Source organism: Stenella coeruleoalba (assembly GCF_951394435.1).
Source record: "Stenella coeruleoalba genome assembly, chromosome: 19".
NCBI classification, from domain to species: domain Eukaryota; kingdom Metazoa; phylum Chordata; class Mammalia; order Artiodactyla; family Delphinidae; genus Stenella; species Stenella coeruleoalba.
Window position 1 is genome coordinate 44,127,648 of NC_137165.1, and position 142,595 is coordinate 44,270,242.

Here is a 142,595-nt window from a genome sequence, read left to right on the forward strand (position 1 = left end):
CAAAGTGATTCAGTTACACACACACATACACACACACACACACACACACACACACACACACATATATATATATATACTATGAAAGGCTTTTTATCATAGTATTTGTATGTGACTAATCTTCCTTACTAGAGTAAAAGCTCTTCAAAAGCATTCATTCAATCATTCACTTTATTTATTGAGCACCTACTATATGCAAGTCACAGTTCTAAGCTTTGGGGATAAAGTATCAAACCAGACTTGGTCCTCATGGAACTTCCAGTCTGGCAAGGAAGATGAAGATTAAATACCAATTACCCAAAATGATTAGTAACCATTGCGACAAGCCCTGAGGAGTCCTAGCTGCAGGGACTGTCTGTGATGGGGGCCTGGACTGGTCAGGGATGGGTGCCCAAGCCTCACACTTTTCCATCATTCTCTCAGTGTCCTGCCTGGTGGGTGGCTGGGTGGTGGTGCTAATGGAGAAGGGCTTAGCGAGGATGCTCTCGATCCCTGGGGAAGGAGGGTTGATGTATCCATCCGTGCTCCTGCAGGGGACCCATGGATGGACACACCCTAAACCATCCACGCTCTCTCCCCATCCTCCCTGTGAATGGAGCAGGTTGGGAGGTGGCAGGTTTAGCTGAGGACCCAGTCTGAGATCCAAGTGGATCTGGGCTGAATCCAGGTCCTTATCTTTAGGCACGTCTCCTTCCTGTGTGTTTTTCCAGTCATCAGGCTCTGGCTGGGGGCTAAGAGAACAGGTTTGGGGTGAATAAGGTCTGTGGAGGCTGGAGAATCAGCTTGTGATGTTACCAGAGGAGAGCGTCTTAAAGATCAACTGACCTGACATTTGATGGATAAGGAAACTGAGCACTCTAGAGGGAAGTGACTTCTGAAGGTCACGCAGATGTCTCCTGGTGGAGCTGCCACCAAAACCCAGGCTGACTCCCAGCCAGGCCAGAACCCACCCCCTGGCCCCACCCCCACCCTCCACTGCGGTGCTGGAGGAAAAGGGCCCTGTGAGTTTACTGCCCTGCCTCCACCCGGGAATCCCCGCGGGGGTCACCTGGGTACTGTGGCCCCCCTTCTCCCACATCCCCCAGGCAAGTTTCGGTACGTTTCAGGTCCCAGACCTTTGCCTGCTGCTCCAAGCAGGGGAGCCACTGAAAACCAGCCTCACACAACAGATGAGAAAGTTGACCTTGAAAAAGTTTCACTTCCTAAATTTCATGGTGGTGACTACAATCTGGGCAGCGGGATCTGACATCCCTATGGCTCCCTCACCAGCTCCTTAAAAAAACCCTGAGGAGTTTGGCCCGCGACCGTTCCAGGCTCACTGAGTGCAGGAAGGCCCTCTCCCTTTTCTCCCCGGTGCTAGGTACTGATTCAGGCCCCCTGCCCTGGAGAAGGGGCTCCCCGAGCCCCTGGAACCATCCAACCAGCCCAGCAGTCCCTGAGCCTCTGGGCTGGGATGTCCGCGGGTAGACAGGACAGAGCTCTCACCTTCTTAGCATCACTCCTCTCTGTCTCCTCTCCAAGCCCACATCTACTGCCTTCGTGAAGCCCCTTCTCTTTCCTTCTTGGCAGCCTGGAGTCATGTGAGGTCCTATGGCCTGATGCGTAGACACTGCCATCAGACATCCCAAATTCACCTTCTGGCGCCGCTACTCCTAGCGGTACGTGGCAGTTCTAAACCACGCCCACAAATTCTTTGGCCATCAAGAGGGGGGTCTATGTCTCCTCCCCTTGGAGGAGAGGCAAACTTATAGAGTATGGCAACAATAGGGTATGGCAGAAGTGATGTGATGTGACTTCCAAGGCTAGGTCTTAAGGACAATCCAGCTTCCTTCAAGTTCTCCAGGGATACTCACCTTTGGAGACCTGAGCTGCCGTGTAAACAGTGCGAGGCTGCCACGTTGTGAAGAAGCCCGGACCGTGTATAGGTGTCTGGCCAACAGTCACAGCCAAGGTCTGTGCTGACCAGTATCAACTGCAGACAGTGAGGGGAGCTGTATTTAGAGAGAGAAGAATGAGCCAGAGGTGTCTGCCAGGGATGCTGGGAGCTTCTCAATCAGGACCCACTAAGAGGTGGAACCTTGACTGGCCCCAAATCTGGGCTTACAGCTCGGAAACTCAATGTCAAGGGTCTCCAGAGATGAATGGGCTCAAGGGGAGAGAAGCCCCCCGCCCCGGACTCATAATTAGAGATACTAGCTTTGGGTGCTATTCCCAGCTCTTAAGCTAGCACCCTGCTCCCTATGGGCTCCAGTCCAGGAGGAGCACGCTCATGAGCGGCATGTTGGAAGGGACCGTTGGTCTGGGCTGTTAAACCACACCAGCTCTCAAATCTCTGTTTCCTTTATTTCTTTGTTTCTTACTTAGCTCTCTCTCTATGAAAGCAGGGGCTACAGGAGTTTATCTGTGTTGTAATCTGCAGCATCTCCGGCGCTTACAGCAGTGCCTGGTATATAGGAGGTGCTCAATAAACATTCACTGAATAAGTAAATGAATGGATGCATGGATGGTGTGTCTGTCACTGTGAGGCCAGACCAGCTGCAGACTAGGTCCTGCTCCCTCCTCTGTGCAATGGGCGCCATGACGGGACTTACCCATCGGGGGTGTTTGTGGGTGACTGGAGAGGATGGACGAGTGCTCATGCCTGACAGATCACTAACCCTCAAGGGGCAATTGCTGGGACTGTTACCATTATCAGTTGTCACCAGGACATTGGTTGGGTTCCCTCTGACCAGAAAGGCACATTCAGGTTTCCCGACGCCCCTTGGCCCAGGCTCCATGAAGACTCGCAACCTGTGAGCATACTACTGCTTCTGACACTCCAAGCAGCTGAGGCACCTTCTTGGGGCTCCCAGAGCCCCATGTGTACCCAGATCCTAGTTGTGGCACACTGATCACTTGTTGGTCCTCCGTACACCGTAAGGATTACTGCTCTGTGACAGCCAAGATGGTGGCTCACAGGGCCAATTTCTTCTCATTTCCCTCCCAGAGCAGGAGCTCCATGTGGACCTGTCAAGACAAAGGCGGTGGTAGTGTCAAAGGGGTCCCCCTACACACACGGATAAGGTAGCCATGGCCTCTGAGAGGCAGCTTCTTTCTCCACAGCAAACACAGCAGGGACACCAGGGGACCTGGAGGCTAATCTGGCACCCCAGGTTCCCCACCAAAGCCCCTCATGGTTGAAGAGCAGTTTCTGTGCCTCTCTGGTGCCCACGGAGATTATCTGCAAAGGAGCAGTGGTGAGGAGATGGGGCCTGTCCTCCCTGTGTCCCTCAGCTACTTTCCCCTGGGTCTGCCCAGCCTCGGGGCCCCAGGCCAGGAGGGAACCCCTCTCCCCAGAGTGAGGGAAGGAGGAAGGGGTCTGGGAAAGACCAGTACTGCTGGCCTGGAAAGACCAGTGGTAGAAGCCACAGTTCTGGCAGTTTTGGGGGTTCAAGGCAGTTCTGCAAAAGAATGGATAGTTAACCTGGTCTACAAGCTAGTTAACTTCTCGCCCTCTTTGGGACCTTCCTTCTTCCACAGCGCCCTCTGCCGCCACGACCCATGGCCTCCGCCCTCTCCGTCCCCACCCGGCCTGCCCGGCTGGCCTGTTTGTTCTTCTACTCCAGCTAGTTGGGAAGTCCACCCAGGGTGACCTCAGCCTGGCCCATCTCCGCATCCGGGCCTCTCTCTCAACCCCTTTACAGCCCTTCCTGGGGGCCTCGGGGTTCTCAGGGTGTCCCCCCAACCTCCTGGTCAGGGTGGAGACTTCCCAGCAGCCCTTGCAAAAGGAGGCATCTCAGGGCCAGGAAGTGTGTGTAGGGGTGTGTCCTCCTCTTTCCCTATAGTTTCCAGACCATTCCTCCTTCAACCCCCGGCCCCTCTGAACACACACCAACCGCAGCTGTACCAGCCTCTGCCAGCGCTGGCGTCCACCACCTCCCAGCCACCCCCAACACTCTGGGGGCCCCGATGCCTGTCACCCAGCCTGGCCTGGTTCCCAGTGACTCCCACATCCACGCAGATGGTCCTCAGCATCCTGACCTCCTGGCCTCCAGCCGTTGCTCTCCGCTCTGCCAGCTGCCCACTGCCAGGGTCACCCCTTGACCTCGTCCTCATTGCTGCCAGTGCGGTGCCCAGGTCTCCACCCTGACCACCCCTCTCATCCTCCCAGCTCACTTTCTCTTGGGTGGGCACTGTCTAAAACCCCCAACCAGGGACTCTCTCACTTTCTCACTGGCCGTCACCCCTGCCCTTTCCCTTCTGTCTCTACCACCTTGGAGCCCATGGTCTACCATCTTGATTATCCTCACGCAACGACCCCAACTCCCGTTCCCTCCTCCCTTCATCATCCAAGTCTGCTGGAGCCTCCCTGTGGCTGAAGCCTGCTCTCCACTTTCTCCCCAGAGAGGCAGGAAGCTGCTGAGCCAGTCCCACAGCCAGGCTGTCTGGGTGCAGCCCCTCAGATGGGCACTGGCCTGGCCTGGAGACGGTTCTATTTTCCTGGTGTGAACACGGACCGAACTGAACCTGTGTGGAGGGTGAAAGGAAGAAAGGATGTGCAGGAAGGACTTGGAAATTTCTGGCTGGAGCAGTAGGGTACGCCGTGGGGCCGCTTTTCTGAGATGGGACAGATGGGGAGAAGCAGGTTTGGAAGAGAAACCAAGGCTTCCTGCAGTGGGTTCTGCCTGTTTTACCCCACACACAGACCGTCCATCGTTGCTGATCTCCCACCTCTGCTGCCTCCAGCTTAGCCCCGTGGTCTTGTTCAAGCCTCACTCAGGATACAGCGCTCACTTCCTTAACACCTTTCCATGGATTCACATCTCACTGCAGAATTAATCCAACGTCTACAAATCTTTTCTAATCTGGCTGCTGGCTTCCGCCTCTGTCTCATCACTTCCACTCTCCACTTCACCCTCATCGAATATTCCAGTTTTCCAGCTACGCAGAGTGCCTTCCTTCTGCGCCTCCAATGCCCCCGGCACTGTCCCACCTCAGCACCTTTGCACTTGCTGTGCACTCGGCCTGCCCTGCTCTTTCCACGGCTGCTAACTTCTCAGATGTCACCTTCTCTGAGAGCCTTCCGCGCACGCACCCAGCGCAGCCCCGCCAGTCACTCCTGGTCACGTCACCCTGTTTGCCGTGTCTTTCTCAGAACTTAGCATCACCTAGCATTACCCTGCTGGTTTGTGTACAAATTTACTCTCCGCCACACACGGATGAGGGGTCTTGCTCGACTTACATTCTTGGCAACTGGCACATACTAAGCTGGCAATATATATTTGCGGAGTGTATGAATGGATGGATAGATGGAGGGGTCCCTCTCTCCAGCGTTGCTGTGAGGATGCGCTGTGATCCTGGCTGATCCTGGCTGATCCTGTGAGGATGCGCTGTGATCCTGGCTGGGCCAGGATCACTCTGGAAACTGCCTAATGCTGCACATGGTGGGTGTTCTGCTCCTGCACCACACCTGGCACGAAGTAGGTGCTCAGTAAGTGCTGATGAATGAACTCATGCAACACGAGGCAGGATTTAGGGTGTAGAGGAAGTGCAGATGCAGTGCCCGGGGCAGAGGGAACTCATCAGAGAAAGCAAGCGGGGGGAGGCAGGGGCTCTGTCTGGCCCTCTCCGCCCTGTCTGTCTCTCCGGCCTCATCCCTCGCCAGTCTCCGCCCCTTCCCACCCCAGCTGCATCTCATTCCCCTCACATGTCCTGCCCTTTCCCACCTCCAGCCCTTTGTTCACAAAGTGCCCCCCTCCTAGAAAGCCTGCAGAAAGGTCAGCTTTCACTCATCCCGCACATCTTAGCTCAGCTCTTGCCCGATTCCTTCACCGATACTCCTGGAACACCTGCTCTATGCCTGTCCCTGTCCCGGACTTTCAGGCATTGGAAAAACAGCTGAGGACAAGGTGTGAGGTCCCTGCCCTCGTGGAGCTTACATTCTAGTGGAACAGAAAGCAAACTGATCAGCAACCAACACATCAACCTCCTCCGGGAAGCCTTCCCCTTCCCCAGCCGCCCCTGCCCAAATCTGATGCCTCTTCTCTGGTCCCCTGTACCCCTCCCCCACTGCACTCACCGCCCTCTTCCGTGAATTTCTGTCTGTATCTGTCTACACTTAGGAGATAGGATAGCTGGGATTCCTGTCTTTTCCATTTCTTATTCCCACGGATCTGGTACTTGGTGATAACGGTACCTTTGAGTTGAATTTCAGACGCTGAAAAGGTGAGGCACGTTGTTCTGGGCTGAGGGGCCGGCAGGGTACAGTGTAAGTGGCTGCATGTTTGGGGAGAGCATGGGGTGCAGGAGGTGGGGTGAAGGCGGCATGACCGTTGTCACCAGATCTTGGAGGGCTGCTCAGGTTTCAAATGGGGGTCTTGCCGAGGGAATGTGTCCCGATTTACTAAACCGCCAAGGGAGCCATGGACTCGATCACGTGTGACGTCACATCGGAATGAGTTGCCCCATTCAGTTACTCTCCTCCCGTCCTGCACAGCGACCTGTAAAAGCTGAAAACTAGGTGTCATTGTCTCAATCAGCAAGTTCCTGGCTTAGGGACCCTGTTAGGCTACCAAGAGGTTAAGTAGAAGTTGGAGTCACTCTCGTGGGTGACCTATCCATATAAGGTGGTAAAGGGAACTGGGATGACTTGGGGACATCCTAACCTTTGAGGCTGACGTCATGGTGATAACCACTCGCCCACAACGCATCGTGTGGTACCCGTTCTCCACAGAGATGGATGAGGTCCCTAACACGGGGCTGAGTGTCTGATGCTCTTACAGGCACGCAAAGGGAACCAGCCCCCGCCCCACCCCACCAGGAAACTGCAGAGAAGTTAGAATCGTTTGAAGTTACAATCATTCTTTCGTTCGGCAAATATGTATCGAGGGTCTCCTCCTATAAGAAGGTGCCAACCACTAAAGGAATAAAAAACCACGTATAGGTACACCTTGGAGATATTACAGATTCAGTTCCACACCACCACAGTAAAGCAAATGTCTTGATAAAAGGGGTCACACAAAGTTTTTGGTTTCCCGGTTCATATAAATTTATGTTTATCCTGTACTGTAGCCTACTAAGTGTGCAATAGCGTTATGTCTAAAAAAATACTTTATTGAGCTTCCCTGGTGGTGCAGTGGTTAAGAATCCGCCTGCCAATGCAAGGGACATGGTTGCGAGCCCTGATCTGGGAAGATCCCACATGCCACAGAGCAGCTAAGCCCGTGCACCACAACTACTGAGCCTGCGCTCTAGAGCCCGCAAGCCACAACTACTGAGCCCACACGCCACAACTACTGAGCCCACGTGCCACAACTATTGAAGCCCGTGTGCCTAGAGCCTGTGCTCTGCAACAAGAGAAGCCCCCGCTCACTGCAACTAAAGAAAGCCTGTGTGCAGCAACGAAGACCCAACGCAGCCAAAAAGAAAATAAGTAAAATAAATAAATAAATAAAAAACACTTTATTGTTAAAAAATGCTAACCATCATCTGAGCCTTCAGAGTCCTAATCTATTTGCAATAGTAACATTAAAGATCACCATAAAAATATAATAATGATGAAAAAGTTTGAAATATTGTGAGAATTACCAAAATGTGACACAGACATGAAGTGAGCAAATTTGTTGGAAAAATGGTGCCTGTAGGCTTGCTTCACACAGGGTTGCCACAAAGCTTCAATTAAAAAAAAAAAAAAGCAATGTGTGTGAAGTGCAGTAAAACGATGTATGCCTGGATATTGTATGTGTTCATGGGTGGGATGGCGCAGAGAGGGCGGATCTAGCCTCTTGTGGGGCCTGGCATCAGGTAGGAAGGTAGGTGCTTGAACTGGGCATTGAAGGATGGGCCAGTGTGATCACCAGATAGAAGGGCGTTCCAGGGGAACAGCATGCACAGACACTTGAGGGTGCAAAAAGGTGTGATACAGCAGGGCTTGGGCAGGGACAGTCAGGCAGTGGGTGTGGCTCCATTTATCAAGGCCATCCTATGTGCCCAGCACTGGACCACGTTGTTCCTCTGATCAAGCCCATCACCCTCTAAGGTGATTTATAGATGAAGACGCTGATGCCCAGAGAGGCTAGGTAACTTGTCTGAAGTCCCACAGCCAGTGGCAGAGCTCAGGTTCCAACTCAGGTTTGTCAGGTTCCCAAATCTGTGCTCCTAACCACCACGCTGAACTGCCCCATGACATGATGCAGGACCAGAGGAGCCAGGTATGACCATTCGGACTTGAGTCCTGAGAACTCCCCGCACGTCGGCCATTTGCACTCCATCTTCAAGAGACCTGTCGTGTCCTCAGACGTTCATTGTCTGAATGCTTGTCTTTATTTTTTAAAATTTTTCTTTATTTTTAAATTTCTTAATTGATTTACAATGTTGTGTTAGTTTCAGATGTACAGCAAAGTGATTCAGTTATATATAAATTTTTTTTTCAGATTCTTTTCCCTTACAGGTTATTACAAAATATTCAATATAGTTCCCTGTGCTATAGGTAGGTCCTTGCTGGTTACCTGTTTTATATATAGCAGTGTGTGTATGTTAATCCCAACCTCCTCATTTATCCTTCCCTAAATGCTTGTCTTTAAATGTTTCACTTTTTGAAAACTTAAATTTAAGTAATTTCTTCTTGACATACAACACATATGAAGAAGTACACAAATCAATTAACTTTCACTCACGTTAAAAAAAAGCGCAGTGGTTGAGAGTCCGCCTGCCGATGCAGTGGACATAGGTTCGTGCCCCGGTCCGGGAGGATCCCACATGCCGTGGAGCGGCTGAGCCCGTGAGCCATGGCCGCTGAGCCTGCGCGTCCGGAGCCTGTGCTCCACAATGGGAGGGGCCACAAGAGTGAGAGGCCCGCGTACCGCAAAAAAAAAAAGCAATTTTTCACTCAGGTCAATAACAGAATATTATGAGCCCTCAGCAGCCTGTCTTGTGCCACCTGCCAGACATAGCCCCACAGGTAGCCACTCCCTGAGTTGTAACAGCATAGATTAGTTTTGTTTGCTTTTGAACTTCATATAAATGGAACCATTCATATAAAGGCTGTTCTTTTAATGTGTCTGGCTCAACACTTGTGTAGTTTAATTTATTCATTCTCACTTTTATACAATATTTCATTATGTGTATATACCAGAATGTTATTTCTCCATTCTATTGACATGTAGCTTGTTTTCAGTTTCTGGCTGTTATGAGTAAAGCTGCTATGAACATTCTTGTGCACGACTCTTGGTGAACACATGTGCTCATATCTGTTGGGATCATACCCAGAAGTTGAATTCCTGGGTCAGAGGGTAGTATGGAAATGCCCAACATGAGTGGATATGGCCAATTTCCCAAAGTAGTTGTCATAAATTACATCCTCACTACCAGTGAGTCAGAGTTCCAATTACTCCACAGTCCTGCCAACATGTGATACTGAAAATCTTTTTCTTTTTAGTCCTGGTGCATGTACAGGGATATCAAACTGTGATTTTAATTCATACTTCTCTGATGACTAATGCAGTTGAGCACTTCTCATCTGTTCATTGGTCACTTATATATGGCCTTTTTTTTTGAAGTGTTTAAGTCTTTTGCTCATTTTTCTATTTGATTTTTAATTTCTATTCCTTTTTTCTTATTGATAAGTAAGAGTTCTTTATATATACTGGATGTTAGTCCTTTGATAGATATATGATTTACAATCTTTTCCCAAGTAAATTTATTTTATGGGCCATTACTACTATAACTAAAAACCCAATATCACGTGTCATAGATAGTAGGCAAAATACATAAAATAAAAATAAGACAATGTTATTACATTCTAGCTAAATATCTCATGGCTGGCAGAATGGATAGAATCCTGTTAAGAGATTAGCAAGTGAAAAGGAGGTGTTAAAGACATTTGTGGAGACTTTCTCCTTGATGTCTTCAGGAGGTTGGAAAAAATTAGAAAAGATATAATTTTCTCATTTTGCAGCTCCATGTTAATTATTACCCCAGTGTACCCTTTGTCCTTGAGCCTCCTATAATTATGCCACCCACTGTGTGAAGTCTGCACAATAGTTAGGAGATGGTGCATGCGAGGAGGGTTTTCTTTTGTTTTTTTTTTTTTGCGGTACGCGGGCCTCTCACTGTTGTGGCCTCTCCCGTTGCGGAGCACAGGCTTCGGACGCGCAGGCTCAGCGGCCGTGGCTCACGGGCCTAGCCGCTCCGCGGCATGTAGGACCCTCCCGGACCGGGGCACGAACCCGCGTCCCCTGCATCGGCAGGCGGAATCTCAACCACTGCGCCACCAGGGAAGCCCAGCGAGGAGGGTTTTAACGAAGGAGGTTAAACTAAGGGGTTGACATAATAAAACTGATGTTTTAGAAAATCGTTCAGATAACAATGTGAATAAAAAAACAAAAATAGAGGTGAGGAACCTAAGTTAGGAGAAGTTGAAGAAGTCCAGGTGGTAAGTGTCAAGGGTCTAAACCAGGGGTGAGCCAGGGGCTGGGGGTGAGTGTGGGGACTGGAAAGACAAGAGGTAGAATCTGGGCAACGTAGTGGCTGATTGACGGGTTAAGAGAGAAAAAGAAGATGTCTGGGGGACATCTGTGGGATTTGTGGGATTTCTGTGGGATTTCTAAGTCGGACTGGGAGGAGGGGGATAGCAAAGACTGGAGAAGCCAATCATGGGAGGGAGGAGGTGGTGAAATCTATCTGGAATGCGTTGAATTTGAACTGTTTGCAGGACCTCACAGGGAGAGTCTCCGTTTTTTTATTCATTTCACAAATATTCACTGAACGCGTATGGGTGCCAGGGGTACAGCAGTGGATCAGACAGATAAGATTTCTGCTCTGATGGAGTTTAACATTCATGGGAAAGATGGACGGTGGGAAAGACAGATAAGGACCAGCAAAGTATGCACGTGGCTCAGGGCTCTGGGCCATGGGGTGGATTGGGGGGCCTGTGGGAGTCAATGGAGCCATTAAAGCTGTCGGCGTGAGTGAGCTTGCCTAGGGAGAGGGACAGAGTGAACTGTGCGGGGGGGAGGGTGGAATGCCAGCGTTTAGAGGCAGCAGGGGAAGGAACACCCTCAAAGTAAACCACGGAGGAGTCATCAGAGGAGGAGGAGGGTAGAAGTGGGTCACAGGAAGAGGGTTTCAAAGATCTTTCAACTGATGCATTCATTCATTTATTCAATCAAACTTTACTTGGTGTCTTCTGAGTACCAGGCTCTGGGGAATCAGAGATGAATGTGAAGTCTCTGGGGGAGGAAGTTGTGTGAACTACAAATGATTAGGCAAGGCTGCACGAGAAATAGTCTATTATGGAAGCACAGTTGATGTATGTCGTGGGAGCTCAGAGGATGGGAACTCCCGCTTTTTGAACCTAGTATGCGCTAGGCTTCCTGGAGGGGTGGGCATGGAGCTAGAGAATGGGGGCAAGGGCCTTGACAGAGAAGGACCAGCCTGAGCAAGGGCGAGGAGGTGGAAAGCTGCTTGGTGAGTTGTGGCAGCCAGGATCCACAAGCACAGGAGGGGTGGAGCAAAGCCAGAGGACCAGAAACCCGGGACAGGCTTAAGCTCATGCCGAGACAGTGGGCTGAATTCAGAAGGCGATGGGGCCAGTGCAGATTTCGAGGAGAATGCCTGCCACCAAGCCCGCGGGAGCCAGAGCCCCTGACAACGCCCCTTCTCTTCCCAGCCCCCAGCCGTTAGGAGGCGCCCTCACGCTGCACAGCCAGTGTCCACTCTGCGCACTCCACGCAGCCCGGAGCGCCCTGGACAAGCCCCGGGAGAAGGGGTAGGCATGTGCTGGAAGACATCTTTCAGAGAGGTATGTGAGAGCCGGGTAGAGTATGGGCGCTCCAGGGTCTTGGGAGCGTTCTCGGAAGAGTGGACGGAGAACTGAGGGCATCTGTCAGAGATGGAGAAGGGTGGATGGGGCAGGAAGTGCCAAGGTCCAGCCCGGTGGCCTGAGCTCCGAGCCACCTCCTGATGGGGAGCCCTGGGCTGACGAAGGGCCAGAGCTCTCTCCCTCCGCACCTTCTCCTAGTCCAGGCCTCACCTTGCCTCCTCCCCCACTACGGGTCATCAGCCTCATCTCCCAGCCTTGGAACTCAGGGCTGCACTGAAACTTTGGGGCTGAGGGCTGGAGGGGGTCAAGACTCTAGGTTCTCTTGGCACACGCCCACAGCGGCCCACAGCGCTAGCAAATCCTCCCTGGTGTTCGGGGTTGGGAATCGCCCTTTGGGCAAAAGACCTCTGGCGCCCCCTACTGCCAGCTCAGCTTCAACGACCCCATCCCTCCTCTCTGCTGCCGACCCTGACCCACGTGGCCGGAACACACCGAGGGCCAGTTTCAGTGGCAGGAAGTGATGAGGAGCCCCGTCAGGACACAGGTCTGGCTTGTGATGTTTACCTGGACTCCAGCAGCTTCCTAATTGGTCTCCCTCCCTCCCTCCTCCACCCACAGCTGGGAGAATCTCTTTAAAACATATCTGTGGAATACTACTCCGTGATAACAAGTAATGAACTATCCGTACTTGCAGTGACTTAAATGGCTCTTAAGCACATTATGCTGAGTGCAAAAAGCCAACCTCAAAAGGTTACATACTTTATGATTCCATTATGTAACATTCTTGAAATGACACAATGATAGAGATGGAGAACTGACAAGATTGCCAGGCCTTAAGGAAAGGGAGGGAGGGTGTGGCTATAAAAGGGCAGCAGAAGGGATTTCTTTTAAGGTGATGGAACAGTTCTGTATCTTGATTGTGGTGGTGGTTATATGAATCTATACATGTAATAAAATGTCATAGAATTAAACACAAAGACATACCAAAAAATAAGTGCATGCCCAAAATGGTGAAATCGAGTGAGGTCTGTAGTCTAGTTGTGTCTAATGTCAATCACTTTTCTGGTTTTCGTAACACTACAGTTATGTAAGTTGTCACCACTCGGGGAAGCTAGGTGATGGGTACACGGGACCTCTTGGTACTATTCATGTGACTTCCTGTGAGTCAATAATTCTTTCAAAATAAAAAGCTTACGAAAAGAAAAAAAAAGCATACCTGGCCATATCACCTAGCTTTTGCTTTTGTTTTTTTAAATACATTTATTTATTTATTTATTTTTGTGTTGGGTCTTTGTTGCTGTGCGCGGGCTTTCTCAAGTTGTGGTGAACAGAGGCTACTCTTCGTTGTGGTGCACAGGCTTCTCATTGCGGTGGCTTCTCTCGTTGCGGAGCATGGGCTCTAGGCACGCGGACTTCAGTAGTTGTGGTGCATGGGGCTTAGTTGCTCCGCGGCATGTGGGATCTTCCCGGACCAGGGCTCGAACCAGTGTCCCCTGCATTGGCAGGTGGATTCTTAACCACTGCGCGCCACCAGGGAAGCCTCCGCCTACCTGTTTATCTTATGGCACCTGGTGGGCCACAGAGGATGAAGTTCATGGAAGGAAAAGTGCCCACTCCTTTAGTATACCAAGCCCTCCTCTGAGGCTGGCAACAGAAAAAGAATATTCCCTCTTGGAGGGCACAGGGGACTGGACCTCACAGCCCCGATTCTACCTGGGGGGACTCGCTTGTTAATCCCAGTGCATCCCCTCCTGTACTGGCCTGAGGGGGCGCTCTTCCACCTCTGATGCTCTGGTCGCCAAGTGGACAAAGTACCCTTCCCTTAACACTGCTGGGCCTCAGTTTTGTTTGTTTGTTTTATTGTATTTCTCTTTTTTAAAATTTTTTTAACAATCATGTAAAGTTTTAAATCAGGAAATAAACTTTTTTAGCTTAAAAAAATTTTAAGACACACCAAGCTTCCTATCTGGATATAGTCATGTATGAAAATCGTATCTTAGCACTTTTCTGTATCACTTTTAAAAACGAGATCATTTCAATGGCTGTGATCCTCTATATGAGTTAGAAGGCTAATTAAGCATTGAAAGGCAAGTTTTTCACCAGCTAAATATTTAGTCTTATTTCAGTAAGACGTTTCATTTAGACATAAAATTTCACAAAACTACAGCTTGGGAGTGGTATAGCTATCTATTGACAGAGGCTACTTACATGTGTAACACAATAATAAACCTTTATGAAAATGTTTCTGCAGGTGTGCTGGTGTCCTCCTGGGTATCACAAATACATCTGTGGGGATCAGTCTCAGAAAAAAGGCTGCTCTGGAGCTCCGGGAAACAAAAGCTGAAATAAATTATGTTTTCAGACAATGCAAAGTAAGCTTTTAAGCTTCCACGATGTTGGGTGAGGCATTATAATGAGCTGGTTGGTCCCCATTTTTTAAAGTGCAGCGAAGGATAACCAGAATGAATTTTCAAGATGTCTTATTCACTTTCCCCTTAAAATGAAACTGGTGAATGGTAGTCAGTGCTTGGCTACTGTTAACTTTACCCCCCAAAATGTTGATGAATAAATGAATAAATAATTTTTACTCTAAAAAAAAAAAAAGAAGAAAAGAAGAGGGAGAGATGAGCTCCCTCTCTCCCGCTGTGCCGTGTGAGGTCACAGCAAGAAGGCAGCCATCTGCAAGCCAGGATGAGAGCCCTCACCACAACCCCACTCTGCTGCCACACTGATCTCAGACTTCCAGTTTCCAGAACTGTGAGAAATAATTTCTGTTGTTGAAGCTACCGTCTGTGTTATTTTGTTACAGAAGCCCATGCTGACTAAGACAGTATTTCCCATAAAAACTCGCACCTGAATGTTCACAACAGCATTATTCATAACAGCCCCAAAGTGGAAACAATCCAAACATCCATCAGTTAGTGAATGGATAAAAAAATGTGGCATATCCATACAATGGAATGCTATTTGGCCGTAAGAGTGAGTGACGTACCTCCATGGACTACATGGATGAACCTGGAAGACATGTAGCCCTTAGCCTAGCGGGGAAGTGAAGGCTATGAAGGCACAATTCCGTTACAGCCAGGCAAGTGTGATGAGGGAGAGAGGCACGTATGAGAGATCTGAGGAGGGGTGTGGGGGCAGGTGTGAGCTGAGGCTGAGAGGAGAAGGAGGAATTAGCCAGGAGAAAGGGAGGAAGACAGGGGACTGTGAGCTCAAAGGCATGCAGGCAAGGAACATTCCGGAGTGTGCTGGGAGCTACAGGCATGGGCACAGCTGCTGTGCAGAGAGGTGGGAGGCATGGTTGGGGAGGGCCTCAGAGGCCACACACCAGAGTGCCATGGTCAGATGGCTGCTAAGTGGGCGATGGAACTGGAAGTGGAGGAGTCCATCCAGATGAGAGGCTGAGCAGGGGTGGGAGAGGCAGATCCCGGAAATCTTTAGCGGGTAGAAGACAGGGACTTGGAAGCTGACTGGATACGGAAGGGAAGACGCCCTGGGTGCATGGATGTGCTGTGCCCTGAAATAGTGGGAGGGGCTGGCTTCAGTTTTGTTTTAGGCAGTGCGGTGCCTGGCAGCCACCCGTGCAGGTGGACATTTGCACTTGGAACTCGGAAGTGAGCGGTTCAGGCTGGTGACAGAGATCTGAGTGATGCACGTGCAGGCTTGATGACAGTCCCCAGAGTGGAACGGGTGAGCGCCATCAGGGAGGCGGAGAGGAGAGAGCAGTGGGCCGGGGCATCACCATTTACAGGCTGGGCAAAGACCCATGTTGCTGTGAGCAAAGGACAGCTTGTCTAGGAGGATGACAGGCAGTTCACGAGTCCACTCACATGAAGGCTGGGCGCGTCCACAGGACTTAGCAAACAGGTGGACACCGGAAGCCTCTTCTAGGGCAGTGTCAGGGCAGATGCCTGGCTGTCGGAGGACATGGGGTATCTGCTGGGAGGGGGACAGAGGCTGCCCCCTGGGGCAGCCCTTATCAACTGTGTCACTTATTTTTGTCCATCCCCCAACCAGATGGTACTTCAAGAGGGCAGACACTCTTTCTATATATACGAGTATACATATACTCTTTCTATGTATCTTTGTGTCTCCAGACAAAATCCAATTCACCCCAAACGTGTTCACTGTGCACCTGCAGTGCTCGCCATGCACTGTGCTCGCCATGCACTGTGCTCACCGTGCACTGTGCTCGCCATGCACTGTGCTCGCAGCTGAGGGTTATGGCTGAGCTCAGCCTTCTGGTGGGGCTCATGTAGGTGCTCAGGCCGTGGGCATGAAGCTCTGGGCAGGCTCTGCCGCCAACCTGCCGTGCGACCTCAGGTGAGTTACAGCTCGTCTCTCCAGGAGTTTACTCTCTGGCAGTAGCTGATTTCTGAAGCTCCTCCTGGGAATAGTATGTGATGATTCTGGGACTTCCGTGCCTGCAGCTGCCCACGTTACTTGCTGCCCACCAAGCTCTTGGCAGGGTCAAAAGCTTGGGGTGGGGTGGGGAGCTGACACTTCCCAAGACCTTCCTGCCCAAGGATCCTCCTGCCACAGGTCCCCATTCATCGTGGTCCACAAGGCCCTGTGCATTCTGCCCCGTCAGCCTCTCCAGCATCACCTCCCCCCCAGGCCTGCTGGCTTTGTGGGCTCCAGTCACGATGGTCTTCGCTCAGATTTTGTTCTCCCCACAAGACTTCTTGCCTCAGAGCCTTTGCACATGCTGTTCCCTCTGACTAGACACCTTTCCCTTAATTCCTCACCTTGTTGACTCCTCCTCATTCTTTAGTGCTTGGCTCAAATGTGGCTTCAGCAGAGACATCTTGGCCCCCTGGGGGACAGTCACACCCCAGTGACACACCTTCAGAGCACCCTGTGCTTTTCTCAGCTCCTGTACCAACATGGTTAACCAAGTAGTTGGGTGTTTAATATCCGTCCAGTTCCGCCCTTAGACCTGTGAGAGGGGTCTCTGCCCTGCCATGGGTCCCACTTTAGCTCTGGACCTTCTCTGTCTGTGCTTCTCCCCCCAGGATGAGGAATCTTTGGCGCCCCCTTGGAGCCCAGGCCCATCCCTTTAGACCATGCTCCTGACACGTGGGACCCCAGGCCCATTCCCTCAGTGGGTGGACCATGTGGGGTGACCAAGGGGCAGCAGATTGCACTGCTGTGTCCACCTCCCCTTGGGCCAGGATGCTCTGAGGGTGGGAAGATATGGTGTGCGTGGCTGAGAGCAGAGCCAGCTCTTCTCATGCCAGCCATCTGGGCATGGAATTCGGAAGAGTCAAAGAAGTTTATGTTAGAACCTGGCCTTTGGGGATTCCCTGGCGGTCCAGTGGTTAGGACTCCTTGCTTTCACTGCCTAGGGCGCAGGTTTGATTCCTGGTTGGGGCACTAAGCTCCCACGAGCCACATGGCAAGGCAAAACGAAAAAACAAAAAAAAACCCTGGCCCCCCAGGTCATCATGAAAGATATTTGTCAAAGTAGGAGAATAGAACACATTTTATTGAACACTTGTCAGCTTGATTTATAGCTTTACGATATGCTGACGTATGGTATGAGGCCTCCACTTCTACTCTTGCCCCAGCCCCTCTGGCATTAGGGGTGGGCTTCGGTCAGCCCTGCCCGCCGAACCATACGCTCCACCAGGGAGGCCGTGTGCGGTACCCCGGCCCCAGAGCACAGTGCCTGGCACAGAAGAGCAGATAATAAATATCGGCTGTGAGAAACAAGTGAGATGATATGGTGCAAATGTCAATAAATATTAGCTATTATTGTTTGAACACATGAACGGGCCGGTGGGCCAGGGTGCTGAGACCCATGTACTGAGGTCGTTTGTGTACAAGAAGGGAAGGGGGGCTGATGACCGCAGCGTCCACGCTTCCTTTTCTGAGGATGTGCCCTCCTTCCCCCTACCCATCGGGTCTCCCTCCCAGCTCTTCATGGCAAGGTGGGCACCAGGGAGGCCTACCTGACAGGGTAGGAGCTCCTGCCAGTGCTACTTCCCCTCCCCGCAGAGAAGAACAGCTGCGGCAGATTCCCTCTTTGCCTCAGGGACCTCCCCAGGCCCCGACAGAACCCACTCAGCTTCGTTTCCCTGCTTTACCAGAAGGCCATGCTGGGGTTGAGGGGTAGCTGAAAGGACTGATTTCACCCTCACAGGAGGCTGTGCTCTGGTGTGAGAGGAGTCCGATCACACCCCAGACCCTGAACCAGGCACGTTGCCTTTGTACGCCTCAGTCTCGTCATCTGCAAGACGGCATTACTAGTAGAAATGGTGCAAGTCAAGTGGCAGGTGCAGGGCACACATTTAGTGACCAGGAAGAACCCCTGCACAGAGCACAAGTGGATCAGGGAGGGCAGAGGCCCAGAACCCCAACAGGAAAGTCAATGAAGAGGGTCTACAGCCAGCCAGTGATTGGGCCTGGCAGGAGCTTCAGCCCAGAGGCCCGGGGAAAGGTAGCTTCAGCTGCCCGCCGGAGGCCCGGCTCAGTCCTGTTTCCGCAGCAGGGAGGTTGTCGATTGCTGCTTCATGATGGGCACAGTGCCACGCACGGGCCGGGGACCCACAGGGCCTCCCTGAAGGCCTCCACCAGGTGCAGGCCTGACGAAGCCAGGAAGCCCTTCGGCCAAATTCCTCCTCGCGACAGCGGCCGTCCCAGAAAACTCTCCCCCCACCCCTCGTTCTCGCACACGCACAGTAGGTGGCGCTGTGATAAAGAATAGAGCCCAATTAACCCCCAAACAGGCCAAATCAGAGGAAAAAAAAAAAAAAAATCACATTTTGCGAACTGCCCACCAGGAGTCACCATACCCTCAGAACCGAGAGGTGCAGAACTCGCACGGGCCTGCGGACTGGCGGGAGGCGGAGGGTCTCAGAGATAGAGTCCAGACGCGTGGCTTCCAGCCGCCCCGCTTCTATGCAGGACCACTGTCGCCGCCCCCACTCCCAGGTCCGCAGCGCCATCAGCGGGGGTAGGGGTGCGGGCCCGCGGTCAGTGCGGCGGGAAGACGTCTGCGCACTGCTGCAGGATGAGCTCCACCACCTGGTTCTGGAACACCATGGTCATGGGCATGCTGGTTTCCTCTGTCTCGGGCCGCAGCAGCGTGGGCCCGAACACTATGGCCACGCTCTGCACGGACATGCGGTTCTGTTCTCCGTGCTCGATCACCCTGCGGTGGGGGTGGGGTGGAATCAGGGCCCAGAGCTGGGGGGAGGCGTGCGGGGGAGGGTCCTATCAGGCCCGCCTCCCCATTCCCCTGCGGCTCCCCGGCTCACCTGCACAGGTGCTGGAAGAGCAGCCGCATTGTGTCGTGGTTGGGGGCGGGCAGCGAGCGCACCAGGCTCTGAATACAGCGGCTGCGCTGGGCCTGGTCCTGCAGCTCTGGGCAGGGGAAGGGTCAGAGGCAGAGAGAAGAGAGGGAGGGAAACAGAGGGGGCTGACTTCCAGTATTTTGCGGGGGCGGTCCCAGCCAGACGGTTGCCTGAGGCAGCCCAGCCCCACCCCTACCCCATCCGCCCCACCTCCCTCAGGCGCTCACTGATGGCTGCGATGAACTGGGGGAAGTGCGAGAAGGGGAAGAGGGGCTCGGGCAGCTCTCGAAAGAAGAGCTTCAGGGCGCCGGTGATTACGTGGACGTCCTCCCAGCGTCCGTCGTCCAGGTCCAGACGTTCATCTGCGGAAAGGGGGGAAGGGAGGAAGAGGAGGTCAGCATCCCTTTGCACCCTCGGGCCTGGGGCAGGGACAGGGGACGGGCCTCACCGTGGTCCACCTTATAGCGCAGCTTCTGGATGGTGGCCAGGTTTCCACTGATGCGGTATAGACCGTCGATGTCCAGCCCTGTAGCGGAGGGAGGCGCTGACCGCGGGTTCGGTGGGATGGCGCTAAAGCCCTTGCTATGATTCCTGCTCAGGAACTCCCGTTTTTTCCCCCTCGACCCTGTGCTCCCCGGGGGTTCCGTCTGGGGTCCTGGAAGGAGGCCTTCAGGCTCCCGGAATGCCAGGTCCAGCCGGCCGGCGCACGTACGTACCCCGGGCCTCGACGGCGCGGATGCACTGCTGCACGAAGCGCGGCACCTGGCTCTTCTCGCGCTCACACAGCACGGCCAGCGCGCAGCCGAACACCTGGTCTGGGGGAAAGGCTCGTCAGCGTCGCCTCGCCCCTGCGCCACCGGCGCCCAGCTCTCCGGGTCCCTCCTGTACCTCTGATGTAGCCCTTCTCCCGCAGCGACTGCAGCGTGGGCCGCTTCAGCAGGAACTTGCGGAGCTTGTTCCGGACCTTGCTCAGGTCGCTCTCCAGACCTCCGTGCCCCGGGGTGGGCACGGCTGCCCAACGGGAATGGGAATGCCAGGGCTGGGTCAGTCAGTGGTGCCGGGGTTGGCCCGGCAGCCCTAGCCCGGTCGTCACCACCCCACCCAAAGGATGCCCACCACCCCCTCCACCAGCCTCACCCCCAAGCACACCTGCACCAGGCCGTGCCTCATCGTCCCGCCAGCTTCCTAGGCGCTCACTCGACCCAAAGTCCACGGTGCTGCTCTCACTTTCCTCCTCGGGGGGTAGGTCTGCGGACTAGAATCACACAGCCTCAGAGAGGCAGAGCCTTGGGCCAGCTGCATGTCCTTCTGGGATGGGGTGAGGGACCCGAAGTGCCCTCCCAGCAGGCCTGGACTGGAGACCCCCAGGCAGGGAGTTTGCTGTTTCCTTATCCAGGCCAACCCCCTTCGCCTCCACCAGAGAACCCCAAACGCTCCCCTCCCTTGACTGCATGGAGCCCTCCAGGTGTTGGAGACAGTCATCCTGTCCTCCCCCACCTTTTCTTATCCTGACTACCCCTACCGACCTCCCAGTTCCTGGTCCACTTTCCCCATAATTTTCCTTAGCTCCTCTGTACACACTCCAGTAGGTCAGTGTTCCTCAGTACGAGGCTCCCAGTTCGAGCTGGCAGTTTGAGCTGGGGCCGGAGCGCTGCCAACAACCTCACCGGCATCACCTCCCTGGATCTGGATCCCTACCTCTATTAATACAGCCAGGCAGGGCATCCAGTGTTGCCTGGTCCCTTAATAGGGACTTAAGGATCAAAAAGCCTCAGGTCGTTTCCAGGTGAAGAGCTGTCAGAGCGGGCCTACCCCATCTCTACGTATGCAATTGATATATTGAACTTCCAAAACAATGCTAGACTCATCAATTCAATCCTTTTAAGTTCTGTCTTCTGGTTTCAGCCTGTCTTTCCAGCCTCAGGCTGTTTAGCAGAGTATTTACTTTTCTCTTGCCTCAGTGTGGAATGGGACACTCCTCTAGGATATGCCCACCTGGAGAGTCCTCCTGTGTGGCCAACCCCAGAGGCTGGATTCACTTCCTTAAGAAAGGCTAATTTCTTCAGCAGCCCATCTGCATCTGCAGAGAGGGCTACTTACCCACCGGTGCCATGGAGCTCCCAGTGCCCGAGTGGAGGGCCCCACCCACAGTGGGCACAGCTGCCCTGCATAATGGCTGCCCATCCCCTCCCCACCAGCCTTGGCGGCCCCCAGCTCTGCCTACCAGCTCCTGGATGCCCTGGGCGATGGCCTTGTGCCAGGTGCTGATGATGGCTTCCGAGTCATGCTGGATCAGGTACTCTGAGCCATCTCGGCTCCGCAGCTGGTGGGACACAAATCACTCAGTCATCTCTGGTTCGCTGGGTCTGTCCCAGGGGGGATACAGAGGTAGAGGTGACCTGCTCCTGTCCCCAGGAACTCAGAGCCTAACAGAGCAAGGGCCTCACCCCAAGCCAAGGTATTTCACCTCATTAAAGCGGTAGGTAACAGCACCTCCGTGTTACAGATGGGCAAACTGAGGCACAGTGAGTGTAAGCAACTTCCTCGTGGACACACAGCAAGGATCTGAGTGCAGAAGATCTGCACATCTGTCAACGGTCTGGTGTGCTTTTCCCTGCCCCATCCTGTCTCTCCATGAGCCACAGAACACGGCAGGCCTACCCAGAGCACAGGCCAGCAAAAAAGTCAATGAAAGAAACTCCCGGTGGGAGAGCCCAAAGCCACTCTTTTATACTATTGAGGAGCAAGCAGATATTAACAGCCTGGGCTATTTTTCAGCTGACTGCTGTTTCCCTAACAAAGTCTACAAAGAACAAGGTGAGGCAACTTGGATGGATCTCTCCTCAACCTCTGGCTCTGAGACCCAAACATTCAAGGTCGATGGGAATGGTTGGTGGCCACAGCTTTGGGTCACACGAGAGTCAGAGTCAGCAAAAACTGTCTCAGACAACAGGGTACAAACTTCCAGAATCAGAGAGGGCTGTGTTTTGGCTGTCTACCTATCTAACTCAGACTTGAATGCTACTTAAAATGCTTTCCAAGACAAAACCAAACAAACCTGCAAGTTCTACCCCATCCCCCTCCCTGCAAAGACTAGAGAACCTTCAGTGGGCGCACCTCGTGTGTGCCCACAGATAGCACAACCTCGTGCTAACCTGAACTGACAGGAGCCCTGTCTGTTATCCCAGAGAATGGCCTAACAATGCCTCTGAAACAACAGCCATTACTGTTGGCAGCTGTCTCAAAACATATTCAGTTCCTATTTGAGTTTCATACAGAGGCACATCTGTCTAGTTACATTATCAATATACTGCTCAAGACATTCATTCTGTTTACTGCACAGGCAAGCCGAGCTCAAACCAGCCATTCTCAGGGGACTGTTACTGAAGTTTTCTGTGACTCTGGGGTGACTAGAAAGACCGGCCATCCTCAATGATATAGAATTTGGGGCGGTCTCTTGAGAAACATCCAAAGTCACCTACAGGTCACCCCTGAGTGGAGGAAGGATGGCTGCCAGCCAGTGGGAAGCAGGGGCCTCCAGGATTTCCATTCAAGACTGTCAGCCTTCCCGTCGCCTGGAGGAGCTCTCAAAAGCACCATCTGCCTTCCAGTCCTTGCCAGAAAAGACAACTCAGAAGCGTCTCCTCTGAAGCTTTCATCCAAAGCCCGGTCAGAGAGGTGACATTCAGAGAGCCCTGTTTGAAGGATGTCCCTCCAGATCAGGAAGGAGCATACCTAGCAAATATGATGTCCCTCCTCAATCTGACGTCCACGGCAGACATTGCTAGTCGGTTACAGCGCTAAGCCTGGGGAAGGCTCCAGACCTACTGATCAGAGCGGCTCATGAGACAAAACAGGTTTCCAGCTCTGCTCTGTGGATACTCTGGTTCTAGAACTGAATGAAGCTGGGTGAATCATCACTAAACGACACACTCAAGCTCCTTGCAGAATTGCTTTTTCTGAGCTGAGATGGAGGGTCATGCGTTTGGGGCTTTCATCAGATGTTAGCTGAAGCAGCCCAAGCGTCCCTTTACTAAACTAGAACGGAGCTGCACACTAGAAACTGATTTCCCTCAAAATCCAGGAAGGTTTCCCCCCGCCCCAATAATAAGAGCCGTGTAACTGATTGCCGTTCTCTTTTCACTCTGGCAACCAGGAAGCCTGGAGGTGATTTTTTTCAGCAACGACAACTTTAGCACCTGTACATCATTCCAATCCCTCTCCGCGCTGCCCTCTTCCTCTAACTTGTTTCGTGCGTCCTGGCTTTCAGTGGCTTTTTCCAGCTCACCATATGCCTTGTTACTGTGAGCTGCCTCAAAACATTCGGGGACTGAGGTGAGGGTAAGAGTAGTTTAAAAACAAGACAACACATGGACAGTGAAGGGAAACACAACAGTGAAGATGGTGAAGACAACACATGGACAGTGGCCTGGGGGGGTCTTGCCTGGGCCCCACCTGGCCTCTCTCTTCCTGCTGCAGAGCCTGAGAAACGTGTCCACTACCCTGGTTTATTCACTGCCAGTTGGAAGCTGGGCTCTGACCAGCTAGAGCAGGTGTCCCAGCCTACCAGAGTAAGTAGCTGGGGACCCAGAGCCTCCTGTCTGTCTCAGGCCAAAGCAGCTAGGATGAGGACTGCGCTTCTAGGCGTGACAGTTTCATTCCCCAAGGACCCCTTGCTTAGGACCAAGGACTCCAGTGAACTCCACTCCTGGAGAGGGAGCTGCAGAATCTGTGATGCCGGAAACACTGTGGATGGATCCCCAAGGTGGAGGCAGTTTTGGTTTTGAGCCCCGAGAATTCCAGTCCTAACTCCCCAGGTCCACCTGCTTGGGGCTTGCTTAGTGAGGGTCCCAAGCCATCAGTAAGCCCCTTCTCCTTCTCCCCCACCCCACCACTCACCTCCAGCACATTCTTCTTGCTGGATTTGTCTTTGGGGGCCCAGGCGAGAGAGGCCCCCTTCAGCTCCACCGTGTACTCGGGGGTGGAGAGCTTGGAAGGCTGCCTCTGCGGGAGAGGGAAGAAGGGTTGGAGAGAGCATGGTTACAGCGCACCCTCAGCTCAGCTTGGGCCCGTCACAGCGTCCTGGCTCCAATATACCAGGCTCCCTTGGCTTCAGGGACAAAATGGGGTCACAGCTCTGGGGGCAGGGGGCCCAAGGGTTCCTGGACCCCAGAGATCCTGGTACTTCTTAACCATGGAGCCTGCAGGCTGGCTGGTTGTTTGCTACCTGCCCACCTAGGAGAGGAAAGGAGAAAGGAGTGCAGCCCCATCTCTGCGAGCGGGTGTGTCCAGTCCCCAGTCTCCCTGCCCACCAGGCTGGAGCTGTCCATCCTCAAGGACTGGTCCCCAGGCCCAAGGTGGCTGGAAGTGCTTGTCCTGGGGTGATCTGCTCTCATCACCCCCTGCCAAGGCCCAGCTCCCTTGACACTCATATTCCACGGTCTCAGACCTAGCCTTTGGCAAGGCTGATGAGATGAAGACCCACAGGAGTCAGGAGCAGACGGGGTGGTCCCTGCTGGGCGCCTGGGCCTTACCAGGCCACCTGCAGTCGAGGTCTTCGAGTCCTTGAAGAATGTCAGGATGCCGCCCTCCAGCACTGTCCACGAGGCACTCCAGTTCTTCTTCCTAGGCGGGGCGGTGGTGGCAGGGCTTGGGTTCAGTCCTGGTCTGAGGCCCCCCTCCCACCCCCAGGAGCAGGGCGCAGAGTTTAAGAACACAGCTTGGGGCACCCAACCGTAAGGGGTGGACTCCCAGCGCTAACACCTGGTAGCCAAGGGACCTGGGGCAAGTCACTTCCTCAGTGCCTCAGGGTCCTCCCAGGACCTCATAAAGTCGCTCTGAGGGTTAACAAGAGCCTGGCATACGGGAAGTGCTCAGTGAACGGCATCGTTAAGGCCCACCGTGGAGTCTGGGGGCAGACGGGTTCTCACCGGAGCCGCTTTCCTTTGTCCACCGTCTTGGTTCGATGGAGCACGCCTGCCTTGTCCAGGGTCTTGATCTTAGAGAAAGAAGGGGAAGGAGGAGGCAGTTAAGGGGGGAGCCACGGGGGTGGGGCGGGGGGCGAGAGGCTTGCCTCCCTCTCAGCCAGCCACTCCCCACAGGCTGGGCCTGAGTCTCCCCTGAACCCTCTTTGCCGGCACCTGGCCGCTGCTTGGTGGGGTGCCTGCTCCCACAGCAGGAGCAGCAGCAGGAGAGACTTCCTTCCAGCTCCGAGCCTCGCCCAGCTCTGAGCCTGGGATGACCCAGAACCCAGGTTCATTCAGCCCAGGCTAGTGCTCGGGGCTATGGTGGAGACGTGCCTCCAGACCCAATCCCAGCCTCCAGAACCTCCAGAAACACCCCAGTTTTTCTGCGGGGGTCCTGCCTGGTCCTACATGCCCCCTCCCTCACCTTCTCCTCAGGTGGGCTGGCCTGGGCCGGGGTCTCACTGTCCTGGCTGGATTTGCGGATGCTTCGAGGGGCAGGGACAGGGACCTGGGGAGAAAGACACTGTCGTATATAACCGCCCCCCTCCTCTCCCCGGCACTCTCCCTTCCCCACTTGGTTACCTGGGGCAGCTCCCACTGAACGGAGGTGTCATCTGGATTGTAGAAGTAAGGCTTCCCGTGTTGGTCCTCCAACCTCATCCACTGTGGGGAGAGGGATGGTCAGGGACCTAGCTCTCCTCATGATGGGGGAGCAAAAGGTTCCCTCCAACCAGAGGCCAACATAGCCCCGAAGAGTTTACACGGGCAGGTGTGGGTGATTCGGTCTTGGGCTGACTTGGAGCCCGCGCGGGAACTTCAGTTTAGAGTGTTAAGGGGAGCGACCCCGCGGCTGTCTGGGACCATCTGCCCACTGCCCCTACCTGTTCTTGGGTGTAGTTGTTAGTGTACAGCGTCTGCCCATCCTGGCTCACGTGGCAAGACCAGCCTGGAGGTGTGACCAAGGGAGAGGCGGGGCCGGGCTCACCGAAGGAGCCCACGGGGGAATAGTCTTCCTCTGGGTAACTGGTCAGCAACTCGGGGTAGTCCGTCTCAGGGGTGGGGGGCTGCAGGGAGCAGAAGAGTCAGAGGCTCTCAGAGCCAGCAGTGACCCCAGGGGCCCGGCCCTTTCGGTCCAGGCCACGCCCCCTCACCCTAGTTCCCCCGAGCTGTGGGAGACAGAGGCGGGGTCAAAGTCTCTCAGAGATAGCCCCGCCCACCCATGACCACGACTCCTCTCTCTCTGAGGCCCTCAGAGCCAGCCCCGCCCACCCTGGCCAGGCCCCGCCCTTTCAGACGAGGCCCCGCCCCTCACCCTCTGGTCCCTGGGGCTGCCGGGGCTCAGGCCAGGCTGCATCTCCTGCTCGTCCTCCGGCTGGTCCTCGGACTCGTCCTCCCAGGCCGTCTCGCCCGTCAGCGGGTTGTAGAAGAACACCCTGCGGCTCTCCTCATCCCAGTACTGGCCCCACTCGGTCTCGAGGCTCTCGTGGCTGCCCACCGAAGCCGGAGACGTGGCCGGGCTGGCGGCGCCCTCGGCAGCCTCGAAGGGCGACTCCCAGGTGGTCACGCCCGTGTCCGGGTTGTAGTAGTAGGGGCGCCCGGTGCCCGCGTCCGTGTGCGTCTCCCACACCGAGCCGGTGCAGTGGGCTGCGGTGGCGCCAGGCGACGTGGCCCGAGGCTGCCTCTCTACGTTCGCGTACACGGGCTCTGGGAGGTCATCCACCTGCGGCGGGAGGAAGGAGACGTGACCTTCAGGGCAGCCCCGCGGTCACATCGTCCCCACTCGGGCACTCGCCACTTGGGCGACTTTCAGCAAGTCACAGCACCTCTCTGCCTCGGTTCCCCCAGCTGCAAAATGTCTGCCCTCCCCACCCCGGAAATTGTAGTGAAGAGAGAATGAGGAAATGTTCTTGAAAGTGCCTTGTAAAGTATGAAGTGCCCCAGATGCATGGGACAATTAGATTAATTATTTATCAACAGTAGTAAAATATCGATAACGAAGTTCTCCAGCTGCACACTCACAGGTGTGAATCAAAGGTTGTGCGCAGGAACAGAGAAATGGCCTGGGCCCAGTTCCTTCTTGCCTCAGGCCCCAGGACACTGGGGGGCGGGGCCCTGCTCCATTCTACAGCCCCCACAAAGAACCCCCAGCCCTCCTTCCTCCTCTGCCAAGAAAGCTCTGAACTGGAACCAGTACTGCCTCCGGTTCCAGATTTGGAGCCGTTACTTCCCCAATACAGGGTTTGCAGGCCTCAGAATCAATCGCAGACAAGAGAAAGAGAAAGAACCAGATGGGAAGGAGGAAGGAGGGCAAAGAAAAGGTGAGCCCCATGTCCCCCTCCAAAGTAAAGTGAGGTGGGCTGGAGGGTCCAGTCACACAGAATATAAGCCTGGTCATGCTTAACACCCTCACGGCTCCCTGCTGGGCAAACTCTAAGCCCTTACCAGGGCCCCAGAGGCCTTCCGTCACCTGCCTGTCTTCCCCCCTATTTCCTGCCACTCCTGGCCCTTGCCTTGAACTTCAAGCTCCAGTAGCACCGGCTTGCTGGAGGCCCCCAGCCTCTCTGCTGTGTCTGCTACAGGCCTCTGCTCCCTCACAACCTGCCCCTCCTGGCTGACTCCTATTCCTTCTTTAGGACTCAGCTCAGGTGTCAGGTTCCAGATCTCTCCCGAGATTTCTCCTGTGTGCCCACCACCCCCAGCCTAGCACCCACCAGAAAGATAACTAATGACACTATCAAACCCCAGGCAGCAGAAGAGCACGAGGAGATTAATACTGTTTTCTAAGAATGCATAATGGTACAAGGGAAAAGCAGATTTCAAAAATGTAAACTCAGTACAATTCCAATTTTGTGTTTTTAGAAACTCTCCAAAATGCTAACGGAGGTCACCTCTGGGTAGGGTAATTATAGGACTTGGATTTGGTCTTGTTTAGTATTTTTCTTTTCTGCAGCATCAAAATTTTGTGCAATAAATCTTTTTTAAAAAATCATAGAGGGACTTCCCTGGTGGTGCAGTGGTTAAGAATCCGCCTGCCAATGCCGGGGACACGGGTTCGAGCCCTGGTCCGGGAAGATCCCACATGCCGTGGAGCAACTAAGCCCATGCGCCACAACTACTGAGCCTGTGCTCTAGAGCCTGCGAGCCCCAACTACTGAGCCCACGTGACACAACTACTGAAGCCCGCGTGCTCTGGGGCCTGCATGCCGCAACTGCTGAAGCTTGTGTGCCTAGAGCCCGTGCTCCGCAGCAAGAGAAGCCACCGCAATGAGAAGCCCGCGCACCACAACGAAGAGCGGCCCCCGCTCGCCGCAGCTAGAGAAAGCCCGCGCGCAGCAACGAAGACCCAACGCAGCCAAAAATAAATAAATTAATTTTAAAAAAATCATAGAGGTTCCTCTGTTGCTGTAACACCTTCACTAAGCTATAAACCAGGGGTCCCCAATCCCCTGGCCACGGACCGGTAGTGGTCCCCAGCCTGTTAGGAACTGGGCCGCACAGCCCAAGGTGAGCGGCGGGCGAGCAAGCGAAGCTTCATCTGCTGCGCCCCACCACTCCCCATAGCTGGCATTACAGCCTGAACCATCCCCCACCTCCCCCCCCTCCTGCCCCGGTCTTCCATGAAACTGGTGCCTGGTGCCAAAAAGTTTGGGGACTGCTGCTATAAACTGCTCGAGAGGGGAAGCACCTCCCGCTCAAGGCAGCCTCTCACTGGGCCTTGGGCAGGCGCCTACAAAAACATTCACTTGGCCAGCAAAGATCTGCCTGCTCTGTGCCAGGCACTGTTCTAGGCACTGGGAATGCAGCCGTGGACAAATGGACACAAATCTGCCCTGGCGGAGCTGACACTCTAGCGCATATGTGTGTAAATGGTGGTGGGGTGAGGAGGGCACCAAGCAGGGTGATAGGGAAATGCACCGCACCTCAGTGATGACTGCTGCTAACAAGAAAACGAAAATAGAAGGGGGTGTTGCCATTTGAGACAGTGTGATGGGCCCCAGGCATGGAGGGGGCAGGAAGACCTGCGTACACCAGTCCACTCCTCTCCCTCGCTCCACAAGCTCCTGTGTGGCCGAAATGGGACCTTCCGCACCACTTCTCTCTCTGTCCACAACAGCCCTCCTGTGGCATCCTGTATTCCAACCACACTGGCCTGCTGACCCTCCCCCAAACACAAAAGGCATCTTCTTACCCCCATGCCTTTGCTCCAGATGTTCCTGTAGCCTGGAAACCCACCACCCTCCCTCCGCATTCCCTGCTGGTCCAAATCCTGCTCCTCTGCTGGTGCTCAGCCCACAAGCCTCACCTGGGGGAGGCTTTCTCCCTCGGATGAGAAGTCTAACCCGCTGGAACTCTGCTTGTCGCTCTGTTGGGGCCTGATGGCATTCTGCCTTGGTGGTCCGTTCATTGTCCACCCATCTGCCTAACTTCTCTGCCCCCAAAAGGCAAGAGTTTCTTGAGATCAAGACCCAGGATGATGTAACTGACCATAGTTGACCCCCAGGAGATGGTCCAGTGCCCTGAGCCACACAGCCGATCCATCAGAAACACTTACTGAGACCTCCCTGGTGGTCCAGTGGTTAAGACTCCGCGCTCCCAATGCAGGGGGCCCAGATTCAATCCCTGGTCAGGGAACTAGATCCCACATGCCACAACTAAGAGCCCGCGTGAAGCAACTAAGGATTCCGAATGCCGCTACTAAAAGGTCCCACGTGCCACAGCAAAGATGTCACGTGCCGCAAGTAAGACCCGGCACAGCCAAGTAAATAGATAAATATTTTTTAAAAAATGCTTTATAACAAACAAACAAACAAAAACAATTACTGCATGAGTACGCAAGTCAATTCCATGCCAAACTTCAGTAACAAACAAAAACCAAACACACCTGATATTGCAGGAGAGACTGGGGTTAGCTTTGAGCAAGAACTTCCTGAAAATGAGAGTTCAGGCACAGGAACCAGGGAAATCCTTGGGAGAACAGGATATGGGCAGCGGGTGGAGGAAAGTGGATGACCGGACACACCTCCTACCCACCCCAGCTGGACCCCAGCGGCCTTGCTCATCCCGGGGACAGGGGCTGGAAGGGTGCCAAGGAAGGAGACAGGCTCTTGGGAGTGGGGAATTCCACGTGGCCAGGCTGCTGGCCCTGGCTCTGAGTCCACGGGGAGCCCCAGGCTGGTCCGGCTGATCGGGGCCTTGTACAAGGAACACGCCCAGCCGGTATAGAGGAGATTTGGGAGGTAGAAGTTGAGGCCCCCCCACGTGACTGTCACCAGGAAGAGAAGACACAGAATTACACTGGGGAGCTCCAGACTGCAAATCAGAGGCCAAACGGGGGCAGGGCAATGCCCCTCGGAGGGAAGCACAGTCTCAGGATTGGAGCTGCCCCAGAGACACAGGCAGCTGTGGAAGGTTGTGAGGGGCCTTTGTCTGAGGTGGGCAAGCAGAGTCGAACCCCTGCTAGGGACGCTGCAGCGCTGTGGAAAGAGCTGGACTGAAGTAGCCCCGAGGCCCTTTCAGACTCTAGAACTCTCTGTAGAGCCCCCGCAGTGCTGAGATAGAGGTACTTCCCTCTCCTGGCAGAGCCTCAGACAGGTTCAGACTGGCTCCTGGAAGCCAGATGGTGAAGCCAGGCCCTCCAGGCCCTCAGGCCTTCAAGGAGGAGCTCTCCCCGGTTAGAGCAGGGCTGCCGCCCCTCCCCCAACTCCTGGAGGCCAAGACTAGATGCAGACACAGCCCGTCAACAGGGGTCTGACTAGGGCACCAGGGGCTCTTGGGCCCCAGATCCCAGTCATGTTAGAGACACAGGGGACACTGAGTGGGAAAGAGAAAGTGGTCTCCCACCTCAGTCCGGAGAACAGAGCCAAGAGGGGCCCGGCTGCCCCCGTGCCCCTCTCAAATCCAGTCCCCTCCCCTTGCTCACAGGCAGGTGACAGGCCTTGCCTCTCCCCTCCCCGCCCCCCAGCCCCGAAGCAGGTCACCACCTCTCAGCATCCCTATGCCACCCCTCTCAGACAGGCGGGGCCTCAGAGAAGGAAAGAGGAAAGAAGGGAGGAGTCCCACCTCGGTGAGGCTCCCTCAGCTCCTAGTGGGGCCAGAGGATGGAGGCCCACTGGCAGCCCCTGACCCCATAGACCCCTCTGCCATCCCCATCAGAGGCTGAGCTCTCCCCGCAATGCCAGGGTCCCCTACCTGTCCCCGCAGGCCCCGACTCTGCCTCCTGGTCAGTTTGGCAATGATGTCCACCATCCTGTGCCCCTGAGCTGCTGGGATGGAGCCCTGGGAAGGCTTTGGGGGTGGAGCTAAGGGGCACAAGCCCAGGGCTGGTACAGGGCAACAGGGAAACAAGAAGTTGTCTTGCGATGGCAGGAGGCTGAGCCTCCAGCCCATTTCCTGTCAGGGCTGCGGAAATGCTGCCTGAGAAGGAAGCCTCCTGAGACAGGGTGGGGTGGAGTCGGGTAGGGGTACCTCGGGGCAGGGGTATTTTATGTCCAGGGAAACCACTGACCACCCCGCTCAGTGCTCTGATTACCAGGGAGTTCTGAAACCCAGGCCCAGACGCAGACGCGGAGCAGGCTACACAGAGGACGGCACTGGGCCCGTGTAGGGGGGAGGGGTGGGCTGCACATATGGGGGCCGGCAGAGGGGGCAGCTGGGTGCTGGGGCCTGGGCTGGTGTAGACAGGACAACGAGTGGCCGTCAACTCCTCCAAGGCCCAGGGAGGATGTGATGGAGAAGAGGAAGCTTGTGTGTGGGGGGGGGATGTCTCAAAGAGGAAGGGGCCTGGGCAGACGTGGTATCGGAGGGAGCTGGTGTCTGGATCCCTCCAGCCACGCGGAGGACAGGCGGGATTCTGGCCACACCACCATCTACCCGCCTGACCGCCTGGGTCCGCCTCCTCCAGCCTTGGTCACCAAGACGCATGCGTGCACCCTCACCTGCGTGCCCACACACACGAGCAGGTACGCCCGGGCCCCTCCCCCGCCCTCCAAGGACCCAGAGACTAGCCCCCCACCCCACCCTACCCTAAGAGCTTTCTTCTGGCCTCTCCTCTCTTCACCTCCTCACCAGGTGGGTGCTCACAGAGGACACAGCAGGTCCTGGATGAGAAGCTGCGGCCTCTCCTCCGAGCCTTTGGGGTCCATCTTGTCTTTATTAATCCCCTCAGAGGTGCTTCCTCCTCAGCCCCAAGTGCCCACCACCCGGCAGCCCGCGGGCTCGCCCGCAGTGGCTGACCAGGACGCTCTGACCCTCACCCTCCCACCTGCATCCCAGGGCCCTCATCTCCCATTTCAGCAATCCCTCACCCCACAGCCCTGGCTCTCCTTCCTTCCCGGCCCACATCCCCCAGGCTCTCCTCCCCTGCACCCACTGTGGGCTCAGGACAGGGACACCCAAGTCGAGCCAGGCATGGTGTAGATTTGGGGTGTGGAACACCTGGGGAGACCCCATTCAGAGCAAGTCTGAGGCCTATGCCCTACTCTGCCCTCAGGGCTCTAGTATCACTTCACTACCATCCCCTGTGCCCCAACTCAGAAGCCAGCAGCCCAGGGGCAAGACTAATCCCCCAGAGAGGCCTGGAGTCCTCACTTGTCACACATATGGCGCGTCACCTTGCCCCTACCCTGAGGGCCAGGGAATACACACACACACACACACACACACACGCACACACACACACACACACACACACAGCCACCAAGAGAGAAGAAGCCAAGCCCCAGAGAAGGGAAGAAGCTCTGCAAATCCCAGAGCAGCTGAGCCACCAGGGAGGAGCTGGGGTGGGGAGGGAAGACAGGAGGACAGGCGCGGGAACCTAGGCCCTCAGCACGGCCCCACAGGAGGAATTGGGGAGCAGGGTCTCCCTGTGGCAGGGACCAGGAGTGACAGTGGGGGGATGGCTGGGACCACAGAAAAGGCAGCGCCCCGGCCACAGCTCCTCCCCTCTAAGAGGCCTGGCTCCCACGCCTGGGGTCTCCCTCTGGACTCCGGCTCCACACTTCAGGGACCGAGCAAAACCCACGCAGCTCTGGCCTGTCCTGGTCACCGAGGCTGGCTCCTCAGGCCTCCTGCCCGGGCTTCCCCTCCCCCGGGGAGAGGAGGTGTTGACCACAGCGGCTCCCCAGCAGGGTCCTCCTCTCTCACCACACCCTCGCGCCTGGAGAGGCACATGCGGGGGGAAGGGGACACAACAAGCCAGCTGCATATCGCCCATCTCTCCAAAACTCTCACAGAAGTATCGGGCCAGAAGCAGGTGCAACCAGAAAATCCTATCAGCTGTCTGGGACCAGAGGCAAAAGAAATGCCCACAGACCAGCGACTGAGCCCAGGGGCTGGCTAAGGGCGGCCGGGGCAGGGGGGACAGGAACTCCTCGCCTGCCTCTGAGCCTGCTCTGTGCCACCCGGGCTGGGGTGGAGGGGGAAATGAGTCGTGATCTTTGTCCCCAGGGCCTTAGCCGTGTACAGAACCGCCCCTGTTCTGGCGTCCGTCCTTCCTCTGAGCACACCTTCTCCAGCACAGAGTCCAGACCTCACTCCGTATCCACCCCTACCACCGTGCAGTGGGGAGTCATGCCTGGCCCCACCCCCTGAGAGGCACTTAGCGTGAGATTCCAAACACAAGGACCTGGGGTGAGGTTCTTCTCCTGGGTTTGGGGCAGAAGCTCCATTCAATTAAAGGGAAAAGAGAATGGAGCCAGAGTCCAGAGACCTGGCTTCTTGTGTAGACTCCGTCTCAGTGTCTCTCTGGGCAACCCCTGGAATCTCTGGACCTCAGTTTCTTTATCCATAGAATGGGCTGTCATTCTCTCCCCCGCTCAAAGGGTTGGCTGGTACAAAAGAGCCAAGCAGGAACCTGAGTTCCCACCCCCACATGGGGACGTGGGGAGGAAAGCAGGGTTGCACTTCTGCTTTTCTGGTTTGGGGTTTCAGTTGGGTGCCCTTGGTTCTGGACTCTGTTCCCAGCCTCTTGGTGTCCATCTCCCGCGTGCTTGGTGTCTCATCTCTGCTTCTCACTCTACTGTCCTGGGAGAGCTCAACCAGCTTTATTAGCTTAACAACTTGCAACTGTGTCTCCAGGTTGAGAAATCCAGCTGCCCCCCTGCCCCCGCCCCAGGACGGCCTTGGTACACTGAAAAGATGCACACACCGAGTTCATCTTCATTCTCCTCCCCATCTCAGCATCACCTCTGCTGCTCAAGCAGAAACCTAGAATCACCCTTGATTCCTTGTATCACCTGCCTCGGAGCCCTGGCGATCCAGCCTGCGGAAACCTTTCAGAATTACCAGTCCCCAGGTAACACCAGGGTTAGAGGAGCATGGGAACATCACCACAGGGAAGCCAACATTCAGATCTGAAACAGACATTCTACAGGACAACTGGTCTGGTATCTTTTACAAGTCCGTGTCAGGGCAGAAGGAAAGGAAGGGGGTTGTCAAGGGAGATTTAAGAGACAACCGAATGCAATGAACGCATAGGATTGGATCCTGGTTTGAACCGGCTGTGAGAGACTTGTCTCAGGATAATGGGGGAAATTTGACTATGGCTTGGATCTTAGAGGATATTAAAGCATTAATGTTAATTTTGTTAGATATAATAATGGTATCATGGTGATAGAGAAAAAGATCATTTTTGATCATTTTTAAGAGGTGCGTGCTGAAGTTTTCAAGGGTGAAATATAATGAACTCTGGCATTTGTAACTTTTATAATTTTATTCTTGGCAAAAAAGATAGAACATGGAAAACGGTAACTGTTGAATCTAGCTAATAAGTATAATTATATTCACTTCAGTATTCTTTTTTCTTTTTTGTATGTTTGAAAAATTTCGTAATAGAAAGAAAAAAAACCCTCAGACTTTTTTTTTTTCTATTCTTCATCCTCAGTGCTACTACTTCACAAGGTATTCATTATTTCTTATCTGCAAACAGACCGGCCCTTCCAGCTCTCCCCTATTCCCAATCTGTCATAGACAAAGGAATTTCTCTCCCTTTAAGATACAGTTCTGGGGCCAGGGATTCTGAAATATAGCAGCTTAAACATGCCCTGCTTCTCTTCTTCTCCCAGCTGCTACCCTCTACTGCCCAAACCAAGTGGGAGCTGGTGCAGGTGAGTGGGCAGGACCTGGCTGGCACAGGTGAGAGGTCCTGAGACAGAGGCTGGGACCCGGGAGACCCTGGTGTAGACTGCCCCTGCCATGGGACTTCACCTAGGGTGAAGGCAGGGGGAGCCTTGTCCAGACCCCTTGCCCCCAGGAGCTGATGGGGAGCCAAGCAGGTGGGCTAAACACCCTCTGTCCTTAAGGCTGGGCCTGCCAAGGAGGCAGGGAGAATTCACACTGGCAGAGACCACCGCTGCTCTAGGGACCCCCCACCAAGCTCACCCCCAGCCCTGATGAGCAAAGACTCATAATAAACTCCACTCCTCTGATGGCCCAGGGGCTGGAGAGAGGTGGAACAAACAAAGCCACCAAACTGGCCACTGCTATCAGACCCCAGTACGACTGGGATGCAGGACACGCTAAAGACACCATCACAAATCATGGCAGGAAGGAGAACTTGTCAATAAAGGGGGATGGGACAACTGGAGGACCATCTGGAAAGAAAAGGTAATTAAAGGTGAGTCGACATCTCACTCTGTCCACTCAGACATACCCCCGAAGGATCAAAGATTCAGATGTTAAAAGTGAAGCCATAGGGCTTCCCTGGCGGCGCAGTGGTTGAGAGTCCGCCTGCCGATGCAGGGGACGCGGGTTCGTGCCCGGGTTCGGGAGGATCCCACATGCCGCGGAGCGGCTGGGCCCGTGAGCCATGGCCGCTGAGCCTGCGCGTCCGGAGCCTGTGCTCCGCAACGGGAGAGGCCACAGCAGCGAGAGGCCCGCGTACCGCAAAAAAAAAAAAAAAAGTGAAGCCATAACAACAATACTCAGAGAGGAAAATATAAGCAAAATTCTCTTTTAAAAAAAAGCCTTTGTGGGATTTCCCTGGAGGTCCAGTGGTTAAGACTCCGCACTTCCAATGCAGGGGGCGCGGGTTCGATCCCTGTTGGGGAACTAAGATCCCACATGCTGCGTAGTGCAGCCAAAGGTGTGTGTGTGTGTGGGGGGGGGGAAGCCTTAGTAACAAAGACTCTAAATATAAATGCCATAAAATAAGTGAGTTATACATTTGACTACATAAATGTATTTTAAGAAAACTTGTGTGGCCAAAAATTACCATTAGCAAAGTCAAAAGACAAACTTTGACAAGGGATTACAACTCATGTAATAGACAAGGGGTGATTTTCCCTACAGAAAGACCTCCTGGAAATCAACAAAGAAAAAGACCAATAATTCAACAGATAAATGAGGAAAGGATAGGAACAGGCCATTCACAGAGAAAGAGAAGCAAACAGTCCTCAAATATGTAAAAAGATGCTCATTCTCACTGGAAAGAGAAATGCAAATTCAAGCTCCCTTAAGATAATACATTTTCCTGTCAGATTGGCAGAAACCAAAATTTTGATGACACTCAGTCGGCAAGGCCGTGGAGAAATAGTCGTGCTCATTTGCATTGGTGGGAGAGCCAATTGGTATAAGCCCCACCCACAGCAATTTGGCAACATCTAACGAATACCTACTGTTTACCCTTCAACCCAGCAACTGTACTTCTGGGATTTATCCTCGATTTACCTGTACAGCTGTAAAAGATGATTTATTATAGTGTTGTTTGTAATAGCAAAAGATAGGACACAATCCAAGTGTCCATCAACAGTGGACTGGTTAAATGAATTATGATACCTCCCTACAATGGGAAACCATGTAGCTATAAGGAAGGATACTTTCTGTGTACAATCTCCAAGATACACTGTTAAATCAAAAAGGCAAAAAATAACAAGATATAGGACCCTGTGTCCTGCATACTATCTTTGTGTAAGAGAGACAGGAAACAGTCAAATATATATTGATACCAGTTTGTGTTTGTATAAAGAAACTCTGGAAGAATAGAAAAAGAATTAATAAAAGTGGTGACTTTTGAGCCAATGGAGAACAGGGCATGGAAACAACGGTGTGAGAATTATTGCTATATACTTTTTTTTTTTTTTGCCGTACGCGGGCCTCTCACTGCTGTGGCCTCTCCCGTTGCGGAGCACAGGCTCCGGACGCGCAGGCTCAGCGGCCATGGCTCACGGGCCCAGCCGCTCCACGACACGTGGGATCCTCCCGGACCGGGGCACGAACCCGTGTCCCCTGCATCGGCAGGCGGACTCTCAACCACTGCACCACCAGGGAAGCCCTGCTATATACTTTTTAATATTGCTTTTTTTTTAACCCATGTAAGTATACTACCTGGTTTAAGAAAACAAAAACAAAAAACACCTTGAGGCTATTCGAAAGATAGAGGGCTGGAAAATATAATTACAACATGAACAAAAAATAAAAACTCTTAAGGAGATTCAAGTAAGGCACAAAAGAAGGAAAAAAAGGACTATTTTAGAACTTAAAATATATTGTTGTACTACTAATTGAAGGAGAAGAGAGTCACTCTTGAGATTCAAATGTGTGGCCTGGGAGACCAAGCAGAAAAATACCTCAAACCTCAGAGCAAAAGCACATAGAGATGGAAGTAAAGAGGGAAAAGATAAGAAACTGGTGGGATCCAGCCAGGAGCGCTAACATGCAAAGGAAAGAAAAAGTAAAAGAAACAATAATCATGTAACAAAAAGATTCCCTAAGCTGGAAAAAGACCCAAGTCTACCGACTGACAGTGCTCTGAGAGCTCCAGATGGGCTGCTGAGAAAGAGTTCTCATCACACACATCCTCTACAACACACTGGATTAGGAACCCCAGGGAAAAGCAGAAGCCACTAATGATGAGCAAAGTGCAGCAGGACAACAGATTAACAGGGAGAGAAAAAGGGAATCGAGAGCAACCTGACTGAAGGGGAAAAGAAAACCACAAGGTAAACCAATAAATGTAAACTAAACTATTAGTGGGACTTCCCTGATGGTCCAGTGGTTAAGACTCCACGCTCCCAATGCAGGGGGTCCGGGTTTGATCTCCGGTCAGGGAACTAGATCCTGCATGCCGCAACAACTAAAGACACCACGCGGCAACGAAGATCCCCGCGTGCCGCAACTAAGACCTGGCGCAGCCAAATAAATAAATAAGTAACAAAATAAAATAAACCATTAGTAATAAAATCAAGGACAGTGTATCAATTGTTAAATGAAATGTGAACAGATTGAATTATCCCATTAAGAGACAGCTTGGGTTTTAAAAAAACAGTGATATGATATGTACAAGAAATACACTTAAAAAAATGATAATGGTTGAAAATAAAAGGATACTGAGAGACCAGCAAGTGCAAAAAATAAAATAAAATGAAATAAAAAGGAAGCATGGCCATATTAATAACAGAAAGGTGGAATTTCAGGTTTAAGCACTAAGCAGGATAAAAAGGGACATGGCAGAATGATAGAAAGGCACGATTTGTGAAGATGGGACGGTCAAAACCTGTATGCTCCCAATAGCATTATAGTTAAACAGAAAAAGCAAAAACTATTAAAAGTACAAGAAGAGGGCTTCCCTGGTGGTGAAGTGGTTAGGAATCCGCCTGCCAATGCAGGGGACACGGGTTCGAGCCCTGGTCCAGGAAGATCCCACATGCCGCGGAGCAACTCAGCCCGTGCGCCACAACTACTGAGCCTGCGCTCTAGAGCCCGCGAGCCACAACTACTGAGCCCGCGAGCCTAGAGCCTGTGCTCCGCAACAAAAGAAACCACCGCAATGAGAAACCTGCGCACCGCAGCGAAGAGTAGGCCCCGCTCACCGCAACTAGAGAAAGCCCGCGCGCAGCAACGAAGACCCAACACAGCCAAAAATAAATAAGTTTTTTTTAAAAAGTACAAGAATAAATTTACAGAGAGAATTTGAGTGGGAGATTTAATAAACCTCTATCAGAATCAGAACAAAAGACAAAAAAAGAAGCGTACAAAGGAAATGTATCTGAATAATATAATCAATAAACTTGATTCGATACATATGGACCCTTACATCCCTTAAACAGAAAATATATACAGTTTTTGTAGGTCTATGGAGAACTTTGAAAACTTAAAAAGGAATACTTTCCTGGTAAAATATGAAAAGGACAAAATTAACTAGAGAACCAGTGGGAAAATTGAAAAGACTAATTACCACTGATGAGAAGAAGAAAAAAAAATCTGTCACTGCAAAAGCACCAGGTCCAGAAGGTTCTGCAGGAGGCTGAACTGTAGAAACCGTTAGGATTCACCTCTGACATCCCCTCCCTGGACAGGAGGATTGTAGATTTCCCTTTCGCCTGAGAGATACCGGGAGGGGGGCTTCTCGGACGTGCCCCCCACAGCACCGTGCAGTGACATTCGCCACAAAATACTGTGTCATTTACTTGTCAATCTCTCCCCCTGGACAGTAAGCTACCTGAGGGCAGGGACCACCTCTGATTTTTCATTGTCTCCCAGAGCCTGGTAACATCACCTGCCATTTACTGAATCAAGGAACGTGGAAGTGGAAAAGTACAGCATAATCGTCAGCACACTGGGATGCCTGTAAAACTCCCCAACATGTAAGCCTAGGAAAGCAGAATGGATGGAGAGAAACCCAAATCCTAAATCATTAGATTGAAGTTCCCCCTCCCACCCCTTTATCCAAATATTTGCAATGGGGTTAAATTATTTTTGTAGGGAAACAGGCATTTACAAGTTCAGACAAGGCGAGGAGCACTGCAGTGTATAATGAGGAGTGAAGACGGCTGGCAGGGTCTGGAGGCAGGCCTCTTCTGGGCTTCCTCTCTCCGGCCCAAGTGGGCCCAGCCTCCAGGACAGACATGAAGCCTAGACATGGAGTCCTGGCCTACTCACCTTCATGCTCACGATGGACCTGCAGGCAGGGCAAGGAGAGGATGCAGGGCGGCACCATGGAGCCCAGAGCCTGGGCTGGACAAAGGGTCCTGCAGGCTTCATCTTGCCTAGGCAGTAGCTCTGGAAATCCCCTCAACACCACAATCCTTCCTCAATTTGGAAACAGTGTCCGAATTTTAGCAAGCACCCCTTCGTGGGACCCAGCGCTGGGAGCCCCATTTCCCTCAACACCAACCAACATCAACTGTCCCCTTGCTGATCCACTTAGATCCAGCTCCAAAGCTCCCCAACACTCTGCCGTGGAACCTTGACCACGTTCTGATCATCAGCTACCTCCGGCCATGACCATGGGCTCTCCCATGCCCAGGACCTGGCACTGACTGGCCATCGGGGCTGGCATTCAGTACCAACTGCCCGACCCCTCCCACTGTTGGACCGACAGCTCCAGGAAGGGCAGAGAAAATAGATACAGAGTGAGGCCAGCTGCTGGAGCCCAGGAAGGAAGTGGGGAGGCAGGTGGGCTTGCTGCGGGGTTGTCTCAGGAGACCTGGGGGCTGAAGGGAACCGGGTGAAATGAGGCCCAGGCTGGGGGAGCGGGGGAATCACCGAGTGACAACAGTCTGCAGGGTGGGAGGTTGCTCCTTTCTGCCTTGGGGGCAGTGGGCAGGGGGGGCTCTCAGTGGGCAGGAATGTGGGGTGAGGATGGAAGGGAGCTCCCCAAGAACCTGCTCTCTCACAAACCAGGTCATAGGTTGGGCAGTGGGGCTCCCGGGCCAGCCTGGGGCTGCAGGTGAGTCATGGGGAGGGTAAGTTCAGGCCAGGTGTCAAGAAAGCAGCTGGGCCACCCCAGGGCAGCTGCCCTTGCTGGGTCGGGGTGGGCTGAGGTGTTGGAAGGAGGGCGTATGGACAAGGGGACTCATTAGGTCCTTCGCTTGGCCTCGGCTCCCCTGTTCTTACCAGCCCCCCATTTTAGAAGGCCCCCTGGCTGGTCCCAAAGGGGGATCCAGGTGGGTCAGCCCAAGGCCAGTTCCCTTATCTCCATCACAGCTGCCTGGGGCTGCCCCTGGAGTCTGTCCCAGGGAGTGCGTGCCAGGGCTGGGATCCAGAGAGGAGAGTGGGGCACCTGGCAGCAGGGGTCACCGGGTGGGTTCTAGGGTACAGGGAAAGGCCGGGAGGGGAGTCGGGGAGAGAGTGGGAAAACCGCTGTGGCGCGCCCCTCCTCCCCCCAGGGTCCCAACTCCTTGGGAGGCGAAAGGTCACTCACGGTTCCTGGCAGAGGAGGAGGGAGCAACGAGGGCCCTGGGGTTCCTTCCAGTCCAGAACCCGCTCAGGTGCGGTGCCTCCTGGGCTGTTTGCATAAGCAGCTGCAGAGGCCAGGGCTGTAACGCCTTCCTCCCTGGGGCCAATGCCCCGGCAGCAGGGGCGGGCTCCAGTCCAGGTGGCCGGCCTGGGCCTTCCCACCTCTGAGTCAGCTTGGGGCAGCGATGGTGACCACACCCTGAAATCCCAGAGTCAGGACGGCCCATCGCCCAGGGGCGACCCCGCAGCAGCCACCGGGGAGGAGTCTCAGAGGCCCCTTCCTCACCGGGCCTCCCTGGGCCCTCAGGGCGCCTCCCGGCGGGTGTGCATGGCTGGCGGGGATACAGTCCTCCAGCTCACCTCCCGCCCGCCTCAGAAGGGTGTGCTTCTGCCCCCTCCTGGGGCATCTCATTCTCAAGGGGGGCGTTTGGAATCCCTGCCTCCTCCGTGCCCCCATGCCCACGGCTGGGCACATACGGAGCACACAGAAAAGTGAACACTTGGGAATCCCCTGGCGGTCCAGGGGTTAGGACTCGGCGCTTCCACTGCCGGGGCCCAGGTTCAATCCCTGGTCAGGGAACTAAGATCCCGCGAGCCACGCGGTGCCGCCAAAAAGTACCCCAAAGTGAGCCCTTGCTTGCCTTGGGCTTGTACTGTCCTTGCTGAGCACAGTGGCCAAGCCCGAAAGCCACCTGGCTGAGACTGGGCCTGGTAAGGGTGGGGTTTGGGGTCTGGAGGCCTGCAGCTGATCTGGAAGCAGCCACCCCCTGGCCGTGTGGCCTTCGGCCAGTCACTAAAGCTCTTTGAACCTCTGTTTGCACTCGGGACAAACGTGGGGGGGTACCCATGCCTGCTCCCGGGCTGCTGGGAGGATGAGTGTTTGAGAGCCCACAGGACCGTTAGCCCCTTTGGGACAGGGACCGTCATGTCTTACCATGCTTTGTGGCCCGGTGGCCAGCACACGCTAGACGCTCACTGTGTGCTTCCCCAGCCAAGTGAGTGGTTAATGACGAGGCTATGAAATGCCCCACGTGGTACAGGCTCCTCTCCTGTGGCGGGGACAGTCCCTGCCTCTGCCAATTGTCCTGCCCTCCTCGCCACCATCTCCCCCTGTCCAATGGCCCATCAAGTGGACACTGTTCCTACCCCGCCAATGACCCCATGTCACCTCCATGCACACATCCTTGCTCCTCCTCAGAGGAAGTAGGTCCCTTCCCCTCTGCTCTGGGTCCCTCCCTCACTCCTTTCTCCTGGGATCTCATCCCTTCAACGACCTCCGCACCATCCTCAGCCTCCCCCTCTTCCTGCCCCTTCACTGAGATTTGGGGGAGTCTCCACCCTAGATCTGCACCCGCATCTGACCACACGGGTCCCCCTCCCTGCTAAGCTTCTGAGAGTTGTCTACATGCTACCTGTGTCCTCACCCTCATTTCTCTGGCCCTTTGCTCTCTGCCTTCAGCAACCCCTTGACCCCTTGACCAGCTTCTGATAAGGTGGCCGCTGACCTTCTGGTGGCCACTACCGATAAATGTTCGATGGCCTTCATCTAACTTCCCTTTTCTCTGGACACTTCCCCTCGGTTTCTGGGTCAGCACTCTCCTGCTTTTTCTCTTTGTTCCCTGACTGTTCTTTCCCCTTATGATCCTCTCTCCTCCCTCTGTCAGTCACCCAAATGCAATAGCCCCAAGGCTGTTCAGGTGCTCCATTCCCCAAGTCCACATTCTCTCCACACCCATGGCTCCTCCATCACAGGCTGAAGGTCTCCTCCTGGATGGCAGCCCCAGCTATCCGACTGCCTACTGGACCAGGCAGGGCCAAAGTGGGCACCGCGTCTTTCCTCCACCCCTTCCTCCCCAGTTATCCCAGCTGTGAACAGCACCACTGTCTGCCCCAGAGTGCAGACTGGGAGACTGGAGCTCCTCCTGATTTCCCACCACCCCCCTCCCCGACCCATCAGCCACCAGGTCCCGCCAAGTCTACCTCCCAAATCTCCCATTATCACTGCGTGCCTGGGAGACCATGAAGGTCCTCGTCATTCTCCAAGGCCCAGCCACAGGGGTTTTTCCTCAATCCCCCTCCCTTCTCTGCTGAAAGCCTTCCAACAGCTGCAGGATAAAGTCCAAATTCCTGGCGAGAGCCCATGAGCCCCGGCTCGGCAAGACACCATCCACTCCCGACCCCAAGCCCCCATTCCTGAGCCCCAGCTGTAAGGCCCCAGAGGTGCCGCATCTTCCCGCACCTCCACCTCTGCCCATGCACCCCGAGTGTAGCTCCATTACAGGTGGCCTGTGTCAGGCACTGAAGTCCCCTCCTCCCAATCTCCCATCCCAGACAGCGAACCCCTCAGAGCTGGATCTGTGCCTCAGTCACCTTTAGATCCAAAGGCCCACCTGGTGCTTGGCAGGTGTTCAGTCAATTCACATGTAGTGAATGGAGGGGAAAGGTAGGACCTGCTTCTCCTGCATCCTCCAAGGAGAAAACAGGCAGGCTCACCTTTCAGGAAACTACTTCTTTAAATGCTATCTTGAACAACTGAGAGCAGGGTGGGATTTCCTTCCCAGGAGGGAACCATCTGCCCACCCCTGGAGTTTGTCAGGGATGGGGTTTCAAGGGAAGCCCACAGCTGACACTCGAATAAAGCACAGTCACAGGGAGTGTGGTATTATACCCATTACACAGGGGAGGAAACAGGACCAGAGATGCTAAGTGACTTGTTGAGGTCACACAGTGAATTAGGGCCAGAAGTGGGACTGGGCAGAGCCTCTCTGCCAAAACCCAGGTGTCTGGGAGACACCCCAGTTCCTCCCTGTACAAGCGCTACCCCCATCATCACCTGTGTCCACATACTCCTAATACACCACTGCAGCTGCCGCAGCTAGAGAAAGAAAGGGCAGTGACCCTGGCTCCTGGGGTGATTTCTCTTCTCAGGAGGTACCAGGATGCGGGGAGTGGGGTGGGGTGGTGGTGTCTCCTCTCCCTCTTTCTCCCATCTTGGTCCTGGGCTCATGGGTGGAGCCCCTTGGGCAGACCTGCAGAGCCCCGGTTCATGGTAAGGGGGCTGGCTCTCCTCGTCCCTCTTCAACACATTCGGCAAGGCTCTGGGCCAGGCCCTATGCCAGGTGCTGGGGTTCAGAGAGAAAGGCCAGTCCCCCACCTCAAGGATCGAGGAGTGCACCTCCAAGGGCCAGACAGACATTCCCACCATCACAAGGACAGAGAATGTGGAAAGGCCCCGGAGTGTGCCGCCGAGAGCCTGCTCAGTAAACGGAGGGGCGCCAGGGAAGGGGTGCTGGCATCCAGCCATGTATTCCAGAGGAGCTTGGCTGAAGGACTCGCCCCATCCCTGCTTCGCCCTCGCAACTCTCCCAGCTCCGGGTCTGGGTCCCGATCTCCTTTCCCACCCACCGCATGCTGTTCTCCGCTCTGGCCACCAGGGGGCGGGTTGGTCCTTGCAGAAACCTTAGCAAAGGTGGCGTGCACCCGGAGGAAAAGACACCCAGTGGGACCTCAGCCGGTCTTGGCTGACCGCCTACTACGTGCCAAGCACTTCCACACTTCACCTCGTTTAAGGCTCTCAACGCCTCGAATCCTTTGGTATTGTTCTGCATGTACACAAGAGGGCATCGTGGCCAGGGGAATGAAGCGGCTTGTCAGGAGCTGGCAGGTGACCCAGCAGAGTCAAATTCGAGTCTCTGCCTCAAATCCTGAACACTGCACCATAACGAGACCGGGCGGAGGGAAGACCCAGGAACTCACAGATGGGGACGGTGCCTCTTTCTTCCCAGACTCAGTCCCTGAACGTGGCAGGCATCAATATTTATTGTAATCATACTGGGTCCAAAGAAGGAAATCAGAGACTCACAAGCTTCAGGGGTCATCCATCCCCTACCCCCTTGATCTAAACACGAACTGAGACCCTGAGAGAGGAAGTGGATTGCCCATAATTACACAGCTGTCAGATGTGGCACATGTCAGAGGGGGCCTGTGCCCTCCACGCCCCCACCTCTCCCTGAAAAGTCCGTAAACTTGAAGAAGTCCAGGCCGCCGAAGTATTCTGAGGATGTAAGAGTTTTTAAAAGGTGCTCTTATTTTAAATGATATTTAAATAAAAATTTTAAATTTCCCAAATTTACATAACCGAATTCTGAGGCAAAAAGAACATCCTCGCGATAACTGGACTTCTTTCTGAAACAAAACCATCAAAATTACAAAAAAAAAAAAAAAAAAAGGAACTAAAATGTTGGAACCAGTCAAAAAAGGAAGGAAGCAGACCCCTGACTTTCACATCCATTATCTCCTCCGACGCCCAAGCTCATGTGAGAAAGGCGAGGCAGGTAGAGCCGGCGGCGGCAGGTCCACAGTCCCCTATTTCATTCTGGATACGTTTTGGAATGGTTCGGATTTTAGAAGGATAACCGGCGCACACACCTGCCACAGGTGACATAACTCTCCCTGCAAGGCTTGGGCAGCAGCCTGTAATCGGGTTTATTTGCACTTCTGCAGCAAAACTTGAATATTCACACTAAATGGGATAAATTAAGACCGTCCACGGCCGCACATGGTTCAAGTCAAAGTTTGCCATCAGCTGAGTTACAAAAACCCTTTGGGCTCCAGGGAGCTTTGACATTTGGGAATTGCAGCTAAGAGATCGTTAGTAAGCCTGTACCCCTCTCGTTTCGTAGTTGAGTAAAGTTAGGCTCGGCGTGAGCGGTCCAAAGCCGGCGGACACTGCTGCTCCGTGGAGCCCGATGCAAGACTGAGCGGGTCTCCTAGGGCCGCCACTCGCGGCGCGCGTAACTCCCGCCCGTCTGCCCGCTCCCGGCTCCCCATGGCGTACCTGCTCCGGGTGCTGCTCCAGCGGCTGGCCGCGCACGTCCTGGATGGCCTCGTAGACGTTTTCGGAGTTGCTGCCCGCCAGAGGCCGCGGGCACAACCAAGAGCCCGCCACGCTGCAGGCCTTGAGGCTGCCCCCGCTCCCGAGGAGACCGGCAGGGGGCGCGGCGGTGCGGGCCAGGTCGTCCAAAGACTGCGCGGGCCGCACAGGTGCCATGGGCCTCGTGTACAGGCAGGCGGGCAGGCAGGGCGCCAGGCTTCGGCGCTGGCTTGCTGCGCCGCGCCGAGCTAGGCCGCACATGGAGCCCGCGCGGCCCCGGGGCTCGGCGGGCGCGCCGTCGGGACCGGCGGGCGCCGACGCTCTCACGAAGCGGTAGTCATAGGAGAGCGGTTCGGGGTCTGCGGGACCCGGAAGGCGCGCGGGCGGCTGCGGGGCGGGGGCAGGGTGGCCGAGGGCAGGCAGCTCGCGCACGTACTGCGCCGGCAGGTAGAAGGGGCGGCCGCCGGGCTCGCTGCGCACGTGCCACCAGTGCTCCGTGCTGCGGCGCAGCAGGCGGTAGCGCTCGTTGGGCTGGATGGCAACGCGGCGCCCGTCCTTGCCCGTGTACTCGAAGGGATGCTCCACCAGCACGTACACGTCCCCCTCGACGTCCGCCGCCATCGTGGCCGCGGCGTGTCCCTGTGGGCAACGAGGAGGAGGGGCGCGGAGGTCAGGGCCGCCGAGCCGGGAAGCGCACCGCACTAGGGAGACGGAAAACTTGGGTTCGAGTACCGAAGCTACAATCGTTTGTGTACGTTCAGGCCTCAGTTTTCCTATCTCTAAAACGGGGGACTTGGATAAAATAACCTCTAAGGTTCTCATTCTTACACTCAGTGATGGAATTAAGACAGCCCTTTCATTCTCTTGGTTGATAGTAAAATTCTATCCCTTGGTGGGGAGATTGTGAGTAATACTGGTTCAGCTTTACAGCCAGGGAAGCTTTGGCTCAAAGAGATGGAGGTGATTGCCCGCGATAAAGTCGACACCACGTTTGCCTAAAAGTTGACTAGGCCTCAGTTTCCGCGTCTGTGAAGTGGGAAGAATAGCTCATTCCATTACCCCCGTCCCACCCCTCCCCGACGCTTCTAGCCCTCAGGGAATCGCGTCCTTGGCACCCCACTCCCCAGGCGTGTGCGCCCAAGGCCCGCGGGAACAGGGTTGGGGCGCGGGCTCCAGGAGCGGCCCCCGCTTTGCTCTAGTCTGGGAGTGTCCCTGCCCCGCTTAGTCCAAGGGCCTTGGCGTAAGGGGCCGCAACTGCCAAGGCCGGGGGAACCGGTTCTCTCGGTTGCTCTTTCCTTCCCCGGCGGCTTTGCCGCAGACGTGAACCCGGAGTCCGGCCAGCCCAGACCGACCGGCACCGCCCCCTGCTCTCTGGCTCCCATCTCCACCTCCCGAGAGAGGCTCGGCCTTGCGGCCTGCCCCCCTGCCCTGTGATCTCTACTTTGCCCCATGAGAATGGCCCCTAGGGAATGCACTTTGGGACAGTGACTACCCGTGAGGTGTAACCAGGGACCTCCAAAGCTCTCCTGGAGTGATCACCACAACACGACCCCCTCCACGCCAGCTCAGTCTGGCCCTTGGTATGTTGGGGGAGGGAGTCAGAGCCCAGTTGTAAGCCTGCCTGTGTGGCTGGTCCCTCCAAGCCTTTACATCGACCACACCTACTGACCCACAAAGGTGACCTGGGACCAGCAGCTGGGAGCTCGGCCTCTTGCTGAGGCTGAGGGATCCAAGGCACAAGGTCTGGTCTGGTGTAGCGCTCCTTCTCCTTCTCAAGCTTTCCCCGATGGGGAAGGGGTGTAAACTGAGTCATTAAGCACACTGGGCCCTGGAGGCGGGGTCCTTGAGCTGACGGGAGCTAAGCCACCAAACCCTAGGGGGGGGACACCACTTCTCACCACCTTCCCCTGGACCCCCGCGCTCACTCACGTCGGCAGGGCTGACCTCAAGGAGCCCATGGGCTGGCTGGGCGGAGCCGGCGGATGCATGCAGGTTAGGCCCCTGCCATCTCCTTGGGCGGGGCTTCAAAGAGCTAGGCTGGAGAGACCTCGGGAAGGAGGAGCTGGCGAGGAGAGCAAAGAAGGAGAGGGCTGCCTTCAGTTCCCAAAGCGGCTGTGTCTGGGAGGGGCGAGGAGGAGCCTAAAGAAATCTGCCTGGGCCGGTGGGGACTTTGGGGGCGGGGCCCGGGGCAGGAGAAGGCCAGAGGGAGGGGCAGGGGCAGGGAGGGCTGCGACCGAAGGGGCGCTGGAGGGTCGCGAGCGGATCCAAGGGAGGGTAGGGTCCCGACCCTGCCCCGCTCCACCCCTACGCGCGACATTCGTTGTCCGCGAGCCTCTGCGTCCCGCGGGCGCGCTGCTTAGGGGCAGTTCGACCCGGGCTTGCAGTCTTGCCGGGGCGTTCCCAATCCGAGCAAGGCCATTTGCATCCTGAACTGTGCGGATTGCAGGCACTACCCGCTCCCGTCCCATCTACGTCCTCCCCAGGCTCTTTCCGAACGCAACTCGGCCGGGCCTGGCAAAACTTGGAGCGGGGTTCCCACCGCAGGGACGCTCCCCGGAACGCAGGGTCACTGGCTGGGTGGGGAGGGGACCCAACCCTCGGCTCCTTCCCCGACCCTGGGGGAGCTAAGAGAACGGAAGGGATGGGGGAGCTGGGAGGATCCCTGGAGCGCGAGGACGGACCCATCACCAGGAGGTGCACTGCGTCCACTGCCCGGGAGACAGACAAGAGCCACAGCGGCGCCAACGCCTGGGTCGAAGCTGGGGGCCTGGGCCTGCCCCGGGACGGAGGGCAGCCCTTCGCCTCCCACCTCCTCCCGGGGGAGGGGAAGATCCGTCCCGCGCGGCCCTCCTTCCGAGCCCGCGCAGCTCAGGCTCCAGCGCAGTGCGAAGGGGCTGGCTCGCGATGCTCCCGGGTGAGGACCCGCCACCTGCGGTCCCCTTCCCCGCCCCAGATCAGCACCCCCGCCCAGTCCGGCCCTACCCTGGCACCTCGGGGTGTCCGACCGCTGGCCTCGCCTCCACTTGTCCTGGCAGCCGCGCGGGGGCTCGGCGTCCGGCGCTCCCTCCTCCACCGCCCTGCTCCCACGCTGCCCTGTTTCCTGTTCAACAATATAGCGAGGGAGGCACCGGCGGAGAGCACCCGGCAGAACTTCCTCCCGGACTGGGGTTGCGGCTCCGAGAGACAATCCCCGGTGTCCTGGCTTCCTGTCCCCTCTGGGACGGGCCAGCGCCCGAGGAGCAGAGGCACCACCCCTTCCCCTGCACCTCCCGGGATCCTGGGCCACACCTGGCGGTCTCCCGGAGGTGGAGACAGCAGAACCAGGATGGTGGGATGAGAGGGGAGGAGGCCTTCTCACCAACTGCTGGCCAGATTTCCCTCCACTGCTCTACCCCACCCCGTTCCCCCACTGCCCTGCCTTGATCCTTGTGGGGGAGGAGGGCCTCCTCCAATCTGTCCGTAGGATAAGCTCAGAGCAGGCTCCTGGGGCTTGAACGCAAGATGCTCACCTTATCTCTGCATCTCAGTTTTCTTTCCTATAAACTGGGGATTATAACACCTACTTCATAGGATTGTTGTGAAGATTAAATGAGATGCACTAAGCAGATGTATTGTTATGATCACGTTCTAAGAACACACATTAGATTAGTTATTACCACTAATTTTATTATGAGGTGAGCTGTCCTCCTCTTTGGGGTTGAATTGAGGTCTCCAATCCCCACTCCCCCATCCTCCTTTAGGCAGGAGGGGGAAGGGAGACACAAGTGTTCTCAGAAACACCTTGCTAAGGACGGAGGATTGAGTCCAAAGGCAGCACACAGGTCATGTGCTCCTGGCCCTCCTCTGGGCCCGCCGCCTCTAGCCCGCGCACCAGGTCCCTCAGGTTTCCTCGGAGCCCACCACTGCCTGCCCTTGACGGAAGCTGGGGCTCGTGCAGTGGGCGGAGAGTGAGTGGTCCCTCGAAGGCCGAGAGGCATCTTCAAGGACAGGAAACTGCAGACCTGAATCTTTCAGTCCCATTTTCCTGCAACCTGATTTCCCTGGGAATTACTCTGTTTCCTTCTTCTGTCTTTACAGTGGGCAGTGGCGGGCTTCCCACTGCAGGCGCCCCCCACCCCCACCCCTGGGACTTCTTCTGGAACTTCAGAGGAAAGTTGGCAGCCAAGTAAAGGCCACATTGAGCCCTAAAACCATGAGCCCTGAATCGGGCCCTGCTCACAAACCTTTCCTTCCTGAGCCCCTTCTCTTGCCTTGGATAACCCTGTGGAAAATGGTTTCACATGTTCCAGCGTCAGGAGTCTGTGCTTTGACATTTAAGGAACAGGAAAGAAGTCATCACGGTGGGATTTCAGGCATCAGCTTCATTAGTTATAGGAGTGTATGTAAGTAAAGCTCCCCAAAGGCCCTGAAATCCTACCCCACGGTGGGGGAGGGGGGCTGACTCCGGGGAGAGGCAAGGGTCGGGGGTAGACTGAAGAATTACTTCCCCTCTTCTCCATGCCCACTCCTGGCACACAAGCCCCCTGCTTGCAAATGTTTACCAATAACCACCCTCCTCCTGCCCTCCGTTGCCTACGGTTTGACTGACAAGAGAGCAGAGGCGGCTATCAGATGGTAACTGAGGGCCTGTGGTCTCCCCCAGTCAGTGGCAGCATTAAGATTCAGAAACCAGGGACTTCCCTGGCGGTCCAGTGGTTGATACTCTGCGCTTCCACTGCAGGGGACCTGGGTTCGATCCCTGGTCTGGGGAACTAAGATCCTGCATGCCAGGTGGCACGGCCTAAATAAACAAACAAATAAATAAAATAACCGAATTACATATTAAAAAAAAAGATTCAGAAACCAGACCACAGGTTAGAAAGATCAGGTCTTTACTGCAAAATCATTCAAAAATCACACGCAGCAGTTCCTTCGGTACATTGCAAAGCACTTCTCACGGCCAGGGCCCCTCACTAGAAACAGTTTATTGCATAAAATGAAATTTTAAAAATAGTGTGGGCACGACCGAGGTTCACATCAGCTTCCCATTGGAGGTGAGGGTGTTAAAAGTCAACTCATCTGAAAGCATCAGCAGCTTTTTGGTATGGGGGAGGGTCAGCTCTAATGCTACTGATCTCGGGGAGGGCGGGGAGCGGGGCGTGCCAGGCCCCGCCAGACCAAAGTGAGCGCCTCCAGGGCCTCCTGCTGCCTCCTAGGGACCTTCTGGAATACAGGATATACTCACAGGCCCGAGGAAACAGGGCTGGGCTCAGGCGGCGCTGCCCACCCCAGGCCCACTCAGCGATCTGGACCAATTACGGCTCTGATCAGGCTGTGTCTGTGGTGGAGCATTAATGCTGGCTATGGGGGGTGGGGATGGGGGTAAGGATCCACCTTCTTTGGTGCGCTGGGCACAGGTGTGCACCATCTTCCGTGATGGGGACAGAGCAGCTGTGTGACACCCCCTTCCCCATCCGCCTGCCACCTCCTCGATTCTATTGCACAATTTATCCAGCTCCACAGGGCCGGGCAGGTGACTCAGCAGTCAGATCAGCCCAAGGGAGAGGTGGGAGTAGGTTCGTATCTTGACAGTGAAGGCGGATCTCCACCTGAGGCCCCCAATCCAAGCTGAGTGCAGATAGGATGGCCAGAAGACCCCAGGGCTGAGGATCCAGGAGAGGTGGGGGGAGGCAACAGAGAAATCATGCCCAGATTTCACCCCCCAACCCCAAGGGTCTAAATATCACTTTGAAAACAATTCCAGGCTCCACCCCAAGACCCCTTCAAAAGGCAGTCGTGCTCCAGCGAAATTTTCCAGTCTCTCGGCAGCGCCCCTCCTGGGCCAGTCCAGCAAAGCTCTGTGAACTCTCATGGCTTTGTAAACTGAGGCTGAGCATCCTTCCACGGGGGTGGCTTCTCCTGCGTGTCCCTACGCATCTCAGCAGCAGGGCTGACACTCTTCGTGGAAGGACGAGGGTTCTGAGGGTTCCACAGTGGGGACCCAGCCTACCTCTGTCCTGGTGGGAGTCAGTCAGGCGGGGATGCATTCCTGCGTCTGCAGCAGTCCCCCGCCCGTCTGGCTGCTTGTCCGTGGTAGGAGTGAGGAGGGTAGGGGGCTGAGGGATGGGCTAGATGACGACCCTTCCCTGGACCAAGGAAGGCTCAAAGTGCTGACAGTGCTGGTTCCGAGTCATTCCCCTCCTCCTGCGGGACCAAGATCCCAGGCTATTGGAGAGCCAGGGGCTCCGACACGGAGGAAGTGAAGGGCTTTTCAGGTGAGGAGGGGGCGGGGAGCAGAGAGGAAACACATGGTCCTCAGGACTGAGCCTGCCTGGCCCCCCGGGGGTTTGGCACGTTGTACAGGAGCTGTCGGCAGCGAGCGCTCGGTAAGGGGGAAGGAAAGGCGCCCGCCAGCTGGCAGGCTCTGTCCTAGGGGGCCTGTCCACCCAGCCGCCACCCGCCTACAGGCCTGGCCTGAGCGGTTCCTGCACATTTGCTCAGGGTGAGAGTGGCTGGATTTCTTGGGTGACTTGTGGAGGGTCAAGAATAAAAAAATATTTTCTGTTGAAATATGAAGGGAAAAAACCCACCTTAAAAAAACTAGGCCTTTTAATCAGGAATGTGGAATTGAAAATGCTTCCCAAGTCTTATTTCCACAGTGTGTGAACAGCCCTAATGGAGACGGTGCGTCAGTGAGGCGATCCAGGCCAATTAGTGCAAAGCCCCCTCTCCTCCCGCATCCTCGGACAGGGGCATTTGCTGGTGTCCTGGCCTCCAGACGGGTGGGGGGCAGGAGGTGTCATCAAGAGCTCCCAAGGCTCCCTCTCATAGGCTCATGCTCTGGTCACATCTGAGAGTCTTCCTGACAAGGGAGACATCTGTGACACCTTGAAAGTGTGACCCAGGCTGATGGCCAACCCAGCTGGGATGGCTGAGCCCTGGGTCCCGGGTGGGGACAGGAAATGGGGTTAGGCGAGAGTGCTCTGTTGCTGGTACTTGAGCCGGCGGGCACAGCGGGGGCAGCCCTTCTTCATCACGGCCTGACAGCTCTGGTGGAAGACGGTCTTGCATTCGCCACACCTGGGAGAGAGCAGCAAGCACTGCTGGGACCGACGGGCCTCCCGGGGCTCGAGGCTGGTCAGTGTTCCTGACGGGGGCCTGCCACCCACGGCACACGGCGCTGCCCCTCCGCTCCGGGACAAAAGGTTCTTGCCACAGTGCTTACTAAGCCCCGCAATGCACACTGATACTCTCTATTCTATTTCCCTTTTATAAATACTGCTGAGACTCACAAAACGATTTCTTGCCTATGTTTCAAACACTCTGCAGTTTAAAAAACTCAGCCCCAGGTCTGTTCAGAGGTCAAATGCGGGTCCGGGGACACCTACTGAAAATGAATGAATGCTCCCACCAGTTCCGTTTTCCACTCCCACATGGACTGGAATGGAGGTTTGGTGGATGAATTTTTCCATTTAGAGGCTTCTGATAATGAGCAATAACTGGGGACAAGAACAATTGTTACGGGGGCAGAGGCGGTGGCAGGTACCACCCACCAGGTGCCCGCTTTATGCCCGGCCTGTGCCAACACTCCAGGCCAGAAACTCATCCAGTTCCTCCTCCACCTGCTCATAGAGGACGAAACTGAGGTCCTCCCACCGCAACTCAAAGAGGCAGCAGCCACCTCTTCTCCAGAAACATGGATGGCTCGGTGGAGGCAGGGAGTCCTGTGAGGGCTTGTCTTGTCCCCCTCCCTGGGTACCGGGCCTGCCGCCCGGGGACGCCGTGGGGCCGGGTGGGAATGGGGGTGGGGCGGGGTGGCTGGCTGAGGGTCCGCATACCTGACTGTGGTGTCAAACTCAAAGGGGAAGATGATGTCATGGTGGTGGCAGATCTGGCAGATGAAGCCGCGCTGGGTGCACAGGTCGCAGTGGTAGACGTGCTGGGAGGCAAACTCGATCAGGGACTTGAGGAATCCTTCATACAGCCCGTCCGCGATCTGTGGAGGGCAAGCGTGGGCCACCAGGCCTTTTAAGCAGCTGTGCTGAGCCTGAGGCTGCCTGCAAGACGTGGTCTGCTGCTGCTCCTGCACCCTGCCTGAAGAACTCCTACCCCAAGAGGAGTTTCCTTCCACTTGGGCAAGAAAACCTCCCGGAATCAGGCCGAGCACGTGCAGCCCTTGTGCACGGAGGAATCCACTGTACCCTCCCTTGAGGAAAGGAACGTCCCAAACCCTCACCCCTCCCCCTGCCCTCCCTGCCGGGGAGGAGTCCAGACGCAGGGAAGGGGCTGAGCCCTGTGAGCCTGGGCTTTGCTGCAGTGCCTGCTGGTCCCAGGGGCGCTGGGGGCTCAGCCACTGCCCAGGAAGCGTGGATGGCGGGACGCCCGTTCCGAGCTACCAAAGAGCTGAAGACGGCTGTCTTGCCTCAGTAAACTGCAGGCACTCTCCCCGCACCCCATCATCTCCCTTTCTGATTTCTCCAGGAATAAGGTCCCTCTAGAGAGGTCTGGGGGGTGGCATTCTCACCTGCTGGAGGTCCGCGACACTGTACTTGTGAGGAGACTCCAAGAGATAATTCCTGTGGTTGAGTCTTCAAAGAAAACACAAGAGATTCCTTAGAAGGAACCCGGGCCAACCTGGGTTTGGTTTCATTCCCTCAGCGCTGCTGACCAGGCATAAACAGCTCCCGCCTGGGCGGAGCAGTCAGCCGCCTGGGCTTGGGACCTGGGCTTCCAGGTGAAAAGCTGTTGGGACCTTGGGTAAGTTACTTAACCTCTCTGAACCTTAGGTTTCCTCACCTGAGAAAGAGCGCTGTTCTGAGGATGAAATAATTTATTTAAAGCATCCGGTACAGTGCCTCGTACATAGTAAACAAGGAATAATTGTTAACCGCAGTTGATAACACTGCACTGCATAATTGAAATTTGCTAAGAGTAGAACTCAAATGTTCTCTGTCTCTGTCTCTCTCTCTCAGACACACACACACACACACACACACACACACACAAACACCATGTATATATATATAAAAATATATAAAATATGTGAGGATGATGGATATGCTAATTGACCAGATGGGAGGAATCCTTTCACAATGTAATCATATGTCAAATCATCACAACATACACTTTAAATGTCTTACAATTTTGTCAAGTATACTCAATAAAGCTGCAAAAATTTTAATTTGAAGATATAAAAAAATAAACATCTATTTAAAAACTAATAATGATGAGGACGATGAGGAAAGCGAACGCTTGGTACCGGGAACGGGACTAAGCTTTATATATATTAACTCACTTAATCTTCACAAGACTCCTGTGAGGTTGACACTATTATAACCCCCATTTTGCAAGAGGAAATGGAGGCCCAGAGAGGTTAAATAACTTGCCTGTGGTCACACAGCTAGTAAGTGGCGGAGCTGGAGTCTGAACAAACGCAGGAGTCTGGCTCCAGAACCTGCATCCTTTCCACCCAGTGAATGCCTGTAGGTGTTAACTGTTGTCATTATTGCCACTATTACACACCAGGGACAGGGCTGGGGACAGAAATGCACAGGACGTGGCCTCTGCCTTCCTGTAGTCCCTGGTCTAGTGGAGGGACAGACATTTAAGCATCTGGTTTCAGTGCTATGGGAGAGGAGCTGAGACACGTCCTGAGTGCAGCAGATCCCATTTCAGAGATGGGGGAGGGCGGGGGGTGGGGGAGGCAGAGGACGAGAGCTCAGCTGCCAACCCAGCTCTAGTTTCCACCTCACCAGTGGCACAGATCCCAAGGGTCACATCCTGAGAGATGGAGAGGAAACACCTGCAGAAATTCCCCTGGTACAAAAACTTGTCTAGCCTTGCTGTGTGTCTGTGTTGGTACTGGGGTTGGGGGGAGAATTCTCCCAGTCTGAGGAAGCGTGGGAACCTGCCCCAGGATGCTCTGGACACCTGGAGGCGGGAAGGTGCCAGGCCCTGCGGCATCTGGAGTGGGTGCTTGCCTTTGCCCACCCCGTGGCCTCAGCTGTGGTCCAGGGGGGACCCCACCCGGGGCCGAGATGGCAAGTTCCACCAGGCAGGCAGGCAGGCCAGGCTGTGCTGCGTGGGGTGAGGATGCGGCCACTCAGCTCAACGTGCTGGTCTCCCCAGTAAACTTCCAGCTTTCTGGGAACAGGACGCTGCCGTTTATCACCAGGAAAATGCAGGCGGTGCGGGGTGCACAGGCTGCTGCTGCGCCGGCAGGAAGGGTGGGGCTGATTTGGATGGAGAGTCCCCTGCCCACAGTCGTGGAAGCCCAGGGGGCCAGCCAGGCCCAGGGCCTTCCCTACGAGCCACCTATCCTGGGTCTGTCATACCCTCAAGTGAGGCCGTACAACTGTTGGGGGAGATGAGATCAGGGAGGAGACCCTTTGCCAGGGCAGCCCCCTGAGAGAAAGGGGATCCCACATCCAAAACCTGCCTGTTTCTCCTCAGCCCTTCCCGTCCTCTCACCCTTCACTCTGGCTGACTCAGTCCAGGCCTCCTCACCTCCTGGGCCAATTCCTACACCAGCACCCACGCTCCACTGCTGCTAAACTGGTCTTTCCTAAACTCCTGACTGAACGTGACCATCCCTTGCTCAAAACCCCTCAACAGCTCCCCAAGGCCAGCAGCATAAAATCCAGATGCCTTTGCTGTGGCACAGGGGACCTTCGAGGTCTGGCCCCTGACCCACCACCTGGCTGCCCTGAGTCCCCCGAAGGCCCTGGCGAGCCGTGCTCCTGTCCCGCCTCCATGCCGTGGGTTCCCTTAGCCAGGAAAGCGGGCCCTCCCTTCTGCTTTCTTCTCTGCTTCTTTTGCTGAACCCCAGTTCACTACACACGTGATGCCGTTTGTGTGGTGGCAACTCTGTTCTCCTGTGTGAGGACCAAGAGGGGTCTGGAGCATCTAACAGAACTGATGGTGGCCAGACTAGAGAAGGGGGATCCCAACTTTCTGCTTGACTCTCTTTCATACTATTTGAATACTATCTTTGTAAAGAAGAAAAAGAAAAGCACTTTTTCTTTTTAAAAGAACAAAAGAAATGAACTTCACAAACCCTCAACTGATGCCACCTCCTCCGGGAGCTCCCCTGGCCCTTCCTTCCTTCTTCATGGCACACGCCGCCCTGACCCAGGGCCATTTGTCCACCTGTCCCTGTCCCACCCCAGACACTGATCCCCTCATGTGGCCCTCACCACAACTCTGGGAAGCCACGTCAACACAGGGATCACTGGCCCATTTTACAGACAAGAAAGCTGGAGCTCAGAGAAGTGAAGCAACTTCCCTGAGTCACACAGTGGATCTGGGGCCAGGCGGAGGCTGCGCCTGGACTCTTTCCCCCGCCCCACGCTGCTTCTGAAATGGGACTTCCACAGGCCTGGCCCTGGGCACCGTGTGCAGCGCTGCCGCCCAAGGATGGGAACAGCAGGGCCACAGAGAAAGAGGCAGGACTGTCCCCAGTGCCCAGGCAGGGCAGCCCGGACAGGCCAGTAAGGCTGCTGACCAAACAATCTCAGCACGGCAGGGATGGGTGAATGAGGCCGGCACCCAGGACCCACCCTACGGGCACCTGGTCTTCTCAGTCTGCAGAGAACCCTGGACCGGGGAGGGTGACAGGGTCCCACTTGACCTGGACAGAGGGGCAGGAGGGCAGACTCTGGAGCCCTGGGTCCTGGAATCTCAGGAAGGATGGGAGTGAGTAGGGACCCAGGCACTCAGCTGATTATGGAGACAGAAAGAGCCTTCCCAGAAGCAGCCTTTCAGGTCCCTCACGGTGGCCCCCAAAGGGCTTTCTGTCCTTCTGGGCCCTGTGGAGGAGACCAGGGCTCAGCCGGCTGCTCTGGGAGCCTGGGAGGGGCCAGCCTCTGCTCTCTGCCTAGGAGAGGGGCTCCCCGCAGCAGTCTCTCCCTGCGCTGCCCCGACGGGCACCAGGACTGAGCAGGGAGCCCGTCAGACAGGCGGTCTCTGGGCCAGCGCTGTCGGGAGGGGTGGCTGCAGGGGGAAAGTGGAGGGACTTGTGAGCCGCTCCAAGACCTCAGAAACCCAGCGGCGAAGCCCAACTGGGCAGCCGGCAGCAGCTCATCGCCTGAGCTCTGCCCTCCTAGGGCCCCACAGAAGGTGTCACCCCTCAGCCCCGACTGAGCACTGAATGTCCCCTTCAGGCCCTGGGTACCAAGAAGCTTCTTGAAGGGCATCTTAAGGGTCCCACACAACCCTGTCCTCTTGCGAGGATTTGGGGACGGATGCTGCCACAGCAGCAAAGCCAAGCCGCATGGGGTGAACGGCTGGCGGCAACCAGAGGAGCCAGGGCGACACAGCCCTTCTCACCTCTCCAGCCTCCTCTCACCACATCCCTACTTCCCTCCTCACCCCCCGAAAGTTCTGCCTTCCACGCATGGGGCCTTCATTCACAGCCTGAGCACACCACTCCTTCTATCTGGAACAGTCTTTCCTGCGTCTCCTCGCTTTCCCACTCGTTGGGCAGGTCTCACCTTGGATGTCGGTTCCTCCAGGGAGCCTTCCCCACTCCGCCCTCCTCCAGTCTGGGTTAGATCCCCCGCCCCTCCAGTAGGACTTCCAGGGCGTCCGACTCCCTCCTCCAGCCCTCACTCAGCAGTAAGGTGCTGCCTTACTCACCTGCCATGCAGGACCCAGGTCCACCTTGCTCAGCACCGGGGCCCACGCCCCAAGCCCAGTGATGGACCCTGAGCACGTTCTCAGTAAATATTTGTCAAACGAATGAATGAACAAATACAAAAAGCACAAATAAAAGCCACTCCTAAATGCAAAGGGAAGGCGTTCTCCACCCAGCCCCGGCATTTCTTCCGAGAAGCTGCTTTTGCACTGACCCCGTGTGTATGTGTATTTGTGTGTGTGTGTGTGTGCGTGCGTGCGTGTGTATTTGTGTGTGTGTGTGCGTGCGTGTGTATGTGCATTTGTGTGTGTGCATGTGTGCGTGCGTGCGTGTGTGCGTATTTGTGTGCGTGTGTGTGCATTTGTGTGTGTGCATGTGTGTGCGCGCATATTTGTGTGTGTGCGCGTGTGTGTGCGTGCGTGTGCGCGTCCATGCACGCCCAGGGTGCTCACCTCTTGCTCAACTCCTTCAGGGCTCCGCTTCGGCACAGGCCCAGGTAATCCCCCAGGAGCTTCAGCTGCTCCCGGCTCCTACCGATGAGGTGCATCCGCTCCACATGCTCGTACAGAGACGCGTTCACCAGCTGCAGGTTGATGAGGGGCTGGGCCCGGATCCGCGTCAGGAACTTCAGGGCCTGCCTGCAGACCTGGGGACACCACCAGGCAGCGAGGGTGAGATAGGAGGGCCATCTGGTGAGCACCTGAGGGCCAGGCACTGTGTTACCTACTCACTCGCTCACGCCTCCCACCACCTGCCGAGGGAAGTGGTACCATCTTCATTTTACGGATGAGGAAACTGAGGTTCAGAGAGAGGAAGTGACTTGGCCAAGGTCCACAGCTCGCACAAGTCATGATGTGAACCCAGTTTATCTGACTTCCAAACCCACTCTTCCCCCTTGACACCAGCTGCTGCCCCTCCTGACGGTGCTGGGACGGAGGAGGGGCTGCTCCGGTCAACACGCCTCTCCTCCTGGGCCTCACAGATCCTTCCCACTATTTCCTGTCGTCCCTGCCCCCACCTTCCTGCCGAAAGGAAACAGGCACTACCCCGGGCCGACTCAGGAACCAGGTGACGGGTGTGAGTCAGGCTCCAACCACGGTAAGCTACGGATCAGACACAGCTTAACTAGAGGTTTCCTGAGCTCCCTCCACCCCTGCCAGCAGCACCAACCAGGGCCCCCCAAGGCTCCATGTGGATTTGAGTGATCAATCTGGGCCTCTCCCACGTGATAGGACTTTGAAGGTTCTACCCTCAGCCCTGACCCTGATGCCAAAGCCAACTACTGAGCACCTACTATCTGCCAGACGCTGGGCTAAGGACCTCGACCACATCCTCACAACAACCCAGAAGGGAAGGTGTCATCATCCCCGTTTTACACATGAGGAAACTGAGACTCAGAGAAGCTAGAGTGGCTTACCCAAGCCACCGGAAGAAAGCAGAGCCCGCGTCTAAACCGAGGTGTTGTCTCTGCATACTTGGCTGCCTCACGTGCTGAAGAGGAGCCCCTCTCCCCTGCAGTCTCCTCCTTGCCGTGATAAGGATGGAGGAGCTGAGATGTTCTCCACCGTCAACCACCCTGCAGTGCTCAGGAGTCGGGCTTTGGCTCCTGGTTCGCCCCTTCCCAGCTGTATGACCTTATGAAACTTACCTAACCTCTCTGTGACTCAGTTTCCTCACCTGTAAAATGGGGAAAATAAAAGCACCTAGCTCATGGGATAATTTTGAGCTTAGATGAAAAGAAAATCCATGTAAGCGTATCCTCTGTAAAGGGGAGCTGCCATCAGACTCTGTGAGTGCCTGTGGGTCCCGGTGTCTGTCCCCTGGCTCAGGGGGACGTAACAGGGCCCTCAGGAGACGTTAGGCTGGGGGCTGCTCCACCAGCTTCACCAGCATCTCTCGCCTCCCGCAGCAGCTGACAACTCCATCTTTTCCCATTTCCCAGAGCCCTGAGGAACCAGCCCCCAGCCAATAGGCAGCCCACTGGCAAAAGCCTGGTGAGTCCGTGACTCGGGTCAAACTGCTGCTCCCCAGCCCTTCCCACGACTCAGCCCCAGGCTTCTGGCGAGGCTCAGATGAAATACCACGCAGGAATGTGCGCTGAAAACTGCCAAGTTCTGCCGACAGGCATGGGCTTCGAGCTCCCCAGGGACTGTCCCTCCCCGGTGGGTGTGGAGGAGACAGACAAAGAGAGAAGCCCCAGGCCTGGGCTGACATCCTGCCAAGTAGTGCCAGCCGGACCTTGCACAAGTGGGTCAGCCAGAGTGGTAACAGTGGACAAAGGGCCCTTAACCCACCGATCAGCCACTTTCTAGTGTGAATTTTCATGTCCTTCCCAGGCCCGGGATCTTTGAGAGAGCTGGATACTTCCTGACCTCAGGCATGCCAAGGGAAGTGTTAGAATTCTCCAGTTGGAAAAAGGAAGTGGTACCAAAATTACAGCAGTGAAAAGAAGGTGGCTCAACAGAGGCACCTGGGTGTTGTAAGCAGGGAGGGTGTTTTATGGGCAGAGGGTTCTTCGCATCTGCGGTGATCTTGAGGCTTAGTTTTCTCCATGTAGTTAGTTAAATACTTAACATTGAGGGCAGGGGTGGGGATGAGGTAACCAATAAAAAAGCCAAAGTGAAGCTAATGTCTTTGGAAGGTTCTCACCCCCAGCGGGGTGGGGGTCAGGGTGGTACGGGCTCTGAGAACCATGTTCCCTGGACTCTGATGGGGACATGGGAAGACACCTCCACATAATGAGACAGCACGGCCGGCAGGCCTGGGTCTTGAGAGAAGCACCCAACCTCTTCCCGGTGTTTCTGTGTCTTGTCTTAGCAGAAATCTGTGCCTTTGGAAGAAAGCCAAGTTTGTGCCCCTTGAGGCAGACCCTCAAGCAAATTAGGGGCAGAAGGTGAGGCCTCAGGGCACTAATGTAAGGCACCAGCTAAGTGACTGGTGGGTACTGTCTCTTTTGGTCCTCACACAGCCTGGGGACAGATGCTGTTATTAATCCCCCTTTACAGACGAGGGAAGTGAAGTTAAATAGTCTGCTCATGGTAACACAGCTACGTAAGTGGGTAAGCTCAGCTGAAGAGGAAAATCTGAAAGATCAGAGAATACATCTTATGCGGAAGCATTTGGTGAACATAAAAAAGTACCCAAGATGTAATACTAACTAAACAAAGCACGTTATAAAGCAGTATGAGTCCAGCATGATCCCAAACTTTACAAAAAGTAGATGCAGGAGCTTGTAATCTTGGGGGTGGGGAAGAAAGGCTAAACAACCGAATAAAGATGATTTTGAACGGTGAAAAAAAAAAGTAGATGTAAACGTAAAAAACAAAAATGCATGGAAAAATGCTCCCAGGGAAAGTGCAGCCAGCTGGCTAGCCCACCCATCCATCCACCCACCCACCCACCCACCCATCCACCCATCCATCCATCCATCCATCCACCCACCCACCCACCCACCCATCCACCCACCCACCCATCCATACACCCACCCACCCACCCATCCATCCACCCACTCATCCTTCCATCCACTCATCCACATCTACCCACCGATCTACCCATCCATCCATGCACGCATCTACCCACCTAACCCATCCACCCAACCATCTATATCTAATTTATCCTATCTGTCATTTCCATCTATGTATCTAGTTGTTGGTGCTTTAAACAGTTTTATCTGTAACCATGGGGAGCTGCAGCAAACCATCCTCAGATTCCCACCTGAGGACCAAGGTAGGCACTGACAGAGCTGTGTCCAGGGGCTGGAGACCAGCACCCAGTTACTTTCTTGGTCAACTCCCCCACATCATGGGGCCTGAACTAGTGACCCGGGCTTCCCTAGAGCCAAACTCCCCCAAACATACGAACAGCAGCCACAGAGAGGAGCGACCCCCGCTCTGTCGCTCGGCAGCCCCGCGCGGCCGCGGCAGGCTGGGCTGCAGACTCACCGGGCGCTTGGTGAGGTCCCAGTTGTGGATGATCCTGGCCGGGATCACTGAGGCATCGTCTTGATGGCAGATGTCACAGTAGTAGAGGCCAGAGAAGGCACAGAGCTTGGGCCGTACAAATGAGAAGCCGATCTGCCGGGAGCAGCCTGGGGAGAAGAACAGGGAGAGGGTGAGCAGCGGTGGGGACGGAGTCAGCTCCTGAGTGACCCGGAAGCGGCCAAGGCAGAAAGGGCCCGCTATCTAAGGAAAGTATCCATAGAAAGATTAAAAAGGAGAGTACGAAGATGAAAACCACCACCGCTCCTATACCCACCAGTCAGAACCAAATTAATCTTTACGACAAAACACTGTTAAGGATTATCAGCGGCATTTCACAGCTGAAGAAGCTGATGCACAGAGGTCAGGAAACCTGCCCAGTCACACAACGATGGAGTGGCACAGCGGGAGTCAGATTTGGGTGGGGCTGGTGTAGAGCCCTCATTCTCTTATTCCCAGCTGCCTCTCTTCACTGCTTGCACAACAGTGCCAGCCTCCTCTAGGTCCACTCCTCCATGGCGGCCCAGAAATGGAAGCCACGGAGTCAGGGTCTCGCCAAGCAGGGCGGGAGCTGGGGACATGGGGCTGGCCACAGGGAGTGGGTGGGGAAGCCAGCCAGAGGCAGGGCTGTCTGGACATGGCCTGGGGCCAGCTGGAAGCCACAGCTGCCTGATACCTCGGGACAGTGGTTCAGGGCCAGCTTCAGTCCCTCTGCTGGAGGACCCTCCACAGGGGGGCGGGGGAAGGTGGGGGGACCAGGAGTGGGGTGTACCCAGGGCACAACAAAGGCCTGGCTCGAATCCTGACACAGGCCCTGCCTCCTACAGGGCCAGGGAAAGAGTCCCTTCCACCTCCCGGGGACTAGAAGGACTGGTTCTTCTGCATGCTAGCTGTCTCATCCTGACCGAAGTTTTGCAAGGTTCCAATTCCCTACTACTTGCTCTTCTGTGGGGTTATTACAAAGTTTAAATGGAGTTTTGAAAGCGCCCTGTAAACTATGAAATACAAGCCAGATGTCAGAGGTTGACGTCTGCCCGGCCACCGAGCTGCGCTCGCAGGCAGAGAGGAGGCCCGAGCTCCCCAGTTTCAGTTTGGCCGGCAGGCTGGCGGGCGGCAGGCGTGGGGAGAGCCACCCACCAGCACCCACGTCCCCAGCGAGGGAGCCCTCCTCCCAGCCCCGGAGGCCTGGCCTCCTCCCTGAGACTGGCGCCCACGTGCTGAAGGGCAAAGTGTGAGTGCTAGGGTCTGGCTGGTGGGGGGCGAGGGGTGAGCAGCAGCTTGAAGATATTTTCTGCGGGAAGCTCTGCTCTGCTTAGCTACTCCATCCTCCAGGGGCACCAGCTGCAGACCACTCCTTTCTAGATGCCTGAAGCAGGCTTTTGCCTCCCGTCCCACAGGCTCCTCACACTTCACCCGGAGGGCCCAGGGTGATGGATGTGGGTGTCTGGGTTGGGGAGAAGAGCTAGAAATGGAACGTGAGCAGCAGAAGATCACGAAGCCTTGAAAGCAAGGGAGAAAGCAAGGGAGCGGAGAGGCCCTGTGAGGGCCTGGAAAAGAGCACAGGTTCTGGGACCATCAGGTCCTCTGCGGGCTCCACCATCACTCGCTGTGTGAGCGTGGGACAGGTACTTACCAGCCCTGTGACCCAGTTTCCTCAGTTACAAATAGAGACAAACCCCCACAGGGTTGTTGTGAGGATTAAACAAGGTTATCCAAATAAAGCCTCTGGCCCAGGGCCCAGCACAGGATTTGACGATGCTAATGACAGAGCAGACGTACTGACGTAGAAGAATACGCATAATATACTCCTAAGCAGAAAAAAGCCAAGTTGCAGAACAATAGTTATAGCTGCGCCGTCTAAAACGGTGGCCACGAGCCACAGGGGCCCATTTACGTTTAAATATATTTACATTAAAGCAAATTGAAAATTCAGTTCCTTCCACACTAGGAAGCCACATTTTAAGTACTCAGTAGGCACATGTGGCTTGTAGCAACCGTACTGGACAGCACAGATCTAGAACATTTTCATCATCACAGAAAGTTCTGTTGGACAGCTCTGAGTAATACGAGCCCATCTTTGTAATTTAAAAAAAAAAACTGTGTCCACTTGCAAAAGCATGCAAAAATGTTTTGGAAGGGTACCACGCCCCTGCTCCAAAAGAATACAATGTGATCATGGAACGGCCTCATTTGCTACAACTTCCCCGGGGCAGGATGGGGGCACTCGTGGGGAGCAGGAAGGGGTGCAGAGCCTAGAGTGGGAACCCCACCGCGGGCAGAGCGAGGCTAGCAGGCTGGGGGCAGCAGGACAGCGAGTCGGCACCTGCACAGAAGCAGCCCTGGGAGTCGAGGCCTTTCTCCGTGGGGATGGCCACCAGGTACTGCAGCAGGAAGCCGTTCTCCCGCGTGGCGAACTTCAGCACCTCCTGACAGTTTTCATCCAGACTCCCACCGAGTGTCACCGCCTCCTCAGCTGTCTCCAGGTAGGACGCCAGGACCTTGCGCACCAGGTCCCTCCACAGGGCGGCCTCCTCAGCGTTCCCGGCCTGCAGCTTCAGGACGGCCTTGGCCGTGATGATTTTGAAGAAGGATGGGCCCCCAAGGCTCGTGTCCGGCAGGATATCTCGGATGGTCTCGACTCCATGGCTGTCACTTAACATCTTCTCGTTGTTTCTCACGCGGAAGCACTTCAGAGACTCCAAGGACAGGGAGAAGATACAGGGCATCCAGGTCCGGTCTGTGTACAGGTACAGAAGGGATTCCTTAATAGCGTCTGGCTCGGGAACCTGGGAAGAAGACCAGTCAAACTGCGGGCCCTGGGGGGTTTCAGCCTCCGAGAGCAGGTCCGAGTGGGAGGGGCGGCCACCCTGGGGGGCCTCTGGAGGGTCCTCGGGCTGGTCTGGGTACTGGATGGTCACCCACTCCTCCTCCTGCTGGGGCCGCCGGCACTTCTGCAGCGCCTCGCGCACACGGTCCAGCCAGTCCTCGGCTTCATCGCGGCATGAGGAGCGCAGGGTCAGCTTCTTGCCCGAGAAGACCAGCTCGAAGCGGCCGTCGCTGTGGGCCGGGCCCACGGACTCACAGCGCAGCAGAGAGCAGTTCTCCACGCAGGTGCGCTCCTCGCCGCTCAGGTAGAGGCGCAACTCCAGCGGGGAGAGCTCGCAGAAGAGTTCCTTCCAGATGCCCATGGCCCCCCGCCGCTCCACCGTGCCCAGCTTCAGAAGCCCCCGGAATGGGTTAGACAGCCCTGGAGGCAGAAAGAGGTGCTTTAGACGACGGGCCTGACCCTTCACCACCCAGGAGAACGTCCGGGGCCTGAGTCCTGTCCTGCGTGCAGACGACGTGACCACCAGGAGAACACAGGCCCACCATGGGCCGGATGGGAACACTTTTTGAGAGCCTCCATTGCATCCTCACCCCAGCTGTTGGCCTTGTTCTTGAATTTCACCGAGAGAATAAAAGCGCTCAATCACCTCCACATGCCCCCCACTACCCCTCTCCCTTCCAGCATCTGCACCCACACTCTGACTGCCCCCGTCGCCAGGGATGAGCTGACTACGCTTATGTCTGAGGCCAACCCTCCCATTTGTGCATCTGTGCAGGGGGTCCCACCGCCCCCCACATACTCAAGGACAAGGACGTCCCTCCAGCAATCCTCCCTCCCTCTCCTGCGCTGCTGTTTCCTCCCTTCTCTACTGGATCATTCCCACCAGCCCACAAACACGCTGTTATTTCTCCCAGCTTTAAAAATAACCTCTTGACTCCACTCGCATCTCTAATTACCACCCTGTGTCTCTGTCCCCTTTTCAGAAACCTCCCTGGGGAGGTGTGGGAACTGTCTCTAGTCCCCCTGCTCCCATTCCTGCTTGAAGCTGCTCCAGGCAGCCTTCTGTCCCCTCATTCCACAGAACCTGCCCTTGGGAAGGCTACCAGGCCCTCCTTGTCGCCAAGTCCAAAGGCCAATCCTTGGTCCCCATCTGGCCTAGCCCATCAGCATCACTGGACACAGCTGAGCCCCCCTTCCCTTGGCTCTTCTCAGCCGTCACTGTCCCCCCTCCTGTGTCCCAGGCTCCCCCTCCTCTTGTTGGCCTCTCAATGCTGGAGGCCCCGGGCTCAGCCCTGGATTCTCTTCTCTACTGACACCAGCTTCCTAGCTGATCTCCCCTGGTCTTGGGGTTTTATGTCAACCACTCCCCAGTTTTTATCTCCAGCCTGGACCTTGCCCTTGAACTTTAGATTCTGATCTTCAACTGCTCTGTGTATGTCTAATAGGCTTCTCAAAGTTGACATGTCCAAAAATGAATTCCTGATTCTCCCACTCCAAACCCGCTTCTCTCCTGAAGTTCCTCATCTCATAAAATGACTAACTTCATCCTTCCAGCTACTTGGGCTAAAAACCTTGGAGTTATCCTTGATTTTCCTTCTTTCACACTCCACATCTAATCCATCAGCCCATCCTCTTGGCATATCCAGAATCTTCCTCCACACCGCCTGCACCACTACCTCAGGGCTTCAATCTGCCATCATCCCTGGCCTGTTATGGCCATGGCCTCCTAACTGGTCTATGTCCCCTTGTAGCCCTTCAACAAATGAGCCAGTATGACTCCCCCTTTCAAGAGACAAGTCAGATCACGTCTCTCCGCCCCAAACCCTGCAAAGCTGCTGTCTCCCTCAGAGCAAAAGCCGACGTCCTTTCTGTGGCCCACGAGACCCTCCATCACTCTGACCTCATCTCTAACCACCCCCCTCCCCATCTCCTCTATTCCAGCTACTCTGGTCTCCGCTCTTTTCCTGGACACGCCAAGTACGTTCCCATCGCAGGGCCTTTGCACATGTTCTCCCCGCTCGAAACACAAAGATCGTCTCGTGCTTTCCTCCTTCCCTCCCCGATTTACTATTCCCCACAGATTATTATTACCTGCCCACACTGTACGTTTACTTGTTTATTTGCTTATTTCCTGCCTCTCACACTAGAGTATAAGTCTCGTGAAGATAAGGACTTTGCTTTGTTTCCTGCTGTGTCCCCAGCACCTAGAACAGTGCCTGGCACATCACAGATGCTCAGTAAGTATCTGCTGAGTGAGTGCGTGTCTATGTACCACACACAGCCCAATGCTCCCTGCTCCCTGGGGGTCAACCATCCCCTGAACCAGGGGGTCCAAAGGACACACACGTCTCTCTCCCAGCCTGGACTAGCCTTAGAGATTTCAAACCATTGTGTAGGGTCTTCCCACCCTTCAGGGTACCTGATGATGCAGGCATAAAACACACCTTCTCTGGTACGGTTGCAACCATCACATGCGCTGGAAGAAAAACCTAAAAGGAGGCAGCATGGAGACCAGGGCTCTGCCCAAACTCCCCGAGCCAGGGCCCCAGGAACCTGGCCAGAATTCTCTGCTGGGTCATTGCAAACAGAAAATGAGGGGAGAAAGAAACTGACTCTAGAGCACATGTGTTTGTTTGTTTCTGAGGGTTACAGAAAAATTAGGTTATGGTTATTTAATGCTTTCTGGAATTTCACAGGGTGTGGAGATCAAGGTGGCCTCACTGTAAACTGCACATAGAGGACACTGAACAAACAGCAGATCTAATAAACCCCATCAGAGCTGTTAAATAAACTAAGAGAAAGGCCTTGGGAAGGAGCAGTTGAAACACCTGGGCCTTTAAGAGGCGGGGGTTTGCTCTGGGCTACAGACAGAATCACGATGTCTATATACTCATAAGATTATCTTATGTATCTTATGTATAATCATAAGATTTATAGGAGAGTTTCAGGGAAGATATTTTCCATTTCAATATATGAAACAGTATTTGTGTACTCTGTAGGCAGTCTTGAGCATTACTTTATTAACATTTTATGAGAGGGACTTCCTTGGTGGTCCAGTGGGTAAGACTCTGCACTCCCAATACAGGGGGCCCAGGTTTGATCCCTGGTCGGGGAACTAGATCCTGCACACATGCCGCAACTAAGAGTCTGTGTGCCACAACTAAGTGTCCCCATGCTGCAACTAAGAGTCCACGTGCCGCAACTAAGACCTGGCCCAGCATGCACGCATGCACGCATGCACGCATGCATGAATGAATAAATAAATAAATAGGGCTTCCCTGGTGGTGCAGTCGTTAAGAATCTGCCTGCTAATGCAGGGGACACGGGTTCGAGCCCTGGTCCAAGAAGATCTCACATGCTGCGGAGCAACTAAGCCCGTGTGCCACAACTACTGAGCCTGCGTTCTAGAGCCTGCCAGCCACAACTACTGAAGCCCATGTGCCTAGAGCCCATGCTCCGCAACAAGAGAAGCCACCACAATGAGAAGCCCGCACGCAGCAACGAAGAACCAGTGCAGCCATAAATGAATGAATGAATGAATGAATGAATAAATAAATAAAAGATTTTATGAGAAAATATAGTACTCTTCCTGAAATGCTTTTCTGAATTACTCAGCAAGGGTGCTCCTTATTACATTTTGGGACGAGGTTTTTCTTGGGAGAAGACACTGCCCAGTTGGTAACGGAAAAGGGGACTTTTGAACTGCTTTCTGAAAGGCACTGCCCGCGCGCAGTGCAGCGCCCGGAAGCCTGCAGAGTCGCTTACCCATCTGCCTGCGGTGCACCACCCTGAAGTTCTTATGCTCCGGCATCGGGGCGGCCTTGCTTCTCCTGCTTCCTAGGGAAGGCACACAAGCTTTGTCTAAGGTCTCCATGGAACAGCTTCTTCTTGGTCCTTGCGTGAGGAGACCAGGCCTCGGCTCTGGAGTCCCTCTGGGAGAAGCCACGGAAGCATGGGAAGGACTCTCTGCGGGCTGTTCCCGGGGAGGCCGGTAGAAGTCATCTTCTGAGATCCAGCTCGTGCTTTTCTATTGGGAAAGAAGTAAAGACAGGTTGTTTTTAAAAACATCTTTATTGAGACATGATTCACATACCATAAACTCAATGCATCGAAAGCATGTAATCCAGTTTCCGTGTCTTCACGGAGTTGTGCAACCATCACTACAATCTGAGTGTAGAACATTTTCACTGCTTCATAAGGAAACCTCGTCCTCATCAGCAGTCACTCCCTGTTTCCGCTCAACCCCCCCAGTTCTCGGCAACCAATAACCTACTTTCTGTTTCCAGAGGTTTGGCCATTTTGGACATGCATAAACGAAATTTTATAACATGCGGTCTTTTGAAACTGGCTTCTTTTCCTTAGCGTAATGTTTTCAGGGTTGATCTATGGTGTGGCATGTATCAGTACTTCATTCCTTTTTATTACCAAATAGTATTCCAACATATGGATGTACCACATTTTGCATATCCACTCATCAGCTGACGGACGTTTGGGTTGTTTCCACTTTTTGGCAATTATGAATAATGCTGCAGGGAACCTTGACATACAAGTTTTTCTGTGGACACTCGTCTTCTGTTCCCTTGGTACATACCTAGGAGTGGAACTGATGGGTCATATGATAACTATGTTGAACTTCTGAAGAATTTCCAAACTGTTTTCCTAAGTGGCTGCACCATTTTACATTCCCACCAGCAACATATGAGGGTTCCAATTTCTCCACCACCTCTCCATCATTTGTTATTATCTGTATTTTTGATTATAGCCATCCCATATGGCTGTAATAAGAAATGCAATCTTATGGTTTTGATTTGCATTCTCTAACATCTAATGACACTGAGCATCTTTCCATGTGCTTATTGGTCATTTGTATATTTTCTTTGGAGAAAAGTCTATTCAAATCCTTTACCCATTTTTAAATTGGTTTACTTGTCCTTTTGTTCTTGTGTTATGGGTTGAACTGTGCTCCACCCCCAAAAAAAGATATGTTGAAATCCTAACCCTCAGTACCTCAGAATGTGACGTTAGGTGACAGAATGTGAAAACAGGGTTGCTGCAAATGCAGTTAGTTAAGATGAGGTCATACTGGGGTAGGGTGGGCCCTTCATCCAGCGTGACTGATGTCCTCATAAGAGGAGAAAAGACACACAGAGAGAGAACACCACGCGAAGACAGAGACACAGAGGGAGGCCACCATGGGATGACGGAGGGAGGGCCTGGAGTGATGCGTCTACAAGCCAGAGAATGCCCAAGATTGCTGGAGACACGACACGTTAAGAGAAAGGCGTGGAACAGATTGTGCTTCAGAATCTCCAGAAGGAACCAATCCTGCCTCCATTTGGATTTGGACTTCTAGCCTTCAGAATATCAGATACAGTAGTTCCCCTTTATCTGTGGTCTCACTTTCTGCGGTTTCAGTTACCCACAGTCAACTGTGGTCCAAAAATATTACGTGGAAAATTCCAGAAATAAACAATTCGCAAGTGTCACACTGCGTGCATTCCGGGTAGTGTGATGAAGTCTTGCACCGTCCTTCTCCATCCCGCCTGGGCCGTGAATCATCCCTTTGTCCAGTGTATCTCACCCATTTGTCACTTACTTAGTAGCCCTCTTGGTTATCAGATCTCCTGTCATGGTATCACAGTGCTTGTGTTCACGGAACCCTTATTTTACTTAATAATGACCCCAAAGCACGAGACTAGTGATGCTGGCAATTCGGATCTGCCAGACAAGCCGTAAAGTGCTTTCTTTAAGTGAAAAGGTGAAAGTTCTCAACTTAATAAGGAAAGAAAGAAATTATATTCTGAGGTTGCTAAGATCTACGGTAAGAATGAATCTTCTGTGAGACTGTGAAGAAGGAAAAGGAAATTTGTGCCAGCTTTGCTGTTGCACCGCAAACTGCAAAAGTTATGGCCACAGCATGTGATAAGTGCTTAAAGGCATTAAATTTGTTCAGTAAGATATTTTTTTGGGGGGGGGCAGGCCACATTCACGTAACTTTTATTACAGTATACTGTTATACTTGTTCTATTTTATTATTTGTTATTGTTGTTAATCTTTTACTGTGCTAATTTATAAATTAAACTTTATCATTGGTATGTATGTATAGGAAAAAATACACTATACATAGGGCTAGGTACTATCCATGGTTTCAGGCGTTTACTGGGGGTCTTGGAACGTATCCACTCAGATAAAGGGGAACTACTGTAATACATTTCTGTAGTCTCAAGCCATCCATTTTATGGTCTTTTGTTATAGAAGCCCTAGGAAACAAACACAAGTTACAATGTTTTTTTTTATATTCTGGACACTAGGCCCTTGTCAGATACATGATTTGCAAATAACTTCTCCAATTCTGTGAGCTGTCTTTTTACTTTCTTGATGTTGTCCTTTAAGGCACAAAATTTTTAAATTTTGATGAAGTCCAATTTATCTATTTTTCCCTTTGTCTCTGTGCTTTTGGTATCGCACTTAAGAAGCCATTGCCTAAGCCAAGGTTACAAAGACTTACTCCTATGTTTTCTGCAAAGAGGTTTACAGCTTTAGCTCTTACATTTAGGTCTACAATCAATTTTGAGTTAATTGGTTTTTAAAAAGAATTAATGAATTTTTGGCTGCGTTGGGTCTTCATTGCTGTGCACGGGCGTTCTCTAGTTGCAGCGAGCGGGGGCTACTCTTTGTTGTGGTGCGTGGGCTTCTCTTGCTGCAGAGCACAGGCTCTAGGCGCGTGGGCTTCAGTAGTTGTGGCACGCAGGCTCAGCAGTTGTGGCTCGCGGGCTCTAGAGCGCAGGCTCAGTAGTTGTGGCGCACAGGCTTAGTTGCTCCGCGGCATGTGGAATCTTCCTGGACCAGGGCTCAAATCCATGTCCCCCGCATTGGCAGGCGGATTCTTAACCATTGCGCCACCAGGGAAGTCCTGAGTTAATTTTTGTGTAGGGCATGAGGAAGGGATCCACCTTTATTCTTTTGCATGTGGATATCCAGTTGTCCCAGCACCATTTGTTGAAGGGATGTAGGGTTTTTCAGCACTGCTTGTAGGGTTTGAGATGAGGGAGGCGTGGGTGAGCAGGACCCAGAGACCTCACTAGCTCCCTCTGCCTCTGCTCCCCACTTCTGAACAGGCCCCTGCGGCTCCAGGCAGCCAGGCCCTAGCCCTTCCCTTCTGTTGCTGTCTCTCCGAGTCTGAAGTTGCTCACTGGCTGAGGAAAGTGGGTGGCTCTGGGGTCAGGAGGCTTGTAGGAATGGACTCTGCCTCCTTTTCTTCACTATTTCAAGTGCTCCCTGCCTTTCCGTGCCTAAGTGTGGAAGAGCAGAGGTGAGGAAGCTGGCTGGGCGCCTAAGTGGCTGTCTACACAGAGGAAATGAGTCACCTGAGGGGTGGGACAGCCCAGCTGTTTTGTTAAGTGCCACCGACCTCATCCTGATGTTGCTATTTCCACCCCCTAAATTAAGACTGCCCTCCCTGCTCCCGCAGACAGGGAATGGGGGAGCAGGGCTTGGAGCTACCCAGAATGCCCGGAAGGATTGGTTTGGACAGTTTAATCCATTAAGATGCTGCCAAATTTTCTGAGTCAGGAGCTTGGAGGTGGGCGGGGGGCGGGGGGGCGCTCACAGAGCTGGGCCTCCAGAGCTTCCTCCCCAAACCCTCAGATTGGCAGGTGCTTCCTTCTGCCAGTGACAGGACAACGTGTCAATCAGGGTGACTGCTAGGGACTATTTACAGCTCTGAACAAAGCCTGTCTAAGTCATCATGACCCAGGGGAACTCCCCAGGGAAAATGGGCTGGAGGAGCAATCACATGGCTGTCCAGGCCACCTCCTGGAGCCTGGCACACACACCTGGGAAACCCTGCAACGCTGCAGCCCCGGATAATGGCCCTAATGGGAGAGACCACTCGCCCTTGAGGCTCAGCTCAGGGGTCATCCATCGCCTTCTCCTGGAAGCTGTCCTTACTCACTCACCCCCAGCTGGGTTTGGGACCCCTTCTGGGCTCCCATGGCATTCTGTGTTCACCCCCATCCTAGCACCTACAAAGCTGTTTGGAATGGTCATCCTTCTTTGTGCCGGGCACAGAGCTATAAAAGATGAGGGGATACACCTTGACTATCCAACTATCTTTAACATAAAGTAACACGGATGGGGTGAGGAAGCAAGGCAGGAGACAGATGTGGATTTTGAGATGGTGTAGGCTCACTGGTGAGGGCCTCTCTCTCCTTGGAGATGTTCACACCTGGTCCAGTGGCCCCAGGCCGGCCACCAGGAAGTGATACTCTAGGGAAAACCTTTTGTTCTCTTAAGCAATAGAGAAAAACAGCAGGAATACTGGGTCCTTGGAGCTTCTGCACATGGGCCTGGACTGAGCTCTGCGGCTGTGCCCCCCTCCAGGACCCCCAGTTATTACACGGAGCGGGGGAGAGGGCAGCACACCACTGTTTCCCCTCCCCCACTAAACCTTCCTGCCTCCTGCTCATTCAGGGCCCCATATCTGGCCCGTTCGCTGCCCCTTTAACAGTGGGGGGAAATCACCAATGACCAAGGATCTAAGCCAGAGCAGCACCTGCCACCAGGACCCAAGACAGAAGAATGCCCCTTGGAGTTACTGCAGGGACCAGGACACTGTGTACAACAGCTAAGTCCCAGAGAGGGGACTGGCAGAGGAGTGGGCCGTCAGGTCTCTGGACCACTTTCAAAAAATCCCTTTTGTTCAGTCTGTCCTCATTATGTCAGGCCAAGGGACTGCCTGTTCCCCCTCCTGGGGGAGGGGACCACATGCCAGAGGCCAGTGGTCCATGAGGGCAGTGATTAGGGCCAAGTCTTAGAATTCAGACTGTCCTCTGGGAGTTAAACTGAGAAACCAACTCACGCCCTTCCGGATGCCACAGAGTCACCCTAGTTTCCCCACTCCTGTCCTTCCCAGCACTTATCACCAGTGTAATTATGATGCAGATAGTTATTTGTCTAACATAGTGTCTGTCCCCAAGAAGCGGAGCCTTTGTCCTGTTCCATCGCTGTACCAAGTGTAGTGCTTGGCCCATAGCTGGGGCTTTTAATTAAATTCATTAAAAACAAATTTTTAAAGAAAGACTGAATGGCTCTCGGGATTATAAAACTTGATAGTGACTCCCTCCCCCCCATAAAGTATCAGATAAATAGCAGTGACTAAATGACAGAAGCATAGAAAGATGAGAATCGCAGGGACAGCACAGTGACTATCTCCTGAGAAGGGAATGGACGGACCCACAGCTCCCCTCTAGAGACAGACTCTGGGAGGGGCGAGCATCCGAGGTTCTCACGCTGAACTCGGCACCCGGTGCTTCGATTCCACGGTCCCCAAGCAACCCTGCAGCAACCAGACTCCCCTGATGCTGGCCAGGAGGCGGAGGGTGACCTGGTCAGACCAACCTGCCCGCCCCAGGCACCTGGTGGAGCACTTCTCAGTGTAAACTTACAAGCTGGCATCTCGGGAGTCTCTGAACAATTTGAGAACTATTCACTGATACCTATGCTTTCCCAGGTACAGTGCTCAGAACTGACAATGTAGAAGTGGACGTGGGACTTCCCTGGTGGCGCAGTGGTTAAGACTCCACGCTCCCAATGTAGGGGCCCCGGGTTCGACCCCTGGTCGGGGAACTAGATCCCACATGCATGCCGCAACTAAGAGTTTGCATGCCACAACTAAGGATCTGGCAAGCCACAACTAAGGAGCCTGCCGGCCGCAGCTAAGACCCGGTACAACCAAATAAGTAAATAAAATAAATATTAAAAAAAAAAACAAGTGAACAGACGTGGTCTTTCGTATCATGGAGCTAATATCCTGGACAGAAATACAGGAAATAAACACGTAGACAATGAAAGCGATAACAGAATCTAACCTAGTGATGAGTGTCATAAAATGAAGCAGGTAAATGGGAAAGACAGTCATCGGGGATGGTGCTTTTGAAACAGGGTGGTCAGGGAAGGCTGAAACGACAGTGAGGAAAAGCAGTGAGTTGGGAAAGGGTCCAGGCAGAGGGAACAGCAAATGTAGAAGCTGGGGCTGGAAGGAGCGGGCTCTGGAAGCAGGTGCACGGAGGCAGTGCGGGGGTGGAGGCGGTGGGGACCGTCAAAGCTTGGTGAGCAGAGGGGGAGCTTTGCTGACGAGGTAAGCTGTTCTGTCCATCAGCTCTAGGACCCTGGCAAGATAGGATGTCGGAGCCAGCAAAGCAGAAGCCAGACCCTCGACAGGAGTGAACTCACCACAGTCAAGGCCACGCTGGGGAGCCCTGTTGCGGCCCACAGCCACTGTCCACAAGGGACATCCCTTTCCTCTAGCTCGAGTGGGGGCTTCAGAGCCTTTCTCTTCAACCTTCGGTGTGTGCTGCTGGTTTTATAGTCACAACCTTCAGGGTCTTGCGACATTCTGGGCCTAAAGCCACCTTCAAGACAGCAAAAACTGGGGAACTCCCTGGTGGTCCAGTGGTTAGGACTTGGCGCTTTCACTACGGTGGCCCGGGTTCAATCCCTGGTTGGGGAACTAAGATTCCCCAAGCTGCAAGGCCCGGCCCCCTCTCAAAAAAGAGAGCAAAAACTGAGAGTCTGACCCACACTTACACAGTTCCATGATTTACACAGTCATACTCGATAAATGGCACTAAGTCAATCAGATATCCATTTGGAAAACACCTACCTCACACCATATACAAAAACTAATCCCAGATGAACCATAAACCTAATTGTAAAAGGTAAAATATGAAAGCTTCTAGAAGAAAATACAGGGATTTCCACAGCCTTCATAGCCTTGGGGTAGACACAGATTTGAAAAATAGACACAAAACACATTGATCCAAAACAAAAAGACTGATAAATTGAAGTTCATTAAAATTAAGAACTTCTGGGACTTCCCTGGTGGTCCAGTGGGTAAGACTTTGAGCTCCCAATGCAGGGGGCCTGGGTTTGATCCCTGGTTGGGGAACTAGATCCTGCATGCATGCCACAACTAAAAAGTCCACATGCTGCAACTAAAAACCCCACATGCCACAATGAAGACCCCGCGTGCCGCAATTAAGACCCGGCACAGCCAAAGTAAATAAATAAATAAATAAATTTTAAAAATTAAGAACTTCTGTTCAACAAAAGATATCATTAAGAGATTTAAAAGGCCAGCCATAGACTGTAAGAAGATATTTGCTATAAACATATATTTTTCTCCAGTAAAAGACACATCCACAGTATATAAAGAGCCCCTACAAATCAATAAGGAAAACACATACAACTCAATTGAAGAATGAGACAATTGTAGTGAGGTGGATGGACCTAGAGTCTGTCATACAGAGTGAAGTAAGTCAGAAAGAGAAAAACAAATACCATATGCTAACACGTATATATGGAATCTTAAAAAAAAAGTGGTTCTGAAGAATCTAGGGGCAGGACAGGAACAAAGATGCAGACGTAGAGAATGGACTTGAGGACACGGGGAGGGGGAAGGGTAAGCTGGGACGAAGTGAGAGAGTGTCATGGACTTATAAATACTACCAAATGTAAAATAGATAGCTAGTGGGAAGCAGCCGCATAGCACAGGGAGATCAGCTCGGGGCTTTGTGACTACCTAGAGGGGTGGGATAGGGAGGGTGGGAGGGAGATGCAAGAGGGAGGAGATATGGGGATATATGTATATATATAGCTGATTCACTTTGTTATAAAGCAGAAACTAACACACCACTGTAAAAGCAATTATACTCCAATAAAGATGTTAAAAAAAAAAAAAGAATGAGACAATGACTTTAAAGGATGCTTCCACAAAGCAAATGAAAAGGTATCAATATCATTAGTCATCAGCGAAATGCAAATTAAAACCACGGTGAGATACCACTACACACCTACTAGAGTGGCCAAAATGTAGAAGATTGATAATACCATTGACTATGATAAATAGCAATGAAAATGCTCATATATTGCTACTGTGAGTATAAGTTAGCACAAGCACTTTAGAAAACCGTTTGGCAGTATCTATTAGAGCTGAACATATGCCTACCCAGTGACCTAGCAATTCCACTCTTAGATGTACACCCAGAAATGAGTACACAGGTTCACCGAAAGGCAAGTACAAGAATGCTCACAGCTGCTTTCTTCATAATAGCCCAAACCTGAAAACAACCCAAATGTCTGTTAATGGGAGAATGGATAACGATGTTGATATACTCTTACAGTGGAAGACTACAGAATGATGGAAAAGAGCAAACTAGAGCTTCAGGCTACAGGTACAGATGAATCTCACAGACATAGTGTTCAGTGAAACAAGTAGAAGAGTACATACTGTATGATTCCATCTATAGGAAGTTCAACGACAGGACAAACTTTATGGACTAGAAGTGAGAATGGTAGTTTCCTCTGGAGCAGGGCAGTGAGTGGCAGAAGGCATGAGGGAACCTTCTGGTGGCTGGAAATGTTCTGACTCTTGATCTGGATGGTGGTTACAGAGTGTGTATGATATATAATTATTCACTGAGGTGTACACTGAGGCTCTGGGTACTTTAAATACACCATTCCTCAAAAAATTTTTAAAGGGGAAAAGTAGGACAATTCAGTGGGGAAATAATAGTCTTTTCAACAAATGGTGCTCATACAGCTGTATAACCACATGCAAAAAAATGAAGTTAGAGCATAGACTTAAATGTAAGAGATGAAACTGTAGAATTTTTAGAACACATGGGAGTAAATCTTCACGACCTTGGATTAGGAAATGAGTACTTAGGTATGACACCAAAAGCACAAGTGACGAAAGAAAAGACAGACAACAGCAAAATTTAAAACTTTTATGCTTCTAATGATATAATCAAGAAAGTGAAAAGACAACCCACAGAATGGGAGAAAAATCTGCAAATCATTTATCTAATAAGGGTCTAGTGTCCAGAATATATAAAGAACTATAACTCAATTTATTAAATAACCCAATTTAAGAATGGGCAGGGACTTCCCTGGTGGCGCAGTGGATAAGACTCCACGCTCCCAGTGCAGGGGGCCCGGGTTTGATCCCTGGTGGGGGAACTAGATCCCACATGCACGCCGCAGCTAAGAGTTCGCATGCCACAACTAAGACCCAGCGCAACCAAATAAATAAATATATATAAAAAAAAAGTCTGTGACAACTGTAATCTGTTAAAAAAAAAAAAGAATGGGCAGATGTTTTGAATGGACATTTCTCCAAAGAAAACACACAAGTGGCAATAAGCATTTAGATGAAAAGATGCTCAGTATCATTAGTCATCAGGGAAATGCAAATCAAAACCATAATGAGATACCACTTGTCACCCACTAGGATGGCTATAATAAAAGCAAAACCAAGAAAAACAGACAGTAAGAACTGCTGGTGAGGATGCAGAGGAACGCACTGCTGGTTGAAATATAAAACAAGGCAGCTGCTCTTGGCAGTTCCTCAAAAGGTTATATATAGCTACCATATGAGCCCAAAATTCTACTTCAAGGTATGCATTCAAAAAGGTTAAAAACATATGTCCAAGCAAAAAATTATACATGAATGTTCACAGTAGCATTATTCATAATAGCCAAAAGGTAGGAAAAACGCCAATGTTCATGAACTTATTAATGGATAAATAAAATGTGATACATCATCTAATGAAATCTACAATGGGATACTGCTCAGCAATGAGAAGGAATGAAGCACTGATACAGGCCACAACATGGATGAAACATTTTGCTAACTGAAAGAAGACAATCACAAGTGTCACATATTACATGATTCCATTTATGTAAAATGTCCAGAACAGGCAAATCTATAGACAAAGGAGATGAGTGGTTACCAGGGGTTGAGCGGGGTGAGGTAGGAGGGGAAAGGGACAGGAGTGATTGCTAATGGGTAGGGGCGTTTCTTTTATGGGAGATGAAAATGTTTTAAAATTAGACTGTGGTGATGGTTGTACAAATCTGTGAATATACTAAGACAAATTGAATTACACACTTTAATTAGGTGAAGTGTATGGCATGTGAATTATATCCCAATAAAGCTGTTAAAAAAAGAGAGTGGACATGCCTCTTCTATAGTCTATTTCATGGCGCTGGCCCATCCTGAGTTATAGGATCTGAAAGCTACAGGCCAAAGGAGAGATGTGTGTGGATGGAACTGAAAGAGCAAGGTTATATCCCCAACACAAGCCCCAGACAGCGGCTAGGATGAGCTCTGGGTTTTATGTGTCTGTGACGATGTGCACTCCAATTCCTACTTCTGCTTTTCATGACCCAAGAACAAATGTGAAATGGCACAAGAGCTTGGGTTCACAGCTTGACTACTACTTCCCGGGGTCCACAGTTCCAGCCTCTACCCTCGGGGCTCTCTCCAGGACAGTCCCAGAGCTGGCTTCCTCGCGTCATCAACACACTGGATTGGCTTATTCTAGAACAGCGCTGTCCCACAGAAATACAACGCAAGCCACATGGGTCACCTTAAACGTTCTAGTGGCCACATTTTTAAAAGTTTAAAAAAACAGGTGAAATTAATTTTAATAATATATTTTATTTAAAATACATATTTTAAATGTTTTCATTTTAACATGATCAATAATCAAATTATGAATGACACATTTTACATTCTTTTTTTTCCTACTAAGTCCTCAGAATCCAGTGTGTATCTTACTCAGCTTATCTCAGTTCGGACGAGCCACGTTTTAAGTGCTCCAGAGCCACACGTGGCTAGTGGCTGCCCAAGTGGACAGTGCAGCCCGAAACCTGCTTCGTGTTGCAAAATGAGTATTTTCAAAGCCTGGTGCTTCACGAAAATGTTAATTTAATAATAACAAGTACTGAGGAGGAAACCAAAGCTCAGTGAGGTGAAGGGCCTCGCCTAAGGCCTAAGGGCATAACCCCTGAGTGGCAGGGGTTAAGAGAAGAGAGTCTGCAGTTGGGTGAGAATTCCCTGCTCCACAGGGTCCATGCGCAGATGACAGGAGACACCCATGGGAAGAGATGGGCGCACAGCCCGGCTCACATCCACCACTCACACCCCAAGGAACATGAGTTCCATCACCACAATGCTATTAATACCAAACCATGCAGGGCGAGAGGCTCAGGGGGAAAAGGCAGAGACCACTCGGGGTCACTAGCTGGAGAAACCCCGCACCGCCTCTGAGACATTCACCAGCGCCCCCCCCCAAAACCCAGCTTGTACCACTCACCGGACTGGTGGGCGAGGGAACCACAAGGCTCAGTCGAGGCCCCTCCTCCTCCGGAGGCTTCCGCTGGCCACTTCCTCGGCCGACTGCTCTGGTCGCCTCCCTCACAGGACTAGGAGGCTGCTGGCCTGAAGTGCTCCCCCAAGGGACAGCTTGGGCACTGCCCGGCTGTGGCCAGCCCAGGGCGCCAGGTGCCTGGGAAAGCGGCTCCTGCTTGCGGTCCCCCTCTCGAGTCCCAGGGGATGCTTGGGCGGGGCGGGGCTCTGCAGGTACCTCAAGGCGCAGGGGTGTGCTGGTGTCCAGGCCGCGGAGGGCGAGCAAGGCCTGCAGCGTGGGAACCTCCGCTTCGTGGCTCAGTCTGTCGGTTGGCACAGAGTTCACCTGGGCTTTGCTGAATTCCGACAACACCCTGGAAGTTTTTAAACAAAGAAACCTGTGTGAATGCCCAAGGCTAAGTGGAAAACTGCTGTTTTGTGATTGAACAAAAAACAAAACAAAACAACCCCCAACCCCTTAATCATCGCTGCGCTCCCAGCTCACACACACAGACACTCCCACCAAAGTTGCTCCCCGGCTGGGACTTGGGCAGGTTGGGTAGGCAGGTGAGTTGTGCGGCCCAGGATCTCAGCTGACAGAGCCCACAAAGCAGAGGACAGGACTAGGGGCGAATGGGAACTGACCGCCTTTCAGCCTCTGAACAGGCTAACGGTGGGCCTGAAGAGCCGGCTCAGCCAGACAGCTGTGTGGCCGGTCCCTGCCCCAAGGCGACCTCAGCAGTGCCTCGGTGAACAGCATGTCTCAGAGCTGGGCTCCAAGACTCCGCTCCCTGGGACACGGGCTTGGGCGAAGTGAGGACCTGCTTTGCTCCTGGAACAGTACCTGGGCAGCAGGGTCGGGGTGAGGGGCTGGGTGTGGATCCACAGAAGCCTCAAATCCCCAGACGCTGCTGCTGGAGCACAGTGCATACAAGCTGTGCAGTGCGTGTGCCCGTGTACACGGGGATGTGTTCCTGATGGGACTGGCACGTTCTGCCCCTCAGTGGTGTGTCTGGGGCCGGGGGAGCCAATGTCACTGCCTTTGTGTACACACACACACACACACACACACACACACACAGTTCTGGGACCTCTGGAACGTGCACTGGCTAGTGGCTGCTTCTCCCTCCCTCTCCTGAGAATCCAAGTTCTGTTTCTGAAGTAAACCTACTTGCTGTCTCCACCTCTGCTTATGAATCCAGTGAGGACATCATGGGCAAATACAGGTTCTGGTGGCAAGAAAGCTGTCTGGAGCCCAAGAGATCTCACCATCGCACGTATCTGCCCTAATGGCTTAGACTGGGTGCAGAAGACACATCAAACTCCCCTTAATGCGGTTACGGAAAAGAGGATTTTAGAACTCAAGTTTTCATCTGATTGTCTTCTAGGTGAGCTCTGCTCGTATTTACACCATCATAACCCCAAACAACATAGACATTTTGGACAAGAAGAGGTGACCAACCCATGCATTTCTGGGCAACTGATTTTCAACAGAGGCACTGAGACATTTCAGTGGGGAAAGAATAGTCTTTCAACAAATGGTGCTGGGCTAAGTGAATAGTTCCATGCAAAAGAATAAAGTTGGACTCATCTCACAGCATATAAAAAAATTAACCCCAAATGGATCAAAGACCTAAAGGTAAGAGCTAAAACTATAAAACTCTTAGAAGGAAAGAGGTGTAAAGCTTCATATCTTTGGATCAGGCAATGGTTTCTTAGATATGACATCTAATGCATAAGTGACTAATAAAAAATATAATAAAAATATTTGCATACAAAATGTGCAAATATTATTATATATCTGATAAGAGTCTAGTACCCAGAATATACAGAGCTCTTACAACCCAACAATAAATAACCCAATTTAAAAACAGGCAAAGGACGGGACTTGCCTGCTGGTCCAGTGGTTAAGAATCCGCCTTAAAATGCAGGGGACGCGGGTTTGATCCCTGGTCAGGGAACTAAGATCCCACATGGCACAGGGCAACTAAGCCCACGTGCTGCAAGTAGAGAGAAACCCGTGGGCCGCAACAAAGAGCCCATGTGCCACAACTAAGACCTGATGCAGCCAAAAATAAATAAATAGTACAGATGAACTGGTTTGCAGGGCAGAAATAGAGACACAGATGTAGAGAACAAACATATGGACACCAAGGGGGGAAAGTGGTGGTGGTGGTGGTGGTGTGGTGGTGGGGTGGTGGGATGATTTGGGAGATTGGGATTGACATGTATACACTGATATGTATAAAATGGATAACTAATAAGAACCTGATGTATAAAAAAATAAATAAAATTCAAACAAAAATAATATTTTTAAAAAGAAAAAAAGCACAATGCTTTCAAAAAATAAATAAATTAAAAATAGGCAAAGGAAAAAAAAATAGGCAAAGGATTTGAATAGACATTACTCCAAAGAAGATATATAAATGGCCAATGAAGACATGAAAAAGTGCTCAGAATCATTAGACAATAGTGAAATACAAATCAAAACCACAACGAGATACTACTGTACGCCCAACAGGATGGCTATAATAAAAGAGACAGAGAGGGCTTCCCTGGTGGCGCACTGGTTGAGAGTCCGCCTGCTGATGCAAGGGACACGGGTTCGTGCCCCGGTCCGGGAAGATCCCACATGCCGCGGAGCAGCTGGGCCTGTGAGCCATGGCTGCTGAGTGTACGCGTCCGGAGCCTGTGCTCCGCAACGGGAGAGGCCACAACAGTGAGAGGCCCGCGTGGAGAAATTGGAACACATGTATACTATCAGTGGAAATGTGAAATGGTGCAGCCCCTGTGGAAAACATTTGGTAGCTGCTCAGAAAGTTAAATAAAGAGTTATCATGGGACTCAGTAATTCTACTCTTAGGTACTTACCCAAAAGAATTCAAAACATATGTCCACACAAAATACTTGTAAATGAATGCTCACAGCAACATTATTCATAATAGCCAAAAAGTGGGGAAAAAATGTCCATTAATTGATGAATAAATAAATTGTAATATATCCATACAATGGAATATTATTTGCCCATGATATGTGCTATATAACGTGGTTGAACCTTGAAAACATGGTACTAAGTGAAAGAAGGCAGTCACAGAAGGCCACATATTGTATGACTCGATTGATATTAAATGTCCAGAAAAGGTAAATTCATAGCTAATGGGTAAGGGACTTCCTTACGGGTAATGAAAATGCTCTTGAGGTAGACAGCAGTAGATGTTGAATTCACAACCTTGTGAATATACTGAAAACCACTGAACAGTACCCTTTACAATGGTGAACGTTGTGATATGTGAATCATATCTTGATAAACAAACAGATGACCTCTCAGAGAAAGCTGTAAATGTGTTTGTGGAATAGTTACAGAGGGGACGCAGGTGGGGACTCGCTCTTGCTCTAAAAGCCACACTCCAAAAACAGACCCACAAAAAATCCAAGAGTGCAATTTGCAGTGAGGAGGCAATGATGAGCTCTGGAAAGAAAGGGGTAGTTTCCACAGGCAGAGGAGGAGGGGCATTTGCTAACCACTTATATGTGTCCAAACCACGAGGCCCCCTTCTGAAATGAACTAGGGTGTCAGACTTTTTACAAGGTCCTCTGTGAGGTCCCGGCTCCTCATGGGCTCCCAGGAGGTGGTGTGGTGAGTGATTAAAAGCAGGGGCTCCCGAGTCCACCTGGCCTTGCTTAACACACGGCTGTGGGCCCCACAATGTGAACATTATGTTCATGGACTTAATTCCCTTACCTGGAAAATGGATGTGGTATCAGCATCCATCTTTTATGACTGTGACAAAGATTAAATGACATAATACAGGTAAAGTGCTTAGCACAGTGTCTGGCACAAAGTGATCAATAAATGTTAACCTCATTATCATTGATAAGACTGCTTAGCCTCTGTGTACACAAACATAAACGTGTAAGGAAAGGAACAGATTTACTGAAATACTCACTAGCATTACCAAAACAGTTACCAATTAGAAGTGAATCCTAACCTATAAGAAAGATTTTAATGACAAGCGTAGACTGGGTGTTAGAATAAGTGAGTGACTTAATGCTTAGAGAAATGTCACCAAACAGCAGGAAGCTTGTGTGATCAATTAGAGCTTCTGTCAAATCAAAACCAAGATCAAGGGGAATTCCTTGGCAGTCCAGTGGTTAGGACTCTGCACTTCCATTGAAGGGGGCACGGGTTCAATCCCTGGTCAGGGAACTAAGATCCTTCAAGCTGCAGGGCACGGCCAAAAAACCCCCCAAAAACAAAAAACCCAGGTCAAGGTGAAATGAAGCTCACAGAGCTTCATCAGAATTGGTGAAGGATCCAGTGAGAATAAGAGAGACACGTACATCAAGTGGAAAAAAGGGCTAGAGATGAGATTTTGAAGGAAAGGCAAAAGAAAGAACATTTTTAAAAATTTTGAGGAAAATGAAACATAGAAATGAAACTGGGGGAAAAAAAAAAGGAAAAGAAATGAAACTGAAACCACTACAGTCCTTCCACTTTGGTCTGGTTCAGGGCCGTGTTTCCCAAAACCTTTCTGTTCGAAAATTGTTTTTTTTTTTTTGGCTGCGCCGCCCGGCATGTGAGATCTTAGTTCCCCAACCAGGGACTGAACCCAGCCACCCCCTGCATTGGAAGCGCAGAGTCTTAACCACCGGACTGCCAGGGAAGTCCACTATTCGAAAATTTTTAAACTTTGTGCTTTCATTTAGAGAACATCTGGAAAAAAGGTATATGTATTATAAATACTTATGTATGAAGTAAATTAAAAGCATGGCCTGGAGAATCTGAATGGCCACCTTATAAAGTACCCCTGAGAAGTGATCCTGAGCCTGCGGTTTTCCTGAACATGCGGACTATTGTGTTGGTGATACACAGTATTATTTGGCAGTCAAGAGCCACTAATAAAAGCAAAGAGGGCTTCCCTGGTGGCGCAGTGGTTGAGAGTCCGCCTGCCGATGCAGGGGACACAGGTTCATGCCCCGGTCCGGGAAGATACCACGTGCTGCAGAGCGGCTGGGCCCGTGAGCCATGGCCGCTGAGCCTGCGCGTCCAGAGCCTGTGCTCTGCAACGAGAGAGGCCACAACGGTGATAGGCCCGCGTACCGCAAAAAAAAAAAAAAAAAAGCAAAGAGGTAGGTTGCACATGCTAAGAATCATTTCCCCCAAGGGAAGCCCTCATGACAATGACCTCTGACAAATATTACTAACCAAGGTTTTGCAGCAGTGTATGTGAGGGCAAGCAGTAGGAGAACGGATGTCACAGGTACACCAGTAAAATGACACCACCACCCAGTGAGCATGCATGCTGTGTCAGACACTGCTCTAAGCATTTGACAGACCTAAATTCATTTCATCTCCCCAGCATTCCTTTGAAGCATTCTTATCCCCATTTTACAGATGAGGACATCAAGGTCAGAAAGGTTGAGTAACTTGCCCGAGATGGCAAAGCTGGTTGATGGAGGGCTCAGGCAGTCCGGCTCCTGAGTCCACACTTTTTACCATTAGACTGTACCTATGCATGATATAATTATAATTATAATTCAGGATATAATTATAATTCAGACCCAATGAGCACAAAAGAAGCTATGTGGGACAGTCGATCCTCTCTTCACAAGGCAAACTGTAATTTGGCTTCTGCAAAACATTAATAAGTTTCATTTGGAATGTTATGGGTTTTGCGCTTCATGTTTAATTTGTAGATTTTTTCTTTTTTTTTTTTTGGCCACACAGAGAGGCTTGTGGGATCTTAGTTCTCCGACCAGGGATTGAACCTGGGCCCTGGCAGTGAAAGCGCAGAGTTCTAACCACTGGACCACCAGGGAATTCCCAGTTTGTAGATGTTTTGACTTTATAGCTGTAAGAGTTTTAAGCACAACGTGTTTATGCCTAATTTTAAGTTATATACATTTAAGCAAACTCTTACGTGTTGGTGAGCATCTTTACCATTAAAACATATACTCTAAGAAATGCTGGTCTCTGTGAATGCTCCAAGACAAACTTCCAGCCCAGCTCTAAGAATGATGGCGCTGGCTGCGTGCTTGTGTGTGTGTGTGTGTGTACGTGTGTGTGTGTGTGTGTGTGTGTGTGTGTGTGTGTGTGTGTGTGTGTGTGTGGTGTCTGCCGCTTCCTCACATCACTGTCCAGTGTTGGTCTGTACATCCTGACCCTCTTCCCTTGAGTTCCCCTGGAATACCCAGGACAACACTTCCCATGCAGGGTGGATGGTCACTGATTCAGTGGCCTTAAGCTGGAATTTTCCAATCACAAGACTCATGAAAGATAAAGGCGAGGCACATGACAAAGAGAAGGCTGGCTGGTCTGCGGGAGGAGGGAGAGACAACCAAGGGCTAAGACAGGTGACTGAGCCCCAGTCACGCCACGGGCCCAGCATCTCTGGGGTGGGGGCTGCTCCTTCCCAGCACGTTATATCCAATCCTTCCGTTTGACATGTGAAAATTCTATCTAATGTGCTCAATGTTCGGAGGCCATTTCTGGGACCTACCAGACATTCTTATGTGTGCATCTCACTCATGGGTATCTCACTTGATTCTCAAACAGCCCTATGAGGGAATTTCCATTTTAAAGATGAAGAAACAATAAAATAGGTAACTAATAAGGACCTACTGTATAGCACAGGGAACTCTACTCAATATTCTGTAATGACCTATATGGGAAAAGAATCTAAAAATGAGTGGATATAAGAATATGTATAACTGAATCACTTTGCTGTACAGCAGAAACTGAAACAACATTGTAAATCAACTCTACTCCAATAAAAATTAAAAAAAAAAAAGAAAAAGATGAAGAAACAGAACCTCAAAAAGAGTTAGCCGTGTACGAGACATTACTGGGCTTGTAGGTGGTGGAACGGGGCTTGAAACTAGATCTGCTCCAGGGCCAGTCCCTGACACCCAATCCTGGCGTGATTCCCACACCGGGTGGGAGCCTTGTGAAGACCTGAACCAAGGTGGGGGGAAGGGTGGGAACAGCAGGAGTGGAAAGGTCCTAAACACAGCTGATGTAACACAGGTCCTACTAGAGGAAATGCTTCAGAGACGGCTACCATGTTTCACCTATGAGACGAGCAAATTTCCAAAAGTTTGATGATACCTTCTGTTGACAAGGCTGAGAGGACATAAGCACAACCCTGATGGAGTGCAAATAGGCAATATCTGTGAAAATTACAAATTAATTTATTCCTTGGCTCAGCAATTTTGCTTCTGGGAATTTACTGAACAGAGCTAGCTTGTGTAGGCCTAAAGGACCACATACACAGGTTATTGATAGAAACACTGAACTCCAATGTCCATTAAACTCAGGGCTGATTCAATAAACTAAGGTACATTCATACAATGGAAAAATCTGTAACAGGAAAAAAAAAAAAAAAAAAGAAGCTCTGATATGAAAAGATCTCCCAAACAAGGTATAGAATAATTTATACTAGCTTTCATGGAAAGAAAGGAATAAGAAATAAGAAAGATAATAACCTATAAGGGAAAAGAATCTGAAAAACAATATATTTTATATATATATAACAATGTTATATATATTATACATATATAACATATTTATATATATGTATAAATAACTGAATTACTGTGCTGTACACCTGAAACTAACACAACATTGTAAATCAACTATACTTCAATTTAAAAAAAAAAGAAAGGGCTTCCCTGGTGGCACAGTGGTTGAGAGTCCGCCTGCCGATGCAGGGGACGTGGGTTCGTGCCCCAGTCCGGGAAGATCCCACATGCCGCGGAGCAGCTGGGCCCGTGAGCCATGGCCGCTGGGCCTGCGCATCCGGAGCCTGTGCTCCGCAACGGGAGAGGCCATGGCAGTGAGAGGCCCGCGTACCGCAAAAAAAAAAAAAGAAAGAAAGGAAAAATTTAAAATTTGTACATTCATATTTGTTATAGATGCATTTAGAAATTGGAAAAATATGCAAGAAATTAATAATTATGGTTACATAAATACAGTGGGAAAGTCTTTTCACTGTATATATTTTAGATTTTTTTAAACTATAAAAATATATTATCTATTCAAAAATTAATGTTAAAAAGCCTGAAGGAAGGAAGGCTCTGGCCAGGCTCCCTTCTCCAGTCCAGTTCGTCATTGCATGTCCTCCTCCTCCACACACTTGCTCGTCCCCATTTGTCTGCCACCCCCGTCCTGGCATCACTCAGGTTTTCTGTCCCCCAGAAGGTCTTCTGTGAGGTCCCAGAAGATCACCCTTATGCACTGTGCTTCACTGCACTTTTTTGGAAGTTGTACATAGAGCTCTGAACTATAAGTTTCCTTCTCTCTAGATGAAGACGACAATAATATTTCACACTAAATCTCAGAGATTAAATAACTTGTTACAGGTCACCAGGACAGAGATGGGGCTGGAACCAACTCTGAGCCCCATCTAAATGCATTCTCCCCACTGGCCCCAGTCTGCCTGAAGGTACAGCTCCCAGCAATTCCAGTCTCTGGGGGAGAGTCCCTGCCCCCTTCGTCTGTCTTTACGCCCTAACAGAGTTCCGTGCTCAGTGACAGGCAATCACATGCCCCAGGAAGGGAGGGAGGGCAAGAGGAAGAGAAGAAGGAAGGAGAAAGAGAGGGAAGGGGTGGGGGAGGGGTACTCACTCTTGCAGAGACAGGTCCGAATCGTCAGCATTTGCCATCCCCAGGTCTGAGTCGCAGGACATGGGCTCCTCGGAACGGTCTGGACTCTTGGAGCCATTCTCTTGGAGCAGGCAGCTGTCAGAGTTGAGGCTGCAAGAGAGCTGGGATGAACTGGCCGTGTCCAGGCTGAGGGAGGAGGCCGTGAGCCCCCTGTTCCGTCGGATCTTATGGCCCGAGTGCTGGACCTCGATGTCCTCCGAGCCTGAGGAATGGGAGATGGAATCCAGAGACTCCTTCCGCTGTAGTTCCGCTCCGGAGGTAGTGAGGGGGTCGAGCTCCGAGAGCGGGCAGAGCCCGGAGAGGGCCAGCGGGGTGAGCGTCCACTCGTTTAGGATGGCAGACTTGTAGGAGAGCTCAAAGGACAGGGACGTCAGGCCCTGCAGGAAGCTCAGGAGGAACTCGCCCTCCTCGGCGTCACGGAGCAGGGCCGTGGGCTGGTAGTACTCGCACAGGCGGGCCTGCTCCTGCAGCAGCAGCTTCAGGTAGCACTCCATCAGGCCGTCATTGAGGGCCAGCCGCAGCCAGGCCCGGCAGCGGCCCACGTCCGTGCTCACGAAGATCAGGTGCTCCAATTCCGAGATGATGTGTCTGGGAAGGTGGAGAACACACGTGTTTTCAAGAAACAACTCCAAATCATGGACATGTCATTTTATCCACTGGTTAGCAAGAGCCAGTAACAACGACCACAAATACACATAGGCATGAAAAGCTCCTGGATAGCAGTGTTCAAAGGGGAATTTAGAAAGGTTCAGCTCTAAACCCCCAACTTTTTTACATTTAGTGTCATGAAGGATTGTTGCCATTTTCATGACAACTACCCGTCCGGCCCCTGACATCATCTGCTCACCCAGGACATGTCTGCTAAGCCCCTAAATTTTAGGTTGAGGTCCTTGGAGCTGCGAAGACACAGGGTAAAGTCATGGTCCCTACCCTCGGTCCAGGAAACCGCCTTTCAAGGGCATACTGAGGTGAGCCCTGTTGTTAGCAGAGCTGGGGTGAGGGCTGGGTAACCACCTCTGGGTTGGAGTAAGAAAAACACCACAGAAGAGGGTAGTATCTGAGCTGGGCCTTGAGAGACTACAAGAGGCAAAGATGGATGGAGAAACTTTGAGGCACAAGGGACTGACGGAGAAAAAAGCATAAAGGGTAGGAAAGCAACAGACTGTAACAAGAGTGGGGAGCGCTCCAGTTACAGCACACGGACGAAGAGTGGGTGATTGGGTTGCAAAGTCAGGTAATGCAGGGCCTTGAGTATCAAACGGGGGAGGCAAAGCGGGGCGATGCTCCCCACACCTGGCTGTGCACCCGAATCACCTGGGGAACTAGGTTAGGATACAGGTTCCGGGGCCCCAGCCAAGTGAAGCAGACCCCAGGCTGGCGTTTGGGAGCCTGTGGGCTACGGGTTTTTGCTCAGGAAAGTGACGTGCTCGCAGCTACGCAGACTTCAGGGTGGGGTGTTCCTACCCAACCCGACCCCACGTGTACCAAACTCAGCTCCTGAATGCCTCGGTCTGATGTAAATGCCCCTCCTCTGACTACCGCCAACCCCTGTGCACGTCTCCCCCACGGGAGTGCGGACCGTACTCTGCAGAACCCAGTGATGGAGCTCCAGTCAGCTTAAGGTCAGTAAATGTTGGCTGACTGACCAAAGGAAAGACAGAATGAGATAAGGGGGACAATTAGAAAGGCACTGCCACCCAGGAGTCAGGTAAGAGCCTGAGATAGGGCAGCGGCAGTAGCACGGGAAGGAAGATTAGAGACTGACAAAGGCACCTTCGGGCAGGAGGTGGCATTTAATAGCCCCGAGAGGCACAGTGTCAGCTGCCTGCTCTGAAGCCCAGGCGGTTCAGGGCAGGGCCAGCAAGACAAGTGTCTCAGAGCACACATTCAGAGGCTCTAGCTGGATGCCACTCTTCTTAAGAAAAAAGAAGCAAACCCTACCTTGTTACAAGTATGATACGTAGCACACAGATGTGCAAACATCCTAAGGCAGGGTCAGCAAACTTCTGGAAAGGGCCAGACAGTAAAGATTTCAGGCTCTGCAGGCCGCACAACCTCTGTTGCAACTACCGAATTTGCCAGAGGGTGGTACAAAGAAGGCTCCTGCTCTTGCTTAGGGCACCCAGCCCAGGGGCTCGACGCTGCCCCAGGCCATGGCCTGAGGGGCTCACTGAGCCCTGGTCTAACATCCCCCCACCCCCACCCCGCTTAGTCCACCATCTCCTCTCCGGGACACAGGGCTCTCTGTGCCTCTCCCGCACGGCTGGAGGGAAGAGCCCAGCATCCCACACTCTGAAGCTCTTCGCCGACGTGAACCGCCTCCACCCCCCGCCCCGCCGCCCCCAGCAGCTCTCACTTGTGGGTGACAGCTTTCAGGAGGGGCCAGAAGACGGGCTGAGGCAGAGGCTTCTGGTGGGCACTTTTCTTCCTTTTCCCTCCGGCCTCGGCTCGGATGTGCTTGGTGTGCAGGCCGTGGATGAAGACGGCTTCCAGGGCGCTGCACATGCTGTTGGCATCTCCGTCTTCACTTGTGACTGCTGTGTCCAAGGACACGTACTGCTTCTGCAGTGCCTTCACGGAGCCCACTAGCTTCTTCTTGATGACCTGGGTGGCGCCAGACATAACACAGGCCTTTAGAGGCTCCTGTGGCGACCCCTGCAATGTGACTCTTCCTGTGGCCAAACACATGGGTCCACATGCATGCACAAATCTACATACCTGTGTAGCACAACGAGTGCAGGCTAACAGTAGAAAATAAAGAGAAAGCAGAGAGAAGTAAAGGAAAATCGCCCCAAGATGTGTTAGTTTTTGCAAAGATACGTGTGTTTTTAAAATTTCTTTGTTTTCTATTTTTTATTTACTTATTTATTGGCCGCACGGAGAGGCTTGCGGGATCTTAGTTCCCCGACCAGGGACTGAACCCGGCCCACGGCAGTGACAGCGCGGGGTCCTAAGCACTGGACTGCCAGGGAAATCCCTGTTTGTTTTTTAAACCAAACTTCAGTGAGCTGAGAGCCATATACACCTTGTGTTTAAATACTGGCTCCATCAGAGTTACAGCTATGGGAGCTTGGGTAATCCATTTAGGGCAGGGGTGAGGCTTTCCACCTTAATCACATGACCAACATTCCACTGAGAGTCAACAGGTTAAGAGTCAAAAAGTGCTGCTTTAGAACAATAAAAACACCCAGAAACAGGAGCATGGTTTACATGAAGAAAGATCCTAGACCTGGCAGTCAGAGCCTGGGTTTAGTCTCAGCTCTGTCAGTCACCAGTTGGGTCACCTCAGATATTTCACTTAACCTCTCTAAGCCTCAACTTTCTCATCTGTTAAATGGAAATAATACTTGGTGATTTGCAGCTGGGGGTATTACTCTTTGAAAGTAGGACTAGTTTTTTGGGTTTTTTTGCGGTACATGGGCCTTTCACTGTTGTGGCCTCTCCCGTTGCGGAGCACAGGCTCCGGATGCGCAGGCTCAGAGGCCATGGCTCACGGGCCCAGCCGCTCCGCGGCATGTGCGATCCTTCTGGACCAGGGCACGAACCTGTGTCCCCTGCATCGGCAGGCGGACTCTCAACCACTGCGCCACCAGGGAAGCCCAGGACTAGTTTTTTATTCATCCTCGTGCCCTCAACAATGGGCCTGGTTCTTGGCACATGTACTCAGTAAATGTTTGCTAAATGAATAAATTATAAAATATACCTAAAGTCCTTTGAAAATACATAGTTAAGATCGTTCTATCATAATATAAGTACATATGTCAAAATTACCTAAGGGTTTGGAAAAGGACTGGAAGGGATTGCAGAAAAACTGGTTTGAATTATTAGGTGATAGGATTATGGACAAATATTTCACTGTTTCACTTTTATTTTAGCCAACACAATTAATGTTAATGTTCTTTGAAAAGTTAAATGTTCCTTTTTTAGAACAGCTTTAATGGGACATAATTTACATATCATAAAATTCACTTATTGAAATACACAGCTCAGTGGTTTTTAGTACATTCACAGAATTGTGCAACCATTTCCGCTATCTAATTCTGGAACATTTTTATGACCCCCAGAAGAAACCCTGTACCTATCAGCAGTCACTCACTATTCCTTCTCCCCCAACCCCTGGCAACCACTGATCTACTTTCTGTCTCTATGGATTTGCCTATTCTGGACATTTCTTATACATGGAATCATATGATATGCAGCCTTTTGTGTCTGACTTCACTTAGCGCGTTTTCAAGTTTGTCTGTGTGGTAGCATATATCAGTCCTTCATTCCTTTTTATTGCCAAATAATATTCCATTGCATGGATATATCACATTATATTTATCCATTCATCAATTAATAGATATTTGGGTTGTTTCCACTTTTTGGCTACAACACTGCTATGAACATTCATGTTCATAGTTTTTTGTGTAAATATATATTTTCAATTCTCTTGGGTGTATACCTAGGAGTGGAATTGCTGAGTCACATGCAACTCTATGTTTCACTTTTTGAGGAACTATCAAACTGTTTTCCACAATGGCTGTACCATTTTACACTCCCACCAGGAAGGTATGAGAGTTCCACCTTCTCCACAACCCCACCAATACTTATTATTGTCTGCCATTTCGATTACAGTCATCCTAGTGGATATGAAGAAGTATCTCATTATGTTGTTTTTTTTTTTTTCTGGCCACGCCGCACGGCGTGTGGGATCTTAGTTCCCCAACCAGGGGCTGAACCCATACCTCCCCACCCTGGAAGCACGGAGTCTTAACCACTGAACCACTGGGTAAGTCCCTCATTATGATTATTTTTTCTTACTATTTTACTTTTAAAATAAAATTTGTATTGGAGTATAGTTGCCGTACAATGTTGTGTTAGTTTCAGGTGTAGAGCAAAGTGAATCGGTTATACATAGACATATATCCACCTTTTTTTTTTTTTAGATTCTTTTCCTATACAGGCCATTACAGAGTACTGAGTGGAGTCCCTGTGCTATACAGCAGGTTCTTATTGGTTATCTATTTTATATATAGTAGTGTGTATACGTCAGTCCCAATCTCCCAATTTATCCCTCCCACACCTTGTCCCCGGTAACCATGAGTTTGTTTTCTACGTCCGTAGTGACTCTATTTCTGTTTTCCTCATTATGGTTTTGATTTGCCGTTGTCTAATGTCTAATGATGTGGAGCGTCTTTTTATGTACTTATTGGTCATTTGTGTATCTTCTTTGGAGAAATCCTTGGTCCTCAGGTAACCTACATGCAATCTCCATTGTTTTTTGTAAATCTCCATTTTATCACCAATAAGATGATCTAGAAAGGGCAGGCTCTCCTCGGAGCCTGCTTCTGCTATCACTTTTTCTCAACTCCAGGCCTCTCTTTCTGAACAGTGCAAATGCATTTCAAAGTGAGAAAAAACAATGAAATGGCTGTCCCAGGCACCCCTTCCCCCACCCTTGATTCTCCCTTGTTGCCTACCGGGATGGCAGCCCGGGGGCCCAGTCCATTCTCCACCGCTGAGAGCATTTCCACTCAAGCAGCAGCTCCCCAGAAGAATCACATGACACCTACAGGGACAGACACGGCCGGATGAACAATCACTGTGCCCAAACGATCTCCTCCCCACGCCCCACCCCCATCTTACTCAACCTGCAACTGCAAGGACTTTCAATACAAAAGTAAAAACTGAGAGTGGATTTTAAGGATGGAAACAAGGAAGGAAAAAAGATTTCGTGGGGTGTGCCATGGGCGGGTCTATCCCAAAGGGTGGGTAGAAAGGGCTCTTGACGCCACTCCAAATGCTGGCACAAAAAAGCAGGGAATAAAAGGCTAATTTAGGGACCTCCCTGGTGGCGCAGTGGTTAAGAATCCGCCTGCCAATGCAGGGTACATGGGTTCAAGCCCTGGTCTAGGAAGATCCCACATGCCGCGAAGCAACTAAGCCCGTGTGCCACAACTACTGAGCCTGCACTCTAGAGCCTGTGAGCCACAACTACTGAGCCCGTGTGCCACAACTACTGAAGCCCGCGCGCCTAGAGCCCGTGCTCCGCAACAAGAGAAGCCACAGAAATGAGAAGCCCGCACACCGCAACGAGGAGTAGCCCCTGCCTGCTGCAAATAGAGAAAGCCCGCGTGCAGCAATGAAGACCAAACACAGACAAAAATAAATAAATAAATTTATTTAAAAAAAAAAAAGGCTAACTTAGATACAGATCTGAGGCTGCAAGGGGGGATGCTGCAGCTGAAGGTGCCAAGAATCCACAGGGGCCGGGAAGCAGGGGCTCACAATTCACACTCAGGGCCTGGGCTCTGCAACTGTCCCGACTCCCGTCCCATCCCAGGGTCGGCCAGCTCAGTGGGGAAAAGTACAACTGAAACGCCTTCAAAAGGAAGGGCTCTCTCGCCACACAGCTGCTTCTCCTTTGGGCTGCAAAGGTCTAGCTTGAGCAGCATAGGGACATGTCTGAAGGGGAACAACACGGGTTCTGATCTCAATTTGCCACTAACCAGCTAGGCACACTGGGGCATGTATCAGACCTCTTAAGGGGAGACTATGAGTATGGAAAACGCTGAGCGCAGGGCCTGATATTTACCGAGGATAAATGGTATCTCTAACCCCAGTGGATGCGGCCGCCCAAATCTACAGGCGAAGAATGCCACTACCTAACTAAGCGTGTGCTAGCAGCTGAAGTCAGTACGCAGAGAAATCTCTCGGGGCAGCTGGCTCTCTCCCGGGGTGGCTGAGGCCAAGGGTGGGGTGGGGGCGAGGACTGCGGCCTGAGCATGAAGGGGCTGCTGCCTGGCCTGCCCCACCCCGGGAACTTGCACAGGGCAGGACTGGACAGGCACACTCACATCTAAACAAATCTCTAGTGGCCACACAGCTAAGCATGAGGGGACACCACCACCACCAACAAAAAATAATAAAGAGAGAGAAAATCAGGTTACTGCTTTCTCTGCTCTCAAGAACCCATGGCCCAAAGAAGTTAGTAAAACCAAGACCTGTTAAATGGGTTTTGTGCCCTTTACATGTGTTACCCCATTCATTCCTGATAACCATCCTAGGAGTGTCTTATCATCTCAGTCTGACAGATAAGAAGTAGAAGCTGGGCTTCCCTGGTGGCGCAGTGGTTGAGAGTCTGCCTGCCAATGCAGGGGACACGGGTTCGGGCCCTGGTCTGGGAAGATCCCACATGCCGCGGAGCAACTAAGCCCGTGAGCCACAATTACTGAGCCTGCGCGTCTGGAGCCTGTGCTCTGCAACAAGAGAGGCCGCGACAGTGAGAGGCCCACACACCGCGATGAAGAGTGGCCCCCACTAGCCGCAACTAGAGAAAGCCCTCGCACAGAAACGAAGACCCAACACATCCAAAATTAAATAAATAAATAAATTTTTAAAAAAAGAAATAGAAGCTTGGGAAATTCCCAAGATCCCAGGGCTGGTAAGTGGCCAACTCTACCAGCCGCCGCCAGGACAACAGCAACCCAAGCCCAAGAGAAACCCCCAGATTCCAGGAGGAGTGCGACCACCTCCCTTCTGGAAGAGGCGGGTGTGGGCTGGGGCTAAGGGGGCGACTGGCGAGGGGGCAGGGGAGGCCTGGGAGGAGGGCTCTTCAGCCGGGGGCCCCGGTGAGAGGCCACAGTGGAACACTGAGGTCAGTCTGGCAGGAGAGGTTTACAGGGGGACACGGGCATGATGCTTGGAGATGAGAGAGGCAGAGTGGCCCTAAATGGTAGGAGCTGCTCTGATTCAATCCCTGGCCTGTGGAGTGGGCAGTGGGTAAACAGGACCCAGAGCCAACCTCTCCAAGTAAGGACATGCAGAGGGAGGGAGGTATGTGGAGGGCGGCCCCCACAGAGCCAACTCTGGTCAGGGTGTGAGAGACCCCAGAACACGGGCCCCCGGCCTCAGGCCTTGTCTGACTTACCTCACCCTCACCTCACCCCCCTCCCACCTACCAGGGATTCTTCAGGGCTCTCCTCCACACTCCAGCCACCAGCGCCCCAGACAAGGGGACATGTGCTGCAGACAGCCCCTCTGGACAATGTTCCTTCCAGGCCACCCTTGTGCAGCCCAGGAGGCCAAATCCAGGTTCTCTGGCTCCAAGACCCTGGGTTCCAATCGCCTTCAGCAATTCCAGCAGCCGAAGGCCTCCCCTCCGGCCTGCCCTTCTAGAGCCTCAAGCTGCGAAACTGCCCTTCCCTCAGCCAGCCACGGGCCAGGCCAGGAAGGGCTCAGGCCTCAACAATCTGAAGAACAGCCCGGATCCGTTAAAGCCTCATTGACTAATTAACTGAAAATAGTATTCATGGGACGGAGGGAGGCCTGTTAGTAAGTGGGTCCTCCAGCCCAGTAAGGGTCTGCTAAAAACCCAAAGCAAACTGATGCTGAGAGGTCAGAGCAGGGGAAGACATGTAATCACCCCCTAAAACCAAGAGTCAGAAAAGCCACAAAATGACTGACGACGGTGCAGAGGAGTCCAGAAGGAGAATGGCCACTTGACAATTCACAAAACAGGACTGAGGCTTTGGGGTTCGGGCCACAATCCAGGGCACAACTTTCTTTGCAAGAAGCCAAAGCACCCCACCTATGTGGGTCTGCTCCATCATGCCTCAGGGCGCAGGAGACACGAGAACTTGCTGACGGAACCATAAGGGGGCTTTGGGTCTCCTGACTGCTGGGTCAGCACTCCGTCATTCTCCAGACCCCCAGTCCACCTTCCTATGGGACTGGTTTCACTTCCTGTCCCCAGAACAGTCTTCATTGACACCAAAAGCCAAAGCAAAGAGAGGCGTGGCTGCAAGGAGACCTAGGCTAAAAAGAGTTAAGGAGAGAACGTGGGCAACATTACCAAAGAGCTCTTCAAACATTACTGGTGGAGTTTAGCAGAAAAGGTGACTTCTGTCTGCCTTTTAGGCAACTCTTAACCACGAGAAGTCTACCTCTCCCCGTAAGTATTGATTCATCCTGACATGGCTCTCCTAGCTTCTCTAATCTCATTTAATTCTTAAAACAATCCTGGGGACTTCCCTGGTGGTGCAGTGGTTAAGAATCTGCCTGCCAATGCAGGGGACACGGGTTCGAGCCCTGGTCTGGGAATATCCCACATGCCACGGAGCAACTAAGCCCGTGTGCCACAACTACTGAGCCTGCACTCTAGAGCCCGAGAGCCACAACTACTGAAGCCCATGTGCCTAGAGCCCATGGTTTGCAACAAGAGAAGCCACCACAACAAGAAGCCCATGCACCACAACAAAGAGTAGCCCCTGCTCTCTGCAACTAAAGAAAGCCTGCGCACAGCAATGAAGACCCAACGCAGCCAAAAATAAATAAATTAATTAATTAATTAAAAAAAACAAAAAACAATCCTGTGAGAGAAGGATGATTATCCCCGTTTTACAGAGGAGAAGACTAAGGCTCAGCAGAAAAGAGCCCCAGGTAAGGGACAAAACTGTCTGGTTTCCTCATTCTAAGTCTTGTGTCAGACTTCACCAGACCAAACTGTCTCAGGTCTCTGGTTCCAAGAGTTTCAGGCAAACTGATTACTTATAGACTAGGTAATAATTAACTTAGTACTCAGAAAGCTCCATTTTTATCAAATAAGGCTAAAATCAACAAGAAACAATCTTACCCATCAGGTCTGTAGTCCCAACCAGCTGAGGCCACATCCTTTCCATGGTACACAGGTTTCACAGCTGTCCTTTCTTAAATGTTCCAACACACAGGAAGGAATTGTTCTGGTTGCTTTTCTTTATTATACTGCCTGGGCTTCTGCAAACATCCAATTTCACTTCTTTCAGAGACCAAGGAAGAAAGAAAAAAAATGGCTTATATGAGACTTACATTAAAAGAAGAAATGGATGGCTTGGCTTCCCCGCTTCTGAAACACTCCATCCATAGGTAAACAGCAACCTCTCCTCCTTAGAGACTTCTCAGCCATTCTCAACAGCCTCCTCTCTACAGCCTGAATCCAACCCTGTACCGGGCTGTTCAGAACAAACAGCCTGACGTTTAAGCCATCCAGCTGCTGTACCAGTTGATGAGTCATGATTTTCAGTTGGAAAAGAATGACAAAGTTATCAGTTGGAAAAGAATGACAAAGTTATCTTCTGATTCAGAAAGGCAGCTGATCTTTCAGACATGTTAGTGCTGAGTAAACTGCACCTCCTCCCACCTGTAAAAGGCTGGATTTCTGGACAAGTGTCCTGGAGGGCGGGGGATGCAGAGAGTGTGCTGGGGAACTGCATCTTTGAAGCAATTGGATACCAGCTGGAGGGCAAGAAACGTCTAGCCTGTGATTCCCAAACCAAAGGCTAGTGAGTGAGCCCAGAAATGTGAATCAGTGAACAGGGGGTAACTTTCTTTCCCCCCTCCTTCCTTCCATTCAATAATACCCATCTCCCCCATATTTCTGTCCCATCCTTAGGATTCCAGCAAGGATCAAACTCTGAATGACTAAAAACAGGAACTTTGCTCAACTCATTCACCATTACATTTCTAGTGCCTAGAACAACACAGAGCACGCAGTGGTGCTCAGAAAATACCTGCTGAATGAACAGAAGAATAAAACAAAAATAAGGCTCAGGGGCAGGTTATCTCCATTTCACAGACCGAGGAAAGCTGAGGTATAGAATTCTCAGCCACGATGCAACTCCTTTCATTAAATCACCCTGCCAGCAGGCTGAGACCACTCTGATATATTGCACCTTAATAGGGGGTGGGGTGGGGGGACACTGAAGGGAGAGCTTCAACTTTCAAAGGAACAAGACTATAAACGGCAAAAGCAAAGACAGCGGGTCCTGTCTGGGGCCCTTTAAAATTGCTGCCAGACGGCCAACCCTCTGAAGCCAGGTCACTAGAATTCGGAGAGAATGTGTGCCCTAAAAGCCCAGGAGATGATAAATGCTGAGCTTGGGGCCCGGGTGCCTCAAGAATGTCCCTCTGCCTCAGCTACTCAGATATCTCAACTCCCCACGTTCATGGGTAACCAAATGGCCAAAACTCAAAGATTCAGCACCTGCAAAAACAGGAAGTGATTCAACAGCCTCTGTACTCGCCTTCGCCTCCTGGGAACCCTCTCACCTACACTCTTCACAACGTGTAACATCATCTCTGGCGTCCACTGTGTTCCCTGTGTTAAGCGTTGGGACAGGTCTGCTGTCAGCTCCAGCCGGGAGGAACGCTGGGTGAGGAGGGTCCTTTACAAGTGCCAGGACAGCACACGTGGACGTGGTTCTGTGACCACAGTCACACAGTGGTACTCCCTGAGTTTCTCCTGGGCCAGAAAACCAGCCAAAAGGAAGTGATGGCTTCCATTGGCCCAGGCTGTGAGTGAGCTAGGTGAGTGGCCATTCCTCACCTTCCAGGTATGTGGGCGACACCCACCATTCCAGCAGTAGCACAAGTCATTTAATATGAACGCTAGACCCATAATCGCTGGGAGCAGGTACAGGGGACAAGACACCCGGGAAAAAAAATCCCTGACCCTGACCCGAGGGCGGATCTCTACTTCTCCACACTTAGTTACCACCTGAGGCCCTGCATGCACCCATCAAGGTGCTCAGTCTCTAACTGCTGGGCTCCCAGGAAGCACCGAAATTTGGCTGTTGAGGGGCAGCCGGTGGGGTTGGCAGGGGACTCTGCACTAAATTCTCAGATTGAATGGGGACGAGGGTCAAGAGAAAAATGGGTGTAGAGCTGAGGTGGGGACAGCAGAGGTGAAAGGGCAGGAGATCTCATTTTTAATAAGATTGGCTGAGGGTGGTAGTAACTGGGGCACCAAGAGTTGGGGGTGGTTTAGCAAAGACTTAGGGATGGGGGTGTCCTCTGATGGCTGGAGATGGAAAGGAAGTGTATGGTGGGCTAGGAAGTTAGGGTTTGAGTCTGTGAGGACAAGATACGTGTAAGACTTGGGATAGGGCTGAGATCAGAGTTATCAAAAAGAAAAGGGTGTGCTCAACAGGGCATCTACTTTAGTGGTGGGTCTTAAATGAGAGTGGGACAGAGGTGGGGAGCTGACCAGCGGGGTGTGGGAGATTCGGATAAGAAAGCTGATCCCGAAAAGGGCAAACCGCAATGGTGGGTCCCGAGGAGGCCTGTGTGCAGCATTAGCACGGCCAAAGGGGTTGACAGGTGAAGACGAGCTGTGTTAGAGGGAGGCGGAGGGATGTGGCCAAGGTTGGGGTTGGAAGGGGGCTACAGGGCGGCTGCATTTCCGCAAGACCGGCGGTGAGAGGGTGGGGGTAAGGGCTGGGGTCAGGTCACGAGCGGCAAATAGAGGGGAGAGGCCAGCAGCGGCAGTGCGGGCCGAAGGCTAGTTGGAGTGGGGCGCGGGGCTTGGGCTGGGAAGGGTGAGGACTCTGAAGCAGGACAGTCTCAAGGTAACCAGGGGTTTGGGATCACGGAGAGGGCTGCTGTTCCCTGTTCGCCTGTTCCCGTCCCGGCCTCGCCGGCCCTCTGCTGCCCGCCTCGCCCCCGACCCCTAACTCACCAAACGGAGTGGGGAGGGGGGCGGGGGCACTCCCGGTCGCTGCAGCCCCTAAGACTCCGACCGGACGCTGCGGCCTCCGGACTACTGACAACAGGAAGCGGTTCCCGCGGCGCCTGACGCCGTCCATCACGTCGGCTGGGCGTCCGGCCCCGCCCTGGCCCTCGGAGCCAATCGCGGGGCGCGGAGGAACCGCGGGGCGGGGCCAGCGCGCTTGGACGCCCCAGGGTTCCCAGGCCGGGAGCAGAGACGTGATCTGGGAGACTCGCGATTCTCGCATTCCTGTTGGGCGCAGAGAGGCAACGCCACAGACACCGGGCGGAGTGCGTTCTCACTGCCTGCCTCTCGCAGGGTCTGCGTCAGACGAGATCCTGGCTTCTGGGTTCCTGACCTTATCTGGCCGCAGCACTATCTGCGTAGAATTGGGGCCGACACATGGCCTCCTTCAGCGAAGATTGCCCACTTGTAAAATGGGACCAACGCCTACCCCGTTTTTGCCTCCCCCAGGGCATCAGAGTAGCCCGGTGGGCAGAGCCCAGGCGCAACTTAGAACTTCCCTCCTGCTCTCGGGAAAAACGTAGATGTTTTGAGCACAGCTTATACCAAGTGAGCTCCTTGAGGTCCTCTGGGCATTGTCCTGTAACGTGCGCCATCATCCCCGCGCCGCACATGCTCAAGCAATTCTCATACAGCCTTGTTTGCTTTACATCGTATAAGTGCTATTTCTCTTTCAAATGGAATCAGAGCAAAAGGTCAAAAGTAGCAGGGGTGTCCTGCCATACTTCAGACATTTAACACATGCAGGCTTTGATCGACTGAGAGCCTAGGGTCTGAGCGTGGGCAAGGGGCGGAGAGGTACCACTACATGCAGGTCCAGGGGACCCTGGAGTGGCTTACAGGGCTGGGAGAGGAGGGGACAGGCCAGTTCTTAGGAGCAAGCTCCACTGATCTCTGCTGGATTCCTGTGCTCCATCCGCCTCTCCAGGGAAGGTGTCCCTCATATCTCTGGGAAGACTGAGGTCCCAGTGTAAGCAGTTGTTTGTGTGTGTGTGTGTGTGTGTATGTGTGTGTGTGTGTGTGGGTGGGTGTTCCCAGGAGGAAAAGAACCCGATATAGCTTTTTGACATAAGAGAAGCCATTTTCAGCCTAAGCCATTTTGTGATCTAAGCCTGACCACAATGCTTGCCTTTGAACAGGTCTCAGTAATTAATGATCTTAAAGGAAAAAAGGAATGGAGGAAAGCCATCAAGAAACAATAATTCCGCGATAAAACAGGAGTCCTAGTTCCTCCTTAAGGGATAGACTTAATCTGATACATATCTTTGAGTTGTACTACAGGAACTAAGGACCCCCACCCAGGTGGAGGGTGGTAACTATATGCTAAGACCACAGACTGGTGGAAAATTAAGGAATGATGATGTTGACCTTTTCTGACCCTGGTGACTTCAATCAACTAAAGCTTGGACTCTGTCAACCTTTGCCCCTATTCTATGTTGAATTCCCCTCTGCTCAAGCCCCTTCATGAATGTGCATACACCACCCAAGCCCCTTCATGAAGTATGCATGTGCCCTTAGTTTAAAACTGCCCCAATTTTGCTGTTTGGGGAGATGCTACTTAGGGAAAGATCCTCCATGTTCTCTTGCTGCAAGTAATAAATCCTTCCTTCTGGTCTTTGGCTTGGTTGTGATATTGAATTGGTCGACTGGACCTGTGCCAGGGTCCTGGCCAGCTGAGACCCCTGGTCTCTGCCAAGGAGGTTTTTTCTGCTTGGATTCGCACAGCCAATAATGAAACCGATGCTGAGACTGGAACAGACAAGCTTTATTCAATGGCTAAAGAATGGAGAAGAGGGGCTTCCCTGGTGGCACAGTGGTTAAGAATCTGCCTGCCAATGCAGGGACCCGGGTTCAAGCCCTGGTCCGGGAAGTTCCTACATGCCGCAGAGCAATGAAGCCAGTGCGCCAGAACTACTGAGCGCTTGAGAGCCCACAAGCCACAACTACAGAAGCCCGTGTGCCTAGAGCCCATGCTCCGCAACAAGAAAAGCCACTGCAATGAGAAGCCGCGCACCGCAACGAACAGTGGCTTCCGCTCGCCACAACTAGAGAAAGCCCACGTGCAGCAACGAAGACCCAACGCAGCCAAAAATAAATAAATAAAATAAATAAATGAATAAAAAAAGAGAAAGAATGGAGAAGAGGAACTTTTCTCAAATCAACTTCTCAACCCAACTCAGGTGGAGACATCATATATATAGGAGAGGTAAAAGAGAGTGAATTGGAAAGAGAGAATGACTATTCGTGAGTTATCCAACAACAGGGGTGTGGTTTGGACGCGGAATTGATGCAATACTCCTTTTCAGTCCTTGTCCGGGCTCTTCCAGTTGTCATGGCAATTGTCAACTGTCATGGCGCTAGTGGGTGTGTCATTCAGCATGGTAATTCATTACAGTGAGGCTTAAGGTCTACTGGAAGTCAAATCTTCCACCATCTTGGGCCTAGTTGGTTCTAACCACTTCTTGTTTTTCTCTTTGCAGCTTCCTCCTGAAACTTAAATAAGAGACTTAGTTTCCATTCGAGGGAGGGGTAGGTGGATGATTCTGGAGAAACAGCCTTGGTAATAACAGTTGTGTCTTTTAGGGACTTCCCTGGTGGTCCAGTGGTAAAGAATCCGCCTTCCAATGCAGGGGGCACGGGTTCAATCCCTGGTCAGGGAACTAAGATCCCACACGCTGAGGGGCATCTAAGCCCGCATGCCTCAACTAGAGAGCCTGCGTGCTGCAAACTACAGAGCCCCACGTGCCCTGGAGCCTGTGCACCACAACTAGAGAAGAGAAAACCCACACGCCACAACTAGAGAGAAGACCGGCACCACAGCGAAGGGCTCGCGCACCACAGCAAAAAACCCCGCGTGCCACAACGAAGATCCCGCGTGCTGCAACTAAGACCCAACGCGGCCAAAAATAAACAAATAATAAATCTTTTAAAAAAAGTTATATCTTTTGGCTTGACAGCCAACAAGAGGTGAACCCAGCTTTCAGGTGACACCAATGACAGTTTCCAGTTATAAAAGCGTCTGCTGGGGCTGTGGTCGGCCCCTCTGTAATTCTCCAGCAGTGAGAACCACCGCATCTTCAGCTTTAGGCTAGATGCATCTGACTGCTGAGCGCCTTCACTGGGGTTAACGGTTGAGCGGAAAGATTAGAAATAAGGACATAGAGGCAAAGTGTTCTCTCAGGGCCGAACTCATTGTAAACAAGGTGGAAAGTAAGAGATTTACTAGGGAAATCCGGTTACCTTGGCAGAAGGACAGTGTTTCTGGTCATGATTGGCACAGCAAGAGCCTCACTGGCTTGGCACAAGCATGCCCTCCCCACAAATGGAACATGCAACGTCCCTCGGTTATTCTTTTTTTTTTTTAATTTATTTTATTTATTTTTGGCTGCGTTGGGTCTTCGTTGCTGTGTGCGAGCTTTCTCTAGTTGTGGTGAGCGAGGGCTACTGTTCGTTGCGGTGCGCGGGCTTCTCATGGCGGTGGCTTCTCTTGTTGCGGAGCACCGGCTCTAGGCGCGTGGGCTTCAGTAGTTGTGGCACGTGGGCTTCCGTAGTTGTGGCTCGCGGGCTCTAGAGTGCAGGCTCAGTAGTTGTGGCGCACGGGCTGAGTTGCTCCGCGGCATGTGGGATCTTCATGGACCAGGGCTCGAACCTGTGTCCCCTGCATTGGCAGGGGGATTCTTAACCACTGCACCACCAGGAAAGTCCTCCCTCAGTTATTCTGATAGGGGCAGAGTAAAGTAGGTGATTAAATAGTTAATCCCACTAGGGGATTGTAAGCAAAAAAAAAAAAAGTATGGGAAACCCCTGTAAGTTAACGATTACTCAAGAAAGCAGGTTTGCTTAACCACAAAGTCAAGCAGGCTTGCTTAGCAACAAAACCATGCAACAGAAGCAAGAGACATGCCCCCAAACTATAAAACAATGGTGGCATGAGACCCACATCCTGCCCAGTGAGCTCAGTAAGTTAATGACCCCTAGGACATGCTCTCTGTACACGTAAAAAACAATAATTTATGGAAAGGTGATATTTCAAAGTGAAAGACCCTCATTGTACTGAGACCTGGAATAATTTTTCCATAGTCCCATGACAGAGAAAACCCCTCCGCCCGACATAGAGGAGGACTAATGATGGCAGCATGACGTCTACTCAAGAATGAGGAAGACGGTGGTCTTTCCCCCCGCCTCACTTTTCCTTTGATTATACAACTGTAGCCCACTGAGTTCTCAGGGCGGGGCACCCTCTCACCCAACCGCTTGTAAGCCTCACAAGCGTCCTCTTCTAATAAATCACTTCTTATCTAACACTTTGCCTCACTGAATTCTTTCTGTGCTGAGACATAAAGAACCAGAGCTCTTTGGAGCCCCCTGAAACGCCACCTAGCGGTTTCAATTGGGATGAATGTTTGCACAGCTGCCATCTGCAAAAGCTGTGGGAGTCCCCTGGATTAATGCTGTCTGACTTTTCAGCAGCACCCCCATCTCCCGGTCTTCTCTTATTTCCCAGGCTTCTCAGCCTCTGTGAAAAATCTGTGGGCTTGTCTTCCTCCTTCATCTTGCTCTACAAAACTTTGTGAAGCTGAATAAAGCCTTGGATCCTGGCAGGTGGCTGGGGGTGGGACGGCTGGAGAATGAAGGGGCATTCCACGAAAGGTTTTACACATGGACCAAGAGTCCACCAGGTAGACTCCAGCTAGAAAAAGAATCTCACATTACCACACAATTTGAACAATAATAAAAGTACTTGCAAACTGCTAGACAAGAGAGCTTGAAATGCATCCTGGAGGAGGTGACTTTTGATGGATTTAAATTTTAGGGACTTCCCTAGTAGCGTAGTGGTTAAGAATCCGCCTGCCAATGCAGGGGACACGGGTTCAAGCCCTGGTCTGGGAAGATTCCACATGCTGCCGAACAGAGCCTCCTCTGCTCCCTGTGATTCAGTGGGCACTGAAGTACTGGTTTAAGACCCCGCCCAGCATATGCACATGACCATGACTGGCCAATCAGGGTCTCCTCCTCCTGGACACATGGTCCAAAGGTGTGGAGTGGGAATGACTAATGACCATCTTTGCTGTCAGGGTGCAGGAGTCCTCTGGAGGCTGAATCCATGAGAGAGGAAAGCAGAGTCAAGGGACAGATGGGGAGAGGATGACGTTGTTTGAGTCCTGGAAGCAGCCAGCTCTAAGCCCGTAGGCTTCCTGGTTATGTGAGCTGATATACTGTGTGCCATTTGTGGTTTAAGCATCTTTTAGTTGGATTGCTTTCACTTGGAACATAAAGAGCAGTGACTAATATATTATCTTTGTGAACTTGGGTGAGTTATTTACTCCCCCCCCACCCCAAGTCTCAGTTTCCTTATCTGTTAATTGGGGAGAATAAGATCTACCTCACAGGTCGCTGTAAGATGAGATAACATACACCCTCAATATGTGATAGCTGTTAGTGATACAATAATTCTATTTGTGGAGACACAGGATTTATTGGCTCTGCAAACAGGGCTTGGTGGACACGTGTGTTATGAGGCCCCCTGCTGTAACTCGTCTTCCCAGGACTTACGGCCACATCTTGGAAACCCACTGCTCCACGTGTTGCCTCTTGAGCAGAGCAACGTCTAATCTCCTGTCCCCTTTTGGTCTATGCTTATTCCTTCTCTAAAAGCATCATGTGGTGTTGCATATTCCCCCTACCCCCGTTGCGGGAAAGAAAGTGGGGCCCGAGTGGATGGTCACGTTCCAGGTCTCAGGCGAGTCCCTGGGATGGCTGCCGAGTGTGGGTTCTTGCCTTCTCGCAGGAAAGAATTCAAGAGTGAGCTATAGTAAAGTGAAAGAAGGTTTATTCAGGGAGATACACACTCCACAGACAGAGTGTGAGCCATCTTGGAAGGTGAGAGGCCCCAAGGTATGGAGCTGTCAGTTTTCATAGGGGTGGGTAATTTCCTAGGCTAATGAGTGGGAGGAGTATTCCAGCTATTTTGGGGAAGGGGTGGGGGTGTCCAGGATTTGGGCTACGCCCACTTTTTGACCATTTATGATCAGCCTTGGAACTGTCATGGCGCCTGTGGGTGTGTCATTTAGCGTGCTGATATGTTACGAGTGTGTACTGAGGTTCAAGGTCTAGTGGAAGTCGACTCGTCCGCCATCTTGGACCTAGTTGGTTCTAACGTTTATGTCGCATGCTCTGGCTATGTCATTCTTTTTTTTTTTTTTTTGCGGTACACGGGCCTCTCACCGTTGTGGCCTCTCCCGTTGCAGAGCACAGGCTCCGGACGCGCAGGCTCAGCGGCCATGGCTCACGAGCCCAGCCGCTCCGCGGCATGTGGGATCTTCCCGGACCGGGGCGCGAACCCGTGTCCCCTGCATCAGCAGGCGGACTCGCAGCCACTGCGCCACCAGGGAAGCCCCTATGTCATTCTTTAGAGGTTGTGCCCTGCCCACTTACCCCTGTTTCACTTGGAAGGTGTGCATTCTGCAGAACACTTCTTTCTGTTACACAACTAGGAATATCCTTACCAACAGGTCCCATGGCTGCTGTTTATTGATGCAGAATAAAATCACAGTCATCTGCATACAAGAGAAAAAAAAATGCCGTCAACCAGTGCTTGACAGTAGGTTGTTTTTCCCTTTTTTTAAAAAAATTAGGGCTTCCCTGGTGGCACAGTGGTCGAGAATCTGCCTGCCAGTGCAGGGGACACGGGTTCGAGCCCTGGTCTGGGAGGATCCCACATGCTGCAGAGCAACTGGGCCTGTGAGCCACGAGTACTGAGCCTGGGCGTCTGGAGCCTGTGCTCCGCAACAAGAGAGGCCGCTACAGTGAAAGGCCCGCATACCGCGATGAAGAGTGGCCCCCGCTCTCTGCAACTAGAGAAAGCCCTCGCGCAGAAATGAAGACCCAACATAGCCAAAAATAAATTAATTAATTTTAAAAAAAGAATAATGAATTTAAAAAATAAAATAAAAAATAATTTATTTATTTTTGGCTGCATTACGTCTTCGTTACTGCACGTGGGCTTTCTTTAGTTGTGTCGAGCAGGGGCTACTCTTTGTTGCGGTGCGCAGGCTTCTCATTGCGGTGGCTTCTCTTGCTGTGGAGCATGGGCTCTAGGTGTGGAGGCTTCAGTAGCTGTGGCTCGCGGGCTCTAGAGTGCAGGCTCAGTAGTTGTGGTGCACGGGTGTAGTTGCTCTGCGGCATGTGGGGTCTTCCCGGACCAGGAATGGAACCAGTGTCCCCTGCATTGGAAGGCAGATTCTTAACCACTGTGCCACCGGGAAAGCCCTGTTTTTCCTTTAACATCCCCTTGCTACTTCACATTGTTGTCTGTGAGCTCACAAGAGCAGAGAGATGGTGGCAGGAGCTAAAAGTTCACACTGTGAAAAAAAATTAAATGTGAAATCATAATATCTATTAACTTATTTTGTTTTAGGCTGATTGCAAAGTCATCTCCTGGGAATCACTGTCCTGGTACAGTGACCCTACATGGAGATTTCTATTTATTTGTTTATTTATTTATGGCCGAACCGGGTCTTAGTTGCGGCATGCAGGATCTTTAGTTGCGGCATGTGGGCTTCTTTAGTTGCAGCATGAGAACTGTTAGTTGTAGCATGCATGCAGGATCTAGTTCCCCGACCAGGGATCGAACCCGGGCTTCCTGCATTGGGAACACGGAGTCTTACCCACTGGACCACCAGGGAAGTCCCCCTATATGGGGCTTTCTAATTCCCAGTTTGTTTTTTAAAATTTAATTACTTAATACAAATACATGATATAAAATTCAAAAGGTACAAAACGGAATATGGTGCTGTAGTCTCCCAGTTTTCTTCCCTGAGAGCAACTACCATTATGAGTTTGTGTGCCCTTCCGGAGATATTCTGTACCAGCATCATCCAACAGAACCATAGTGATGAAACAGTCTATCTGCATATTGTCCAATATGGTAGCCGTTAGGCACATGTGACTACTGAGCACTTGAAATGTGGCTAGTGTGACTTAGGAGCTGACTTTTAAAATTTATTTAATTTGCACTAATTTAAATTGGGATTTACATAGCTACATGCAGTAGTGGCTACTGTATTGGACTGTGCAGTTCTCTACTGTACATCTAACACAAAGTGTATAGAAGCATCTTGCTTTGTTCACTTAACAACACGTACGTCTTGGAGATAGATTGTTCCAGTCTGCCTTATTTTTAAAACCTGCTCTCGTAATCCAGTAAGGCAATCCCTTACCCAGCCTAGAGAAGTCATCACTTTTAATAAAAAGCTCTAAAATCTTTTACATGCGTCATAACCAACACATCTCTCAAGAATGCTGCGTTCCCCACCCCTCCACTTATACCGGCCTGGGCCTGAGTAGTTTGACATTGAATAGTCCCTTTTAGGGACTGGAAGCTATGACTTACCATGAGTCACTGCCCTAAAATACGCTTTCCACCCTCATGCCCTGTGCCTGGAATTCAGTGGTGATGGTGGCATTCTTTAGGGTTAATCATGGCTCCCTTTAAGTGGTTCTCCTTTAGGGCAAAAAGTCTGCAGGGCAAGGCAACAATGAACGGAGAGCATCTGGGGCCAATTTTGCTTCTGCCCCGATGACAGGGACAAAGACATGATGAGAGGGGCCAAGGGGCTTTGTGGAGCCGTGCGGGCTCTGATGGTGAATCTCACTGTTCTTAAAGTTGTCTTTAAGTCCACGTGGATCCCTAACTAGGATTGTGGTTTTATTTAAAATTTATTTTTATTTTTTATTTTTATTTTTGGTCGCACCACACAGCACATGGGATCTTAGTTCTCCGACCAGGGTTCGAACCTGGGCCCTAGGTAGTGAAAGTGCCTAGTCCTAACAACTGGACCGCCAGGGAACTCCCTAGGATTGTGCTTTTAGACAGCCTTCCTCTTAGGATATTTCAGGCAATGAGTCTCTTTCCAGTGTCAAATGGAGTCTAGAGAAAGACATTTCACTAACCTGTTTTGATGTTTACCCTGTACAAACCTTTTCTTCTGTGAGGTCCCTACGTGAGGCTGATGTGGGTAAAAAAGTCAGCTCCAAATGGCATAGTTCCTTTGCAGCTTATGGGGCCAACACATAACATCTTGTGCTGACCTCTAGGAGGTCGGTCTGTATTTCACAAGGAATCATATGGGGAGAATGAAGAAATGGTCTAAAATTCACTGAAGAATATTCCTGAGTCATCACTGGGGGCAGGGCCTGCTACTAGACATCGGGGAGAGGAAGGAGATATGATTCTTGCCTTGTCAGCGTTCCTGACCTAATAGAGAACAGTGTCTGGGTCTGCGCACTGATGGACACTGTCTTTCACAATGTTCCATTTAGAGGTGACACCTGAAAGCGTGGAAGGTGTGCATTCTGCGGAACACTTACTTCTGTTACAGAACCAGGAATAGCCGTGCCAACAGGTCCTGTGGCTGCTGTTTATTGATGCGGAATAAAATCACAGTCATCTGCCCACATCCCCAGCCAAGACTCAGCCACATCCTGGGACAGATAGAATTCTTAGTCCTGATTCCTCATCCCTCCCTGCATCCAGACTCTTTGCCATGTCTCACTGTGGGCAGAGTGTACTGTCCAGTCCTCTGGCTTGGGTCTTGGCCATGTGACGTGCTTTGGCCCATGGAATGGGCAGAAATGAGAGCGTGCCAGTTCCGTGCCCAGCTGGAGGAAGCCTGATGATGCTTGCCCCCGTGTGCTTCTCTTGGGTAGCTGCTGCCTCTTCAGCCCGGGCCCCTGGATGAACACACATGGAAAAGAGCTACCTTGGCTGATGTGCAGACCAGCAATGAGAAGCAGAGCAGACCCAGCCAGCAGAGCATTAAACCATAGCTGTACCAGCCAAACGGTAGACTGATGGGAATCGTTATTCCAACCCACTGAATTTCTGGATGGGTTTATTACATAGCATTATTGTGGCAGTAACTAACCAGTACATGTACCCGCTCTTTTATTAGGTTATAAGTTCAGCTGCTGCAATAGAGACCCTAAACAACAGTGGGTTAACTAAGAAAGACATTTATTGATCTCTCGTGTAGGAATCTGGTTAAGTAGTCCAGGGTTAGTTTGGTGGCTCGTTTGTCAGGGAGCCAGGCTCCACCATTCTCCGTGTGACCCTCTTCCACCCGAAGCCTTCATATTGTTCACAGATCGAAGTCTTACCGAAATATTCCACAGGGTGGCGCCAAACCCTCGTTCCAACATCACCGTCCAGCACCTAAGGCCTCACCTTGAACCATGATTCAGCTTCTCTTTCAGGCCTGGGGACTTGTCCTCTTCTTGAATGGGCGTGCTCCCCCCCACGTCCCCAAACTGGTGCTCCGCTACCATCCTCCAGGTGTCAACGCATCTCACTCTCACCAGGACCCCAGGGGCCAGAACTGGCCAGGGCCTGGTGCTCCCCAGGAGTGAGAGGCCCTCACCTCCATGGGGGGCGGGGGGAGCCGTCCAGTGTCCAAGACAAGAGTCCAGTCTCCCTCCCAGTCATCCTCGCACCTGGCCTCTCCCACCCTCAAATCCCTGCTCACCTCCGACCCCGAAGAAGCCAGAGAACCTCGGCAGCCCCTACTTCCCTGCCCCCCTTCCTTCCACACCTCAGCAGTTCAGTGAGCGTAACAAGGCTTGCTAAAATGGGTCCCTCTGCTTCTGAGGTTGACTCAGGATGGGTGGGCACGTGGATTTGGAGGGTGACAGACTCTCTGCTGGACCAAACTCTAGCCAGGCTCCTCTGAGCCTTCCTCTAGATCCAACCTTGGCCTCTAAAGACGTCAACAAACACTAACAGAGTTTCTAACAGCTCGAGACCACATGTCTAGGATGACCCTAGCCCTCCTTAAAGTGGCTGCCTGAAAAAAGCTCAAGGCTGCCTAAAGGATTTGCTGTTTGTCCTAGCCAACACCTAAAGATAGGGCCCTTGTCTCCCAGCTTCTGGGACAGGGTAGGAGCCTAACTTTGAGAAGCGTCAGTTAGCCAGCACAGATGGGTTTCACGTGACCACCCCCCCTTTCCCCTTCTCACTTCTCTGACTAGACAGACCCTCCCCCCTCCTCATCCCCTCATCCTCCCTTTAAAAGCCCTGTACCAGTCGCAGTTGAGTTCAGTTCATGATGGTCTCTTTCCCTCTACCACTGCAATTGTACATTATTGATTGAACTCTGATTTTACCACTTTAAGTAGCACGTGGCTTTGTTTATTTTTGATAAGGGGGGGCGTGTGTGTGTCCAGGACTAGACTTTATTTTTATTTACTTATTTAGGATCAGCGTTTTATTTTTAAATTTTTATTTATTTATTTTCTTTACTTTTTGGCTGCGTCAGGTCTTAGTTGCAGCATGCGGGATCCTTCTGTTGCAGCGTGCAGGATCTTCGTTGTAGGGCTCGGGCTTCTCTCTAGTTGTGGCGAGTAGGTTCTCTCTCTCTAGTGTGGCACGGGTTCCAGAACGCGTGGGCTCTGTAGTTTGTGACGCGCGGGCTCTCTCATTGAGGCGTGCGAACTCAGTAGTTGTGACGCGCGGGCTTAGTTGCCCTGTGGCATGTGGGTCCCTAGTTCCCCGAACAGGGATTGAACCCACATCCTCTGCATTGGAAGGCAGATTATTTATTTATTTATATTATTATTTATTTTTGTCTGCGCTGTGTCTTCATTGCTGCACGCAGGCTTTCTCTAGTTGCGGTGAGCTGGAGCTACTCTTTGTTGTGATGTGTGGGCTTCTCATTGCGGTGGCTTTTCTTGTTGTGGAGCACAGGCTCTACGCAAGTGAGCTTCAGTAGTTGTGGCACGTGGGCTCAATAGTTGTGGCTCGCGGGCTCTAGAGCACAGGCTCAGTAGTTGTGGCACACAGCCTTAGCTGCTCCGCGGCAGGTGGGATCTTCCCGGACCAGGGCTCGAACTCATGTCTCCTGCATTGGCAGGTGGATTCTTAACTACTGCGCCACCAGGGAAGTCTGGAAGGCAGATTCTTTACCACTGGACCATCAGGGAAGTCCCAGGATCAGCCTTTTAAAGAAGCATCCCAGAGATGTTTGAGTGCAGAGGTCCAGAGACCATATTTTGAGAAATGATATTTCCCTATGGACATCTTTCCTCTGGCAGCCCTTTTGAATGGCAGCTATGTTCTCTCCAGTGCTGCACTGCCTGCAGTCTACCCAGCTTTCATCCCAGTGAGAACATTCCAGAGACCAACTAAGGATCAACTCCAGGTGTTTCTCCAGTCACCTCTGGGGCTGACTGCATGTCACCAGCAACCAGTACCTCACCTGCTGCCCAACTACAGTGACAGCTTCCAGATTTGTGACTCAGCTAGCTCTCCACCATGTTATTCTATGTAGACACCACCCGCCTTTTACAAAGCCTTGGACACCCATAAGCCTATAAAAATAAAAGAAAAAAAGGAGTAGGGCTCCAGGACTTCTCCAAGTACAGGTGGTGCCTCCTCACCATACCTGTATATGGACGCATGTTGGTTAGTGTTGGCTTGCAGGGAGAGCCAGTCTTCGGGACTGTCCCCTGTGCACTGACGGGTATCCTCTTTCTCCCTTTCAGAACTGCTGAGCCCAAATCTTCTTTCAATCATCAACTATGCGAAAAAGATTGTGTCCGGAACAGGGGGGATGAAGAACTGGTAAGGAGGCCATGGTGGGACGAAGTTAGTGGGCAGAGCCTTAAGAAAGATGTAGTGACAGAGAAAGGGACAGTAGGCCAGGACCTGACCTTTTCTACAGCCTAGAAAAATGTGGGATGTGGCAGGGCTTGGAACTCCAACTTAGAAGACCTGGGATCTGGCTCTTCCTCTGACACCGTATTAAACAAAACTCTTTTGGTTGCAGGAATAGAGCAACTTGAGCTAGCTGGGGGAGATTTATTCTGAGAGGACAAGGTGTCTTGCTGAGCCCACACGAGGGGTGCAGCTGGGCCTCAGGAAGAGGGTGGAAGCAGGGCTGGAAACTTTCCTTTGCAGGTTTCTGCTTCTCTTTGTGCATTGGCTTCATTAATCCCTCTGCAGACCAGCTTTCTCTGCTCTACAGTCCACCAGACAGACTATGTCCGCCCTGAATCTATGGGCTAATGTCCTAAGCGACCATAGAGACTAGCTAGGCTCAGTCCCAGTCCAAGTGCCTGGCAGGGAGGATCTGATGGGTTCAGCTTGGACCCTGTGTCCCAGCTCCATTCATTCAGCTACAGGCATGGAAGAAAATAAGCAACATAAACACGGCTGCCACGGGCCCTCTCTACATAATTGGCAGCAACATTTTCTATAAAAAGTGTTGCTGGCCTTCCCTGGTGGCTCATTGGTTAAGAATCCGCCTGCTAATGCAGGGGACACGGGTTCGAACCCTGGTCCGGGAAGATCCCACATGCCGTGGAGCAACAAAGCCCATGTGCCACAACTACTGAGCGCACACGCCTGGAGCCCGTGCTCCGCAACAAGAGAAGCCACCGCAATAAGAAGCCCGCGCACCGCAACAAAGAGTAGTCCCCGCTCACCGCAACTAGAGAAAGCCCGTGTGCAGCAACGAAGACCCAACGCAACCAAAAATAAATAAAATTGATTCTTAATTAAAAAAAAGAACCAATCTTCTTTCTCTCCACAGGGTAAAATAGAGGTTGCACTGTGCAGGCCGGCCACTGTCCTACTGGATGACAGGATGCCACCTGGCATGAGACAGGGAACAGGCCTGTGGTGGAGTCATTCCAGAACACCTCTCCTCACTTGGGAATTCTTCATTTCTTCTTCCTCTTGCCTCCACCTCATGTTATTTTCTTCCTTTCCTATTTACAAATAAAACTGACCAGAGCCCCAGGAGTAAATGGTTTTCTAGGACTTACTCCTTGTTCCTATCCAGGCCCAGGCCCCTGGTTCCTGACTGTCATTTGCAAACCAAGAAGACCACGATGAAGAATTTTTCTATATTTTTGGAATTATTAAAGCATTCCTTGTGCAAAGAATGTGTTAATTTAGTCATGATTAATCCCAAGTGTATTTGAGTACCTAATAGAGTATGAGGGTGCTAGGTACTAGAAAAAGGATGATAAATCTGTAAATATTGTTCATGAGGTGTTCATAATGTATCTGGAGAAGATTATGGATCTTCTCCATACACAGATAATGGATACAATGAATAAATGGATACATACAATGGACGCAATGGATAATGATATGGATAATAAATCTATAGTTATTGGTTTGAAACAGTATCAAGATCTAAGTAATTCCTCCAAAGTCAACAATTCTTGAAGTAAAAGAGCTCAGAAGTAGGTAATGGGTGGGGCTAAGGGTCTGATATATTGAGGTGGAGAAAGTCATGGTGGGGATGGAGAAATGTGCTGGGTGATTTGGGAGTACTTTAGGAAAATGGGCTGGAAACCAGCTTTTTAAGAATTTCGTACTAAACTGTTGATGGCTTTAATGTTATACCTTGATTTGCATATTTAAGACTCGTGCAAACACTCAAGTCGAAGGATTGCATCTTTGGTGGTCATTTCTCACACAGAGTCGGGAAATCTAAATTTTTAAAGTTCAGTGGATAGTTAGCGCTAACTACTTAGTACTCTAGTCTCCTCTGGAACTTTGAAGATGAAGCCAGCTGCTGTAAAGATGTCCGCACCATTCGATCCTGTAAACTCACACTTTGGACTCTACGCTAAAAATACACTTGAATAGAAACGCTAAACTTCAAAACTTCTGGGTGCGCGGGTTGCGGAAGGGGAACTAGAGGCAGAGGCAAGCCCGGAGTGGGAGGGGCGAGGGAGAAGTTCGAGCACCGCCCCCGTCCCACTCCCACCGAGCTGGCTCCGCCCCTCAGGCTCCATTTTTGAAAAAGCGCGGGCGCGCGTGCGCAGGCGCAGTCCGCTTGCGCCATGAGCCGCGCACGCGCGGTAACGGTAGAATGGTGGAGTTGGTACCTTTTGCGGTTCCCGTCGCGGGTGACAAAACCTTGCTGGTGTGGGAGCCGAGCTCTGGACCCACGGCCGAGGCCTTGCAAGTGAGCCGAGCCGGGGCGGAGGGAGGGGTGGAGGAAGCCGCCCCGCGCCCCAGTAACTGGGCGCCCCGGGGTACTGCTTCAGCACCTCATCTGCCTGTGGTCTCCGCTGAGAGGAATCTTAGTTCTAGAGCCGACCTGAGCAGTCAGCTCGCCCCCAGAGATTTTTGAGAGATAGTTCCCAACAGACGGCATTGCCTCCTAATGCTTCTCGAAGCTTAGGATTTCAGAGGGAAACTTGTTCATAAAATGAGAAGTGTTTGGAGTTGCCGGCTCACCACAGTTGCCTGTGGCGAAGGGCTGGGGGAATATAAGGGAATGGGCGGTTTGTTTTCCTGGGCGTGAAATTTCCTGCACTTACTTAGCATGGGACCACCCTACAGCATTCTGTGTTCACAGTCTTCTCCCAGTTTGGCCTTCTGTATTCGGTCCGAGTCTTCCCAAACGCAGCAGTGGCCGGTCCTGGGTTCTATGGCATCATCAAGTTTTATTCAGCAAGGGATGCCCACAGAGCCCAAAAGGCATGCGACCAGAAGCAGCTTTTCCAGACATCTCCAGTGAAGGTGGGTCCAAATGTGGAATTCCTCGCTCTACTGGGATGAAGTGCTGAATTTAAAACTAATAGGCCATCGGGAATTCCCTGGCGGTCCAGTGTTAGGACTCTGCACTTTCACTGCTGAGGGCCCGGGTTCAACCCCTGGTCGGGGAGCTAAGATCCCAGCGGCGGGAGCGGGGTGGGGGGGGGAAAGGCCAGCGTTTGTACAGCACTGTGGTGTACAGAATGCTCTCAGATTCACTGCTCCACTGATCCCCCAGTTCCCCAGATCTTTCTTTCTTTTTTTTAGATGAAGAAACTCGAAATCAGGATGGTTAAGTGACTTACTTAAGGTTCATGACAGTAAAGGTGGAAACTAGAGGCCAAACCCAAACTTAACTGATGTTAAACCCCATGTCATTTTATGCTGCCCCTTAATTTAAGAAATCATCACAAGAGTCTTCCTTATATTTACTTTTATGTGAATTTCAAATGTGAGAGGTTGACAAACTTTTTCATGAATTTATTTATTTATTTTTGGCTGCGTTGGGTCTTGTTGCTGCGCGCTGGCTTTCTCTAGTTGGGGCGAGCGGGGATTCCTCTTCCTTGTGGTGTGTGGGCTTCTCATCGCGATGGCTTCTCTTGTTGCGGAGCACGGGTTCTAGGCACGCAGACTTTAGTAGTTGTGGCATACGGGCTTAGTTGCTCTGCGGCATGTGGGATCTTCCCGGACGAGGGATCGAACCCGTGTCCCCTGCCTTGGCAGGTGGACTCTTAACCACCGTGCCACCAGCGAAGTCCGGAGCTTGAGGAACTTTTGTCAGATGTAACATAAAGGAGGCTTCATCATCACTCTCAAAACTGCCTATTCAGAACTCCCTTCACATTCCAGAAGATGGTTAAAATATTCTCTCATGCATTGTAGAAACCTTATTCCATATTAACATGCCATCCAATCTTACTTGCCCAGAATTAACATTTCATTATGTGCCTCCATTCAGCCACCATTCCTTTTTCAAGGACCTTTTCAATTCCTCTGAATAAGTGAGTGAGGCTTAGATTTCCAGACCTTTCCCTTTATAATTGTGTGTCTTCTCTGATTGGCTTCTCGCTCTGGCTACTTCCTACTGACCTTGCTGCCTATTCTCACCCATATTTCTTCACTCACTGAGTTCACCTTTATTGAATCTGAGAACTCTCCTCAGATGTGACTCCAGGTACACTACCTCCCACTTCTGTACCCTGTTTAACATCCTCTTCAATCCTGGCTGTACTCCCTGGGATTGAAATGATTTTGTGCCAGGCATTCTTTTGTTTGTAGACCCTGTGACCATTTCACATAACCACTCAGATATTACAGATGGTCCTGGAAAGATTATGAAACAGTTACTTGGTGTCACTTGTGAGTAATGAGTTCTTTTCTTATATTGGACATTAAGACCATTCCATAAGCTTAGGTTCTGAGGTTTTCACAGCATAAAGCTTGGCACTGATAGAATGTTCTACAAGTCACTATAGAGTTGAGAGGAAAGGGCATTCGTATTAGATTTCCTTATTTAATCCAGGGCCTTAGTTTACTGCTCACACGCCCGAAATTGTTACCCACTTTAATTATGCGTTCTTTTAAAATTTTATTTATTTATTTATTTGGTTGTACCGGGTCTTAGTTGCAGCAGGCAGGCTCCTTAGTTGTGGCTCGCAGGCTCCTTAACTGTGGTGTGTGAACTCTTAGTTGCAGCATGCATGTGAGAGACATAGTTCACTGACCAGGGATTGAACCAAGGCCCCCTGCATTGGGAGCATGGAGTCTTAACCACTGCACCAGCAGGGAAGTTCCAATTATGTGTTCTTTTATTCATTGGCAGGTATACATACTTCTTATCTTTTTTCCCCTGTATTTTTTATAAATACAGAAAAGATAATAACATCTTAAAATGAAGGAAAGGCCTAATGTATCTGAGTTTTTCTCAGTAGCACGAAGGGATATGTTTGCCAGCAAGAACTGTGGCAAGGTTATCCCAGATGTCAACTGTCTCTACTACCCAGGGGCTCAGAGCCCTTTGAAGCTTCCTAATTGTCCAGGACAGCTCCATTATGACTCACCGTACAGGGCCTAGCCTCCCATGCGACACTCAACATTTAAAAATTAGTCTTCATTTCTCCTTCCCAGCAGGCAGCTTCAGTTAGAGAAAATAATTTCATTTTCTTATGTACTCATTCATTCACTCAGTCAACAGACCATCACTCCCCTATTATATGCCAAGACCTATGCTTGTTTCTGGTAACAAGGAAAGAATAATATACGGTTCCTTCAAGCACTTAAGGAGCTCATAAACTAGTGACGGGGAAGATGCACAAACAAATCAAAGAATTAACAATGCTTTGACTTTCTTTGTATTATTTGAATTTTTATGACTGTATTTATATACTACACGCTGTTCAAAATGGAAATAGACATTTAAGAAAGAACTAGTGATGTAAAAACTCCACAGTAATATGTAAGTTATTGAGAGAGTTAAGACTGGAAATACTTGCACTCTCAAAGAAGCTTGTTAATGCAGATGAACCTCTAATTCTTTTGGTTGCTTTATTTACATTTAGAGAGGTATACGTATTCCCTCTTCTAACAGGGGTTAGTAACTTGGGGAGGGGGTGCTACAGATTAAGGTCCTAATTCAGTGGCAGGTCCATTTTATCTCCTCTTCAGCTCGTATTCTCAAGCAGGAGCTACAGGATGAGACGACTGAAACAGTTCACTTCCTTTGCTTACCCCCAGCCCCATAATAGGCTTCTGCTGGGCTTCCTTGGTTGCTTTCATCATCACTTTCACCACCAGAGGTCAGGGAACCTTCCGGTTAAACAGGGGCCCTGGAAATGATGCAGAAAAGTACTGACCTAAAATAATAAATAACATTTATTTAGGGCTCACTGTGAACTCATTACTTAAAATGTGCTACTTAATCTGCACAGCCCCTCTATGAAATTGGTATTGATAAATCTCAGGTATATCCAAAATAAGCCTCTATGTAGGGTTGTGATATTTTTAGGTCTTTTATGTCTTTAGGTTCGTCTCGGCACCAGTCATAAGGCGGTTCAACATAATACGCCTGCCCTAAACAGCTCCAGATGCCAAGAATTGGCAAATTACTACTTTGGTTTCCATGGGTGGTCAAAAAGGATCATCAAGGTAAACTCTGTAGACTTTCTTTGACTAACCAGACTCCTTTCAACACTGAACTCCTAGACTTTAGAGGGAAGAATAGAACAGGGCTATGGGGAGGAGATGTGAGAGGCTTCCACATGGAAGTATCTGAGCATTGGCCTGCCACCTAGAATTAGTGATAATCTCAATGACTTGGATGGTGGTGTCCATAATTTTCTCCAGTGTTTGTATGGTATATAATAAAAAATAGTTGACCATATCTAATCATTCATTTGCAAGTCTCACTTGATTTTGAAGCTATAGCATGCCTAAACTATTACCTGGGGTTGCTGGAGTTTAGTTTTTATTTCTAACAACAGGATATTTTGAAGTCTAGCCTTTAATTCAAAATCCTAACAGCTTCAGGATCTTTCTAACCTTGAAGAAAGGGAAAAGGAAGATATTGTGACACCACTTCAGAAGCAAAGCCTCAAGTTCTTCTGGCTTTAGAGGTGGTGTTGCCCTCCCACGAGTGCAGGAGTCCCGGAGTTGGCATGGCTGAGGAACCTTTGGATAAGTTGGAGGAATGTCTGTTTTCCAATATGTGTGTGTATGGGGAGGTGAGGGAGTGGGATTTCTCTTTTTTCCTTTCTTTCTGAAACTCAACTTTTCAGATACATCATCACCATAGCTAAGCAAGTAAAGCCCTGGGCTGAATTTTTCTGCCTGACAATATAGGTTTTTATCTTAGGCAATACCTGACAGCACCTTAAACTTTAGAATTTTAGAACTGACTGCCTGCCAAGAAGCTTAGGAGGAGGGAAAATTAGTTAGTTTTTGTGTTTTTTTTGGTTAATAATTTGTTATGTGCTAAAATAGTCCTTCAAATACAGATGTCTTCTGGCCTCCAGTTATCCCAACAAAACCATTGTCTAAAGATTGAAATAAACTCTTGTGTAAATGTTCAGTCCTTTGCTCCCATAGAAGGGCCTGAGCGGAAACGTAAATATAGATCCCTAGAAAGGGGATTCCGATTGGTGCTGAGTTTTTTCCTAGAGTCCATGGCACTTGGGCTTAGGGTTTTAAGTCAGAGGCAGGGCTGTTAGCGAACGGAGTGGAGGAGGCTCCACCATCCACCTGAGTGGGTGATGGTTGAGGAGAGGCCAGATCATCTGCACTACCACCAAATCTATCTCACTGTATGAATCCAGCCCTTCACGCACAGGAGAGCAGCGTCTGTAGCAGTGTAGCCTCAGCTTGTCCACTTGAAATCTGTGTGTCATATGCGATTAGTGCCACGTTCTTGGTTTGCATTTCCCATCGAGTATTTTAGGAACTTCTGGAATAGATCTGAGCAGTAAAAATGTGCCAAGCCAGGGTATACCTACAGCAGAGACATTCAACCGCACCCCACTGTAGTGCCTGCCCTTGATCACTAAGATAATGATCTAAGAATCACAGATGCATTTTTAGTTTTAAACACATTACCTAGAAATCAGTTATTCAGCATTTTAAATTCATCTGTTTTGGTTGGATTTAGGGTCATTATCATTCCTTATGAAAAGGAAGGTAACCCAGAAGCTTGCTATTCAGAAGGCTATGACAGATGCATTCCAGAAACTGCTGATTGTGGTTTTAGGTAAGACCTTTTTGACTGTCCTTGAAGTACTTCTGTTTCAGTGAGCAAATAAACTTAATTGAAAAGTTAATTGGTTGAAAATAATGGTTATCTAAAACATTACCTATTCTTTCATTCACCAGATGCTTTCACAGCAGCAGTCTTAAATTTGTTCTTTGTGGCATTTATGAGAAAAACGACAGGAAATATTATTGTCCCCAGTGTTTAGATGTAGAATGACTTGCCTCAGTTCATACAAAAAGTGTTTGATCCAGTTCTTCCTCAATTGCTTGCTTATTGTACAGAATAGTGTAGTGATTATAAGCCTTGGACACCTGTGTTTGAGTCCCAACTTTGTCTCTTAGATTTTGTTGTTGTTGTTGTTGTTGCAATTTTAGGTTTTTCTAGCCAGAGACATTTGAAGGTATTTAATATCTCTAAGGTGCAATTTCTTTATCTGCAAATAGGGTTAGTAATTCAGCTTACCACCTAATGGGGGATATTGTAAGAGTAAATGAGATGATGAATGTAAAAAGCTTAGAACTATGCCTGAAACATAGTAAGCAGACAAAATATATGGACTATTATGATTATCGTTGTTTTCTTGTTGAAAAGTTTATTAGATTATGTTTTTGGAATCAGTTTAATTTCAGTTTTCATTTCTGATATACTGGGTGAATATGATTCTTATATAATAATCGGCTACGTTTTTGTGAGCCTTGAAAGTGGTCATGGTATTGAATAGCGTTGATTGTGTTCCCTATCGAGTTATACAACGGTGAGAATGTCGCAGGCTATGCCCGAAGGAAACTTTATGATTAGTAGATTCCCGGAACAGAATTGCTCCCCTGCTTCACAGCGCTGCAGGCTTAGAGACTGAGAAATCCTAGCTAAGTTGTCAGAGAGCTTATTTGCTTGTAAGAGTTGACCTGGATTGGTCTTGGCCTTTCCGCCTGGGCAGTCCTTCCAGTGAAGTTTGACTTCCCTGGTCATCAGGCTGAATCTCCACCAGCTGTCAACTCTGGGTAACAACCTTTAAGAACCAAACTAAATGTCTGGGTTGTTTGTCCCTAATTTGCCAAGGTATTCCTTATATGTACTCAAAACTCCTTAGACCAAAAAGCCTGGTGGCTCTAGCTTGCCTTGAGGAAAGCTGTATTGTCCAAAGGGTACATGGGCCAGTTTCCGCCAGTAGAGTGTTCAAATGCTCTCTGTCTCTGTCTCCAAAGCTTTGTTCACTGTATCTGGTAGAATTTTGGTCCCAAGGAGTAGGCACTTGCCTTGCTTCTAACATGAAGTATCTATTATAGTCCAGTGGTATCTACCCCAGGTTTGAACTCACTTTGACGCCCACCTAATGCCTTCCCATTTCATTGTATTGTGATTAAACATTTTTGTTTCCACAGCTTTTAATTCCTATGTCATTATTCCTTAGTTCTTATTTCTAAGATCATAAAGGTTTTTGAACCAAAGTTGATACTTGTTATATATTTTTTCACAAGTAATTATGATAAAAACGGAAGTGTCAGATGAGGGAACTTCTAGGAAAATGCTCTTATTTTCTGCTTTTGGAAGTCAAAAGAATGTCTAATTATTGGGTGCTACCATTGTATACAGGAAGTTTTAGAACAAGAAACCTTGTGAATTGATCCTTGTTAGCTTTATGTCAGAAAGTGGTAAAGTAGCTGTGGCATACAGACCCTGTGAAGAGGCCACAGATGCTAGAACCGAAGAGGAGCTACAGGATTTCATTCAAGTATGTGGAGATAAAAACTCAAGGGGTACACAGCCAGTGTAGCCGTAATTCAAAGCACCCAGCAGGATTTGGAAGACTTTGGCATGTCTACTCAGCTCTGTCATCCTTAGGAAAAGGTGAAACTCTGAAACTGCTTTAGAGGCAGGGAATTTCTAGGACTTTTCCAAGTCCCGAGCCTTGTCTCTGGCCCCTTATTTGAAGTTTGGAGAGCAGGATTGAGGGCCATCAGTGTATGTCTATAGTTGTGGACACAGGAGAAGACACAGGCCTTTTAGAACTCCCCTCAAATAGAATTGCAGGGATTTGGGAACAAAGTAACTATGGCCTTAAGTGTGATTATGCTACAGTGTTTTAAAACTATTCATGCCTTTCAAGTAAGGTATATTACCCAGATCTCAGCATCTCATATATATCTTGTGTTAAATATTTTGCCAAAGAACCTTTTTGTAAACCAATTATATGGATGCCTCGAATTAGGGATTAAGTTGTCAACGTAATTTCTAAAAGAAAACATTAATGTACTGCGTATAGGATTTTTATTAAAAAGGAGCAAAAAATGTGTTTCATGTCATTGAGAGCTTATTTTCGGGCTAGATTTCTGATGATTTAACTCACCCCAATGTTGCAAAGTTTGTTTTGAAGGGAAGAAAGTAGAGAAAGAAAAGGTGGTTATGTTCTGAAAAATGTAAAAATTTTGAAAGTTTTTCCTGTACAAAATAATTATTTTAATTCAATTTAAATCAGTCAAGGAAACTTCAGACGTATCCATGTTTGGGCTTTAAGAAGTCTAGCTTCCTGTGAAATGTGAGAGGAAAGGATTCCGTATTGATACTAAAGATTTCGGAAACCTGATTATAACAACAGATCCATTCCTAAATGAGGCCAATCTTGGAATCAGTTCCATTTAGAAACCATTATGTGCTAGGCACTGGAAATAAGACGAAGCTCCTTCTCTCTTGGAGTTTAGGTGTTAAAGGTGTACCAGACAATTAAAAAGGACTAAAATCAAATAGATTATGAAAAGGACTGTGAAGAAAGTAAATAGGGTGCTAGTTACAGTAGTTCAAGAAAATTACTTAACATGCTGACTTTAACATTCGAAGTGTCTTCTCCATGTGTGCACACAGGGTTGACCTCTGAATAGTGACACTGTAGTTTTTTCTAGATTAATGGCTCTGTTGAGACAAGGTGGGGTGTGGGAAGTTTCCCCATGCTAATGTAAAGGGCCATTCACTTGGTTTTAGACTCTCTTTCCCAGAATGAATTGCTCACCTGCCCCAAACCCCTCCTCCAGAAGTTCTGGAGTCATCACTGATTCAGTGGTAACCCCTAATAACAGAGAGTTGAATGAATAATGAGACGTGAATACTGAGAGTTTGGAGGAAATGGCAACATTGTAGAATAATTGTAAGGAGTGTTCGCCTCCCGACACCCGAACTGGTGCTCATTTTGAAAATCAGCTACTTTTGTTCTCAGCCGTGTGGCCAAAGGGAGGAAGAATGTCTCTCAGACTTCAGCTCTGAGGGGGAAGAGTTCAGATTGCCAGAATTGGATTAGCACTTTTGAATTTCCCAGAATGCCACGTCCTGTGGTTTCCTCGGGAAGCTCTGCATCCTTTCCAATCCCCCTCGGCCCCTGGGCTGCTGGAGTTTGGGGCCATTCGGGTCTGCACCCTAAATCCCGCCTCATTGTTTGGGCCCAGGGAGGGCAGGGAGGGGTTGGGAAGAGGGCCCGGCAGGAGGTAAGTGTCGCCTTTGCAAGGGGAAGGATGGCTTGCGCCCTGGGGACTCTGGGAAAAGGCCCACTCTGGTGGCGGGGATTGGATCTCCGTACGAGCCTAATAAAGGTGGCGTAACTGCAGGTGTCGTAAATAACGGGTGGGCCGTTAGGCGGGGGAGGGACGCGCGGTTGTTAACGGTGAGCCCTCGCGTCGCGGCGCTGGCATAACGATTCGGTTCGGCTCTGAAGGAGGTTGTGGCTCCGGCTCCTCCCTGGCCTGGGCCGCTGCGTCTTGAGCCGCCGCATGTCATGTCGTGGCTGCGCCTCTGTGTCACGGCTGCGCCCCACGGCTCCTCCTCACATGGCAACGACTGTGGCTTCTAATCTAGGCAGTTCAGCCTCCGGAGTGGGCCCTGGGCCCCGTCCAGGTGACCCCCAACCCCCCGCGGCTGACAGAGGCTTGGGCAGAATGATGATGGTATAACATGTGGAAATACAGCAGTTGGGAAGCAGAGTCAGTTTGAGGGAGATGAGTTCAGTCTTAGGCATCTTTTATTGGTGAGCATAAAGCAACCAGAAGGCTCTGTTTGAGTGGAAATGTCCCTCAGGCAGATGGGCAGACAGGTATCCATTTTGACTTATTTCTGACTCCCGTGAAAAATGTGCATATAAACTGAATAGTTCCATTGTTGCTGAGGGAAGAGGACAAAGCTAAAGCGAAAGATTCAGTCATCCACTGAGTTAGTAGTTCAAACCGAACCTCAGGCATTTAACAGCTTCTTTTAAACATGTCTAATTCATGGATACATTCTCACTGTTTAAAAAAAGAAATGTCACAGAAGTATATAGGATAAAATGTGAAAATTCCACCCCACCTTCCCTACCACCAATAAGGTAACTCCTGTTACTGTTTTGATGTGTGTCCTTCCTTCCGATCTCTTTCCTTTGCATTTTGTTCCCCTAATGAGGTAATAACTTTACTCCTTGTTCAGCGACTTGTGCTTTTCCCTAGGCAATATGTTTAAGAGATATTTTCGTAATAGTCCCTCTAATTTCTAATTGCCTTGCCTGTATCCTTCTAACACCTGGAGAGGTTCTGAGGGCACTGAGCCAAAGCTTGGTGTTGCCTGCCATAGGATTTCTTAATATTTATTTGCTGATATTGATAAATGTTTGCCACTTTTCTCATTGATTTGTAGGAGTCATTTTAGACACATAAGTGATTTTGGAAAAAAAGTAATTGGCATTATGTATCCAAGAATTTGGACAGATAGGAAGTTCAGGTTCTGAGGAGATGCCTCATTGTTTGTGCCAGTGGCCTCACAGTATGTTTTTATTAATTGTGCACACTGGGAAGCTGGGAAGCTGTGGGAATTAAAAAGCTGGTCTTTTCTGCATTTGAATATTCCCTACATGGTGGCCATGATTCTTTTCTTTATTCTCTACATTCTTTTTCTACCTATTCAAGCATATGAACTGTGTTTCTTCACAGAAATTTCCAAGGAAACTCTATTTCTTACCTTGATGAAAGTATATGGAAGGCATACCGCTGGGCTGAGAAGCTGTGAGTATACTCTCCCCAAAAATGAATACAAAAAGCTAACTGCATTGTAAGATCCTTCTTGGTCCAGAATTTTGAGGTCAATACCTGTGAGCAAAGGTACTTCCCCTTCCATATCCCAAAGCAACCTAATGATTGAAATTCTATGTTTATTTAAAAAATTAAATTTGGCAGGACCTCTTGAAAATCAGTAAGAGACAACTTAAACTTATTTTCCATTATACAAGTAATACATGATTATATTCTCAATATATAACAATGAAATAACAGGGATAGTGAAAACCCTTCTTGTGCCCTAGTCCCACACCCACTACTTTGAGTTTAGTATTAATCCTTCCAGACTCTTTTCCATACGTTTGAGTACATACATATTTACAGATAGCAAAATAGGTTTGTGTGTTTTTCTTATCTTTTATTACATAAGTAACATCCTGCAACTTGATTCCTTCATTTCCTGATATGTCTTAGATTTCTTTCCTTCCCAGTACATAGAGGGTTACCCCATTCCTTTAAACTCCTGAATAGTATTCCGTAGTATGAATGTATCACAGTCTACTAATGCCCCTATTGAAGTATGTTTAGATTATGACCAGTTTTCTTGTTACTTGCATTGCTGCAATGAATATCCTTGTACGTGCATTTTTGTGAGCCTGGTCATTTATTTCTATAGAATAGTTATCTAGAAATGGGATTGTTGGGGTGAAGACTATTTAGATATAAAATTTTAATTGCCCTCAAAAAAGTTGTGCCAGCTTATCCTCCAGTCATCATGCTGTGATGACATTGATTTCCCCACACCCTTCCACCACTGATATTCTCCCTTTTTTTTTTTTTTTTGCTAATCTGATGGGTGAATAAAAGGGGTCCCATCTGAATTTGAATTTTTCTTATTACTTGTAAACTTAAATATCTTTATATGTTTACTGAACATTTATATTTTATCTCTGAATTGTCTGTCCTTTGCCCATTTTTCTGTTACTATATTTTTTATTGATTTGTAGAAAAAGTCAGTTTAGATATATGAGTGATTTTGGAAAAAAACATTCACAGTAAGTTTTCATGACAGTCTGTGGTCATATCCTTAGTTCAGCTTGAATAGACAAGTCATAAATGACTTCTGGATTAATAATAAAAGACATAACAGTCAATCTAAAAATAGGTATTATGACCACCTTAAAGAGATGCCCCCTTAGTCTGATACCTTATTGGTATGGAAAAAAATGCTAGAACCAGGTAATTTTTTTAATTTACATATTTCCTAAATACTATATGTAGTTTATATTTTCTGTGATAGTATCTAACTTGGAGATTTTATTTACCAATCTTGTAAGAAAAATGAAAGTCATTTGGCACAAGAAATAGATAATTTCCTCTGGGAGTGGAGGGGGGTGGTAGACTGAGGGACAGAGGTAAGAGAAAAAGTTTGAATTGTGTGCTACATATTTTTGGAATTTTGAGATGTGAATATATATTACATATTTTTAAAAAATAAATTGAAATTAAAAATTAATTTTTGAAAAGCATGTGTTTGGGAGGCGGTACACTATAACATGAGTCTGGTAAGGTTTGAAGATTTCTAAGTCAGCTTGAGGTTTATACCTTATAAGCATAGGTTCCTAACTTGAGGTCAGTGGTTCCCCAAAGCAGAATTTCTTAACCTCCCTCCTGCTTCCCCGTGTATAACTCTTTGGCAAGCTGCAGAAGCTTATGTCCTTGGGATAATGTTTTAAAATGTATAGTAAGTCAAAATATATAGAAAAACAAAGGAAACCAACTATATTGAAATAGTTTTCAGAATATTTTTAAAATTAGTGAAATAGTAATAAATATGCTTCTCTTAACGCTTTAAATAAGAAGATATAGTGGTAGGTCTAATAAATGTTATAACTCCAGGGTAGTGATGAGAATAAATGATATTTCAAGGCATCTGCAGCATATACGTGATATGGAGTGACCTGTGATTTCTATTGGGGACCGAATTAACTATACTGCTGATCTACTGTGGTTTGTTGCCTACATTCATAATGGAAGGAAGTGCTGGTTTTAGTTAGAGATTTGTGAAAACTGAGGTATAATTTTATTTCCCATCCAAGTTTGGCACTCTGGATTCAGTCCTCTCTATTCACAGACCTCTGCCCTAAAAGGAAGATCCACAAGTCGAAATTGTGTGCACACTTTTGCGTGTGTTCAAGAAAGTGCAGATTTTTAGGGAAAAGAACCATTGCTTTTATGAAATTCTCAAAGGATTCTTGTCTCAAAAGATTGAGTCACAAATGTAGGGGAGAAAAAAGACATTTCTTTTCCTATACTTATCCTCCTGAGTGACAATAAATGGATAATTTATTTTAAATAAAAGTATCTGATAGTTGATAATTTGTCACTTTCTGAATTCACTCAATAAATATTTTTCGAGTATGTACTATATGCCACGAACTGTTTTACATGCTAGGGTTTCAGGCCCAAGAATGAAACAGCCCAAGTATCCCAGTTCTCAGGGGGTTTACAAATAAATAGAAATAACTATATAAGTGTAATAAATAGATAGATATAATTTCAAGCATTGCTAAGTACTTTGGAGAGAAAGAAAGCAGGGGAAGGAGAGTAAATCAGTTCCAGAAAGGCCTATTGTTTGCATTATATATATAGTTAAATCAATCAAACCAACCAACCCTGAGCCCTCTCAATTTCCTAGAAGTTTCAGAGGTGGAGAGAAGGGTAATTGTCAGTATTACAGAATCAAGAATGAATGTGAAGTTCAGAAGATTGCCTTAGACCTGAACCCTGGTCTTTCTTAAATGTTACTTCATGCCTAGTTTTGATATTTTCATGGTGTGAGAAAGTTTTAGATCTGGCTATAACTCTGATTCCCCATAGTTTTAAAATTTCTTCTGCAGTCAAAATGAATATTTGAAGTTCTACAGATTAATGTATTTTATTTCAGTTATTGCTTATTGGAAGCTCCTTTTTGGGTAATTTTCTGGTGACTGACTCATTCTCAGTCTAAACTTTACTTCTAGGCTGAATTTAGCGTTGTTATTTTTAAAATTTCTACTCTCCTGTCATCCAAACAACTTCACAGAAAGAAGCCCCATTAATTTGAAATACACACTGTTTGGTTACCCGCTGTTCGACCATGATATTCAAACTCTAACCAGTCTGAGATGGGCATCAGCCAATCAGAGAAGACAGTGTCATAAAGAGTTGAGGATCGGCCCCATCTCTTTGCTGTACTTACTGAATCCTTGTCAACTTTCAAAGTTATAATTAGTATATATGAGTTCCACTTTTGTGTAGCTTTTTTTCATATACCATCATTTCCTGTGACATTTGTATATCATTTATGATATATATATGTATATCATTTATGATATATACGATATATATAACAAAACATACAGTTTTGTTACGTGATATGGGGAGGTAGAGTTTTTTCCTACCTTTGATGGTATGAAAAGTGTTACCGTACATGTCGTTGGACAAATTGATTTGGTTTTCCTCTTTTTGGATCATTTCCATGGAAATATGAAACCACTACTTAGAGGTGAGAAAACAATCAATCTTAGCACCATCTGTTGACCATTCCCCCTAACATGTATTCTGACAATCACTGCGATTCCTCCTAAAATGGTGAATTTCAAATTGAGGTCAGGGTCTTTGAATCACGCTCAGGGCTCCAAGAGTTCTTTGTGGGAATTGAAATCTTTTGTGTTTTTGTTTTAGTGATCTTTTAAAAATGTGTGTGACTATATTCTGTATAATATGAACCACCTTAATAACTGAGTTGCAGAGTTTCCAGGTAGTAATATTTTAATTCTCATAAGCTATGAGTAAAGAATTAACTTATGAGCTGGAATTAAGCTATGAGATGGAATTAATATAAATATGTGACCAAGAGACACTGTGAGTGAAAAGCAGAACGTTTTAAATGCAGAATTCAGTGGAAATAGTTTCACAAGGCAACATAGCCTGTGCTCAGATCCCCAAGGCTCCTGAAGGACGTACCACTGTTAATATCACCTGCAAGGAAGGGGATTCTTCCAGGCAAGAGAAACCTACCTTTGACATCTTATAGAGTTTCTTCTATACTGGCTCTCTCTACCACTCCTTCACTCCACTCTTGGGATACAGGCTATGTGCCTTCCTGCTTATCAGATATAAGAAACTGGTGCAAAACACCACCCCCTCCTCCCCGCAGCATGTTCCTAGTCTTTAGTGTGAGACCAGCGGAAGCAAAGGGCTTAACATTCCTCGGGCAGACCCAGGGGTCAGGCCTGACAGTGAATCGTTCCTGCTCCCTTCATTCTGCATTCTGGAGCAGTCACTGGCCGGATCTCTCAGTTTCCTGATTTATTCTTTAACTTTCATTTCTGCTGCTCATATACTGAGTTTTTTTTTTATTATTGCTAACACTTTTCATTTGTATATATACATATTTTTTTTTTTTCCGGTATGCGGGCTTCTCACTGTTGTGACCTCTCCCGTTGCGGAGCACAGGCTCCGAACGCGCAGGCACAGCGGCCATGGCTTACGGGCCCAGCCGCTCCGCGGCATGTGGGATCTTCCCAGACCGGGGCACGAACCCGTGTCCGCTGCATCGGCAGGCGGACTCTCAACCACTGCACCACCAGGGAAGCCCATTCGTATATTCTTGAGTTGATTAATGGATGCACTATCTGCTTACATCTGTCTGAGGGTAATAATTGTGCTGTCCTATGGTCCTCTTGTGCTTTGTTAACTCTGATTCATTGGCTATAAGCTCTTTTGTTTGTTTTTGTTTTCTGTCCTTAATGGAGTTGGCTTTGTCACATTGTTTGGTCATTCCTGAGTGTAATTCATCTTTGTAGTTGAGATTCTACTGCGTTTGTTTCCCAGCTTTAGGGGAGAAGTGAAATGAGCTGTTGGGGCTTATTACTCCCAGTGGGTTCCCCTGAGAATAAGGCCGAGGTGGAAGGTGCCTTCTAGTGGCTAGTCAGGGAGTGCATACCTTTCTTCCAGGGTTCTGGGACCTTGCCCCCTTGCTAACACCAATTGCTCCTGCCTAGAGGAAGACACTTTTTCTGCCTGGATCAAGGAGGGAAGATGTGGGGTTGATGTGTGCTGTAGGCTGCTCCTACCACACTATTCCAACTGATCACCCTGTAGGTAGCTCCGGGCCGTTTCTGGTAGGGGAGCATTTGTGCAGCTGCTCCCACACATTGAGCTAAGGTTGTGAATTTTAAGTTATATCTTTTCTATCATTCTTAGGGATTTTGTTGGAAGTTGAAGGGGTGGAGACTTGACATGTTTCAATCTGCCAACTTGAAATAGCACAACTTCTTAGGAAACAATTTTGTATCCCTATTACATCCGAGAGAAACTCAGTCAAATATGTATCAGGATACAAATACAAGAATGTTCAAAGCAGTATTGCTCTTAATAAATAAAAACTAGAAAAATCTCAGTCTACACCAACAGTTGAATGAATAATGTCTGGTATAATCATACTTAGAAGTCATATACTTCATCAGAAACATAATGCAAGCCACATAAGTAATCTTAAATTTTCTGGTAGCCACTTAAAAATAAAAGTAAAATGAAACAGATGAAATAAATGTTAATATCTTTTACTTAACCCTTATATCCAAAATACTATGATTTTAACATGTAATCATTATATGCATTATTAATAAGATATTCTACGTTTTTTTCATACTAAGTATTTTAAAATATCCAGAGTATTATCATATCTACATGTAATCAATATAAAAATTAATGAGAGAATCTACATTTTTTTCCCATACTAACTCTTTGAAATCACAATTTGGTTGCTAAATTTTATTACAAATACTTGATCGGTATTTAGATTTCATAAAATTTACACTCGGAAAAGTAGTATCACATATGCAAATTGTTGCTAACATAAACATTTTCCAATAATTACATTGAGTATCAGTTTTTTTAATTTTGAAATAATTGAAAGTAATTAAATTAAAAATTCAACTCCTTAGTCACATTAGCCACTTTCAAATACTCAGAAGCCTCATGTAGTTGGACATGCAACACTACATACTACAGGCAAAAATAAAATAATTTTACAAAATAATGTTGAATGAAAGAAGCAGGTGGAAAATAATACATATAATATGATTCCACATATAAAGTTCAAGAACAAGCAAGACGAAACTGTGTTGTTTATGGCTGATAGAGAAAAGGCAAAACTACATTTAAAAAGCAAGGAAATTATTCTTAAAGTCAGGATAGTGGTTCCCTCTAGGAAGTCAGAGAGAGGGTTGTGATTGGAAAAGGGCACACGGGGGGCTTCTGGGATGCTGGCAGGATTCTTTCTTGACATGAATCGTGTTACGTGGGGATCTGTTTTGTAATTATTAAACAGTTGAACAGTTGTTCAATTGAATTATTAACAGTTAGGTATATTTTATGCACATTTTAGTTTTCCAAACAATTTTAATGGGGGAAAAAATCAGATGGCTTCATTTGCCCTGATACAGTTCTGGGTGGGGCTTCCCAATAAGGTTTGGGGCAAGAGAGGAGGGAAGGGCAGCTCTGCAACGTTGGTGCCACCCAGAGCTGGGTTCTAACAGAGACTTCGTGATCTAGAGAGTAGACATTAACTATGTGATTCGGTGGGAAGAGTGGGTGGGGTGTGTGTGTGTGTGTGTGTGTGTGTGTGCGGCGCGCGTGTGCGCACATGCGTGATGGAGAGAGATGGACACAAAAGAGGACGTGTAAAGAAGGTGTAAATGAAAACAGAGCAGAAATCACCATCCCTAAATTAAATAAGAATTCGGTTGTTTAGGAGGCACCATTACCCAGCTTTCCTCCACATATAGGACTTAGTCCTATGTAGTATATAGTTGTAGTTATTTTGCATTTTGATCCAGAAATAACCTTTTCATTTTTCAGAAATCTCAGTGAAAATTATTTGACTGAATTACATAAGGACTCATTTGAAGGCTTGCTATCCCTCCGATATTTGTAAGTTAATCATATTTATTTATGAGTTCTTATCTATAAAGTAGATTATCTATAAAGTAAGTAAGGGGTTCAAGTTAGATAATCTCTTCAATTTCTTCTAGCAATAAACTTCTAGAGCTCTGTAAGTCTGTGTAGGGCCCCAGCCCATCACTAGTACTAAATATCTCCTATTCATTTTTAATTTTTTAATATAGAGACAAGGTATAGATAGAAAAATACCCTTTAGTTGTAGAGGAAAAGTGGTAATGAGGTCTGAGCAATTATAGACTCCCATATGAACATTGTTATATAAGTGTTCATATACTCTCCATCTGTATTTATATTTTGTTTATGACCTATGGATCAAATCTGACCCACAGTCCGTTTTTATACAGCCCATAAGTTAAAAGTGATTTTTAACGGGCTGTAAATGAGAAGAAAAGAAACGAAGAAAAATAAGTGACACACACTGTATGTGGCCTGCAAAGCCTAAATTTTGACTTATCTGGCCTTTACAGAAAAGGTTTGAAAAAATTGGTTTAGTGAAATGAGAGGAATTAATGTTAACCTCAAATTGTAACCTACAGGACAAAAAAGTATAGAACACTTACATTAATATGAATGCCATTAACTCATAACTTTGATAATTTAATCTAAATTAAATTCACATTTAAATATTAAATATTTAAGCAGATGAATTATGTAAACAGTATTGTCAAGGGACTTCCCTGGTGGTCTAGTGGTTAAGACTTTGCCTTCCAATGCAGGGTGTGTGGGTTCGATCCCTGGTCTGGGAGCTAAGATCCCACATGCCTCATGGATAAAAAACCAAAACATAAAAAAAAAGAAGCAGTATTGTAACAAATTCAATAAAGACTTCAAAAACGGTGCACATAAAAAAAAAAATGTTAAAAAAAATCAGTATTGTCAAGAACACATTAAGTTACCAAAAGAACAAACTGTTGTTAAGGATTTCAATGCAGGAATTGTGATACCAATATTAAGAATGTTTAAGATGATGGTTAAGTGGTATATTTAGAAATGTTTACACTAAATCAGCATATCAGAAATGCCCCTAACAAAAATCTCTACAGCCTTTTTTTTTCTGGTTCTTTTGTTTGTTTGTTTTGGTTTTGGGGCCACACCACAGGACTTCTGGGATCTTAGTTCCTTGACCAGGGATTGAACCCAGGTCCCCAGCAGTCGAAGCGCCGAGTCCTAACCCCTGGACAGCCAGGGAATTCCCTCTCCAGCTTCTTTATCAAAGAGGAACTGCTTGCCTAGTATTTCTTTTTATTTAGGGATAAGGAGATAACAGTGTTTTTCACTATAAAAGCTCAGTTTTTGTCCTTTGTCCATGGCATCCAAAGCTGTGTATGTCATTAATCCTTATTAAGCCAATTAATGATCCTCTTTAGCAAATAGGTTCTTCTTGCAAACATAAAAGGCTTAAGGGAAGTGGGTATAAAGAGACTCACATGACCCTAAAAATAGTTGTTTTAATTATCAAACCTTCCAAGCCTTAAGGGGCCAACACCTTTATATTAGTCCCTTCCATGCCTTCTGGGCTGCAAACCTTACCAACACAGTTTGGAGAAAAACCAATAAGATAAGTGCTCAGTGGACTAGGCCCTTCATTACTTCTACTATGAAATACTTTATAATCTGATTATTTCATGTTAGCATAAGTATTCTGATTCTTAAAAAAAATGCCAATCAATAAAAAAGCGAAAAAAGAATATGCTAACAAGCACTATGCCTGGTGTTGTAAACACGCCGACGGGTAAGACAGGTTTCCTTTTAGCAGCTCATGATCTCACAGGGAAAATAAACATATAACTCAAACCATACTGACAAAGTGCTGTGGAGGCACCATGAAGTAATAAAATCACATTTCTTTTAAAACAGTCATTTCCTCCTTCTATCCACTCCCCAGCTATTTGTTGATTTTATAAATATTTGAGTTTGCTTTATGTCCACACGTAGGCTTTAAACATGATAGATGATGCACATAAGCAGTATCTAGTCCATACTTTGAAGGAGTTTATGCTCAGAGGAAATGGGTTGCAAAAATAGCTATATTTAAAGAAAGAAATGAATATGGGCAATGAGAGCTATAAATTGGTATTGGAGCACAAAAGAGGGAAAGAAGACTTCAAATTGCATCAGGGAAGATGTTACCAGAGCAATGCTGTTTAAATGGGACCTCGAAGGGCCATTGGGTATCAATGACAGACATCCTGGGAAGAATAAGCTTGCAAAAGGCAAGTGGGAGAAAGGCAGAACACAGGAAAAATACTCTGAGTACCTGTAGAGTACAAGTGGGAAGAGTAGGAGATGAGAGCCAGATCATCTAGGGCTTTGGAGGCCAAGCCAAGGATAACATGCCCAGCTACCATGTTACCACAGCAGGGCTTTAGGACAAGCTTTAGTCTGCAACGGAACCAACCACTGGGAGGGCTTGTGAAAACACAAGCTCCACCCCCATAGTTACTGATTCAAGAGGTCCCCAGTAGGGCTGAGTATTTGTATCTTCAATAAGTTCACAAGTGATGCTGGTATTTCAGAAGCACTTCCGGAGATTTAATCTGGTGACTGCGTGGAGCATGGCTTAGAAAGGCAGAGGGTAGAGATGGAAACACCAGTCAGAAGACAGTTATACCAATACAGGTGAAACGAGAGACTAACCTGGGATCAATGGAAATAAGACAGTCAGCTATAGTCAAGAGTAGGTATTTTCGAATAAAAGTCAATATGATAGAAAGTGTAATACTGAATTAAAGTTACATATAATGAGAGGAGTAACTTCCTTTCAAGTTGTGTGAAAGGGTCTTTTATTTCTTCTGGTAATGAATTGGCCTAGAAAAACAGAACTATACTGGGAAGTGTGTAAATATAAGAATATTCCTTTGAATATTAGAAATTATAATGATATATAGAGATAAAAACTTTGAGCTCATAATCTAGAATTTGGTAAGACCACAAAAGGTGGAATCTAATCAATGCTTCTGCTCTCAGGAAAGATTACCTCCAAAATCTATCAAGATCTATAGTTGTATATTTAATTTATGAAGATCCTGAAGGTGAGACTCTTAAGAGAGGTGAAGGCAGGGTTAGGGGCTCTGGAAGGTTCAAATAATAATTCCTAAGGTTTGGAGTTTAGACCAAAGCTTCTTATTTATTATTATCATGCTAACCTCTACTAGTTATTCCTACTAATTAGATATCTAAAAGCTAATTGAGGCAATATTTTCCTTTTCCTTTTCGTAGAGATTTATCCTGCAATAAAATATAGTCTATCGAAAGACGTACATTTGAACCACTACCTTTTTTGCAGTTTATGTAAGTTACAAATATAATTTCATTATATTTGGAATTTTTATAAAGCTTAATTTTTTATAAAATTAATTTGTTACTCATTTTGAAATATGATTAAAATTCCGACTAAAATTTAGTAGCAAATCCTTTTAGTCTCTGGCAAAGATTAGTGTGAGAGTTATTACACAGATCAGAGTGAATCATTGTAGAGCAGTGGTTCTCAACCAGGGTGATTTTGCACACAGGTGACATTTGATAGTGTCTGGAGACATTTTTGCTTGTCAGAACTGTATATGCTCCTGGCATCTAGTGGACAGAGGCCACAGATGCTACTAAACACCCAACAGTACAGGAGAGCCTCCCACAGCAAAGAATTATCCAGCCCAAAATGTCAATAGTGCTGCCTTTCTAGAGAAATAAAGATCACTTAACACAAGTATTTAATGAGCATTTACTATTTTGTATTTAATGCACCACATAAAATCATGAAAGTATAAATCATAATATCTTCCCCAGTGAGATTTCTTTAGTGTATGGAGGGAGTTAGTGATGTTATGTTTCATCATATATAAATTAGAATTATTGCCAAACGATAACTGTTCTGAAAGAATATATATTTTTCTTCTTCTTTTGCTTGTGTCTTGTTTTGTAGAAATCTTGGTTGCAATTTACTCACAGAACTGAGCTTTGGAACGTTTCAGGCCTGGCATGGAATACAGTTTTTACACAAGTCGTAAGTGAAACAGAAAATGAACGCATGTAAAAAACTTGTGTAAAAACATCATTCAGTTATTGGTTAGCTGGGTGTAAGTAAGCCCAGTATGAATTCTGGAAGGTATGTCTTGAGAGCCATTTATTTCTTTTACAAATGAGGAAACTAAGGTACAAAGAGGCCAAGAGACTTGTTTAACTCATATATATGAAACGCTCTGCTTTCCATAGTTCTGATCTTTGTCACGGCAATAAAAGGCACCAAGCAAAAACGCTCAGATAAACACTGTCATGGAATCCCACTGATGCCTCTCCACTATGCGAGTGGTCCATGAAGTTCCGCTTTTGAATTTAACTTTGATTCCTGCTCATGTGCAAAGTTCCTAACTGCTTAAAATGTATGCAACACAGAGCTGCAAAGAACTAAGTTTAGCACTGAATTCTTCAGGAGCATAAGGTGTGGGTGCTGCCCCAACCATTATTAGCTCTTTTAAATGGCAAAGCAGAAAGAATTCCTGAACACCGACCACAGGGCTCTCCCCAGCCACCCAGAACATTATTTTTCAAAAAGCATATATCTCTGAAGTGAATTATCTGTGGCCAGTAGGAACCTTTGCGGTATGGAAAAAGACGTTTGTGTTCAGCTGTAGTGTGAAAAACATAAAGAAAATACATTGCTGTAGCCTAATTCAATATACTTTCTTTGCTGACTACTCTTCAATAAGAAGTGTGGGTTTTACACCCCTTCAGCTCAAAAATTCTGTGATTTCTCATGACACAAGGAAATGATAGTGGGTACGTTCAGTGGCCCGAAGGCGATTTTAGACTCAAGGTAAAGAGCTCTTCTACACCTGGCTTTGGAAAAGACTCTCTTACCTGTCTTGTGGTTCAGAAATCCAGTTTCACACAGTTCACACACTTTGGTTAATGAAGGTGTTGAGGCTGTGTCTGGACCTGGATTAGCAATTCCTGCAGATGCCTATCTTTAGCGGCCTCCTTCCTTTCCCTTGTTAGTTTGCTGATGCCTGTCTTGGGGAGAGAGCACCAGGGTCAGTTTTTCTTTTGCCAGCACAAGGGAGAGCAGGCTCATGACATCCCTTCACCAGGAGGTTTTAGTAGCATCAATACAATGTCTTAAACTCACTTAAACTTGCTACATATAGTAAGTCTTTGCTTTGGGCTAAGTCTTTCTAATAGACAAAGCTAATTTGCTTAAGGAAACATTTGCCATGATGAGATATAAACTTTATTGCATCTCTTTCCAAAGGGAAGCCAGCAAGGGAAGATGCCACCCTCGAGATAAGTCATTTTACTACCTATAATGACGTATTACTGGGGTGTTTATAAGTTGCCTGCATTAAATAAGTTTGGAAAAGGGCCCCAGCTGAGGTGGATTTATCATGAATTCAATGAAGCTTAGGTTTCAGGGCTCCTCACTTGCATAGCTCCCTTGCAAGGTCTGGAGAGGGGTCCTGGCGATTTTTGTATTCATAACTTTGCATGTTTTTATTAGATATGATTTCCCAAAGTAGATGAGGTTCAGGCCCCACAAAACCTTGATTCATCACTGGGTTTCAGGTAATTATAAGACAGTGGGTTTCTTGGATGACGCCTCGATGTTATTGACAAGGATAAGGTGAAGTAGTTAGCAGTGTGGTAGTCTATTTTAAATCCGAAATCTACCTCAAAGATGAGCCAAGAGCTTATTAATTAATAAAGTACCACTCTTTGAATGGTGGTAGTAATCATATCTCTTTCAGATAAAATCAGGAATGAAATATATTATGGAAAACCAGCAGTGGTTGATAATCCTAAATGTTAAGTATACTTTTTTTTCTGACTTTAAAGTGTTTCTCGTTCACTCACCTATGCAGGTGCAGACTGATGGCTTATTTTTAAAAATTCTTTTAGTCACTTCATTGGTTCTAACAATACAAGCTCCATGATTTTAGGAACTGAAGAACTCTACAATGTAGAAAGTCTATGTAACTTAACCAGTCAGAGCACATTCACATGCTGGCTTGTCTGTGGTACATCAATATTGTACCAAGAACATATGCACTATGAGAGAATAAGAGGAAAATCAAAGCCTTATCCCTATTGAATTATTTACCCCATTGTTGAGAATATCAATGAGGGAGGTGAGGCCACACTATGAAGGCAAACTGAGCTGCGGTCACAGAGCCGCCCTAATGCTCCCCCATTCAGCTAGCATTGTTTCCTTTAGATAGCTATGTACACACCAAAGCTTACACACTTCAGGGTGCTGTCATCACTATTTGCTATGTACTAGAATCCTGGCTGTTTCTCAGATTTACAAAGGCATAAACATTAAAACAAAAATAACTTGGGTCTGCCCTTTTGGGTGATTCAGGATGGCTGTTTTATTTGTAATACTTCAAAATTTTGAGATTGTCACACCTAGCAAGTAGTATACTTTTCTTCTCCCAACTGCATCTTATTCTTCCCACCTGTAGTATTTTCTCCCATGCTATATGTTTTCTCACTTTCTTGATAGTGTCCTTGGAAACACCAACTTTTCAATTTTTATAAAATCCAACTCATCTATTTTTCCTTTGGTTGTTTCTGCTTCTGGTGTCATATCTAAGAAACTGTCGTCTAATGCAAGGTCATAAAGATTTACTCCTGTGTTTTCTTCTAAGAGTTTTATAGCCTTAGCTCTTACATTTGGATATTTGATCCATTTGGAGTTAATTTTCATATACGGTGTGAAGTGTAGGAGTCCAGCTCCATTATTCTGTGTGTGGATGTACAGCTGTCCCAGCATCATTTGAAAAGCCTGTTCTTTCCACATGGAATTGTTTTGGCACCCTTGCTGAAAATCAATAGACCATAAATAGGAGGGTTTATTTCTATACTGTCACTTCTGTTCCATTGATTTACATGTCTGTTCTTATTCCAGTACCACACTGTGATTGCAGTAGCTTTGAACTGAGTTTTGAAACCAGGATGTGTGAGTGCTCCCACTTTGTACTTTACCAGCACTGTTTTGGTTTATTCTGTTTCCTTAAATTGCTATATGAATTTTAGAATTAGCTTGGCAATTTCTGGAAAGAAGTCAGCTGGGATTTTGATAGGAATTGCAATGGAACCATAGGTCGATTTGGGAAGTAGTGAAATTTTAATAAGATTATCTTCCAGTCCATGAATCCAGCATGTCTTTATATTTAGATCTTCTTCAATTTCTTTCAACAGTTTTGTACTTTTCACTGTGAATCTTGCACTTACTTGGTTAAATTTTTCCATAAGTATTTTATTTGTTTTGATGCTGTTACACGTGGAATTGTTTTCTTAATTTCATTTTTGGATTACTCATTGCTGGTGTGTAGAAATAATATTGATCTTATATCCTACAACCTTGCTGAACTCATTTATTAATGCTAACAGTTATCTTCCTAGATTCCCAGGAATATGTCTTGTGGTCTTCCAGTTTCCCAGGAATACATTGGAACATTTCAAAGTCTCTGTGGACATCTTATTCCTCAGCTTTTCTTTTTAAGCTTTTCGGTTGGGCTGTTTTTTGCCCCCAACTGTTATCCATTGCCTCATGCAGCTGCCATGTTAAAATATTTGCTTGAAAATGTTTTCCAGAAATGCCACCTGAGGAGAGTCTTTTCTCACTAGACAGCTCTGAGTCAGGTCAAAGGCAAGCCTTTCAAGTGAGGTATCCCAGGGGACCACCAGACATGTAAAACAATGACAGTTCTTTGGGGTTGAGGCTTTGAAGGCCCTCCCAGTCCATGCTGCTCCTTCTGGTACCAGGGATGTGGGCTGTTTTGCAAGGCTACCACTGGCATGGAGAGCAAAGTTCAAGGACAGGTTAAAGCAACACAGATCTCATTGTTCTTACAGAAGTTAATTTGTTTTCCTTGAATAAATTGCTCCCCAATTTGCTTCAAGCCTGTTGGTTAAATTTCCAGAGTTCAGAAAAAGTTGATTCTGACCATTTTTGCCAGTTTTGTTGTTGTTATTATTGTTATTGTTGCTTCTATGGAGGGATGAATTTTCAGATGTCCTTCCTCCATCATTTTTACTGATTTTCCTGCAATATTTTTTAAAAATCTCTAAAGTCTCAATGACCATAGGCTAATTAAATATTTATCATGGGAGATGATTAAGGAAAAAATAAATTAAAAGAGAAATAAATAAAAGAGAAAATATAATTCTTATAGAGGCTTTCCCAGATGGGTAGATAAAGTTTGAAAAGTTATTTCTATATTTAGTGCTCTCAAAATTAAGGTTAAAGTAACAGATGTTTTAACCCCCCCACCCTTTTTTTTTCACTCAGGTTAAACACAGGCTTTAGAGTCAGAACTGAGTTCGAATTCCAGCTCTGCTTCCTGCTAGCTTGATGACTTAGGACAAGTTATA

The 142,595-nt window shown here is 49.8% G+C and overlaps 2 protein-coding genes and 1 pseudogene across 5 annotated transcripts; 1 reads left to right on the plus strand and 2 right to left on the minus strand.

Annotated features, from left to right (window-relative positions):
- Positions 1-18,003: 18,003 nt before the first annotated feature.
- Positions 18,004-48,130, minus strand: ARHGAP27 (Rho GTPase activating protein 27). Its single transcript, XM_079905110.1, has 17 exons — positions 48,040-48,130; positions 46,075-46,749; positions 26,377-26,784; positions 25,946-26,128; positions 25,647-25,727; positions 25,489-25,572; positions 25,029-25,096; positions 24,633-24,723; positions 23,998-24,102; positions 21,323-21,421; positions 20,248-20,353; positions 19,987-20,109; positions 19,815-19,913; positions 19,547-19,624; positions 19,326-19,460; positions 19,063-19,168; positions 18,004-18,956 (listed from the first exon to the last, which is right to left on the minus strand). The coding sequence occupies exons 2-17, from the start codon at positions 46,729-46,731 to the stop codon at positions 18,779-18,781; spliced, it is 2,601 nt and encodes an 866-aa protein (XP_079761236.1). The 5' UTR covers positions 46,732-46,749; positions 48,040-48,130; the 3' UTR covers positions 18,004-18,778.
- A 2,765-nt stretch (positions 48,131-50,895) lies between these two features.
- Positions 50,896-99,158, minus strand: PLEKHM1 (pleckstrin homology and RUN domain containing M1). 3 transcript variants are annotated; one of them, XM_079905953.1, is made up of 12 exons: positions 99,002-99,158; positions 94,848-94,936; positions 91,742-91,989; positions 89,347-89,973; positions 80,689-81,094; positions 69,293-69,554; positions 65,024-65,947; positions 62,665-62,810; positions 59,176-59,369; positions 54,614-54,677; positions 53,928-54,085; positions 50,896-53,169 (listed from the first exon to the last, which is right to left on the minus strand). In XM_079905953.1, exons 2-12 carry the CDS (start codon positions 94,893-94,895, stop codon positions 53,058-53,060), a joined length of 3,189 nt encoding a protein of 1,062 aa, XP_079762079.1. In that variant the 5' UTR covers positions 94,896-94,936; positions 99,002-99,158; the 3' UTR covers positions 50,896-53,057. The 3 variants fall into 3 exon arrangements, with proteins under 3 accessions (XP_079762079.1, XP_079762080.1, XP_079762078.1); XM_079905954.1 differs by lacking the exon at positions 94,848-94,936; XM_079905952.1 differs by lacking the exons at positions 94,848-94,936; positions 99,002-99,158 and having other exon boundaries at positions 91,742-92,116.
- A 17,612-nt stretch (positions 99,159-116,770) lies between these two features.
- On the plus strand, positions 116,771-125,089 carry LOC307177762 (RAD52 motif-containing protein 1-like; annotated as a pseudogene). The gene is made up of 6 exons (XR_013831801.1): positions 116,771-116,892; positions 117,273-117,452; positions 120,489-120,611; positions 120,987-121,154; positions 122,107-122,205; positions 123,855-125,089. The product of XR_013831801.1 is annotated as an RAD52 motif-containing protein 1-like (transcript).
- The last annotated feature ends 17,506 nt before the right edge of the window (positions 125,090-142,595 follow it).

Coding starts and splice junctions, on each gene's coding strand:
- ARHGAP27 (XM_079905110.1), bottom strand. CDS start 46,731: ATGGCGGCGGACGTCGAGGGGGACGTGTACGTGCTGGTGGAGCATCCC. Junction 20,110..20,247: donor TGAGGCACGGCCTGGTGCAG/GTGTGCTTGGGG, acceptor CCCGTTGGGCAG/CCGTGCCCACCCCGGGGCAC. Junction 19,169..19,325: donor CCAGTTCATCGCAGCCATCA/GTGAGCGCCTGA, acceptor TCCCCTGCCCAG/AGCTGCAGGACCAGGCCCAG.
- PLEKHM1 (XM_079905952.1), bottom strand. CDS start 92,073: ATGTGTTTGGCCACAGGAAGAGTCACATTGCAGGGGTCGCCACAGGAG. Junction 89,974..91,741: donor CTGAAAGCTGTCACCCACAA/GTGAGAGCTGCT, acceptor CCACCTTCCCAG/ACACATCATCTCGGAATTGG. Junction 65,948..69,292: donor GGTGCACCGCAGGCAGATGG/GTAAGCGACTCT, acceptor TTCTGCCTCCAG/GGCTGTCTAACCCATTCCGG.